The sequence below is a fragment of the Chlorocebus sabaeus genome, chromosome X (genome assembly GCF_047675955.1).
Source record: "Chlorocebus sabaeus isolate Y175 chromosome X, mChlSab1.0.hap1, whole genome shotgun sequence".
In the NCBI taxonomy this organism is placed as follows: Eukaryota; Metazoa; Chordata; class Mammalia; order Primates; family Cercopithecidae; genus Chlorocebus; species Chlorocebus sabaeus.
Genome location: NC_132933.1, coordinates 104,440,725 through 104,575,646, shown reverse-complemented (window position 1 = coordinate 104,575,646; position 134,922 = coordinate 104,440,725). Strand labels below are relative to the sequence as shown.

The following is a 134,922-nucleotide window of genomic DNA, read 5'->3' as shown; positions in this document are numbered from 1 at the left end:
CAACACAGCAAAACCGTCTGAACTAAAAAATGAAAAACAAAAAAATATTAGTGGGGGCGAGGTGGTGCGTGCCTGTAGTCCCAAGGCCGAGGCGGGAGGATTACTTGAGCCCAGGCAGTCGAGGCCAGCCTGGCCGACATAACGAATCCCCGTCTCTATTAAAATACAAAAATGAAAAAATATTTCTAGGGGTGGGATGGCACAGGCCTGTAGGCGCGAGGCCGAGGCGGGAGGCTCCTCCATGATGATCGTCCTGAAAGGCATTAGTTGTCTTTCAGTCCTCAAGATTTTCGGAAGCCCAAGCACTTGAGGCCCCTGCGGAGGCTTCCTCCTTTTCTATCTGCCCCCATTGGCCCATCTGGGGTGTCCCTTCAAGAGAACCTACCTCAGAGACAAAGCAGTGGTGGCGAGGTCGGCAGCAGTTGGCGACAAAGTGTGGCTGGAGGAGGAGAAAATATTCTGTGATGTCACTGCCCCAGGATGATGGACCAATCAGGGCAGTCAGTGAACTCCGTCTGGCCAATTAGAAGTCAGAACAGTAGGCGGGACAAGCCAAGCTGATGTGGGGTCTCTCAGCTCAGGCTCCAGGGACAGAACCTTCTCAAAGCGAGGGCAGAGACTCTGATTTTCCCGCCTAAAGCATCCCCTGGGATTGGCTACTCCAAGTTCAGAGTACGCATGCTCTGATTTTCTCTTTAGATTCTTTCAAAATCAGAGTACTCATGGGCTGCTTTTATCTTGCCATTTTTCCTATCTCCCCCACCATTCCCCGCGGTGCATTTGTTATCCAGTATTAATAAGCAGTGTATACGAAGCAGGTCGCCATCTCAAATCCTTCCTGTCAGTTTCTAACTTTTTCATGTATGGGATTTTTCCTAGGAACTCTGTAGTAACGTAAGAAACTTGGGCCGGGCGCAGGGGCTCACCCTTGTAATCCCAGCACTTTGGGAGGCCACAGCTGGTGGATCGCTTGAACCCGGGAGGCAGAGGTTGCAGTGAGCCACGATCACGCAGTGCACCGCAGCCTGGGCAACAGAGAGATACCCTGTCTTTTATCTCTACAATAAAAATAAATAAATAAAATTAGCGAGGTAGTGTGCCTGTAGTCCCAGTTACTCAGGAGGCTGAGGTAGGAGGATTGCTTGAGCCCAGGAGTACGAGGTTGCAGTGAGCCATGATCCGGCCACTGTTGCCTACCTGGGCCACAGAGCAAGATCTTGTCTAAACAAAAAGAAGACAGAGAGAGAGAGAGGGAAAGAAACATTTCCATGAGCCAGTCCCAGTGGCTCACGCCTGTAAACCCAAAACTTTAAGGGGCTGAGGCAGGAGATAGTAGGATCACTTGAGGCCAGGAGTTCCAGAACAATCTGGGCTACATAGTGAGACCCCCACCTCTATAAAAAAAAGTTTTTAAAAATAAATTTAAACTAAAAAACACTTCTGTATTTTTTTTTCTAGAAGACCAAAGAACCAGAAATATGTTTTACCTATTGATATTAATAATATTTGCAATAATAGTAGTAAAAAGAGTATGTAATTAGGGCCCACTGTGTTCTTCAGGGAGCTCATAAGTCAATTTCTCTAAGAAGTTTCCCCTACCCCCATCCCTGGTACCTCCAACACGTCCCCGTTCCTCTCTGGGCTTTCCGTCTACAGCCCTGATCTCTCTAAGATCCTCCCAAAATGACAGTGAGCTCTATTAAGGCAGGGACAGGGCAATGGCCCTTGAGCCCAGCACAAAGCCCTTTATGTGCATCTTCCCATTAATTTTCACAACTTTCTCTTAAGTTAAATACTATTATCATCCCCAGTGTGCAGATGTTGAGACTGAGGCTCAGAGAATAAAGCAGTCTGCTCGAGGTCACATAGTCAGTGGGTGACAGAGCTGGGATTCACCCCCAAGGTGAATGGAGTCCAAAGTCTGTGCTTTGGATGTATGTATTTTTAATGTATACATTAAAATGTATACAATTTTAAATGTATGTATTTATTTTTAATTAAAGCAATTTTTTTAAGAGATGGGATCTTGCCGTGTTGTCCCCGCTGATCTGGAAGTAACTCCTAGCCTCAAGCAATTCTCCTGCCTTGGCTTCCCAAAACACTGGGATTATAAGGGTGAACCACCCCACGCCCAGCCTCAAAGTCTGTGCTTTTAATTACTCTTCTATATTGCCTCGACTGTTTGTTGAATGAATGAATGTACCTTACAACTGCAAAGGTTCTTTAACATAATTTACATCACTCCTTACAACCACCCCAAATTCCCTCTGGCTGCTGTAACAAATTACCACAAACTTTGTAGCATAAACAACATAAATTTATTCTCTCACAAGTCTGGAGGCCAGAAATCTGAAATCAGTTTCACTGAGTTGAAATCAAGTTGTCAGCAGGGCTGTACTCTTCTAGAGGCTCTAGGAGAGAATCTGTTCCTTGCCTCTTCCAGCTTCCGGTGATTGCCAGCATTTCTTGGCTTGTGGCTTGATATGGTTTGGCTCTGTGTCCCCACCCAAATCTCATCTCGAATTGCAATCCCCACGGATTAAAAATCCCCATGGGAGCGGTTTTCCCCATGCTGTTCTTGTGACAGTGAGTTCTCAGGAGATCTGATGGTTTTATAAGCATCTGGCATTTCCCCTGCTTGCACTTCTGTCTCCTGCCACCATGTGAAGAAAGTCTTTGCTTCCTCTTCACCTTTGGCCGTGATTGTTTCCTGAGGCCAAAGAAAGAAAGAAAAATTTCAATGAGGCCATGCAGAACTGTGAGTCAACTAAATCTCTTTCCTTTATAAATTGGCCAGTCTCGGGCAGTTCTTTATAGCAGTGTGAGAACAGACTAATACATGGCTGCATCACTCTAATCTCTATGTCCACGGTCATTGCCTTCATTTGTTTCGTTACTATAATGGAATACCACAAACTGGGTAATTTATAAAGGAGAGACGTTTATTTGGTGTACAGTTCTTGAGGCTGGGAGTCCAAGAGCATGGCGCTGGCATCTGGTGAGGGTTGTGCCACGGTGGAAGGATGAAAGGTAAAAGCAAGTGCAGGAGACAGACAGAGAAAATGTGGCTAAACTCCCTTTTATAACAAACCCAGTCTCGTGATAACTAATCCACTCTTATGACAATGGCATTAATCACTTCCCGACAGCCCCACCTCTTAATAGTGTTACAATAGCAATTACATTTCAGCACAAGTTTTGGTGGGGACATTCAAACCATGGCAGTCATACTGCCTTCTTCTCTTCTGTCTGTGTCAGATCTCCCTGTCTCAATCTGATAAGGACACTCATTATTACATTTAGGGCCCACCCAGATAATCCAGGAGAATCTCCCCCATCTCAGGATCTTTAACATAATTACTTTTTTTTTTTTTTTTTGAGACGGAGTCTCACTCTGTCACCCAGGCTGGAGTGCAGTGGTGTGATCTCGGCTCACTGCAACCTCTGCCCCCCGAGTTCAAGCAATTCTCTGCCTCAGCCTCCTGAGTAGCTGGGATTACAGACGCCCACCACCATGCCCAGCTAATTTTTGTATTTTTAGTAGAGATGGGGTTTCACCATCTTGGCCAGGCTGGTCTTGGACTCCTGACCTCGTGACCCACCCGCCTCGGCCTCCCAAAGTGCTGGGATTACAGGTGCGAGCCACCACACCTGACCAACATAATCACTTTTTTTGTTGTAAGTTAACACTCACGGGTTCCAGGGGTTACCATGTGGCTATCTTTTGGAGGGACATTGTTCAGTCTACCAGAGTTTGCCCTCTGGCCCCCGAGGATTCACATCTCTCCCACATGCAAAATACATGCACCCCGTCCCCAAATCCTCAAATGTCTCAAACCGTACAACATTTGCTGAAGTCCGACATCTTATCCAAATAAGATCAGTTCAGAAGTACCAAGTCTCCTCATCTAAAACAGATATGGATGAGACTCTGGTTATGAAACATCCTGGGGCAAAATTCTCCTGCTGTGAATTCGTGACACTAGAAAACAAGTTATCTGTTCCAAAAATACAGTGGCGGGACAGGTGTAGGATAATAGTTACAGATGTTTCCATTTCAAATGGGAGAAAATGGAAGAAAGGAAGGAGTCGCTGCTTCCAACCATTTTGAAATCTAGCAGGACAAATTCCATTTGGCTTCAAGGACTCAGAAAAATCCTCTGTAGCTTGAAGCTCTCCCCTCTGGTCCCATAGCCCTCCTCTCAGAATGTATGTCATAGTGATTCACACCTTTAGACCAGCAGGTCCTTTGTGGATCTTTCCCAGGTAATATCATTTCTATTACCAGCTATGGCGGAGCATAGTGGAAGAGCTCCTTGAGTCGCGTGCCTAATCTCTTCAGCACTAGCAAACATGGCCCCATTCTTGACTTTCTCTCTAGAGCATACCTTCCTGACAGTGCCTCTCCTAATTTTAGTGTCTTTTGCAATCTTGATAGGCTGAGAATTTCCCTGGACTCTTTTTGCTTAAGAGTCCTTTCCTCAGTTTATGCCTTTCCTCTAACATTTTACTGGTACCTAGATTGGAGTCCAATATAAAAATGAAAAATTATGGGACTAAGACTGGGGGTGAGCAAATGATAGAGTCTCTAGACAAGTCGTTGAGGGTTTATGAGGGATGAGCTTTGGGAAGGCAGTCTTATATATGATCAGATTGGTTAGTATTGAAAATAAATTTTTTATCAGTTTTTCTAAAAATCGAACATTAGTGTCAAGGGTACACTGGAGCAGGACGAGTCTGCTCCTCTAGGTTTGAATTAGGTTTTCTTAATGTGTTGATCTGTTTTTCTTTATCTTTTAAATAATCAGTGTAAGAAAACGGGGAATTTGTTTTAAGATAGTGTCTTAACTGCATTTATTAGGTTTTTTTTTTTTTGTTTCTGAGACAAAAGCAAAACAAAACAAAAACAAAACATGTTACAACCTATTCTCTCTGAAGCATAGTACCTGAAGGCTTTCTCTGCAAATAAGAATTTATAAAAAACTAAGAACAACTCACTTCACATAATCAACTTTCACAATGGTTAAAGCAGAGTCCTGCTTAGCATTGCACAAAAATTCTCCTTTGTGATCCATTCATTTTACTGCTGTTGACTTTATTGCTTATGCTTTCAGAGAGAGTCACCCTCCTTTGACCAAACTTGAGTGAGGCTCCTCTGAGTCCTGTTTCTGACTAGGTCCCAACCTCAGACTCTGTCCTTCATCCAGAGACTCTGCCCATTTAGCCGGTTTCAGCAAAAATCCTGTCAAGTCAGTTTAGCCAGAATCCCCCTGCACACTGAGATTTCCTCCAAGTAATTTTCCATCTTCTGACCTCCTGCTCCTAATCCCTGACTACAAATCCTCACTTGTCCTTGGTGGAGTTGAAGTCGATCCTAATATCACGATCCCACCGCAAGAGCCCATTGCAGTGGTCCCTGTACCTAGCACAGTAGTCCCCGCTCTGAATAAAATCGTCCTTATGATCTTTTTTATATTTTCAGAGACAAAGTCTCACTCTGTCACTCAGGCTGGAGTGCAGTGACCCAATCCTAGCTCACTGCAGCCTCAAACTCCAGGGTCCAAGCAATCTTCCTGCTCCAGCCTCCCAACTAGCTGGGGCTACAGGTACGCACCACCAAAACCAGCTTTTTTTTTTTTTTTTTTTAATTCTCTACAGACCCAGGAACTTGATATGCCCGCCTAATTTTTGTATTTTTTGTACAGACTGGGTTTCACCGTGTTTCCCAGGTTGGTCTTGAATTCCTGGGCTCAGCCAATCCTCTTGCCTCGGGCTCCCAAAGTGCTGGGATTACAGGCATGAGTCACTGCAGCTGGCCCTTCCTTACAGTCTTTAATAAGTGCAATAAATACTTGTTTGCTTTAACATTTCCCTATGTCTTCAGTCTCCTGAAGTGTTATATGCTTGACATTGCCGTATTCCAGCAAATATAAAAATTCCTTTCTTTCACTGGGCACAGTGGCTTGACCCTATAATCCCAGCACATTGGGAGGCCAAGGCGGGCAGATCACCTCAGGTCAGGAGTTCGAGATCAGCCTCTCCAACATGGCGAAACCCCATCTCTACTAAAAGTACAAAAATTAGCCAGGTGTGGTGCTGTGCACCCATAGTCCCAGCTACTCAGGAGGCTGTGGAGGAGAATCGCTTGAAACTGGGAGGTAGAGGTTGCAGTGAGCCGAGATCATGCCACTGCAAGTCAGCCTGGGTGGCAAAGTGAGACTCTGTCTAAAAAAAAATAAAAATTCCTTTCGTTCAACACTTTGGAGTTATTACACCATTATATCCTTGCCTCCGGTGTGGTGTTTGAGAGATCGGATGAAGGTTTAAATATTTTTCCTTGTAAGTAACCTGCTATTTCTCTGATCATTTTAAAAATATTTTTTCTTTGTCTTCCACAATTTTTCGTTTCACTGTTCCTGTGTGTGTGTGTATCTGTGTGTGTGTATGATGATCCCTTTAAATCTTAAGACATTTGTCTAAATCTGAGAAATTCTCATCCATTACTTATTAAAGTACACTCTCCTTTTTAATGACTATATTCTCTTCTTATAAGGCTACTATTAGATGTGTTTCGACATTTATTCTTCTATCCTCCCTATTAATTAACTTTTCTTTCATTTACTTCATCTCTATCCATTACCATTACTTTTATGAATTCTTCAAACTCATTTCCTCAGCTCAGTAATTGCCTTTTCAACTATATCCGTTTTAATATCGAATCTATTCCACTGAATTATTTATTTGAGCAGTTAATGTTTTCATATCGAATCTATCCAATAGGTTTTCTTTCTATTTATTTATTTGAGACAGAGTCTTGCTCTTTCGCCCAGGCTGGAGTGCAGTGACTCTATCTTGGCTCACTGCACCTCTGCCTCCTGAGTCCAAGCAATTCTCCTGCCTTGGCCCTTTGAGTAACTGGGACCACAGGCGTGTGACACTAGGCCAGGCTAATTTTTGTATTTTTAATAGAGACGGGGTTTCACCATGTTGGCCAGGCTGGTCTCGAACTCCTGATCTCAGGTGAGCCGCCTGCCTCAGCCTCTCAAAGTGCTGGGATTACAGGCGTGAGCCACCATGCCCAGCCTTTTGTTGTTGTTGTTGTTAAGACGGTTTCACTATTGCCCAGGCTGAAGTGCAATGGTGTGATCTCACCTCACTGCAACCTCCGCCTCCCAGGTTCAAGTGATTCTCCTGCCCCAGCCTCCTGAGTAGCTGGGGTTACAGGCGTGCACCTCCATGCCCAGCTAATTTTGTATTTTTAGTAGAGATGGGATTTCGACATGTTGGCCAGGCTGGTCTCAAACTGCTGACCTCAGGGGATCCTCCCGCTTCAGCCTTCCAAAGTACTGGGATTACAGGCATGAGCCATTGCGCCTGGCCTATCTGACAGTTTTTCTATATAACTCTTTGTGCCTGGGAAGATGTGTCAGCCCAGACACTCCACGTGAGTTTCAGGGTTTCTGGATTGATAGGTCGTAGGATACGGAGCCTCTAGAGCTGAACTGAGCCAATTCTTCTTTCCAGTCCCTAGACTATGAGCCCCCAGAGACGCTTACAGGATTTCTGCCTTACAGTGTGGAGGGAGTCTATGGGTGAGTGATATTGGTTGTAGTTGTCTAGCTCAGAGGTCAGAGGGAGAGGTAGGAAAGGAATGCTCAGTTACTGGCCAGCTTTGATGAGTCTGCACTTTTTCTAGGAGCTTTCCAAGTCCCCTGTTCCTTAATGTTATCACGCCACTTTGGGCTAGCACTGGGCCAGCCCTGCCAAGTGTCTGCTCTGTATGTTCACAGAACAGGTAATAAGCCTTCCAGAAAACAAGGAGAAAAAAGAATGCAACTTAGAAAGCTCCACCTGGGCTGATCCTCCATCTGTGGCCTCTGACCTTTTCCCACTTGAAGACATGTCATCCCCCAGTGGGGCCAAACCATCAAGGGTTTTCTTACTGGGAACTGCTCTGAACTCCTCAATAGCTGGGATATCAGGTGCCCACCACCAACCCCTAGTAAAGATGGGGTTTCACCCTGTTGGCCATGCTGGTCTCAAACTCCCGACCTCAGGTGATCTGCCTGCCTCGGCGTCCCAAAATGCTAGGATTACAGGCCTGAGCCATGGTGCCAGGCCCAGTCCTTCTATTCTCTGTCTCTACTTCTGGAACTTTTTTTTTTTCGAGATGGAGTCTTACTCTGTTGCCCAGGTTGGAGTGCAGTGGCATGATCTCGGCTCACTGCAACCTCTGCCTCCCAGGTCCAAGTGATCCTCCTGCCTCAGTGCTGCTAGTAGCTAGGATTACAGGCATGTGCCACCATGCCCAGCTAATTTTTGTATTTTTGGTAGAGATGTAGTTTCACCATGTTGGCCAGGCTGGTCTCAAATTTGTGACCTGAGGTGATCTGCCCACCTCAGCCTCCCAAAGGGCTGGGATTATAGGCATGAGTCACTGCGCCTGGCCTATCTCTGGAACTTCTATTGGATGAACGTTGAAACTTCTGGGATCTATTCTCCATTTCCTTTATTATTTTCCTTTCATACTTTCTATTTTGTAATCCTTTTCTGCTATACGGTGAAGTAGTGCCATGCCTGAACACATGTTTTCATTGGGTTGTTCCGGTTTCTCTTGTTGATATGCAAAAGCTTTGTTTTATATTAGAGATGGTTACTGTTGATTTATTGTGGATGCTTCACCAACTTCCCCAAAATTTACCTTTTTAAACAGTTGTTTATGGTGTCTTCTGAATTAGATGATACTTTAATTTTTACATCTTTATGTCAGATTCATTGTTTATAGCGTTGGTGTAATGTCAGGAAGTGCCTATGCCAACTCAAGATGTCTTACACTGTAATCTTTTACCACATTTTCATCTAGTTCTTTATGATTTCATGTTTTCACATTTACGTCACTGAATTTTTAGAATTTGTTATTTTATGTGGTTCACAGTAAGGATTTAATCTTCGTTTTTTCAAATGGATAGACACTTGTCAAGCAATCATTTATTATACAACCCATCATCTTTCGCCCCATTTGGAAATGCATGCTGAAGTTTGCATATAGATTAGTCTGTTTCTTAACTTTCTCTTTTGTTTCACTAATAAATGTTTCCATGTGTTTTCATTTTTGATTGCTGCTGTAACAAATTTTCAACAGCTTAGACAATGCTGGGCCCGGTGGTTCATGCCTGTAATCCCAGCACTTTGGGGGGCTGAGACGGGCAGATTGCTTGAGGTCAGGAGTTCAAGGACAGCCTGGCCAACATGGCAAAACCCCCTCTCTATTAAAAATACAAAAATTAGCCAGGTTTGGTGGCACACGCCTGTAATCCCAGCTACTAGGGAGGCCGAGAGAGGAGAATCACTTGAACCCAGGAGGCGGAGGTTGCAGTGAGCCGAGATCACCCTACTGCACTCCAGCTTCGGCAACACAAGTCAGACTGCATCTCAAAAAAATATATATATATGTTTGTATATATGTGTGTGTGTGTGTGTGTGTGTGTGTGTATATAGCTAAGACAATTTTTGAAAAGGAAGAATAAGGTGGGAGGAATGGCTCTACCATATTTCAATACTTCTTATATAGCTACGGGAATCAAGACTGTATAGTATTGGGAGAAGAATAGACACTCAGATCACTGTAACAAAATAGAGAACCTATGAATATCCCCACACTGATTTTTTACAAAGAGACAAAAAGAAGGAAAGATCATCTGCTGAACAAATGGTCCTGGAGCAGTTGCAGAGCCATAGGCTAAAAAAAAAAAAAAAAAAAAAAAAAAAAAAAAAAAAAAAAAACCAGACCTAATCTTCATGTTTTTATACAAAAAAACCTGAAGTGGGTCATAAATTTAAATCTAAAATATAAAACTAAAAAAAAAAAAAAACTTTTACAAGAAAGCATAGGACAAACGTCTGAGGTCTAGGGCATAGTGAATGATACAAAAAGCATAATCCATAAGGAAAACAAATAAATTAGATTTCACCCAATTTAAAACTTGTGCTCTGCAAGAAACCCTGTTAAAAGGATGAAAAAACACGGTCTTGACTAGGAGAAAATATTTGCAAACCACATATCCAAGACAGGACTCACATTCAGAATATATAATGGATATGTATAGTACTCTCAAAACTCAATGGTAGGCTGAGCGTTGTAATCCCAGCGCACTGAAAGGTCGAGGTGGATGGAGGGCAGATCCTTTGAGGCCTGGAGTTCGAGACCAGTCTGGGCAACATGGGAAACCCATCTCTACTAAAAATACAAAAATTAGACCGACATGATGATGCATGCCTGTAATCTACCACCACACTCCAGCCTAGGAGACAGAGTGAGACTGTCTCAACAACAACAGCAACAATGAACTATTGATACACAAATATTAATATCTTGGGTGAATCTCCAGGTATTTATGCTGAGTGAAATAAGCCCTTAAAATGTCATATACTATATATTTCATTTGTACAGCATTGTAGAAAAGACAAAATTGTGGAAATGAAAAACAGATTAGTGGTTGCCAGGGGGTAGGGATGGTGGATGGGAGGAGAGTGAGTATTACTAAAAATGAGTAGCACAAGGGATAGCATTGTGGTGATGGAAATGTTCTGTACCTTTTATTTTCTCCCCCAAGAGGGATTATCCCTCTGTCACCTAGGCTGGAATGCAGTGGCATGATCTCGGCTCATTGCGACATCTGCCTTTCGGGTTCCAGTGATTCACCTGTCTCAGCCTCCCATGTAGCTAGGACTACAGGCACCCACCAACTCACCTAGCTAATTTTTGTATTTTTAGTAGAGATGGGGTTTCTCCATGTTGGCCAGGCTGGTCTCAAACTCCTGACCTCAAGTGATCCGCCCACCTCGCCCTCCCAAAATGCTGGGATTACAAGCATGAACCACTGTACCCGGCCATGTTCTGCACATCAAAACAGTTTCACTGAATGTAGATGTCATTACATTCTATTATGTTACAAAGCAAAAGGGAGCTTCATAAACGTTGTTCTATTATGTATCAACTGAAAAAAAAAAAAACATATATTCCAGAAAAAGGTTTTGAAGACACATGGGAGTGGAATGTGCCTGCATTAAGAGCAGAGCTTTTACAGGACCACCTGTCTGCAGCCGGCTCCCAAGCACCACTGAAAACAGCTGCTACACTTAGAACGACAAGATAGTCTTGTTAATGATTTCACTGGACTCTCGAATGTCATCCTCCTTGACTACTAGCAGAGGCGAAACCTCATGATGTCATCATGGATTGGCTCGGCCAGAAGTCCACAATCTCGAAGTCGTAGACATACCTTCCAAGCATCACAACCTTTGTTGTCTTGAATAACAATTGCGTTTAAAATTCTTTTCCTCCTGGGCACAGTAGCTCATGCCTGTAATCCCAACATTTTGGTAGGCTGAGGCAGGTGCATTACCTGAGGTCAGGAGTTCAAGACCAGCTTGGCCAACATGGTGAAATCCCATCTCTACTAAAAATACAAAAATTAGCTGGGCACAGGGGCACATGCCTGTAATCCCAGCTACTCAGGAGGCTGAGGCAGGAGAATCGCTTGAACCCAGGAGGCAGAGGCTGCAGTGAGCCAAGATCGCACCATTGCACTCCAGCCTGGGTAACCAGAGTGAACCTCTGACTCAAAAAAATAACTAAATGAATAAATAAAGCAATCATTTTCCTCTTACGGCAGTTACAGCATCAGAAGGTAGCTTCATGGGTTCATTTCTCAAGATAGTATCCATTTTTTTCTGCATTTTCAGCACGGTTTTCTTCTTCTAAAACCTCAAGGGCTGCAATGTGTAACAGCCTAGTGTATTGCCACCATATGTGTAACCATGTTCCCCTGGTTTAATGGTCAGTATTATGCCATCGTCCCACAGCACCGCAGTCACAGAGTATCAACCCCTAGAAAGGGCCTTTCCAAGGAGGACTATATCAGGTCTGACATTTTCATGATCAATAGCCAGCCATCTACCATTTTTGGCCAGTCCTATCTGTATTTCATCAACAATGAACAGTACCAAGCTGGGAACATGAGATGGGACGAGGGTAAGTAAAAATACCACAAAGCTTATTGTTCTTACAGAGTTTCAACTGGTCTTTCTTTCTTCTTTCTTTCTTTCTTTCCTTCTTTCTTTCCTTTTTTCTTTCTCTCTCTCCCTCTTTCTTTCTCTTTCTTTCTTTCTTTCTTTCTTTCTTTCTTTCTTTCTTTCTTTCTTTCTTTCTTTCTTCCATTTATTTATTTATTTGACAATCTTGCTCTGTCGCCCAAGCTGGAGTGCAGTGGTATGATGTCAGCTCTATGCAACCTCTGCTTCCTGGGTTCAAATCATTGAGTGAGCCCAGGAGGTCAAGACCAGCCTGGGAAATATAGCAAAAGGCAAGGTGGTGCATGCCTGCAGTCCCAAAGCCAAGGCGGGAGTATCGCTTGAGCCCAAGAGGTCAAGACCAACTTGTCAACATAGCAAAACCATCTGTACTAAAAAACAAAAATAAAAATATTAGTGGGGGCGGAGTGGTGCATGCCCATACTCCTGAGATCAAGGTGGGAGGATTGGCCAATGTGCTGGGATTACAGGCATGAACCACCACTCCTGGCGGATTGTTACATCTTGAAACGCCCCACATTCTAAGTGTTGGCGGGCTCTTTTAGTCTCAGAAATTCTAGCTCTCTTCATTCTAATAATTTACAAATCACCCAGTAATAGCCTCTAAATCCGTTCATAGTAGTCATGCTCAATTCTCTTCAACAGAGCAGAACCCCCCATCCGTCTGCCTGATCAGATCCATCACCAGAGAGACCATGTTATCTCTGGGACTCACTTCCCTTCCTTTATTTATTGAGTGGCAGGGTCAGAACGCCCCCACTCAATACAATTACACAGTCACATCCCTGCCTCCACAACAAGGGTCTGCACAGCTTTCAGGGTAAGCCTAGCTCTAGGGAAACTACTAACAAGAGTAGCCAACCTCCTCCTAAAGACACAAGGCTGCTTCGCCCATAGGAAACCTGTTATCCCCAATCAATACTTCTCCCAGAGACCCCTGGTTCCCTGTTTTCATCTGACTTCTCCCCTTACTCACGGACAGATAAGCCCCGGATGGAGAAATGCAGCACCTGATTCCAGGTGACTGAGTGTGACCGGCCTTTACAGATTTCTCCCTCCACAGGACCAAAGGTCCTGCAGCTGGAAAGACTCAGGCAGTTTCTCTTGCAGGTCAGACTGGTCCCGGTGCCATGAACAGAGATGAAGACTATGCAAAGAGAGCTAGGGATGATGCTCAAACACCAGAGAAGATACAAAAGGTGACCTGGAGGGGGCAGAGTAGTGACCCAGGGGACAGTGTGGGGTGACCAGGTTTCTGAGGAGGGGTGAACAGAGATACTGGAGACAAGGAGCAGGGTCTCGGGGAGATCTGGAGCCTTGGGAGCCCCCTACCCTCACTCTGTCATCACCTAGCATCCTGGAGACAAGTCTGTGACCTTGCACTTCATTTGGTGACTCTCAGTCCATTCTGGAAGGTGGGAAGAGAGCCAGCCAGCAGTATTAAAGCCCTACTGTGTGGCAGGAAAGAAGCTAGGGTAGGTCCCCGATGTTGTCTCAGTTAGCCATGGCATCAACCAGGACGGATTATCATCCCCACTTCCCAGATCCAGCACACAGGAAGTGGCTCCAGCTGAATGGCAGACATGCCTAGCTGAGTCACTGCCAGAATTCCTTTTTTTTTTTCTAGGCTTTTGATGATATTGCCAAATACTTCTCTAAGAAAGACTGGGAAAAGATGAAAACCTCAGAGAAAATCATCTATGTGTATATGAAGAGAAAGTATGAGGCCATGACTAAACTAGGTAACAGAAAGTTCTAGGTACAACAAGTCTGGGGACATATGAGCATCCCTTTTTCTGCTTTGGCTACTTCTTAGGCTGCAGAAAGTACCCCACATCTTCCTTTGTTCAGGGAAAAGTCACAAGGCAGCTTCTGGGTGTTCTGCTCTTCTGTATTCTGTCAGGGCTGAGGGCAGGGGCTGGCCACAGTGGAGCTCGTACCTAGATCCTGCATGTTTCTCTCCCATAGACGTCTGTTCTGATGAGCCCAACCGTCTCTGTGGCATCCCGGCACCCCCCACCGCTCCCCACCCCCACCTTCCTTCTCTCGGTTTGTCTCTCTCTTTCTTTCTTTTTTGAGTCAGAGTCTCAGTCTGTCACCTAGCCTAGAGTGCAGTAGTGCAATCATAGCTCACTGCAGCCTTGAATTCCTGGCCTCAAGTAATCCTCCCACCTCAGCCTCCCAAAGTGCTGGTACTATAGACGTGAGCCACTGTTCCAGGCCTAAACTTCTCTCTTAAGCAGTAAACACTTTGCTTCTTTCTACGTTTCAAGGTCACCCTCCCACCTTTCATGCGTAATAAACGGGCCACAGACTTCCAGGGGAATGATTCTGATAATGACTGTAACCGTGGGAATCAGGGTGAGTAGATGGGAAGGGGCTGGAAAGGGTCTCCTCAAGCCCAGCTACTTTTCAGCTCAGCTACCTGGGAAAGATCCTCAGGCGTTTTTTCCCTTATACACATCAGGGCTGAGTGAAAAAAAAAATGCATACAGAAAGTTAACTACAGAGGCTATTCATATAAAATTTTAAAACATGCAAAATAAGAATATATATTTTTATGGAAAATAAGTAAATGGTAAATGTATAGAAACATGAATGTGAATAAAAAGTCATCAAATTAAGGTGACTGGCTGTAAGTGGAGGAGGGAGGGCAGGGATTGGTGAGTGCTGCACAGATAGCTACAGCCGTGACTTCTTGATAGTGTGTTTTGTTTGTTTTTGTTTTCAAGACGGAGTTTAGCTCTTGTCGCCCAGGTTGGAGTGCAATAAGGCAATCTCAGCTCACTCCAACTTTCACCTGCTGGGTTCAAGTGATTCTCCTGCCTCAGCCTCCCAAGTAGCTGGAGTTACAGGTATGCGCCCCCACACCCAGCTGATTTTTAAATTTCTGATAGAGATGGGGTTTCACAATGTTAGCCAGGCTGGTCTCAAACTTCCTGACCTCAGGTGATCCACCCGCCTCAGCCTCTTAAAGTGCTGGGATTACAAGTGTGAGCTACCACACCCGGCCTGTTTGTAGTATTTCTAATATTCTGAATAAATAAATCAGACCTAACATAGCTGTGGGGTGATGTTGAGACCCGACTGAACTCAATATTATTCCCTATACTTTTCTGTGTGTTTGAAATATTTCTTTTTTAAAGGACGTATTGTTCTTCTAAGCACTGTTAATGAATCAAAGGACAGTTAAGAAAGTGTTACAAGTGAAAAAAAAAAAAAAAAAGAAAGAAACTATTAAAACTATAGATCCGCCAAAAACTTCCAGAGTTTGTCTCATTAACAGCATGTAGGTATTGGATAAGTATCTTAGGAGTGAGGGTGATGACCCATTATGTAATAAAGATCGCTGTTTTTCTGTATGTTGTCAAAACCAAATAGTCTTCTCATTCCCAACCAACCCCGATTCTCCATGATGAGCTTGGAAGAGAGTTTGAAAGAGTGATCCCTCATCCAACACACAGAGAGCTTTCCCACTTCTCAGAGAGCAGAGATAACATAGGGTGAAAAAAAAGACAGGTTACTGGGTAGAGAGCTTTGTACATTTCAGGAATATAAAGAGGACGTATGTGTTTACTGGCCCTTCTGCTCTGGCAACACAATTATAAGACAAGGTCAGAATATCCAAACCGTCTCCAATAGACCTATTACTCCCCAACGAAACAGGCCAGGTTCTACAGTGTCCCACCATCACTATAAGAGATCTGAAAATCCAGTGCTTGAGTATCTGCCAAGTTTTTGACATTAAAGGAGTGTCTTTATACTGAAAATATTTCAGAGCCACTGGAATAAATCATCCATGGTTCATCACACATTTAACAGCTTAATTCACATACCATAAGATTCACCCATTTCAAGTGTACAATGATTTTCAGTTATTGTACATCTTGAGTGGATAGAGTTCAGATTCCCAACCAATCAACTTAATTATTTGGGCAAAAGTAAAAGATATGTAATGATATAAGTTGAGACTGTGATGGGGTTTAACCCCCATTTGATAAACCATGAGATAGAAAATTCTGAATTGATGCCACAGACAAATGCACCAACCATGACTAAACATAATTCAGAAGCAAATCTCAACTCCTTAACAGTGAGTGGACTCATAACCCTCCGCTGCAGAATGCCCTCATGCCACAGAAGTCTCTCTAGAGTTTGGAAATCTTTACCAACCAAGAAAAATTCTTATGTATTCTCTTTCAGTTGAACGTCCTCAGATGACTTTCGGCAGGCTCCAGGGAATCTTCCCAAAGGTGAGTATCTCTCAAATCTAAGGGACCAGAGAACCTTTGTCCCTTCATGGATGTGAACACTGTTAAGAGTGGGAGAATATCAAAAATGCCCTCATTGCCTCCTTCTCCCCATGTCTATCACAGCAACTGATGTAGCATTAACAGCTTGATAATACTAAGAGCTGTGATCCTTAATACTTCTTTTGTTTTCATAGTGATGCCAGATACTATTTTAAGCAGTTCACATGGATTAATTTATTTAATCCTTAAGAAGATCTCTATGACACTGTTTCTATTATTATCTCCAAATAATAATGAGTCACACACTTTGGTTTTCATCCATACAAAAGCCATGTGACTTGGCGCAAATCTTCTAAGTTCTCTGAGCTCCAGATTCCTGGTCCATGCAATAGAAGCAAAGAATCATAGTTCATGTTATAGATCCTAGTTGTCAGCAACATAATAATAAAATGAGGCTATCGGGGTACAGAGATATTAAAGAATTTCCTGGGGCACAGTGGCAGTGGTAGTTTAATCCAGAACTCCAAGCCATTTAAAGCTCATTCACGTTTGCATTTGTTTATGAAGTTCAGATGTTGCTCACTAGGGCTTTACCCCATAGGGCCTGCTGGTTCTTCCACTGAGACACCCACTCTCGCAACAGGAAGGATCAGCTGGCCTTTGCTCTGTAACTGGGGCCACTCACATGGCCTAAGAGTCCCTTTGACTGTTGACCCCTCCCTACTGTGAGCTCCTTGAGGGCCTTGTCTGCACCTGGGGCATCTGGGAAGCCCCAATCCCAGTCCAGGGAATCCCTCGGAGGCCCCTGAATGAGTGACCCCACAAGTGCAGATTCAACTCTGGTTTAGAGGGTAAAGGGATCTGGGAGTTGGGTTGCCAGTGTGGAGACCGAATTCAAAGAAGGATCCAGAAAGGTATTAATTGTTATTATTATTACATTTAAACAGTGTTTACAAGCTCAGAGAGGACTTTCCCTTAGCCTATTTTACATGTATTGTTCACTATTTCATAAGTGAGGGAGCTGAATAAAAAGTAGCTTAAGGACTGGGCGCGGTGGCTCACGATTGTAATCCCAGCACTTTAGGAGGCCGAGGCAGACAGATCACGAGGTCAAGTGATCGAGACCATCCTGGCCAATATGGTGAAACCTCATCTCTACTAAAAATACAAAACTTAGCAGGCTGTGGTAGCACCTGCCTCTAGTCCCAGATACTCTGGAGGCTGTGGCAGGAGAATGGCTTAAACATGGGAGCCGGATGTTGCAGGGAGCCGAGATCATGCCACTGCACTCAAGCCTGGTGACAGAGCGAGACTCTGTCTCAAAAAAAAAAAAGAAAAAAAAAAAGGTAGCGTAAGATTGTTGGTCAGTGACACATCCCAATGCGAGCAGAATTGGTATGGGTACCACCTCACTGAATTCCACATTCAATGTTGGTGCCTCGGTAGGGTGATATGCCATATCTGGTACTGCTTTCTTTGCTGCCTAGATTAATTTCAGGAAATCATTTCTTTCCCTCTCACTTCCCTTTATTCATCTCCCCACACCATCTTTCTCAGCAATGTTTTGTTGCCTCTCTATGTTTTTACATTTACTCTCCCAGCAGCTTTCTAAAAGCTTATATGGGATCCCTTGTATTTTTTTGAAGCTGTTCGCTGTGTAGACCTTGTGAATTCTTAGAATGCTATTTTTCTCCAAATCTTCTGTATACCAAACTCTCAATTACATGGAGATTTTTGCTGTTTGCAAGAATGCCAGTCTTCTTTTTTTTTTTTTTTTTTTTTTTTTTTTTTTTTTGAGATGGAGTCTCGCTCTGTCGCCCAGGCTGGAGTGCAGTGGCCGGATCTCAGCTCACTGCAAGCTCCGCCTCCCGGGTTCACGCCATTCTCCTGCCTCAGCCTCCGGAGTAGCTGGGACTACAGGTGCCCTCCACCTCGCCCGGCTAGTTTTTTGTATTTTTTAGTAGAGATGGGGTTTCACCGGGTTAGCCAGGATATTCTGGTCTCGATCTCCTGACCTCGTGATCTGCCCGACTCGGCCTCCCAAAGTGCTGGGATTACAGGCTTGAGCCACCACGACCGGCCAAGAATGCCAGTCTTAAAAGAGTGTGAAGATAAGCATTCTAGCCCTGGAAACCCCATTCACTTAGGCTATTCATTTCCCTTCTAATCTCCCAGGTTTTTCCTAATTTAGGCAAGTGTGACTCTCCCAGCATTGTTGAGAACATTGATTAAGGTAATGCATGTGAAGATGCTTTGTAAGCTCTAAAGCACTATAGAAATGTCACTGATACTGTTTATCTGTGACCTTCACATTGTAAAGATCATGCCCAAGAAGCCAGCAGAAGAAGGAAATGATTGGAAGGGAGTGCCAGAAGCATCTGGCCCACAAAACGATGGGAAACAGCTGTGCCCCCCGGGAAAACCAAATACCTCTGAGAAGATTAACAAGAGATCTGGTAGGAGGAAACAGTTCGGGAACAACCCCTCTGGCTTCCCTGGCTATGTTCAGGTGTGGGGACTGGGTGTGTGGCATGGATCCCAGATAAGCCTGGGTCCAGGCTGGGCTGAGGAGCTCACCCAGCTCCAGATGAGATGTTAGACATGACTTCCAGAGACACAGACTGGAGTTGTCATCCATATAAAAAACCGCGTGACTTGGGGCAAGTCTTCCAAATTTTCTCAATTCCAGATTCCTAGTCCATAAGATGGAAATAAAGAGTCAGAGTTCATAAATGGTTTGGATGCGTTAAATTTAATCTAGAAGGCCAGATGACATGAAAGGTGCTCAAGCAATTCTATCTGTGATAACCTGGGATCATATCTTACTCAGCTCAATGCCTGATACACAGTACATGTGTACTTCAGAGATATTGCAGGTTCAGTTTCAGATCACTGCGATAAAGAGAGTCACACACACATATTTTTTTATTTCGTAGTGCATAAAATCATGTTTTCACTATACTGTAGTCTACTAAGTGTGCCGTAGCATTATGTCTAAAAATGTACATACCTTAATTTTAAAACAATTCATTGTTAAAAGTGCTAACAATCTTCTGAGCCTTCAGTGAGTCACACTCTTTTTGCTGGTGGAGAGAGGGTCTTGCCTCGGTGTTGATGGCTGCTGGCTGATCAAGGTGGTGGTTGCTGAAGGGTGGAGTGGCTGTGGCAGTTTCTTAAAAGAAGACGACAATGAAATTTGCCACATCGATTAGCTCTCCCTTTCATGAAGCACATCTCTGTAGTATGTGACGCTATTGGACAGCATTTTACCCACAGTAGAACTTCTTCAAAGTTGGAGTCAATCCTCTCTAGCTATGAAAGTCCTAGATGGCATCTCATCCAATAGAAGGCTAGTTTATCCGTATTGAAAATCTGCTGCTTAGTGTAACCACCTTCATCAGTGTCCTTAGCTAGATCTTCTGGGTAAGTTGCTTCAGCTTCCGCATCAGGATTTGCTGCTTCACCTTGCACTTTTATGTTATGGAGACGGCTTCTTTCCTTAAACCTTATGAACCAACCTCTGCTAGCTTCACACCTTTCTTCTGCAGCTTCTTCACCTCTCTCAGCTTTCACGGACTTGAAGAGCATTCTGGTCTTGCTCTGGATTAGACTTTGGCTTAAGGGAATGTTGTGGCTGGTTTCATCTTGTGTCCAGACCACACACACTTTCTCTATGTGAGCAGTAAGGCAGTTTTGCTTTCCTCTTCTTGTGTTCACTGGAGTATTAGTATTATTATTTTCTTCAAGAACTTTTCCTTTGCATTCACGGCTTGGCTGTTTGGCGCAAGAGGCAGAGTTTTCAGCCTGTCTTGGCTTTCAGCATGCCTTCCTCACTCAGCTTAGCCATTTCTAGCGTCTGATTTAAAGTGAGAGACATGCGACTCTTCCTTTCGTTTGAACACTTAGCGGCCATTGTAGGGTTGTTCACTGTCCTAATTTCAGTATTGCTGTGTCTCAGGAAATAGGGAGGCCCAAGAAAAGGAAGAGAGGCAGGGAAGAGCTCATCCGTGGAGCAGTCAGACCACACATAACATTCATCTATTAAGTTTGTCATCGTCTATGGGTACAGTTCTTGTTACCCCTAAAACGATTTCACACAACAGGGTGATTATAGTCAATAATAACTTAATTGTACATTAAAAAAAAAAACTAAAAGAGTGTAATTGGATTGTTTGTAACACAAGGATAAATGTTTGAGGGCATGGAGACCCTATTTGCCATGATGTGATTATTACGCATGGCATGCCTGTGTCAAAGCATCTCACGTACCCCATAAGAATATACACCTACTGTGGAACCACAAAATAAAAAACAAAAATTACTTTAAAACACTAAAGAACAACAAAACAAGTGCAGTCATAATATCAAAGCTCACTGATAACAGATCACCATAACAGATATAATAATAATGGAGAAGTGTAAAATTGATGAGAATTTCCAAAAAAAAATTGCAGCATATGCGAAGCACTATGAAAATGCGGTGCCATAAAACAAGGTATGACTGCATGCCCTTAAATACGTGCTGAATGAAAGGAAGAATGGGTGAATGTTCCCGTAAGTGAAGATGTTGGGAATCTAAACCTGACAACGGAAGGAGGCAGAAACTAAAATTTTCATTGGCATTTGGCCTGTATTGGTGTGGGTCTAAGCTGTCAGCCTCTCTAAGCTAGTGAATGTGAAAAGCTGGATGAAGAAGGCCCATGGGCACTTGGGACTGGGGAGGCATCTCCTTTTTTGGAGAAAACAGAGCCTAACACTCTCCAGCCTACCCAACCCTCATCTTCCAACTCTTCTCCATCATAGGATCCAAAAGGGGGAAACATGCCTGGACCCACAGACTGCATAAGAGAAAGCAGCTGGTGATTTATGAAGAGATCAGTGACCCTGAGGAAGATGAAGAGTAACTCCGTAAGTGAACCTTCGGCTCATCCCCCACATCCCTGCAGATGTGCTATTCTGTTATGGTACTGGTGTCCCATCTTGTCACTTGTTCCCCAAATCATTCTCTTCTCATAATTTTCTTGGGTACAGCATTGAGGCTGAATGAAGAGATTTCTCATGCTCTTTCCTTTTCTTTTGTTTTGAGAGGGAGTCTTGCTCTGTTGCCTAGGCTGGAGTGTAGTGGCATGATCTGGGCTCACTGCAACCTCCAGCTCCCGGGTTCAAATGGTTCTCCTGCCTCAGTCTCCTGAGTAACTGGGATTACAGGTGTGCACCACCACACCAGGCTAATTTTTAGATTTTTAGTAGAGACGGGGTTTCACCATGTTAGTCAGGCTATTCTTGAACTACTGAGCTTATGAGCCACCCACCTCTGCCTCCCAAAGTGCTGGGTTTACAGGCATGAGTCACCATGCCCGGGTGATTTCCCATGCTCTTTCTACTTCCTGCACTGTATATCCAGAGATGCTCCCTACCCAGGATGCTGTGGGTTCCCAAACCCCAGGTCAGCCCTGATATGCGGGCCACACCTTCCTCTAGCCTAGGAATTGATAATCCAGGCGAGGAAGTCACTGTGGCATGAGCAGATGGTTCACTTCCAGGAACCGTGGAAGGCGTGTGCAGGTCCTGAGGTAGGGCAGAATCGGAGTGTGCAGGGTCTGCAGGTCAGGCGGAGTTGAGATTGAGTTATTGGGCAGTGGGAACTCACTGCCACTTACTTTCTTTCTCTCTTCTTGCCTCAGCGTCGGTGATATGACACATGCCCATGATGAGAAGCAGAACGTGGTGACCTTTCACGAACATGGGCATGGCTGTGGACCCCTCGTCATCAGGTGTATAGGAAGTGAAAGCGAGTGTTCACAACAGTGAAAAGTTGAGCATCATTTTTCTTAGTGTGCCAAGAGTTCAATGTTAGCATTTCCATTGTTTTTTCTTGCAGTGTGCCATTCTGTTAGATATTAGCATTTTCATTGACGAGTAAGACATACTTAATGCGTATTTTGGTTTGTACGTCCATGCACCTCCCTTAGGAAACAAGTATAGTCAGGTATTCTCTGCATAGAACAGCACTACCCTCCTCCCTACCTAGATGTGACTACTGAGGGCAGGTCTGAGTGTTTAATTTCCGATTTTCCTCTGCACTTATACACACACACACACATACACACACACAACAAATACACACACAAACACACACCAAGTACTATAAGCATCTCCCATCTTTGTTTCCTGTTCAGCATGTACTCCCCTCATCCGATTCCCTGTATCAGTTATTGACAGTTAATAAACATTTACAAACATTCCCCAGTTGTTTGCTCCTCTCATTATTGTGCACACAGCTCTGTGTACGTGTTTGAATATTTCTTTAGGAGAGATTCTTAGAAGTGGAATTGCTGTGTCAAAGGAGTCATTTAATCAACAAAAACCTAATGAGTGCATCCTCGTGCTGAGTGCCGTTCTAGGTGCTGGAGAGACATCAGGGAAGAAGGCAGGCAGATGTTCCTGACCACCATTCTAGAGGAGGATGTTTCCAGTTGCTGGTTTTGTCCATTGGTTTTGTTTGTTTGTTTGTTTTTTCCAGAGACGGGGTCCTTGCTCTGTCCAGGCTGGAGTGCAGTGGCATGATCATAGCTCAATGCAGCCTTGAACTCCTGGGCTCAAGCAATACTCCCGTCTTGGCCTTGTAAAGTACTAGGATTCAGGCGTGAGCCACCGTGCCTGGCCTCCAGTTTTTATTTTGATGGAGACTATACACTTCAGTCCTGGAACAGGATTCTGCAGCAGGTGGTTGGGCATCTTGGCCTTCACTCTCTGAACAATTTTCAGGTTCAAGGTCTGGGACGGTCCTTTTGGGAGTATGTGGGAGGAGACACAGATGAAGTCGTCATCTGGGGAATGTGGAGGAATGAGGAAGATGTGTGCACGGTAGACCCTGTGATGGACAGGGAATAGAAGAGTCCACTTAGTCTCCATGCAGGGGAGCAATGGTGGGAAAGTCCCCTGGACAGAAGCATGAGACTGCCCATCAAACGTCTCACCAACCAAGGGTCTGGGGGCTGGGGTGGGGACGATGATTTGGGAATGGGACACTTCTTTCTCACAGGTACCACTGCACAGTGCAGAGGGGAAACAGTTGTGGGGAAGGGAAGGGCAGAGGGGAGTCTATTTTAGAACAGATCATTGTTGGACTTGAAACACCAGCTCCAGGTGGAGGCAGGATTGGAGCTGTTTTGGCAGTCCATAGTCCATCACCTTGGCCTCCTAGTTCTCCCCAGCCTTGGAAGGAGGACACTATCGTCATTATGCCTATATGATAGATGAGAGACGGAGTCCCAGACAGATAGTAGGCATCTTGTCACAGGTCCTACAGCTGGCAGGTACAGGAGGGGCTGAGTTTGGAGCTCACTGACTCTAGAAACATTAAGGAGGACAAGTGTGTGTGATGGAGGGAGGGAGAATTGAACAAGCCCCAGGTTCTGTCCCCAGTCGCAAGGTAGAGGCTGTGGGTTCATTTACCCAAGACAAGGAGCCCTCAGAGAGGGAGAGTGCAGGGAGGGAGAGGCAATCGTGGTCATAGTGGGGACAGTGGGAGACAGAGATATACAGGGTGGGCAGAAGAGGGACAGGCAAAGAAGCAGGGGAGACCCAAGGCCTAGTGTGGGCTGTCACAGCCACCAGAGGGAGAGGGTGCCAGGAAGGAGGTTGTGGGGCTCCAGGAGCAGCAGAAGTTCCCCAGATCTGTGAGCATGTCCTGCCTGGCACTGCAGGAAGAGGTGGCTGCCACCCGGGTCAGTGTGGACGTACCTCTACCTGTGTCTCAGAGGAAACAAATTCTATTTTATCCCAATATAGGTCTGTATTACACAAATGAAACATTCGACTACTAGATATCGAGAGCCTTATCCTCCATGCAAATAGAGGAGAGGATACCCTAAAAGAGATGCTGAAGGATTTGATTTTTCTTTCTCCCTGGGATGATGGGATCCATAAGTTGGGTTCCCCAGCCCACAAAACAGGAGCAAGGAAGAGTGGCTGGAAGATTGTGAGTCGTGACAGGGAACATTTTTCCTTAGGTTCCTTGGTTATATAAAGCTCCCGACTATCTGTCTATCATGTACAGATAAAGAGTGAACACGGTCCCCTCTCCACAAATGTGTTTCTCTCCATTATTACTGTGAAGGGCTGAAGTTACACCAAGTTCTGATACATCACTTTTTGGGTTTTTGTGAGACAGGATCACACTCTGTCACCCCGGTTGGAGTGCAGTGATACAATTACAGTTCACTGCAACCTCGATTTCCCAGGCTCAAGGGATTTTCCCACTTCAGCTTCCCAACTAGCTGGGACTATAGGCACACGCCACCACACCCAGCTAGTTTTTGTATTTTTTCTAGAGACGGGACCCACTATGTTGCCCAGGCTGGTCTAGATCTCCTGGTCTCAGGCAATCCTCCTGCCTCAGCCTCCCAAGGGCTGGGATGACAAGTATGAGCCACCTCGCCAGGCCTTCACTTTCTTTAATGAACAATTATAAGAGTTTCATCTTAGAGGAAAAAGTGGGTACTACCTGACAATCTGAGTGTGGTGTTGGAGGGGAATCTGGCTGATTCAGATGTTTCCAATGAAATTTTAAATTAACCTACCTGATGATTATCCTAAGGCCCTTTCCTGCTCCGTGTTTTTTAAATTCTGGGTTTGGAGTTTTTCAGATGCTTTGTTACAGGGAGCATCTCTTGGCCAGGAACCGTGACTCAGGCTGTAATCCCAGCACTTTGGGCAGTTGAGGCAAGCAGATCACTTGAGGTCAGGAGTTTGAGACCAGCCTGGCCTACATGACGAAACCCCCATCTCTACTAAAAATACCAAAATCAGCCGGCCGTGGTGGCGGGTCCCTGTGAATCCCAGTTACTGTAGGGGCTGAGGCAGGAGACAGAGGGTGCAATTACCCGAGATCACACCACTGCACTCCAGCCTGGGCGACAGAGTAAGTCTATCTCAGAAAACAAACAGCATCTCTTGCCTGCAGTGATTTGAGCTGTGGTCTTATCTCCTTGGGTTTCTCTATCAGTCTGATCCCATCTACTCTATCTCCCAGGAATGCCTCAATATATCTGGTGGACCACTGACACGTTTTCTTATTTTCCTCTACTGTTAAGAATTGACCCTTGAAAACATTTTCTTCCCAGTTCAATGGAATGTTGAGTCGGGCACAGGATCTATCTGCCATCTTGCTCCAATCATCTGGTTTTAGATATTTTATGTATATTTGTCACTATATAAGTGTAATTTTTCTCAATTTGGTTTTCTAAATGGTTGTTATTGGTATGTAGAAAACCTATCTGTTATTGTATATAATACTTTGTTACCTGTCTGGGTGCAGCTTCCCCTGCATTTCGGCACGAGGCTCAAGCTGTTTATTCTCCAAAAGAAAACTGACAGGCTGGGTGTGATGGCTCATACGTGTAATCCCAGCATTTTGGGAGACTGAGGTGGGTGGATCACTTGAGGTCAGGAGTTCGAGACCAGCCTGGCCAAGATGGTGACACCCCATCACTACTAAAAATCCAAAAAAAAAAAAAGTAGCCGGGCATTGGTGGTGCGCACCTGTGTTCCCAGCTGCTAGGGCAGCAGAGGCGGCAGGATCACTTGAACTCGGGAGGCAGAGATTGCAGTGAGCTGAGATCTTGTCACTACACTCCAGCATGGGCAACAGAGACTCTATCTCTAAACAAAAAAGAAAAAGAAAAAAAAGAAAATTCACTTCACAGGCAATAGATAGCTATAAAAGGATAATTTATGGACGATTTCATAGGGGAGATTGATGGAAAGAAAGGAAGTATACATTTTACCGACCTGGGCAGTTCACTGCAAAAATCACCAAAACTGTCCTTTTCTCCAAAAATATTACCCATAAGCTATTCTACTACTGGGTCTTCTAGTCTTTCCCTCTATTCCAAATCCTCAAATTGTCCTTTTCCTTATTGGGGTAATTATCCTCTGCCCAGATCTCGGTCCTCCGCAATACTTAGCACTGTCTTCGAGTGTGTGAATTCCCATTACTTTGGCTCAGGTTCCCAAAGAAACAGGCTTTGGGCCATACAGGACACCTCTAGACAGACTACACTGAGAAACCATGCTTGGAACAGTGCATGGGGAGAGGAGAGGGAATTTACGTACCTGGCTCTCACTCCTGGTTCTTTTTCTTATTGGTCAAAATTTACCCCACCGGCACAAACTCCTCCACACTTCTAGATTGCATCACCTGCCCCTTTGGCAGCTGTCTGGGAAGCCACATCCCACACTTTGGAGTGTAGTGTTTCATACAATCCAAAACTGGTAGTAGAGGCGAGGTGTGGTGGCTCACACCTCTAATCCTAGCACTTTGCGAAGCCAAGACAGGCAGATCATGAGGTCAGGAGTTCGAGACTAGCCTGGCGAGCATGGTGAAACCCCATCTCTACTAAAAATACAAATTTAGCTAGGCATGGTGGCCGTGCTTGTAATCCCAGCTACTTGGTGGGCTGAGGTAGGAGTATCGCTTGAACCAGGGAGGTGGAGGTTGAAATGAGCTGAGATCACACCACTACACTCCAGCCTGGGCAACAGAGGGAGACTCCCTCTCAAAAACAAACAAACAAACAAAAAAGCCAAACAAACAAAAAATAAAAAGTGGTACAGAAACCAGAAAGTCCAGGTATGTAGCTAACTGGCCTGGTTGTACAGCAGCAACCAAGGGTGAAAACTAAATACTCCCAGGCATGTCCTAAGTTCACCGAGTAACTGGAGTACCCATCTGTGCTAGTTAACTGCCTCTATGTGAAGGAAAAATAAAACTCACATCTCTATGACAAGCAGGTGCTTACAGTTTGGAGCAAGTCACCTAGGCTAGACTCCCCTGCTGACAGGGAGACAGGGACATCATCTTCCTCGAGGTTCACATTTCAAAGAGATGGCTCCAAGGCCCTGAAGACATTCCTAGGGGACGGGCATAGTGGCTCACGCCTGTAATCCCAACGCTTTGGGAGGCTGAGGCTGGAGGATCACTTGAGGCCTGGAGTTCAAGTTCAAGACATTCCTGGGTTCTACGGTGGACAGAGGCTTACATATCAAAGGAAGAATTTACAAATACAATTTTTCTCAAGGAAATGCTGTAAGGAAAGTGAAATGGGGAAAGGTCTCTTCTTGACCTTTAGGCAACAGGAAAAACTCAATTTTATGTTTAGTTACCCTTACAATTTCCCCCTATTGTTATTCTTTCATAGTAACATTGCAGTTTTCTAATTATCTCCACTGCTGTTTCTATCTTTCTCTGGGTAGTTTACCGTCCCGTAAATATCCAACAAGTCCTTAGTAAGACGCAAAGCAAAGCGATTATCAACATTATAATAGAATGCTTTTCTTTTTTTTTCGGGACAGAGTTTCGCTCTTTTTGCCCAGCCTGAAGTGCAGTGGCGCAATGTCGGCTCACTGCAATCTCTGTCTCCTGAATACAAGTGATTCTCCTGCCTCAACCTCTCGGGTAACTGGGATTACAGGTGCTCACCACCACGCCCGGCTAATTTTTGTATTTTCAGTAGAGATGGGGTTTCACCATGTTGTCCAGGCTGGCCTAGAACTCGTGACCTCAAGTGACCCACCTGCCTTGGCATCCCAAAGAGATGGGATTACAGGCGTGAGCCACTGCACCCGGGTATAACTAGTAATATCATAATAAATTTAGTCTGTACAATGGTTTTGAACCAAGATCCCAAGACTAAGGACCACCAGCTAAACAAATCAAAAACCTATGGGGGAATTGAATGAGACCTCTTGTAGTTTTTGACTAGCATTTTAGAATTGGGTTAAATTAAAACAGAGTGCCAACTCTATAAAAGGGACCACTAAGTGAATTATAGGATTTGGGAGTCAGGGTCTGTCAAGTGAAAAATTAGACATTCAGGGGATTAGAGTCCCATTATGTTGTGAAGACTTATTCTGGTGTCTTGGGAAAAGCTGTCTACAGTGTGGAGACATCAACTTCTCATCCTGATTTGTTGTTTGAATGTCTCTGGTTATGGCATTGAACAGTTTGGAGAACTCTTTGCGTGGTCCATACGTCAGGCCTGAGACTTGTTCCTTAAAATTTATGCACTTTTATCTTATAGGACTTATAAATCAAAAATAAAATCCTGACCCCTGTCCCACTGCAACAATCTGAATGGACTTCTTCCTCAGCCAGGGCTCTTTTAAAATTTAACCTGAGAGAGGGTTTGAGGCCATGACAGGAAGTGAGGGTCAGACATGCCTCATTATACCTCTCTGGCATCAACATCAACACAGACTTGAAGTCTGATAAGAAACATGTTATGGCCGGGTACGGTTGCTCATGACTATAATCTGAGCATTTTGGGAGGCCGAGGCAGTTGATTACCTGAAGTCAGGAGTACGAGACCAGCCTGACCAATGTGGTGACACTCCGTCTCTACTAAAAATACAAAAGTTAGCTGGGTGCGGTGGCAGGCGCCTGTAATCCCAGCTACTCAGGAGGCTGAGACAGGAGAATCACTTGAACCCAGGAGGCAGAGGTTGCAGTGACCTGAGATCGCGCCACTGCACTCTGGCCTGGGCAACAGAGCAAGGCTCCATCTGAAGAAAAAAGAAAAAAAATAAAAGAAAGAAACGCATTACAACTTAATCTCTCTGTAGCCTAATACCTGAGGGCTTCCTCTGCAAGTAAGAACTTGGATTTTCACAATCCTTTATCTTAACCCTGACATTCCTTTCTGTTGATCCTAGGGTTTTGTTTTGTTTCATTTTTGTTTTGAGACGGAGTTTCCCTGTGTCGCCTAGGCTGGAGTGCAATGGGCAGGATCTCGGTTTCACTGCAACCTCCGTCTCCCGGGATCAATCAATTCTTGTGCCTCCAGTAGCTGGGACCACAGGTGCGGGACACCAGGCCCAGTTAATTTTATGTCCTTTTTTAAGAGGAGTTTTGCCATGTTGCTCAGCCTGGTCTTGTACTTCTGGCCTGGTGACCCATCTGCCTCGGCCTCCCAAAGTGCTGGGATTCCAGGCGTGAGCCAACGTGCCTGGCCTACTAATTAGGTTTCTTCTTGCTAAGGAAAACTGAGCTTTGAACGGGTTAAGTTTTTAAGTCCATGTAACTTTCTGTATTGCTTTTGAAGTCTGTTGACTACCATTCTGGTTAAATGAGTGACTTATTTCCACAGTGACCCGTGATCCTGTTTTGAACAAATGTTTTGAGTCTTTTAACGTCTTTGACAAACTTCCCCCAAATCTACTTCTTTTCAAATTTATCTACTGCTGATGAACAAACTAATCAAATTCTAATTCAAGTCTTTTTAACATGAAATTGACTTTGAGATTTACCAGTGAGGCCCCTGGAGAGCCTCAGTGAATGTGTCTCTCATTAGGCTTATTTCATATGTTAGATTATATGAAAAGCAATATCAAATAATACAATAACACTAATTGCTGTTTACATTTATATAGATATGTTATTGTTGTTAATGTTCTGAAGATCATATAAAATTTACAGAGGTCTGATGGTCCTGGTGTGATGCTATCAGTCATGATTCTGGTTGTCATCTTAAAATGCTCTATATAATAGAAATAACTGAATTTTTTCGCAATTTGGACCTTTCATCAGATCTTAATCATTACTATTCTAAGCTGTATCATCTACAATGCTGATTCTTCTATAAAAGCATCCAGAATCAGATTCATAAAAAACATTTTAACAAGTACTTTGGAATATAGATTTGTAATAACATTCAGATCCATGAACTAAATAATTTTTCAAAACTCTAATGAAAACTGATGGTTTCATGCAACTGATGATCAAGATCAAGCAGAACAAAAATTAATTACATGAGGCTAAACAACTGATAATGTTTTTATGACCTTTATTTATTCTTGGGTTGGACACAGTGGCTTACACCTGTAATCCCAGTGCTCTCAGAGGCTGAGACAGGAGGATCCCTGGGGTGCAGGAGTTCAAGACCAACCTGGGCACCATAGGAGACCTGGTTTCTAAAAGAAATTAAGAAAAAAAAAAACTCTGATTTTTACTTAAATGTTTGGTTTTCCACATTTAATAAAATGTTCAGGTGGGGTGTGGTGGCTCACTTTGGAAGCCAAGGCAGGAAGATTGCTTGAGCCCAGGAGTTCAAGACCAGTCTGGGGAACATGGAAAAACCCTGTCTCTACCAAAAAAGAAATACAGAAAAGTTAGCTAGGCATGGTGGCGTGCGCCTGTGGTCCCAGTTATTTGGGAGGCCGAGGTGGGAGGATCACTTGAGCCAGGAGGCAGAGGTTGCAGGGAACTGTGTTTGCACAACTGCCATCAGCCCGTGCAACAGGGCACGACCCTTTCTCAAAAGAATGAAAAAAAAGAGAAAATTATCTCTGTTAAACTATCTATAGTATATAACAATTTGGTAAAGTATACTTTTGTAAACTAATATGGAAAGGTTTGCTTTTTCTTTCTGCTCAATTCCTCCAGAATTCAAAAACTATTTGGAAATATTCTTATGGCAATATGGTTATTTACACAGGTCCAGTAAAAACCTGCTCTTGGTGCCTCATTCAACTCCAAAATGGCAAAAATCTCCAGCCCTACAGAGAGTCCCTGATTGCTGTTTTCCAGAAATAGGCTCGAAAGGATGGTTACAATAGCATTCACTCCAAGACGGAGTTCCCAAGCTTCATGAATAGAGAACTGGATGCCTTCACAAAGAACCAGAGGGCCCCAGTGTCCTTGATCACATGATGAAGAAACTGGACCTCGCTAGTGATGGGCAGTTAGATCTCCAAGAATTTCTGCATCTGATGGATGGCATGACTGTGGTTTACCATGACTCTTTTCTCAAGGCTGCCCATTCCAAGAAGCAGATCTGAGGATCCCTTGGGCCTGGTTTCCAAAGCCACCGCATTTCCTCCAGCCTTGCCATCACCAGCTCCTCATAGCCCACACATACCCTGGGCCCAGCACATCCACCACCTCATGCAGGCCCTGCCTGCAGGTAGTAATAAGACCATCCCCTCCTGCCTGCAGCTCCCCACTCCCTCTGCCCCCGTGCCTCCTACCACTCCCCTCCCCTGCCCTCCCCTCTCCTCCCCTCCTTTCGTCTCTTCTATTCTGTCAAGCACACCTACCACCTCATGCAGGTGGTAATAAAATCATACTTCTTTCTTTCTTTCTTTCTTTCTTTCTTTCTTTCTTTCTTTCTTTCTTTCTTTCTTTCTTTCTTTCTTTCTTTCTTTCTTCCTTTCTTCCTTTCTTTCCTTCTTTCTTCTTTCTTTCTTTCTTTCTTTCTTTCTTTCTTTCTTTCTTTCTTTCTTTCTTTCTTTCTTTCTTTCCTTCTTTCCTTCTTTCTTTCTTTCCTTTTCCTTTTTCTTTTTCTTCTTTTCTTTTTCCAGAGATGGGAGTCTAGTTATGTTGCCCAGGCTGACTTTGAACTCCTGGTCTCAAGTGGTCTCCCAAAGTTCTGGGATTATAGGTGTGAGCCATTGCACCAGGCCCATTTTTTTTTTCAACAAGAAAAAAAAATCCGCTGTCTCTTTATAGATGGATATAATTTAAAACATTGGTTATAGGGCCAGGCCTGGTGGCTCACACCTGTAATCCCAGCACTTTGGGAGGGTGATGCATGTGGGTCATCTGAGGTCAGGAGTTTGAGACCAGCCTGGCCAACATGGTGAAACCACATCTCTACTAAAAATATTAAAAAATGTAGCATGGTGTGGTGGTGCACATCTGTAATCCTGGCTACTCAGGAGGCTGATGCAGGAAAATTGCTTGAACCCAGGAGGTGGAGGCTGCAGTGAGCTGACATCTCACCACTGCATACCAGCCTGGGTGACAGAGCAAGACCCTGTCTCAAAAAGAAAAAAAAAAACAAACATTATATTACCAAGGCTTTCATCAAAATGCATGGAATGCCTGACTCAAGTGTTTTTAGCTTTACAGTGGGTGAATAAAAACGGTCACTTTCTGGCAGGCCAAGGAACGTTGAGAATGTAGGTGAAATCTAAAGTCGGCCTTGGTTTCACTTTCTATCCTCAAGAGGTTTTAAAGTCTGAGATACCTAAGTGATCAATATATAGAGAAAAATTATGTTGCTAAAAAAAAGCTCTAATGGACCAGTTATTAGATTATAGCTGTCTGCATTTTTCTAGTTCTTGTTTTTTTGTTTGCTTGTTTTGTGTGTGTGTGTGTGTGTGTGTGTGTGTGTGTGTGTGTGTGTGTTTGACAGAGTCTTGCTCTGTCACCAGGCAGGAGTGCAGTGGCAGGATCTCAGCTCGCTGCAACCTCGGTCTCCCGGGTTCAAGCGATTTTCCTGCCTCAGCCTCCCGAGTAGCTGGGACTACAGGTGCATTCCACCATGCTCAGCTAATTTTTGTATTTTTAGTAGAGACGGTATTTCACCACTTTGGCCAAGATGATCTCGATCTCTTGACCTCGTGATCCACTCACCTCAGCCTCCCAAAGTGGTGGGGTTACAGGCGTGAGCCACTCCGCCCGGCTGAGTTGTTGTTATCTACATATAGACTAGACTAGATCCAATTTTTCCAGTAAAATTACTAAAAACAGAAACTGCTCTGTTCCTGAAGTTTGCTGATGAAAAACGTCAAACTCTGGAAAACATTGGAAGAGATTTATTCTGAGCCAAATAGGAGTGGCCATGGCCCATGACTCGGCCTCAGGAGGTCCTGAGTTCCCCAAGGAGGTCGAGGTGCAACTTGGTTTTATACATTTTGTGGAGACTCAGTCAAATACTTTTAAGTAGTACTTTGGTTTGGTCTAGAAAGGCAGGACAACGCAAAGCAGGAGCTACCAGTGTATAGGTAGATTTAAACATTTTCTGGTTGACAATTGGTTGGGTTTAGCTAAAAGCCTAGGATGGGCCGGGCATGGTGGCTCACGCCTGTAATGTCAGCACTTTGGGAGGCTGAGGCCGGTGAATCACCTGAAGTCAGGAGTTTGAGACCAGCCTGGCCAACATGGTGACACCCTGTCTCTATTAAAGATACAAAAAAATTAGCCAGGTGTGGTGGTGGGCGCCTATAATCCCAGCTACTCAGGAGGCTGAGACAGGAGAATTCCTTGAATCTGGGCGGTAGAGGTTACAGTGAGCCAAGAATGCACCATTTTACTCCAGCCTGGGCAACAGATCTAGACTCTGCCTCAAAACAAAAACAAACAAACAAACAAAAATGTCTAGCATCAACCAAAAGGAATGCCTGGGTTAAGATAGAGGATTGTGGTGACCTAAGTTCTTATTTGCAGAAGAAGCCTTCAGGGAGTAGGCTTCAGAGAGAATAGGTTGTAACATGTTTCTTATGAGATTTAAGTCTGTGTTGATGTTGATGCCAGAGAGGTATAATAAGGCATGTCTGACCCACAAGTACTGTCATGGCCTAAAACAGTCTCTCAGGTTAATTTTAAAAGAGCCTTGGCTGAGGAGGGAGTCCATTCAGATGGTTAAGGGGGAGTGGGGGTGCTTAGGATGTTATTTTTAGTTTACAAATACAATAAGATAAAACTGCATTTTTTTTTTTTTTTTTTTTTTTTTTTTTTTTTTTTTTTTTGAGACAGAGTCTTGCTCTGTTGCCAAGGCTGGAGTGCAGTGGCAAGATCTTGGCTCACTGCAACCTCCGCTTCCCGGGTTCACACGATTCTTCTGCCTCAACCTCCCGAGTAGCTGGGACCACAGGCATGTGACACTATCCTCAGTTAATTTTTTGTGTTTTTAGTAGAGGCGGGGTTCCATCGTGTTACCCAGGACAGTCTGGACCTCTTGACCTCGTGATCCGCCCACCCTGGCATCCAAAAGTGCTGGGATTACAGGCATGAACCACCGCGCCCAGCCAAAGTGCATAAATTTTAAGGAACAAGTCTCGTGCCTGAGGTATGGACCACACAAAAAGTTCACCAAACTGTCCAATGCCATAACCAGAGACATTCCAATCACAAATCAGGATGAGAAGTTGATGTTTCCACACTGTGGACAGCTTTTCCCAAGACATCAGAATAATTCTTCATATCATAATGAGACTCTTACCCCCTTAATGTCTACATTTTTCACTTGAGAGAACCTGACCCCCAAATCCTTTACTTCACCTAGTGCTCCCTTTTATAGAGTTGGCACTCTGCTTTAATTCAACCCAGTCCTAAAATGCTACTCAAAGACTACAAGAGGTCTCGTTCAATTCCCCCATAGTGTTTTGATTTGTCTTGGGATCTTGGTTCAAAACCATTGTACAAACTAAATTTATTATACTACTGCTAATTATAGCTGGGTGCAGTAGCTCATGCCTGTAATCCCAGCACTTTCGGATGGCAAGGCGGGCAGATCACTTGAGGTCAGGAGTTAGAAACCAGCCTGGCCGACATGGTGAAATCCTGTCTCCACTGAAAATACAAAAATGAGCCGGACGTGATGGTAAGCACCTGTAATCTCTGCTACTTAAGAGGCTGAGGCAGGAGATTCTCTTGAACCAAGGAGGTGGAGGTTGCAGTGAGCCGGGATCACACCACTGCGCTTCATCCTGGGTGACAGAGCAAGAATCCATCGCAATAAAATAAAATAAAATAAAATAAAATAAAATAAAATAAAACAATTGCTAATTATTTTGGTATTATGATCTTTGAGCTCCGTTCTTGTTGCCTGTCTAATATTTGTTAAGCCAGTTCTCCCAACAGGATAATGATAGCCCAGGGTGTCAAGATGATTGCTAATACAGATGAAACTAACAAGATGGAACTTGATGCTGAACTCCAGACAAACATACCTGATTTTGTTTTTTCCTTCTGGCCTCTTTGGGCCTCAAATGTGGCGCATGTCCCTGATATTGACTCCCTTACCTTTCCCTTGACATGGGACAAAGACAACCGGCCCAGGTCCATCCTGGCATGGAGTGACAATGAAGCCTCACTTTAAGATGGCTGATCAGTGAGGTTTTCAAAGAAAGATGTTGATCAAAAGAGGGAATGTGAAAGCTGATTATGCGAATGAACCAACTTCTCCAGGGCCAATGAGCCTCATTTCAAAACAATATGTAACATTTTTCTTTCTAATAAAACTTCCAACTTATCTTTGTTTGTTGGGCATACTGAAAACCACCCTAGTCCGTGTGTATGCCCTGAATTGCAATTTTGTGATTCCCGAGTAGAGCATTTGATTTAGGGATTTGTCTCTATAATTTATTTTGACTTTGACACAATCAACCAGTATGATGTGTTTAAAGGTCGCCCTGCCCTCTGACAAGGTGAGTATTATACTGAATTTAAAAACTCATTCTAGGATGGACATGGTGGCTCACATCTGTAATCCTAACACTTTGGGAAGCCAAAGTGGGTGGATCACCTGGGGTGAGGAGTTCAAGACCAGCCTGGCTAACATGGTGAAACACCATCTCTACAAAAAGTACAAAATTAGCTGGGCCGGGTGGCCCATACCTGTAATCCCAGCTACGCGGGAGGCTGAGGCAGGAGAATCACTTGAACTCAGGAGACAGAGGTTGCAGTGAGCTGACATCACACCATTGCACTGCAACCTGGGCAATAAGAGTGCAACTCCGTCACCCCCCAAAAAATTATTCTATTATAATCTTGATAATTGATTTTCTTTGCATCTTACTATGGACTTGTTGGATATCTAGGTGGCTGTAAACTACCCAGAGAAAGATAGAAACGCAGTGGAGACAATTAGAAAATTGCAGTGTTACTATAAAAGAATAACAATAGGGGGAAATTGTAAGGGTAACTAAACATAAAATTGAGTTTTTCCTGTTGCCAAAAGGCCAAGAAGAGACCTTTCCCCATTTCACTTTCCTTAGAGCATTTCCTTGAGAAAATTCGTATTTGTAAATTCTTGCTTTGATCTGTAAGCCTCTGGCCACCCTAGAACCCAGAAATGTCTTGAACTTGAACTCCAGGCCTCAAGTGATCCTCCAGCCTCAGCCTCTCAAATTGTTGGGATAACAGGTGTGAGCCACCATGCCCAGTCCCTAGAAATGTCTTTCTTCAGGGCCTTGGAGCCATCTCTTTGAAATGTGAACCTCGAGGAAGATGATGTCCCTGTCTCCCTGTCACCATGGGAGTTCAGCCTAGGTGCCTTGCTCCAAGCTGTAAGCACCTGCTTGTCATAGAGATGTGAGGTTTTTTTTTCCTTCAGATAAAGGCAATTGACTAGCACAGATGGGTACTCCAGTTACTCGGTGAACTTAGGACTTGCCTGGGAGTAGTTTTCACCCTTGGCTGCTGCTGTACAAGCAGGTCAGTTAGCTACATATCTGGACTTTCTGGTTTCTGTTACCACTTTTTTGATTGTTTGTTTGTCTTGTTTGTTTTTGAGACGGAGTCTTGCTCTGTCGCCCAAGCTGAAGTGCTGGTATGATCTCAGCTGACTACAACCTCTGCCTCCCGGGGTCAAGTAATTCTCCTGCCTCAGCCTCCCGAGTAGTTGGGATTACAGGCACGTGCCACCATGCTGGGCTAATTTTTGTATTTTTAGTAGAGACGGGGTTTCACCATGCTCGCCAGGCTCGTCTCGAACGGCTGACCTCATGATCGCCTGCCTTGGCCTCCCAAAGTGATGGGATTACAGGGGTGAGCCACCACACCCAGCCTCTGCTACCACTTTTGGATTGTATGAAACACTACACTTCAAAGTATGGGATCTGGCTTCCCAGACAGCTGCCAAAGGGGCAGATGATGCAATCTAGAAGTGTTGGGGAGTTTGTGCCTGTAGGGTAAATTTTGACCAATAAGAAAAATAACCAGGAGTGAGCGCCAGGTATGTAAACTCCCTCTCCTTTCCTCTCTCCCTGCACCATTTCAAGCATGGTTTCTCAGTATAGTCTGTCTAGAGGTGTCCTGTATGGCCCAAAGCCTGTTTCCTTGGGAACCTGAGCAAAGTAATGGGAATCCACACACTCGAAGACAGTGTTAAGTATTGTGGAGGACCCAGATCTGGGCAGAGGAAAATTATCCCAGTGAGGAAAAGGACAATTTAGGATTCGGAATAGAGAGAAGGACTAGAAGAACCAGTAGTAGAATACCTTATGGATAGTATTTTTGGAGAAAAAGGCAGTTCTGGTGATTTTTACAGTGAACTGCTCAGCTCTGTAAAATGTATACTTCTTTTCTTTACATCAGTCTCGCCTATGAAATTGCCCATAAATTATCCTTTTTTAACTATCTATTGCCTGTGAAGTGAATTTTTTTTTCTTTTTCTTTTTTATTTAGAGATAGAGTCTCTGTTGCCCGTGCTGGAGTGCAGTGGCGCAATCTCAGCTCACTGCAATCTCTGCCTGCCAAGTTCAAATGATCCTGCCGCCTCTGCTGCCCTAGTAGCTGGGACTACAGGCACACACCACCAATGCCCGGCTTTTTTTTTTTATAGTCGGGAGTTTTATATACTCAAGGAACCTAAGGAAAAATGTTCCCTGTCATGACTCACAATCTTCCAGCCACCCTTCTTTGCACCTGTCTTGTGGGCTGGGGGACCCAACTTATGGATTCCAGCTTCCCAGGGAGGAAAGAAAAAAATCAAATCTTTCCGTATCTGTTTTAGGGAATCCTCTCCTCTATTTGCATGGAGGATAAGGCTCTCGATATCTAGGACTGGAATGTTACATTTGTGTAACACAGAACTATATTGGGATAAAAGAGAATTTGTTTCCTCTGAGACACAGGTAAAGGTACGTCCACACTGACCTGGGTGGCAGCCACCTCTTCCTGCAGTGCCAGGCGGGGCATGCTCACACATCTGGGGAACCTCTGCTGCTCCTGGAGCCCCACAACCTCCTTCCTGGCACCCTGTCCCTCTGGTGGCTGTGACCGCTCACACTTGGCCTTGGGTCTCCCCTGCTTCTTTGCCTGCCCCTCTTCTGTCCACCCTGCATATCTCTGTCTCCCACTGTCCCCACTATGACCACGATTGCCTCCCCCTCCCTGCACTCTCCCTCTCTGAGGGTTCCTTGTCTTGGGAAAATGAACCCACAGCCTCTACCTTGCGACTGGGGACAGAACCCTGGGCTTTGTTCAATTCTCCCTCCCTCCATCACACACACCTGTCCTCCTTAATGTTTCCGAAGCCAGTGAGCTCCAAACTCAGCCCCTGGTGCACCTGCCAGCTGTGGGACCTGTGACAAGACGCCTACCATCTGTCTGGGACTCCGTCTCTCATCTATCATATAGGCATAATGATGATAGTGTCGTCCTTCCAAGGCTGGGGAGAACCAGGAGGCCAAGGTAATAGGCCACAAATGGGAAAAACAGCTTCAATCCTGCCTCCACCTGGGGCTGGTGTTTCAAGTCCGTCGTGTGTGAATGGAGCTTTGATGCCTCCATTCACACACAATTATTTGTTCTAAAATAGACTCCCCTCTGCCCTTCCTTCCCCACATCTGTTTCCCCTCTGCACCGTGTAACAGTAACTGTGAGAAAGCGCTGTCCCATTCCAAATCATCGTCCCCACCCCAGCCCCCAGGCCCTTGGTTGGTGAGACCCTTGATGGGCAGTCTCATGCTTCTGTCCAGGGGACTTTCCCACCATTGTTCCCCTGCTTGGAGACTAAGTAGACTCTTCTATTCCCTGTCCATCACAGGGTCTACCGTGCATGCATCTTTCTCATTCTTCCACATTCCCCAGATGACGATATCGTCTGTGTCTCCTCCCACATATTCCCAAATGGACAGTCCCAGCCCTTGAACTTGAAAATCATTCAGAGAGCAAAGGCCAAGATGCCCAACCACCTGCTGCAGAATCCTGCTCCAGGACTGAAGTGTATAGTCTCTATCAAAATAAAAACTGGAGGCCAGGCGCGGAGGTTCATGTCTGTAATCCTAGTACTTTGGGAGACGAAGGTGGGAGGATCGCTTGAGCCCAGGAGTTCAAGGCTGCATTGAGCTATGATCATGCCACTGCACTCCAGCCTGGACGGAGCAAGACCCCATCTGTAGAAAAAACAGACAAACAAACAAACCAACAACTGGAAACATCCCCCTCTAGAATGGTGGTCAGGAACATCTGTCTGCCTTGTCCCCTAATGTCTCTCCATCACCTAGAACAGCACTCAGCACGAGGATGCACTCATTAGGTTTTTGTTGAATAAATGACTCCTTTGACACAGCAATTCCACTTCTAAGAATCTTTCCTAAAGAAATATTCACACACGTGCACAGACCTGTGTGCACAATAATGAGAGGAGCAAACAACTGGGGAACTTTTGCAAAGGTTTATTAACTATCAGTGACTGATATGGGGAATCAGAGGAGGGGAGTACATGCTGAACAGGAAACAGATTGAGGGGGGCTTGACCAGGACACATGGCAATGGGGAAAAGCATATGGGAGATGCTTATACTGGTACTTGGAGTGTGTGTGTGTGTGTGTGTGTGTGCGCGCGCATGCCTGTGTGTGTGGTGTGTAAATACAGAGGAGAAAATCGGAAATTAAACACTCAGATCTGCCCTCAGTAGACACATCTGGGGAGAGAGGAGGGTAGTGCTAGTCTATGCAGAGAATACCTGACAATACCTGTTTTCTAATGTACGTGCATGGATGCACAAACCAAAATATGCATTAAGTATGTCTTGCTCATCAATGAAAACGCTAATATCTAACATAATGGCACACTGTAAGAAAACACAATGGAAACACTAACATGGAACTCTTGGCACCCTAAGAAAAATGACACTCAACTTTTCACGATTGTGAACATTTGCTTAAACTTGCTATACACCTGATGACGAGGGATCTGCAGCCATGCCCATATTCGTGTAAGGTCACCATGCTCTGCTTCTCATCTGGGACATGTGTCATATCTCTGAGCTGAGGCAAGAAGAGAGAAGGAAAATGAGTGGCAGTGAGTTCCCACCACGTGACGACTCAATCTCAAGTCCTCCTAACCTGCAGACCCTGCACACTCCGATTCTGCCCTACCTGAAGACCTTCACACGCCTTCCACGGTTCCTCGAAGTGAACCATCTGCTCATACCACAGTGACTTCCTCGTCTGGATTATCAATTCCTAGGCTAGAGGAAGGTGTGGCCCGCATATCAGGGCTGACCTGGGGTTGGGAGCCCACAGCATCCTGGGTAGGGAGGATCCCTGGATATACAGGGCAGGGAGTAGAAAGAGCATGGGAAATTGCTCTGGTGTGTTGACTCATGCCTGTAAACCCAGGACTTTGGGAGGTAGAGGTGTGCGGATCACGAAGTGAGGAGTTCAAGAACAGACTGACTAACATTGTGAAATCCCATCTCTACTAAAAATACAAAAAATAACTGGGCATGGTGTGCTGCACCTCTAATCCCAGCTACTCAGGAGGCTGAGGGAGGAGCATCATTTGAACCCGGGAGCTGGAGGTTGCAGTGAGCCCAGATCATACCACTACAGTCCAGCCTAGGCAACAGAGCAAGACTCCCTCTCAAAACAAAAGAAAAGGAAAGAAAGATCCTGGGAAATCTCTTCATTTAGCCTCAATGCTGTACCCTAGAAAATTATGAGAAGAGAATGATTTGGGGAACAAGTGGTAAGATGGGATACCGGTACCATAACAGAATAGCACATCTGCAGGGATGTGGGGAATGAGCCGAAGGTTCACTTACGGAGTTACTCTTCATCTTCCTCAGGGTCACTGATCTCTTCATAAATCACCAGCTGCTTTCTCTCATGCAGTCTGTGGGTCCAGACATGTTTCCCCCTTTTGGGTCCTATGATGGAGAAGAGTTGGAAGATGAGGGTTGGGTAGGCTGGAGAGTGTTAGGCTCTGTTTTCTCCAAAAAAGGAGATGCCTCCCCAGTCCCAAGTGCCCATGGGCCTTCTTCATCCAGCTTTTCACATTTGCTGGCTTACAGAGGCTGACAGCTTAGACCCACACCAATACAGGCCAAATGCCAATGAAAGTTTTAGCTTCTGCCTCCTTCCGTTGTCAGGTTTAGATTCCCAACATCTTCACTTACGGGAACATTCACCCATTCCTCCTTTCATTCAGCACATATTTAAGGGCATGCGGTCATACCTTGCTTTATTGCACCTCATTTTTATAGTGCTTCGCAGATACTGCAATTTTTTTTTTTTGGAAATTCTCACCAATTTTACACTTTCCCATTATTGCTATATCTGTTATGGTGATCTGTCATCAGTGAGCTTTGAGGTTATTATTGCAATTGTTCTTGTTGATTTTAGTCTTTTAAAATAGTTTTTGTTTTTTATTTTGTGGGTCCACAGTAGGTGTATATTCTTATGGGGTATGTGAGATGCTTTGACACAGGCATGACATGCGTAATAATCACATCTTGAAAAATAGGGTCTCCATCCCCTCAACCATTTATCCTTGGTTACAAACAATCCATTTACACTCTTTTAGTTTTTTTTTTTTTTAAATGTACACTTAAGTTATTATTGACTATAATCACAGTGTTGTGTGAAATTGTTTTGCAGGTAACAGGAACTGCACCCATAGGAGATGACAAACTTAATCGACCAATGTTGTGTGTGTTCTGACTGCTCCACTGAGGAGCTGTTCCCCGTCTCTCTTCCTTTTTTTGGGCCTCCCTATTTCCTGATACACAGCAATACTGAAATTAGGACGATTAAGAACCCTAAAATGGCCGCTAAGTGTTCAAATGAAAGGAAGAGTTGCATGTCTCTCACTTTAAATCAGAAGCTAGAAAAGGCTAAGCTTAGTGAGGAAGCATGCAAAAGCCAAGATAGGCTGAAAGCTCGGCCTCTTGCGCCAAACGACCAAGCTGTGCATGCAAAAAAAAAAAATTCTTGAAGCAAATAATAGTATATAATGCAAAGGAAAAGTTCTTAAAGGAAACAATAATAGTAATACTCCAGTGAACCCATGAATAAGAAAGTAAAACTGCCTTACTGCTCAAATAGAGAAAGTCTGGGTAGTCAGTATGGAACATGAAACCAGCCACAACATTCCCTTAAGCCAAAGTCTAATTCAGAGCAAGACCAGAACTCTCCACAAGTCCATGAAAGCTGAGAGAGGTGAAGAAGCTGCAGAAGAAACATGTGAAGCTAGCAGAGGTTGATTCATGAGGTTTAAGGAAAGAAGCCATTCCCATAACCTAAAAGTGCAAGGTGAAGCAGCAAACCCTGATGGAGAAGCTGCAGCAACTTATCCAGATGATCTAGCTAAGATCACTGATGAAGGTGGCTACACTAAGCAACAGACTTTCAATATAGATAAACTAGCCTCCTGTTGGAAGGTGATGCCATCTAGGACTTTCATAGCTAGAGAGGATTGACTCCAACTTTGAAAGAAGTTCTACTGTGGGTAAAATGCTATCCAGTAGCATCACATATTATAGAGATATGCTTCATGAAAGGGATAGCTAATCGATGTTGCAAATTTCATTGTGTTATTTTAAGAACTGCCACAGCCACTCCAACCTTCAGCAACCACCACCTTGATCAGTCAGCAGCCATCAACACCGAGGCAAGATCCTCCACCAGCAAAAAGAGTGTGACTCACTGAAGGCTCAGAAGATTGTTAGCATTTTTATACAATGAATTATTTTAAAATTAAAGTATGCACATTTTTAGAGATAGCACTATTTTACACTTAGTAGACTACAGTATAGTGTATACCTAATGTTTTTATGCACTGTGAAACAAAAAAAAAAATCTTTATTGCAGTGGTCTGGAAGTGAACCTGCAATATCTCTGAAGTGCACCTGTATTGGGTATCACGTATTGAGCTAAGTAAGACATGATCCCAGGTTATCAAAGATAGAATTGCTTGAGCACCTTTCCTATCATCAGGCTTTTTAGATTAAATTTAACGCCTCCAAACAATTTATGAACTCTGACTCTTTATTTCCATCTTATGGACTAGGAATCTGGAAATGAGAAAATTTGGAAGACTTGCCCCAAGTCACGTGGTTTTTTTATATGGATGACAACTCCAGCCTGTGCCTCTGGAAGTCATCTCTAGCATCTCAACTGGAGCTGGGCAAGCTCCTCAGCCCAGCCTGGACCCAGGCTTATCTGGGATCCATGCCACACACCCAGTCCACACACCTGAACATAGCCAGGGAAGCCAGAGGGATTGTTCCCGAATTGTTTCCTCTTACCAGATGTCTTGTTAATCTTCTCAGAGGTATTTGCTTTTCCCGGGGGACACAACTGTTCCCATTGTTTTGTGGGCCAGATGCTTCTGGCACTCCCTTCCAATCATTTCCTTCCTCTGCTGGCTTTTTGGGCATGATCTTTATAATGTGAAGGTCACAGATAAACAGTATCAGTGACATTTCTATAATGCTTTAGAGCTTACAAAGCATCTTCACATGCATTACCTTAATCAAAGTTCACAACAATGCTGGGAGAGTTACACTTGCCTAAATTAGGAGAAACGTGGGAGGTTAGAAGGGAGAGGAATGGCCTAAGTGAATGGGGTTTCCAGGGCTAGAATGCTTATCTTCACACTCTTTAAGACTGGCATTCTTGCAAACAGCGAAAATCTCCATGTAATTAAGAGTTTGGTATACAGGAGATTTGGAGAAATATAGCATTCTAAGAATCCACAAGGTCTACAAAGGGAAGATGTTCTGTAAAACACAAGGATCCCATATAAGCTTGTAGACAGTTGCTGAGAGAGTAAATGTAAAAACATAGGGAGGGACAAAACACTGCTGGGAAAGATGTTGTGGGGAGATGAATACAGGAAAGGGAGAAGGAAAGAAATGGTTTGCTGAAATTAGGCAGTACAGAAAGCAGTACCAGATATGACATACCACCCTACCGAGGTACCCACGTTTTTTTTTTCTTGCTCTGTCACCAGGATGGAGTGCAGTGGCACGATCTGGCCTCACTCCCACGCTTAAGTGATTCTCCTGCCTCAGCCTCCGGAGTATCTGGGACTAGAGGCAGGTGCTATCACGTCCCACTAAGTTTTGTATTTTTAGTAAAGATGAGGTTTCACCATGTTGGCCAGGATGGTCTCAATCACTTGACCTTGTGATCTGCCTTCCTCGGCCTCCTGAAGTGCTGGGATTACAATCGTGAGCCACCGCACCTGGTCCTTAAGCTCCTTTTTATTCAGCTCCTTTATTTATGAAATAGTGAACAATACATGTAAAATAGGCTAAGGGAAAGTCCTCTCTGAGCTTCTAAACACTGTTTAAATGTAGTAATAATAACAATTAACACCTCTCTGAATCCTTCTTTGAATTCGGTCTCCACACTGGCAACCCAACTCCCAGATCCCTTTACCCTCTAAACCAGAGTTGAATCTGCACTTGTGGGATCACTCATTCAGGGGCCTCCGAGGGATCCCCTGGGCTGGGACTGGGGCTTCCCGGATGCCCCAAGGGCAGACAAGGCCCTCAAGGAGCTCACAGTAGGGAGGCACCAACAGTCAAAGTGACTCTTAAACCATGTGAGTGGCCCCAGTTACAGAGCAGAGGCCAGCTGGTCCTTCCTGTTGCGAGAGTGGGTGTCTCAGTGGAAGAACCAGCAGGCCCTATGGGGTAAAGCCCTAGTGAGCAACATCTGAACTTCATAAACAAATGCAAACGTGAATGAGCTTTAAATGGCTTGGAGTTCTAGATTAGACTACCCCTGCCACTGCGCCTCAGGAAAATTCTTTAACATCTCTGTACCGGATAGCCTCATTTTATTATTATGTTGCTGATAACTCTGATCTGTAACATGAACTATGATTCTTTGCTTCCATTTCATGGACCAGGAGTCTGGAGTTCAGAGAACTTAGAAGATTTGCGCCAAGTCACATGGCTTTTATATGGATGAAAACAGAAGTGTGTGACTCATTATTATTTGGAGATAATAATAGAAACAACGTCATAGAGGTCTTCTTAAGGATTAAATAAATTAATCCGTGTGAACTGCTTAAAATAGTATCTGGCATCACTATGAAGACAAAAGAAGTATTAAGTATCACAACTGTTGGTATTATCAAGCCGTCGATGCTACATCAGTTGTTGTGATAGACATGGGGAGAAGGAGGCAGTGAGGGCATTTTTGATATTCTCCCACTCTTAACAGTGTTCACATCCATGAAGGGAAAAAGGTTCTGTGGTCCATTAGATTTGAGAAATACTCACCTTCGGGAAGATTCCCTGGAGCATGCCGAAAGTCATCTGAGGACGTTCAACAGAAAGACAATACATCAGAATTTTTCTTTGTTGGTAAAGATTTCCAAACTCTAGAGAGACTTCTGTCGCATAAGGGCATTCTGCAGCAGAGGGTTATGAGTCCACTCATTGATGAGGAGTTATTTGAGATTTGCTTCTGAATTATGTTTAGTCATGGTTGGTCCATTTATCTGTGGCATCAATTCAGAATTTTCCATCTCATGGTTTACCAAATGGGGGTTAAACCCCATCACAGTGTCATCTTATGTCATTACATATCTTTTACTTTTTCCCAAATAATTAAATTGATTGGTTAGGAATCTGAACTGTATCCACTCAAGATGTACAACAACTAAAAATCATTGTACACTTGAAATGGGTGAATCTTATGATACGTGAATTAAGCTGTTAAATGTGTGATGAACCATGGATTATTTAGTTCAGTGGCTCTGAAATATTTTCAGTATAAAGACACTCCTTTAATGTCGAAAGCTTGGCAGATACTCAAGCACTGAATTTTCAGGTATCTTATAGTGATTGTGGGAGATGGTAGAATCTGGTCTGTTTAGTTGGGGAGTAATAAGGCGTTATGGACATTCTGACCTTGTCTCATAATTGTGCTGTCAGAGCAGAAGAGGAAGTAAACACATATGTCCCCTTTATATTCCTGAAATGTACAATGCTCTCAATCCAAGAACCTGTCTTTTTTTCACCCTGTGTTATCTCTGCTCACTGACAAGTGCAAAAGCTCTCTTTGTGTTGGGTGAGAGATCATTCTTTCAAACTCACTTTCCAGCTCATCACGGAGAATCAGGGTTCTTTGGGAATGAGAAGACTATTTGGTTTTGATAAAATACAGAATAACAGTGATCTTTATTACATAATGTGTTCATCACCATTACTCCTAAGATACCTATCAGATACCTACATGCTGTTAATGAAACAAACTCTGGAAGTTTTTGGTGGATCTACAGTTTTAATAGTTTCTTTCTTTTTTTGTCACTTTTAACATTTTCTTAACTATCCTTTGATTCATTAACAGTACTTAGAAGAACAACATTTCCTTTAAAAAAGAAATATTTCAAACACACAGAAAAGTGTACAGAATAATATTGATTCCAGTCAGATCTCAACATTACCACACAGCTATGTTAGGTCTGATTTATTTTTCAGAATGTTAGAAATACTACAAACAGACCGGGCGTGGTAGCTCACAGTTGTAATCCCAGCACTTTGGGAGGCTGAGGCAGGTGGATCACCTGAGGTCAGGACGTTTGAGACCAGCCTGGCCAACATGGTGAAACCCTGTCTCTACCAAAAACAAAAAAAAAAATCAGCTTGGTGTGGGGGCAGGCACCTGTAACCTCAGCTACCCCGGAGGCTAAGGCAGGAGAATCACTTGAACCCAGGAGGTGAAGGTTGGAGTGAACTGAGATTGCCTTATTGCACTCCAGCCAGGGCAACAAGCGTGAAACTGCATCTCAAAATCAAAAACAAAACACACTATCAATAAGTTACGGCTGAAGCTGTCTGTGCAGCTCTCACCAATCCCTGTCTCCCTCCCTCCTCCCCTTACAGCCAGTTACCTTAGATGGTTTTTTATTCACATGCATGTTTCTATACATTTACCATTTACTTATTATCCATAAAAATATATATTCTTGTTTTGCATGTTTTTAAGTTTTGTGTGAATGGCTTCTGTAGTTAACTTTCTGCATGCAATTTTTTTTCACTCAGCACTTGTGTGTATGAGGGAACAAACGCCTGAGGATCTTTCCCAGGTATCTGAGCTGAAAAGCAGTTGGGCTTCAGGAGACCCTTTCCAGCCCCTTCCCATCTACTCACCCTGATTCCTGTGGTTACAGTCATTATCAAAATCATTCCCCTGGAAGTCTACGGCCCCTTTATTACGCATGAAAGTTGGAAAGGTAACCTTGAAACCTAGTAAGAAGCAAAATGTTTACTCCTTAAGAGACAAGCTTAGGCCTGGTATGGTGGCTCATGCCTGTAGTACCAGCACTTTGGGAGGCTGAGGCAGGAGGATTGCTTGAGGCCACGGTTTCGAGGCTGCAGTGAGCTATGATTGCACTACTGCACTCTAGCCTAGGTGACAGAATGAGACTCAGACTTAGAGAGAGAGAGAGAGAGAGAGAGAGAGAGAGAGAGAGAGAGAGAGAGACAAGCCAAGAGTAGGAAGGCTGGGTGGGTGTGTGCATGTGGAGCGGGGGGCGGGTGGGGGAGGCCCGGAATGCCGCAGAGACAGTTGGGCTCATCAGAACAGATGCCTATGGGAGAGAAACCTGCAGGATCCAGGTACGAGCTCCACTGTGGCCAGTCCCTGCCCTCAGCCCTGACACGATATGGAAGAGCAGAACACCCAGAAGCTGCCTTGCGATTTTTCCCTGCACAAAAGGAAATCGTGGGGGTACTTTCTGCAGTCTAAGAAGTAGCCAAAGCAGGAAAAGGGATGCTCATGTATCCCCAGACTTGTCTGTACCTAGAACTTTCTGTTACCTAGTTTAGTCATGGCCTCATACTTTCTCTTCATGTACACATAGATGATTTTCTCTGAGGCTTTCATCTTTTCCCACTCTTTATTAGAGAAGTATTTGGCAATACCATCAAAAGCCTAGGAAAAGAAAAAAACGAATTCTGGCAGTGACTCAGCTAGGCATGTTTGTCATTCAGCTGGAGCTGCTTCCTGTGTGCTGGATCTGAGAAGTGGGGATGACAATCTGCCCTCCAACCTCTGACAGAACACGGGGGACCTACCCTAGCTTCTCCCCTGCCACACAGTAGGGCTTTAATGCTGCTGGCTGGCTCTCTTCCCATCTTCCAGAATGGACTGAGAGTCACCAAATGTAGTGCACGGTCACAGACTTGTCTCCAGGGATGCTAGGTGATGACAGAGCGAGGGCGGGAGGCTCCCAAGGGTCCAGATCTCCCCTGAAATCCTGCTTCTTGTCCCTAGTACCTCTGTCCTCCCCTCCTCAGAAACCTGGTCACCCTACTCTGTCCCCTGGACCACTGCTCTGCCCCCTCCAGGTCACCTCACCTTGTTTCTCTTCTCTGATGTTTTTAGCATCATACCTGGGTCTCTTTGCAAAGGCTTCATCTCCATTCATGGGACTGGGAGCAGTCTGACCTGCCAGAGAAACAGCCTGAGTCTTTCCACCCATAGGACCTTTGGTCCTGTGGAGGGAGAAATCTGTGAAGGCTGTCCACACTCAGTCACCTGGAATCAGGTGCTGCATTTCTCCATCCGGGGCTTATCTGTCCCTGTGTAAGGACATGGGGAGAAGTCAGATGTAAACAGGCGTTCTGACACTCCCACTCAATAAATAAAGGAAGGGAAGTGAGTCCCAGAGATAACACGGTCTCTCTGGTGATGGATCTGATCAGGCAGAGGGATGGGGGGTTCTGTTCAGCTGAAGAGAATTGAGCATGACTACCATGAACAGATTTAGAGGCTATTACTGGGTGATGTGTAAATTTTTAGAAGGAAGAGAGCTAGAATTTCTGAGACTGCAAGAGCCCGCCAACACTTAGAGAGAATGTGGGACGTTTCAAGATGCAGCATTCAGCCAGGGGCTGTGGCTCATGCCTGTAATCCCAGCACATTGGGAGGCTGAGGCATGCAGATCACTTGAGCCCAGGAGGTTGAGATCAGCCTGGGAAAGATAGCAAAATTCCCGTGTCTACCAAAAATACAAAAAATTAGCTGGGGGTGGTGACGCAGGCCTGTGCCATCTCAGCACTTTGGGAGGCCAAGGTGGGCAGATCGCTTGAGCCCAGGAGGTTGAGACCAGCCTGGCCAACATAGGGAAACCATCTCTAATAAAAAACGAAACAAAACAAAACCAACAAACATTAACAAAAGCAGGGTGGTGCGTGCCTCTCGTCCCAAGGCCTAGGCGACAGGATCACTTGATCCCAGGAGGAAAGATTTTAGTGAGGTTTTTTTTGTTTTTGTTTTTGTTTTTGTTTTTGTTTTTTCTGAGACAGGGTCTCACTCTGTTGCCCAGGCTATGGTGCAGTGGTGCGATCATGGCTCACTGTAACCTCTGCCTCGTGGGTTCAAGCGATACACCAGCGGTGGCCTCCAAAACTGCTGGAATTACAAGCATGAGCCACTGTGTCTGGCTCAGATTTCTTAAGTTACTACAGAGTTTCTAGGAAAAATCCCATACCTGAAAATGTTAGAAACTGACAGGAAGGATTTGAGATCACCATCTGCTTCATATACACTCCTTGTTAAAACTACATAACAAATGTACCGCAGAGGAGGGGACGGGTAGGAAGAATGAAAAAAGAAAATCAGCGCATGCTTACTCAGATTTTGGAGGAGTTGAAAGAGAAAATCAGAGCGTGCGTACTCTGATTGTGGAAGAATCAAAAGAGAGAAAGAGCATGCGTACTCTGAACTAAAAGTAGCCAGTCCCAGGGGATGCTTTAGGTGGGAAAATCAGAGTCTCCACCGCCACTTTGAGAAGTTTCTGTCCCTGGAGCCCGGAATGATAGAAGCCACATCAGCTTCGCTTGGGCTGCCTACTCTTCTGACTTCTGATTGGCCAGACGCCGTTCACTGACTGCCCTGATTGGTCCATCATCTGCAGTGACATTTCAGAATATTGTCTCCTCCTCCAGCCACACTTTAAAGTGGGTGGTGGTTAGGTGCCGTCAGAAGATTTTGATCTCTCTGAAGACTGTCCCTGGATCTTGAGTTAAACATCTATATTCTAGTCTGAAACGTGGGAAGGAAAAAATAGTCGATCTGTGATTTTTCTACTTGAAAGACACAATGTTTTCCAAACTAGTACATTTGCGGAGCTTTGCTGTACTTAGTCGTGGCGTTCATTCTTCAGTGGTTTCTATATCTGTTACAACTGAAAAAACAGTCCAAGGCCCTCCAACCTCTGATTACATTTTTGAAAGGGAATCTAAGTGTGGTGTGCACAATTATCATCCTTTACCTGTAGCCCTGGAGAGAGGAAAATGTATTTACTTATGGGATATGATTGTGGTATTGGTTACATCTGCCTTGGCCAATCCTCCCGCCTCGGTCTCAGGACTACAGGTACGAACCACCCCACTCCCACTAATATTTTTTGTTTTTTGATTTTTTTAATAGAGACGGTTTCGCTATGTTGGCAAGGCTGGCCTCAACCTCTGGGCTCAAGTGATCCTCCTGTCTCCTGTAGCAGCCTTGAGACTACAGGCATGCACCACCCTGCCGAGGCTTTTTTTTTTTTTTTTTTTTTTTTAGTAGAAACCAGGTTTCACTATGTTGCACAGGCTGGCCTCAACCTTCTGGGCTAAAGCGATGCTTCCACCTCGGCCTCAGGACTACAGGCATGTGCCATTCTGCCCTGTTCATGTTTGTTTGTTTGTTTATTTATTTATTTATTTATTTATTTATTTATTTATTTAGAGACAGGCTTTCGCTATGTTGGCCCGGCTGGTATTGACGTCCTGGACTCAAGCAATACTCCCACCTCGGCCTCAGAACTAAAGATGTGAGCCACCCTACTAACGCTATTATTTTGTTGTTTTTTTCTTGGTAGAAATGGGGTTTTGCTATGTTGGCCAGGCTGGCCTCGACTTCCTGGGCTCGAGTAATCCTCCTGCCTTAGCTTCGGGACTACAGGCTCACACCGCCCCGCCTCCACTATTATTTTTAATTTTTCTAGTAGAGACAGTTTTGCTATGTTGTCCAGGCTGTTCTCTACCTCCTGGGCTCAAGTGATACTCCCGCCTCAGCTTTGGGACTACAGGCATGCACCATCCTGCCTTTTGCTATGTTTCCCAGGCTGGTCTTGACATCCTGGGCTCACTCAATGATTTGAACCCAGAAAGCGGAGGTTGCATTGAGCTGAGATCACACCACTGCACTCCAGCTTGGGCGACAGAGGAAGACTGTCAAAAAAAATAATTAAATACATAAGAAAGAAAGAAAAAGAAAGAAAGAAAGAAAAAGAAAGAAAGGAAGAAAGAAAGAAAGAAAGAAAGAAAGAAAGAAAGAAAGAAAGAAAGAAAGAAAGAAAGAAAGAAAGAAAGAGCAGCTGAATCTCCATAAGAACAGTAAGTTTTGTGGTATTTTAATTTATCTTCATCCCACCTCGTGCTCTCAGCTTGGTTCTTCATTGCTGATGAAATACAGGTAGGACTGACCAGAACTGGTAGACGGCTGGTTGTTGATCATGAAAATGTCAGACCTGATATAGTCCTCCTTGGAAAGGCCCTTTCTAGGGGCTGATACTCTGTGTCTGCGGTGCTGTGGGATAATGACATAATACTGACCATTAAGCCAGGGGAACATGGGTCCACATAGGGTAGCAGTCCACTAGGCTGCCGAGTGGCCATTATAGCCCTTGAGGTTTTAGAAGAAGAAAACCTTGCTGAAAATTCAGAAAAAAATTGGTGTTATCTTGAGAAATGAATGCATAAATCTACCTTCTGATGTAACTTCTGTAAGAGGTAAAGAATTATTTTATGTATTTATTTATGTTTTTGAGTCAGAGGTTCCCTCTGGTTGCCCAGGCTGGAGTGCAATGGCATGATCTTGGCTCACTGCAACCTCTGCCTCCTGGATTCAAGCGATTCTCCTGCCTCAGCCTCCTGAGTAGCTGGGATTACAGGCACGTGCCCTTATTCCCACTTAATTTTTGTATTTTTAGTAGAGACGGGGTTTGACCATCTTGGCCAGGCTGGTCTCAAACTCCTGACCTCAGGTGATGCACCTGCCTCAGTCTCCCAAAGTGTTGGGATTACAGGTGTGAGCCACTGTGCCCAGGAGGAAAAGAATTATTAAATGTTATTGTTATTAAAGAAACCAAAGATTGCGATGCTTGGAAGGTATGTCTACGACTTTGAGATTATGGACTTCTGCCCAAGCCAGAAGTCTGTTTCTTGCAGAGCACAAGTTTTAAATTGGGTGAAATCTAATTTATTTGTTTTCCTTATGGATTATGCTTTTTGAACCGTTCACTATGCCCTAGATGTCAGATGTTTCTCCTATGCTTTCTTGTAAAAGTTTTTTTTTAGTTTTTTATTTTAGATTTAAATCTATTATCCACTTGAGTTACTTTTTGTATAAAAGTATGAAGATTAGGTCATGTTTTTATCAGCCTATGGCTCTGCAATTGCTCCAGCACCATTTGTTAAGCAGACTATCCTTCCCTCTTTTTGTCTCTTTGTAAAAAATCAGTGTGGGGCTATTTCTAGGTTCTCTATTTTGTTCCAGTGATCTATGTGTCTATTCTTCTCCCAGTACTACACAGTCTTGATTCCTATAGCTATATAAGAAGTATTGAAATATGGTAGAGCCATTCCTCCCACCTTATTCTTCTTTTTCAAAAATTGTCATATATATATATACACATATATATGTGTATATATATCCATATATGTATATAATATATATATCCATATATATATGGGGGGGGAGAGAGAGAGAGAGAGAGGTATGCAGTCTGACTTGTGTTGCCCAAGCTGTAGTGCAATGGGGTGATCTCGGCTCACTGTAACTTCCACTTCCCAGGTTCAAGTGATTCTCCTCTCTCAGTCTCCCAAGTAGCTGGGATTACAGGTGTGCACCACCACACCCGGCTAATATTTGTATTTTAAGTAGAGACGGGATTTTGCCATGTTGGCCAGGCTGGTCTCAAACTCCTGATGTGAGATGATCTGCCTGTCTTGGCCTCCCAATATGCTGAGATTATAGGGGTAAGCCACTGCGCCCAGCCCAGCATTGTCTAAGCTATTGAAAATTTGTTACAGCAGCAATCAAAAATGAAAACACATGGAAACATTTATTAGTGAAACAAAAGAGAAAGTTAAGAAACAGACTAATCTATATGCTAACTTCAGCATGCATTTCCAAATAGGGGCAAAAGATGATGGGTTGTATAATAAATGATTGCTTGACAAGTGTCTATCTATTTGAAAAAATGAAGATTAAATCCTTACTTTAAACTACTTAAAATAATAAATTCTAAAAATTCAGTGACTTAAATGTGAAAACGTGAAATCATAAAGAACTAGATGAAAATTTAGGAAAATATTACAGTGTAAGGCATCTTGAGTTGGCATAGGCACTTCCTGACATTACACCAAGGCTATGAACAATGAATCTGACATAAAGATGCAAAAATTAAAGTATCATCTAATTCAAAAGACACCATAAACAACTGTTTAAAAGGGCAACTTTTGGAGAAAATGGTGAAGCATCTGTAATAAATTAAAAGTAACCATCTCTAATATACAACAAAACTTTTGCATATCAATAAGAGAAACTAGAACTACCCAATGAAAAAGTGTGTTCAGGCATGGCACTACTTCACCATATAGCAGAAAAGGATCATGAAATAGAAAGTATGAAAGGAAAATAATAAAGGAAATGGAGAATAGATTCCAGAAGTTTCAACATTCATCCAATAGGAATTCCAGAGATAGGCCAGGTGCGGTGGCTCACGCCTGTAATCCCAGCACTTTGGGAGGCCGAGGTGGGCAGATCACCTGAGGTCATGAGTTTGAGACCAGCCTGGCCAATGTGGTAAAATCCCGTCTCTACTAAAAATACAAAAATTAGCCGGGCAAGGTGGTGCTTGTCTGTAATCCTAGCTACTAGCAATGCTGAGGCAGGAGGATCACATGGACCTGGGAGGTGGAGGTTGCAGTGAGCCGAGATCGTACCACTGCACTCCAAACTGGGCAACACATCGAGACTCCATCTCAAAAAAAAAAAAAAAAAAAAAAAAGAAAAGGAAGGAAGTCCAGAGGTAGACAATAGAAAGACGGCCTAGCGCTATGGCTCGCGCCTTTAATCCCAGCACTTTGGGAGGCCAAGGCAGGCAGATCACCTGAGGTCAGGAGTTTGAGACCAGCCTAGTCAACATGATGAAACCCAATCTCTACTGAACATAAAAAAACTAGCCCGGTGTGGTGGTGCACACCTGTAACCCCAGCTACTCAGGAGGCTGGGGCAGGAGAATCACTTGAACCCAGAGACAGAGGTTGCAGTGAGGTGAGATCACACTATTGCACTTCAGTCTGGGCAACAATAGTGAAAGTGCCTTTACAAAAAAAAAAAAAAAAAAAAAAAAAATGGCCAGGCACTGTGACTCACACATGTAATCCAAGCACTTTGAGAGGCTGAGGTGGGCAGCTCACCTGAGGTCAGGAGTTCGAGACCAGCCTGGCCAACATGGTGAAACCCCGTTTCTACTAAAATACAAAAATTCACCTGGCATAGTGTCACATGCCTGTGGTCCCAGGTACTCAAGGGGCTGAGGTAGTAGAATTGCTTGGACTTAGGAGGCAGAGCTGCAGTGAGCCAAGATTGAGTCACTGCACTCCAGCCTGGGCGAAAGAGCAAGACTCTGTCTCAAATAAATAAATAAAAAGAAAACCTATTGGATAGATTCGATATGAAAATATTAACTGCTCAAACACATAATTCAGTGTAATGGGTTGGATATTAAAATGGATATAGTTGAAAAAGCAATTACTGAGCTGAGGAAATGAGTCTAAAGAATTCATAAAAGTAATCGGCAATGGATAGAGATAAAGTAAATGAAAGAAAAGTTAATTAATAGGGAGGATAGAAGAATAAATGTCGGAACACATCTAATAGCCTTATAAGAAGAGAATATAGTCATTAAAAAGGAGAGTGTACTTAAAAAAGTAATGAATGAGAATTTCTCAGATTTAGACAAATGTAAGATTTAAAGGGATCATCATACACACACACATACATACACACAGGAACAGTGAAATGAAAAATTGTGAAAGACAAAGAAAAAATATTTTTAAAATGATCTGAGAGAAATAGCAGGTTACTTACAAAGGAAAAATATTTAAACCTTCATCAGATCTCTCAAACACCACACTGGAGGCAAGGATACAATGGTGTAATAACTCCAAAGTGTTGAACGAAAGGAATTTTTTTTCTTTTTTTGGAGACAGAGTCTTGCTTTGTCACCCAAGCTGGAGTGCAGTGGCATGATCTCGGCTCACAGCAACCTCTACCTCCCAGTTTCAAGCGATTCTCCTCCTCAGTCACCTGAGTAGCTGGGGCTTCAGGCGCACAGCACCACACCCGGCTAGTTTTTGTACTTTTAGTAGAGATGGGGTTGCGCCATGTTGTCCAGGATGATCTCGAACTCCTGACCTGAGGTGATCTGCCTGCCTTGGCCTCCTAATATGCTGGGATTGTAGGGGTAAGCCACTGCGCTCAGCAAAAAAAAGGAATTTTTATATTGGGTGGAGTAAGGCAATGTCAGGCATATAACACTTTAGGAGATTGAAGACACAGGGAAACGTTAAAGCAAACAAGTATTTATTGCACTTATTAAAGACTGTAAGGAAGGGCCAGCTGTAGTGGCTCATGCCTATAATCCCAGGACTTTGGGAGCCCAAGGCAAGAGGATTGGCTGAGCCCAGGAGTTCAAAACCAGCCTGGGCAACATGGCAGACCCCCATCTCTACAAAAAATACAAAAATTGGAAGGGCATATCAAGTTCCTGGGTCTGTAAATAATTTTTTTAAAAATAGCTGGATTTGGTGGTGCGTACCTGTAGTCCCAGCTAGTTGGGAGGCTGGGGCGGGAAGATTGTTTGGGCCCTGGAGTTTGAGGCTGCAGTGAGCTAGGATTGGGTCACTGCACTCCAGCCTGAGTGACAGAGTGAGACTTTGTCTCTGAAAATATAAAAAAGATCATAAGGATGATTTTATTCAGAGCGGGGACTACTGTGCTAGGTACAGGGACCACTGCAATGGGCTCTTGCGGTGGGATCGTGATATTAGGATTGACTTCAACTCCACCAAGGACAAGTGGGGATTTGCAGTCAAGGAGTAGGAGCGGGGGCAGGGGGGCGGTCAGAAGATGGGAAATTACTTGCAGGAAATCTCAGGTGCAGGGGGATTCTGGCTAAACTGACTTGACAGGATTTTTGCTGAAACAGGCCAAATGGGCAGAGTCCCTGGATGAAGGACAGAGCCTGAGATTGGGACCTAGTCAGAAACAGGACTCAGAGGAGCCCCACTCAAGTTTGGTCAAAGGAGAGTGTCTCTGTCTGAAAGCATAAGCAATAAAGTCAACAGCGGTATAATGAATGGATCACAAAGGAGAATTTTTGTGCATTGCTAAGCGGGACTCTACTTTAACCATTGTGAAAGTTTATTATGTGAATTGAGCCATGTTTTCTTGTTTTTTGTTTTTTTTTAGATGAAGTCTCGCTGTGTCACCCAGGCTGAAGTGCGCTGCGTGATCTCAGTTCACTGAAACCTCGGCTTCCAGGGTTGAAGCAATTCTCCTGCCTCAGCCTCCCGAGTAGCTGGGACTATAGTCGTGCACCACCGCACCCCACTAATTTTGTGGTTTTTTTTCACTAGAGACAGAGTTTTGCCACGTTGACCAGGCTGGTCTGGAACTCCTGACCTCAAGCCATCTGCCTGCCTTGGCCCCCCAAAGCGCTGGGATTTCAGGTGTGCTCCACCACAACCCACCTGAATTGAGTCATTCTTAACATATACAGCTATGCCAGAGTTGGGTGGCCAGGGGAAAAAGCACTCAGGGTACATTGCACCTGCCCCAAGAATTCAATTTTCCTCAAGGCTGGTGGCTGAAATGGCCTGCTGCCACCCTAAGACCACTTTTACTGTGTAACTGCTGAAACAACCTGCAATGGCTCTAAGGCTTGTTTTACCTATTGTCCGCACTCACCAATCACAGCTTCCAGCTCCTGAAAGCTTCTCTGGTGCCAATGGACTTGCTTTAAAAAATATAGGTAACATTTCTGTTTCTAATAAAACTCTCAACTTTCTCTTTGTTCTTTGGACATACCAAAGACCAGCCAGTTTGTGTGTATGCCTCAGATTACAATTCTATGATTCTCAAATAAAATGTTTAGAGATTCATGGCCGGGCGTGGTAGTTCATGCCTGTAATCCCAGACCTTTGGGAGGCTGAGGCCGGCGGATCGCTTGAGCCCAGGGGTTCGTGACCAGCCTGGACAATGTGGTAAAACCCTGTCTCTACCAAAAATACAAAAAATTAGCTGAATGTGGTGTTGCATGTCTGTAATCCCAGCTATTCCAGAAGCTGAGTAGGGGAGGCCGAGGTTGCAGTGAGGCGAGATTGTGCCACTGCACTCCAGGGTGGGCGACAGAGCAAGACCCTGTCTTAAAGCAAAAACAAACATATTATAACGTCCTTAATATTGTAGTTAAAAAAGAGACTCACCTCCATAGTCTTTGACTTTGATATTTGTGATGTCAGAAATGGGGTCCGAAGCTGACTCACCTTGGAGATACCAATGACCTCTGGAACTATGGCGTGAGGTCTGCACACTTGGCCCCCTTGAACCTCTTGTTTTTCTGGTTGCCTCTTTCCCCCCCTAGTGAATCTCTCTTGGATCAAACTGCCATTTGCTGGGGGTTGAGTTCAGTTTTATTTGGGATTTGTTAGGAAGGCTCTTTCTCTCTTTCCTGGTTATGCAACCTCCTCTTTTCCTTTCTTTTCTTTTCTTGTCTTTTTTCTCTTTTCTTTTCTCTTCTCTTCTTTTCTTTTCTTTTCTTTTCTCTTTTCTTCTTTTTTTGAGACAGTATTTCACTCTGTCGCCCAGGCTGCAGTGTAGTGGTGTGACCTGGGCTCACTGCAACCTTTACCTCCCAGGCTCAAGTGATTCTAGTGCATCATTCTCCCAAGTAACTGGAATTACAGGCGTGCGCCACTATGCCTGGATAACTTTTGTATTTTTTAGTAGAGACGTGGTTTCACCCAGTTAGCCAGGCTGGTCTTGAACTCCTGAGCTCAAGTGATCTGCCCGCTTAGGACTCCCAAAGTGCTGGGATTATAGACGTGAGCCACCGCACCTGGCCAACTGACTTTGTTTGATATGGCAGTTTTCATAAGCAATCTAGGTATAATTGTTAAAATGAATAAATGAGATAAATGTGAGATACATGTTATAAGTGAACTTTTCATGTAGTTTGAAATCTTTTTTTTCTCTCGCTCTTGCCATATGAAGATGAAATATTAAAGTTATGTTATGTTAGATTAAGTAATAGGTATTCACTAAATGCTGGGATCATTTCCAACTAAGAAAACAAGGGATACAAATCGCTGAACATAAATACAAGTTTGTTCTTGGCCTTCAAGTTTTACAAAGGACAAATGGTATTTGGATCTGTTAATAAAATGCCCTGTTCCACATTGAAAATTGTTCTATAAAAATATTTTTAAAGATTATAAAATACATATTCATGAGATGTTAATATATAACAATTCCAAACTACTTCCTAGGTTTTTACCAAAAATTAAGGTTACTAAAAATTACAAGTTCTTAGTATATGTAATTCTATATATAAAATGTACAAAAAATAATTTTTATATGACAAAATTTTGCGTGGTCTGAGTGATAATACATTTTTATCCTAAAATAAAATGATTGATTGTTTTAATATAAAAAATAGTCTATGGCCATACCACCCAGAATGCGCCAAATCTTGTCTAATCTCAGAAGTTAAACAGGGTCGGGCTTGGATGGTACTTGGAATGGAGTCTAATATAAAAATGAAAATTTATACGGCTAAGACTGAAGGTAAAAAAATGATGGAATGTCTAGGCAAGTTGCTGAGGGTTTATGAAGGATGAGCCTTGGGAAGGAAGTCTTATATATGATGAGATTGGTTGGGATGGAAAAGAAATTGTTTATCAGTTTTTCTAAAAATTGAACATTAGTGTCAAGGGTGCACTGAAGCAGGGTGAGTCTGCTCCTCTAGGTTTGAAATAGGTTTTCTTAACATGTTGATCTGTTTTTCTTTACCTTTTAAATAATCAGTCTATAAAAACAGAGATTTCGCATTTTAAGAAAGGTTCTTAACTGTATTTATTAAGTTTTTGTTTTTGTTTTTGTTTTCTAAGATGGAGTCTCGCTCTGTTGCCCAGGCTGGAGTGCAGTGGTGCGATCCAGCCAGTGCAGTGAGCAAGGTTGCTCACTGCAACCTCCACCTCCCTGGTTCAAGCGATTTTCCTGTCTCAGACTCCCAAGTAGCTGGGACTACAGGCGCCCAACACCACACCCGGCTAATTTTTGTCTTTTTAGTAGAGACGGGGTTTCACCATGTTGGCCAGGCTTGTCTTGAACTGCTGTCCTCAAGTGATCCGCCCTCCTTGGCATCCCAAAATGCTGGGATTACTGACGTGAGCCACTGCACCCAGCTATAATTAGCAATAGTATAATAAATTTGGTTTGTACAATGGTTTTGAACCAAGATCCCAAGCCTAGAGGCCACCAGCTAAACAAATCGAAAGACTGTAGGGGAAGTGAATGAGGCCTCTTGTAGTCTTTGAGTAGCATTTTAGGACTGGGTTGAATTGTAGCAGAGTGCCAACTCTATAAAAGGGACCACTAGGTGAATCAAAGGATTTGGGGGTCAGGTACTGTCAAGTGAAAAATGTAGACATTAAGGGGGTAAGAGTCTCATTATGATATGAAGACTTATTCTGATGTCTTCGCAAAAGCTGTCTACATTGTGGAAATATCATCTCCTCACCCTGATTTGTCATTCAAATGTCTCTGATCATGGCATTGGACAGTTTGGTGAACTTTTTGTGTGGTCCATACATCAGGCATGAGACTTGTTGTTTAAAATTTATGCACTTTTGTTTTATAGGACTTGTAAATCAAAAATAAAATCCCAAGCCCCCTGCCCCCAACCATCTGAACGTACTTCCTCCTAAGCCAGGGCTCTTTTAAAATTTAACCTAAGAGACGGTTTCAGGCCATGACAGGAAGTGGGGGTCAGACATGCCTTATTATACCTCTCTGGCATCAACATCAACACAGACTTGAAGTCTGACAAGAAGCATGTTACAACCTATTCTCTCTGTAGCCTAGTACCTGAAGGCTTCCTCTGCTTACATGAACTTGTGTCTCCACAATCCTTTATCTTAACCCAGGCATTCCTTTCTTTTGAGCCTAGGGTTTTGTTTTGTTTTGTTTTTCTTTTGAGACGGAGTCTCTCTTTCACCCAGGCTGGGGTGCAATGGTGTGATCTCGGCTCACTGCAACCTCCGTCTTCTGGGTTCAAGCAATTCTCATTCCTCAGAATACCTGGAACCACAGGCGCAGGCCACCGCGCACAGCTAATGTTTTGTCCTTTTAATAGAGAAGAGGTTTTACTATGTTGCTCAGGCTGGTCTTGAATTCCTGGCCTCAAGTCATCCGCCTGCCTCGGCCTCCCAAAGTGCTGGGATCCCTGGCTTGAACCAATCATCATCATTCTGTTTTTTCACCTACAGTGCTGATTCTTCTCTAAAGGCGTATAGAATCAGAGTCATAAAAAAGATTCTAACAATTACTGTTGAATATAGATTTCTAATAAATTTCAGATCAATGAACTAAATAATTTTTTTTCAAAACTCGAACAGAAACTGATGGGTTCCTGCAACTGATCAACAAGATCAAGCAGAACAAAAATTAATTACATGAGGCTAAATAACTGATAAAGCTAATGTATTTTTGACCTTTATTTAAAACTTTATTTGTTCTTGGGCTGGGCGCAGTGGCTCACATCTGTAATCCCAGCACTTTGGGAGGCTGAGACAGGAGGATCCCTTGAGTGCAGGAGTTCAAGACCAACCTGGCAAACATAGGTGACCCGTTTCTAAAAAAAAATTAAGAAAACAAAAACTTTGTTTTTTACTTAAATGTTTTGTTTTCCACATATAAGAACATTTTCTGGTAGAATGTGGTGGCTCACTTTGGAAGGCCAAGATGGGAGGATCGCTTGAGTCTAGAAGTTCAAGACCACTCTGGGCAATATGGCAAAACCCTGTCTCTACAAAAAAATACAAAATTTAGCTGGGCATGGTAGCGCATGCCTGTGGTCCCAGCTACTTGGGAGGCCGAGGTGGGATGATCAGTTGAGCCAGGAGGCAGTGATTGCAGGGAGACGTGTTTGCACCACTGCACTCCAACCTGTGCAACAGAGCACAACCCTTTCTCAAAAAGATGAAAAAAAAAGAGAAAATTTTCTCTGTTAAACTATCTATAGTTTACAACAATTTGATAAAGTATACTTTTGTAAACTAAGATGGAAGTGTTCAGTTTTTCTTTCTACTCGATTCCTCCAGAATTCAAAAACTATTTGTAACCATTCTTATGGCAATATGGTTATTTACACAGGTCCAGTAAAAACCTGCTCTTGATGCCTCAGTCAACTCCAACATGGCAAAAATCTCCAGCCCTACAGAGACAGAGCAGTGCATCAAGTCGCTGGTTGCTATTTTCCAGAAATAGGCTTGAAAGGATAGTTACGACAGCAATCACCCCAAGATGGAGTTCCCAAGCTTCATGATTAGAGAACCGGATGCCTTCACAAAGAACCAGAAGGACCCCAGTGTCCTTGACCACATGATGAAGAAACTGGACCTCACTAGTGATGGGCAACTAGATTTCCAAGAATTTCTGCATCTGATGGATGGCATGACTGTGGCTTACCGTGACTCTTTTCTCAAGGCTGCCCATTCCAAGAAGCGGGTCTGAGGATCCCCTGGGCCTGGTTTCCAAGCCACCCCATTTCCTTCCAGCCTCGCCATCACCATCTCCTCACAGCCCACATATCCCCTGGGCCCAGCACACCTACCACCTCAGGCAGGCCCTGCCTGCAGGTAGTAATAAAACCATACTTCTCTTCTCTTCTTTTCTCTTCTCTTTTCCTTTGTTTTTTTTTTTTGTTGTTGTTGTTGTTGTTGTTCATTTGTTTGTTTGTTTGTTTGTTTGTTTTGAGATGGGAGTCTCATTATGTTGGCCAGGCTGGTCCTGAACTCCTGGGCTCAAGTGGCCTCCCAAATTCTGGGAATACAGGTGTGAGGCATTGAAACTGGCCCACTTTATTTTTTAAGCACAAAAAACAAAAACAAACAAACAAACAAACAAACACCTCTGCTCTCTCTTTATAGAGGGATACAACTGAAAACATTGGTTATAAGTCTGGGCACAGTGGCTTGAGCCTGTAATCCCAGCCTTTATGTGGCTGAGGAGGGTGGATCACCTGAGGTGAGGAGTTTGAGATCAGTCTGGCCAACATGGTGAAACCACATATCTACTAAAAATTCAAAAAAATTTAGCCAGGCGTGGTGGCACAGACCTGTAATCCTGGCTACTCAGGAAGCTGAGGCAGGAGAATTGGTTGAACCCAGGAGGTGTAGGCTGCAGTGAGCTGAGATCTTGCCACTGTTCACCAGCCTGGGCGACAGAGCAAGACCCTGTCTCAAAAAGAAAAAAAATAATAATAAATCATTGGTTATATTACCAAGGCTTTCATCAAAATGCATGGAATGACTCATTTCAAGTGTTTTTAGCTTTACAGTGAGTAAATAAAAACGGTCACTTTCTGACAGGCCCAGGAATCTTAAGAATGTAGGTGAAATCTGAAGTCTGCCTTGGTTTGACTTTCTATCCTCAAGAGGTTTTTAAATCTGAGATTCCTAAGTGATCAATATATAGAGAAAAATTATGTTGCTAAAGAAAAGTTCTAATAGACCAGTTATTAGATTGTAGCTCTCTGCGTTGTTTCAAGGTCTTGGTTTTTTGTTTGTTTGTATTTAAGAGGGAATCTCACTCTGTCACCAGGCTTGAGTGCAGTGGCGCGATCTTGGCTCACTGCAACCTGCACCTCCCCTGTTCAAGTGATTCTCCTGCCTCAGCCTCCAGAGTAGGTGGGACTACAGGCACACACCACCATGCCCAGCTAATTTTTGTATTTTTAGTAGAAATGGGGTTTCACCATGTTGGACAGGATAGTCTTGATCTCTTGACCTTGTGATCCACTCACCTCAGCCTCCCAAAGTACTGGGATTACAGGCATGAGCCACTGCGCCTGGCCGAGTTCTTGTTATCTACATATAGAATAGACTAGATTCAACTTTTTCCCATAAAATTACTAAAAACAGAAACTGCTCTGTTCTTGAAGTCTGCTGATGAAATGAGTCAAACTCTATAAAACATTTGAAGAGATTTATTCTGAGCCAAATAGGAGTGACCATGGCCCATGACGTGGCCTCAGGAGGTCCTGAGTTGCCCAAGGAAGTCGGGGTGCAGCTTGGTGTTATAGATATTATGGAGACTCAATCAAACACATTTAAGAAATACATTGGTTTGGTCCAGAAAGGCAGGACAACTCAAAGCAGGAGCTTCCAGTGTATAGGTAGATTTAAAATTTTTCTGGTTGACAGTTGGTTGGGCTTATCTAAAAATCTAGGATGAACCGGGTATGGTGGCTCACGTCTATAATCCCAGCACTTTGGGAGGCCGAGGCAAGCAGATCACCTGAGGTCAGGAGTTCGAGATGAGCCTGGCCAACATGGTGAAACCTGGTCTCTACAAAAAATACAAAAAAAAAATTAGCCGGATGTGGTGGTGGATGCCTGTAATCCCAGCTACTCAGGAGGCTGAGACAGAAGAATTGCTTGAACCCAGGAGGCGAAGGTTGCAGCTAGCGTCAATGTGGTAAAATCCTGTCTCTACTGAAAATACAAAAATTAGCATGGAGTGGTGGTGGGCACCTGTACTCCCAGCTACTAGGGAGGATGAGGCAGTAGAATCATGTGAACCCAGGAGGTGGAGATTGTAGTGAGCCGGGATCGTGCCACTGCACTCCAACCTGGGCGACAGAGCAAGATTCCATCTCAATAATATAAAATAAAATGATTGCTAAGCAGTTTTGTATTATGATCCTGAACTTCATTCTTTTGTCGGTCTAATATTTGTTAAGCCAGTTCCCCCAACAAGATTATGTTGGCCCAGTGCTTCAAGATGATTGCTAATACAGGTGGGACTAATAAGATGGAACTTGTTGCTGAACTCCAGACAAACCTGCCTAAATTTTTTTTTTCCTTCTGACCTCTTTTTTGTTCAAGTGTGGCTCATGTCCCTGATATAGACTCCCTTACCTTTCCCTTGACATGGGACAAAGACAACCGGCCCAGGTCCATCCTGGCATGGAGTGACAATGAAGCCTCACTTTAAGATGGCTGATCAGTGAGATTTTGAAAGAAAGATGTTCATCAAAAGAGGGAATGTGAAAGCTGATTGTGCGAATGAACCAGCTTCTCCAGGGCCAATGAGCCTCATTTCAAAACAATATGTAACATTTTTCTTTCTAATAAAACTTCCAACTTCTCTTTGTTGGTTGGACATACTGAAGACCACCCCAGTCTATGTATATGCCCTGAATTGCAATTTTATGATTCCCAAATAGAGCATTTGATTTAGGGATTTGTCTCTATAATTTATTTTGACTTTGACACGATTAACCAGTATGATGTGTTTAAAGTTCCCCCCGCTCCAACAAGGTGAGCATTATACTGAATTTAAAAATTCTTTCTAGGCAGGGCATGGTGGCTCACGTCTGTAATCCTAACACTTTGGGAGGCCGAGGTGGGCTGATCACCTTGGGTGAGGATTTCAAGACCAGCCTGGCTAGTAGAGATGGTGAAACCCCATCTCTACTAAAAATACAGAATTAGCTGGGCGTGGTGGCCCATGCCTGTAATCCCAGTTACTCGGTAGGCTGAGGCAGGAGAGGAGGTTGAACTCGGGAGACACAGGTTGCAGTGAGCCAACATTGCACCATTGCACCCCAACCTGGGCAACAAGAGCTGAACTCCTTCCCAAAAAAAAAAAAAAAGAATCATCCTATTATAATCCTGATAATTGCTTTGCTTTGAATCTTACTATGGACTTGTTGGATATCTAGGTGGCTGTAAACTACCCAGAGAAAGACAGAAGCAGCAGTGGAGATAATTGTAGTGTTACTATAAAATTGTAGTGTTACTATAAAAGAATAACAAAAGGGGGAAATTGTAACAGTAAGTAAACATAAAATTGAGTTTTTCCTGTTGCCAAAAGGGAAGAAGGGACCTTTCCCCATTTCACTTTCCTTAGAGCATTTCCTTGAGAAAATTTGTATTTGTAAATTCTTCCTTTGATATGTAAGCCTCTGTCCACCCTAGAACCCAGGAATGTCTTGAACTTGAACTCCAGGCCTCAAGTGATCCTCCAGCCTCAGCTTCCCAAAGTGTTGGGATTACAGGCATGAGCCACCATGCCCAGCCCCTAGAAATGTCTTTCTTCAGGGCATTGGAGTCGTCTCTTTGAAATGTGAACATCGAGGAAGATGATGTCCTTGTCTCCCTGTCAGCAGGGGAGTTTAGCCTAGGTGCCTTGCTCCAAGCTGTAAGCACCCGGTTGTCATAGAGATGTGAGTTTTATTTTTTCTTTCAGATAAAGGCAATTAATTAACACAGATGGGTACTCCAATTACTCAGTGAACTTAGTACTTGCCTGGGAGTATTCAATTTTCACCCTTGGCTGCTCCTGTACAACCAGGCAACATACCTGGACTTTCTGACTTCTGCTACACTTTTGTTTGTTTGTTTGTTTTTTAGATGGAGTCTTGCTGTCACCCAGGCTGAAGTGCAGTGGTGTGATCTCAGCTCACTGCAACCTCTGCCTCCTAGGGTCAAGTGATTCTCTTGCCTCAGCCTCCCGAATAGCTGGGATTACAGGCGTGCACCACCATGCCCAGCTAATTTTTGTATTGTTGGTAGAGATGGGGTTTCACCATGCTGGCCAGGCTGGTCTTGAACTCCTGACCTCATGATCCACCTGCCTCAGCCTCTCAAAGTTCTAGGATTACAGGCGTGAGCCACCACGCCTGGCCTCTGCTACCACTTTTGAATTGTATGAAACACTACACTTCTAAGTGTGGGATCTGGCTTCCCAGACAGCTGTCAAAGGGGCAGGTGATGCAATCTAGAAGTGTAGGGGAGTTCGTGCCTGTGGGGTAAATTTTGAGTAATAAGAAAAGGAACCAAGAGTGAGAGCCAGGTACATAAATTCCCTCTCCTCTCCTCCCCCATGCACTGTTCCAGGCATGGTTTCTCAGTATAGTCTGTCTGGAGGTGTCCTGTGTGGCCCAAAGCCTGTTTCCTTGGGAACCAGAGCTAAAACAATGGCCAAACACCGAAGACAGTGTTAAGTGTTGTGGAGGACCCAGATCTGGGCAGAGGAAAGTTATCCCAATAAGGAAATGGACAATTTGAGGATTTGGAATAGAAGGAAGGACTAGAAGAACCAGTAGTAGAATAGCTTAGGGGTAAAATTTTTGGAGAAAAAGGCAGTTCTATTGATTTTTGCAGTGAACTGCTCAGCTCTGTAAAATTTCTACTTCCTTTATTTCCATCAGTCTCCCCTATGAAATCTTCTGTAAAGTATCCTTTTATAACTATCTATTGCCTGTGAAGTGAATTTCCTTTTTCTCTTTCTTTCTTATTTATTTATTTATTGAGATAGAATCTCTGTCACCCAGGCTGGAGTGCAGTGGCACGATCTCGGCTCACTGCAATCTCCACCTTTGGAGTTCAAGTGATCCTCCCGCCTCAGTTGCCCTATTAGCTGAGACTACAGGCACGCACCTCCAATGCCCGGCTAATATATATATATATATATATACATTTTTTTTGTATTTTTAGTAGAGATAGGATTTCACCGTCTTGGCCAGGCTGGTCTCGAACTCCTGTCCTAAGGGGATACACCCGCCTTAGCCTACCAAAGTGCTGGGATTACAGGCGTGAGCTACCACACCCAGCCTGTCAGTTTTCTTTTAGAGAATAAAACAGATTGAGACTTGTGCCAAAATGCAGGGGAAGCCCACATTGGCCTTGGGTCTCCCCTGTTTCTTTGCCTGCCCCTCTTCTGCCCACCCTGCATATCTCTGTCTCCCACTGTTCCCACTGTGACCACGATTGCCTCTCCCTCCCTGCACTTTCTCTCTCCTGGGGCTCCTTATCTTGAGAAAATGAACCCACAGCCTTTACCTTGTGACTGGGGACAGAACCCGGGCTTGTTCAATTCTCCCTCCTTCCATCACACACTTTTGTCCTCCTTAATGTTTCTGAAGTCAGTGAGCTCCAAACTCAGCCCCTCCTGCCCCTGCCAGCTGTAGGACCTGTGACAAGATGCCTACCATCTGTCTGGGACTCCGTCTCTCATCTATCATATAGATATAATGATGATAGTGTCCTCCTTCCAAGGCTGGGGAGAACCAGGAGGCCAAGGTGATGGGCCACAAATGGTAAAAACAGCTCCAATCCTGCCTCCACCTGGGTCTGGTGTTTCAAGTCCGTTGTGTGTGAATGGAACCTTAACGTCTCCATTCACACACAATGGTTTGTTCTAACCCTTCCCCACAACTGTTTCCCCTCTGCACTGTGCAGTGGTACCTGTGAGAAAGAACTGTTCCATTTCCAAATCATCGTACCCATCCCAGCTCCCAGGCCCTTGGTTGGTGAGACCCTTGATGGGCAGTCTCATGCTTCTGTCCAGGTGACTTTCTCACTGTTGCTCCCCTGCATGGAGACTAAGTGGACTCTTCTATTCCCTGTCCATCACAGGGTCTACCGTGCACGCATCTTTCTCATTCCTCCACATTCCCCAGATGACGATTTCATCTGTGTCTCCTCCCACATACTCCCAAAAGGACCGTCCCAGCCCTAGAACTTGAAAATTGTTCAGAGAGCAAAGATCAAGATGCCCAACCACCTGCTGCAGAATCCTACTCCAAGACTGAAGTGTAGAGTCTCCATCAAAATAAAAACTGGAGGCTAGGCAAGGAGGCTAATGCCTGTAATCCCAGCACTTTAGGAGACGAAGGTGGGAGGATCACTTGAGCCCAGGGGGTCAAGACCAGCCTGGGTAATACAGCGACATTCTCTAGACAAAACCTAAAAAAATTAGTGGGGCATGATGGTGTGTGCCTGTAGTCACAGTGACTCTGGAGGTTGAGGTAGGAGGATTGCTTGAGCCGAGTAGTTCAAGGCTGCATTGAGGTATGATCACCCCCCTCCATTCCAGCCTGGACAGAGCAAGACCCTGTCAAAAGAATGAAAGAAAGAGGCAAAGAAAGAAAGAAAGGGAGAGAGCAAGAGCGAGAGCGAGCGAGCGAGAGAGAGAGAGACACAGAAGGAAAGAAAGAAAGAGAAAGAAAGAAAGAAAGAAAGAAAGAAAGAAAGAAAGAAAGAAAGAAAGAAAGAAAGAAAGAAAGAAAGAAAGAAAGAAAGGAAGGAAAACCAACAACTGAAAACATCCTCCTCTAGAATGGTGGTCAGGAACATCTGTCTGCCTTGTTCCCTGATGTCTCTCCAGCACCTAGAACAGCGCTCAGCAAAAGTATGTACTCATTACATTTTTGTTAAATAAATGACTCCTTTGACCCAGCAATTGCACTTCTAAGAATCTATCGTAAAGAAATATTCACACACGTGCACAGAGCTGTGTGCACAATGACAGGAGCAAACAACTGAGGGATGTTTGCAAGTATTTATTAACTGTCAGTGACTGATAGAGGGGAATTGGATGAGGGGAGTACATGCTGAACAGGAAACAGGGTGGGGCGGGGGGGCTGTGTAATTATTTTGGGGGTAGCAGGAACTGCACCAATAGAAGATGATAAACTTAATCGATGAATGTTGTGTGTGTTCTGACTGCTCCACCGATGAGCTGTTCCCTGTCTCGCTTCCTTTTCTTGGGCCTCCCTATTTCCTGAGACACAGTAACACTGAAATTAGGACGATTAAGAACCCTACAATGGCTGCTAAGTGTTCAAATGAAAGGAAGAGTTGCATGTCTCTCACTTTAAATCAGAAGCTACAAATGGCTAAGCTTAGAGAGAAAGCATGCTGAAAGCCAAGACGGACTGAAAGCTCGGCCTCTTGCACCAAACAGTCAAGCTGTGAATGCAAAGGAAAAGTTCTTGAAGGAAATAATAGTATATAATGCAAAGGTAAAGTTCTTGAAGGAAATAATAATACTAATACTCCAGTGAACACACGAACAAGAAAGCAAAACAGCCTTATTGCTCAAATAGAGAAAGTTTGGGTGGTCAGGATAGAACATAAACCCAGCCACAATATTCCCTTAAGCCAAAGTCTAATTCAAAGCAAGACCAGAACTCTCTTCAAGTCCATAAAAGCTGAGAGAGGTGAAGAAGCTGCAGGAGAAACGTGTGAAGCTAGCAGAGGGTGGTTCGTGAGGTTTACGGAAAGAAGCCGTCTCCATAACATAAAAGTGCAAGGAGAAGCAGCAAACCCTGATGGAGAAGCTGAAGCAAGTTATCCAGAAGATCTAGCTAAGATCACTGTTGAAGGTGGCTACACTAAACAACAGATTTTCAATATGGATAAAATAGCCTTCTATTGGAAGAAGATGCCATCTAGGACTTTCATAGCTAGAGAGGATCCACTCCAACTTTGAAAGAAGTTCTACTGTGGGTAAAATGCTATCCAATAGCATCACATACTACAGAGATATGTTTCATGAAAGGGAGAGCTAATCGATGTGGCAAATTTCATTGTCATCTTCTTTTATGAAGCTGCCACAGCTTCCACCCTTCAACAACCACTACCTTGATCAGCCAGCAGCCGTCAACACCGAGACAAGACCCTCCACCAGCAAAAAGAATGTGACTCACTGAAAGCCCAGAAGATTGTTAGCATTTTAAACAATTAATTATTTTAAAATTAAGGCATGTACACTTTTAGACATAATGCTATTGCACACTTAGAAGACTACAGTATAGTGTAAGCATGTTTTTATGCACTGCAAAACACACACAAACAAAATGTGTGTCACTCACTTTATTGCAGTGTTTTGGAACCGAACCTGCAATATCTCTGAAGTACACCTGTATTGGGTATCAGGCATTGAGTTGAGTATGATATGATCTCAGGTCATCACAGATAGAATTGCTTGAGCACCTTTCATGTCATCAGGATTTCAGGATTATATTTAATGCCTCCAAACGATTTATGAACTATGATTCTTTATTTCCATTTTATGGACTAGGAAACTGGAGCTGAGAAAATTTGGAAGACTTGCCCCAAGTCACGTGGTTTTTTATATGGATGACAACTCCAGTCTGTGTCTCTAGATGTCATCTCTAACATCTCATCTGGAGCTGGGCAAGCTCCTCAGCCCAGCCTGGACCCAGGCTTGTCTGGGATCCATGCCACACACCCAGTCCACATACCTGAACATAGCCAGGGAAGCCACTGTGGTTGTTCCCGAATTGTTTCCTCCTACCAGATCTCTTGTTAATCTTCTCAGAAGTATTTGCTTTTCCTGGGGGGCACAACTGTTTCCCATGGTTTTGTGGGTCAGATGCTTCTGGCACTCCCTTCGAATCATTGCCTTCCTCTGCTGGCTTGTTGTGCATGATCTTTATAATGTGAACGTCACAGATAAACAGTATCAGTCACATTTCTATAGTGCTTTAGAGCTCACAAAGCATCTTCACATGCATTACCTTAATCAAAGTTCTAGACAATGCTGGGAGAGTTACACATGCCTAAATTAGGAGTAACCTGGGAGGTTAGAAGGGAAAGGAGTGGCCTAAATGAATGGGGTTTCCAGGGATAGAATAGTTACCTTCACACTCTCTTAAGACTGACATTCTTGCAAACAGGAGAAACCTGCATGTAATTGAGTGTTTGTTACACAGAAGGTTTGGAGAATAGCATTCTAAGAATTCACAAGGTCTACAGAAGGAAGACCTATAAAATACAAGGGATCCCATATAAGCTTGTAGACTGCTGCTGAGAGAGTAAATGTAAAAACATAGGGGACAAAACACTGCTGGGAAAGATGTTGTGGGGAGATGAATACAGGGAAAGGAGAGAGAAAGAAATGGTTTGCTGAAACTAAGCAGCAAAGAAAGCAGTTGGATATGGCATACCACCCTACCGAAGCAGCAACATTGAATGCAGAATTAATTGAGTTGGTACCCATACCAATTCTGGTTTTACTGGGATGTGTCACTGACCAACATTGTTAAGCTACATTTACTCAGCTTCCTCACTTATGAAATAGTGAAAAATACATGTAAAACAGGCTAAAGGAATGTCTTCTCTGAGCTTGCAAACACTGTTTAAATGTAGTAATAGTAAAAATCTAATACTTTTCATGATCCTTCTTTGAATTCAGTCTCCACACTGGCGACCCAACTCCCAGATCCCTTTACCCTCTAAACCAGAGTTGAATCTGCACTTGTGGGATCACTTATTCAGGGGCCTCCGATGGATCCCCTGGGCTGAGACTGGGGCTTCCCAGATGCCCCAGGTGTAGGCAAGGCCTTCAAGGAGCTCGCAGGAGGGAGGGGCCAACAGTCAAAGTGACTCTTAAGCCATGTGAGTGGCCCCGGTAACAGAGCACAGGCCAGCTGGTCCTTCCTGTTGCGAGAGTGGGTGTCTCAACGGAAGCACCAGCAGGCCCTAAGGGGTAAATCCCTAGTGAGCAACATCTGAACTTCATAAACAAATGCAAACGTGAATGAGCTTTAAATGGCTTGGAGCTCTGGATTAGACTACCCCTGCCACTGTGCCTCAGGAAAATTCTTTAACATCTCTGTACCGGATAGCCTCAGTTTATTATTATGCTGCTGATAACTAGAATCTATAATATGAACTATGATTCTTTACTTCCATTTCATGGACCAGGAATCTGGAGCTCAGAGAACTTAGAAGATTTGTGCCATGTCGCGTGGCTTTTATATGGATGAAAACTGAAATGTGTGACTCGTTATTATTTGGAGATATTAATAGAAACATCGTCATATAGGTCTTCTTAAGTATTAAATAAATTAATCCATGTAAACTGTTTAGAATATCTGGCATCACTATGAAAACAAAAGAAGTATTAACGATCACGACTCTTAGTATTATCAAGCCATTGGTGCTACATCAGGTGTTGTGACAGACATGGGGAGAAGGAGGCAGTGAGTGTATTTTTGATATTCTCCCACTCTTACCAGTGTTCGCATCCATGAAGGGACAAGGGTTCTCTGGTCCTTTAGATTTGAGAGATACTCACCTTTGGGAAGAGTCCCTGGAGCATGCCGAAAGTCATCTGAGGACGTTCAACTGAAAGAGAATACATCAGAATTTTTCTTTGTTGGTAAAGATTTCCAAACTCTAGAGAGACTTCTGTCGCATGAGGGCATTCTGCAGCAGAGGGTTATGAGTCCACTCATTGTTGAGGAGTTATTTGAGATTTGCCTCTGAATTATGTTTAGTAATGGTTGGTGCATTTATCTGTGGCATTAATTCAGCATTTTCCATCTCATGGTTTATCAAATGGGGACTAAACCCCATCACAGTGTCATCTTATTCCATTACGTATCTTTTACTTTTTCCCAAATAATTAAATTGATTGGTTGGGAATCTGAACTGTATCCACCCAAGATGTGCAACAACTAAAAATCATTGTACACTTGAAATGGGTGAATCTTATAGTACGTGAATTAAGCTGTTAAATACGTGATGATTTAGTCTAGTGGCTCTGAAATATTTTCAGTATAAAGACACTCCTTTAATGTCAAAAACTTGGCAGATACTCAAGCACTAGATTCACTCTTCCAGTGTTTCAAACTCTCTTCCAAGCTCATCATGGAGATTCAGGGTTGTTTGGGAATGAGAAGGCTATTTGGTTTTGATAAAATACAGTGAAACAGCGATCTTTATTACGTAATGTGTTCATCATCCTCTTCATAAGATACTTATCCAATACCGACATTCTGTTAATGAAACAAACTCTGGAAGTTTTTTGTGGATCTGCGATTTAAAGTTTTTTTTTAAGTTTTCACTTGTAACGTTTTCTTAACTGTCCTTTGGTTCATTAACAGTGCTTGGCAAGAACAACATGCCCTTTAAAAAATAAATATTTCAAACACACAGAAAAGTATGTGGAATACTATTGAGGCCAGTTGGATCTCAACATTATCCCACTGCTATGTTAGATCTGATTTATTTTTTCAGAATATTAGAAATTCTATAAACACACCAGGAGTGGTAACTCACGCTTGTAAACTCAGCTCTTTGGGAGGCTGAGGCAGGTGGATCACCTGAGATCAGGAAATTTGAGACCAGTCTAGCCAACATGGTGGAACGCATCTCTACCAAAAATACCAAAATTAGCTGGGTGTGGGGGCAGGTGCATGTAATTGCAGCTGCTTGGGAGGCAGGTGCAGGAGAATCGCTTGAACCCAGGAGGTGAAGATTGCAGTGAGCTGAGATTATGCTATTGCACTCCAGCCTGGGCAACTCCATCACAAAAAGAGAGAGAGAAAAAAATAAACAAACAAATAAACAAAATACACTATCAGCAAGTCACGGTTGAAGCTGTCTGTGCAGTACTCACCAGTCCCTGCCCTCCCTCCTTCTCCACTTACAGCCATTCTTCTCAATTTGATGGCATTTTATTTGCATTCATGTTTTTATACATTTACCATTTACTTATTATCCATAAAAATATACATTCCTCTTTTGCATGTTTTAAAATTTTATATGAATAGCCTCTGTAGTTAACGTTCTGTATGCATTTTTTTTTTTTTTCACTCAGCACTTATGTGTATGAGGGAACGAATGCCTGAGGATCTTTCCCAGGTAGCTGAGCTGAAAAAGAGTTGGACTTGAGGAGACCCTTTCCAGCCCCTTCCCATCTCCTCACCCTGATTCCCGTGGTTACGGTCATTATCAAAATCATTCCCCTGGAAGTCTGTGGCCCTTTTATTACGCATGAAATGTGGGAGGGTGACCTTGAAATCTAGAAAGAAGCAAAATGTTTATTCTTTAAGAGACAAGCTTAGGTCTTGCACGGTGGCTCATGTCTGTTGTACCAGCACTTTGGGAAGCTGAGGATGGAAGAAAAGTTGAGGCTAGGAGCTCAAGACGAGCCTGGGCAACATAGAGAGACCCCTGTATCTACAAAATATAAAATAATATAAGTTGGGCATGGTGGCACGTGCCTGTAGCCTCAGCTACTCCAGAGGCTGGGCAGGAGGATTGTTTGAGCCCAGGAGTTCGAGGCTGCAGTGAGCTATGATTGCAGTACTACACTCTAGCCTAGGTGACAGACTGAGACTCTGACTAAAAAAAAAAAAAAAAAAAGAGAGAGAGAGAGAGACAAGCTGAAAGAAAGAAGGTACGGTTGGTGGCAGGGTGCCAGGATGCCACAGAGACAGTTGGGCTCATCATCAGTCCGTAGAACAGACGCCTACAGGAGAGAAACGTGCAGGATCCAGGTCTGAGCTCCACTGTGGCCACTCCCTGCCCTCAGCCCTGACAGGATACAGAAGAACTGAACACCCAGAAGCTGCCTTGCGATTTTTCCCTGCACAGAAAAAAATGTGGGGCACTTTCTGCAGCTAAGAAGTAGCCAAAGCTGGAAAAGGGATGCTCATGTGTCCCCAGACTTGTCTGTGCCTAGAACTTTCTGTTACCTAGTTTAGTCATGGCCTCTTACTTTCTCTTCATATACACATAGATGATTCTCTCTGAGCATTTCATCTTTTCCCACTCTTTCTTAGAGAAGTATTTGGCAATATCATCAAAAGTCTAGGAAAAAAAAAAAAGGAATTCTGGCAGTGACTCAGCTAAGCATGTCTGCCATTGAGCTGGAGCCACTTCCTGTATGCTGGATCTGGGAAGTGGGAATGATAATTTCTTGTTACTAGGGAGTTCCTAGGAAAAATCCCATACTTCTACATCTGTTGGAACTAAAAAAACAGTCCAAGGCCCTCTAACCTATGATTACATTTTTGAAAGTGAAGCTAAGTATGGTGCGCACAATTACTATCCTTTACCTGTAGCCCGGGAGAGAGGAAAAGGTATTTACTTATGGGATGTGATTGTGCTGTTGGTTACATCTGCCTTGGCCAATCCTCCCGCCTTGATCTTGGGACTACAGGCATGCACCACTCTGCCCCCACTAATATTTTTATTTTTGTTTTTTCAGTAGAGATGGTTTTGCTGTGTTTACCAGGTTGGTCTCGACCTCCTGGTCTCAATCAGTTCTCCTGGCCCGCCTCAGGGCTACAGGCATGCACCACCCTGCCCACACTATTTTTTTTTTTTTTTTAATAGAAACTGTGTTTTGCTATGTTGGCCAGGCTGGCCTCAACCTCCTGGGCTCAAGCGATCCTTCCTCCTCGGCCTTAGGACTATGGGTGTGTGCCATTCCACCCTGCTATTTTTTTTTTTTTTTTCAAGAGAGGCAGGCTTTTGCTGTGTTGGCCGGGCTGGTATCCACCTCCTGGGCTCCTGGGCTCCTGGGCTCAAGCAATCCTCCCACCTCGGCCTCCAGACTACAGGTTCACACCACCCTGCCCCCACTAATATTTTTAATTTTTTTAGTAGAGACAAGTTTGCTATGTTGTCCAGGCTGGTCTCGACCTTCTGGGCCCAAGTGATCCTCCCGCCTTGGTCTCTGGACTGCAGGCAGGCACCACCCTACCTTTTGTTATGTTTCCCAGGCTGGTCTCCACTTCCTGGGCTCACTCAATGATTTGAATCCTGGAAGCAGAGGTTGTGTTGAGCTGAGATCACACTACTGCAATCCAGCCTGGGCAACAGAGCAATGCTGTGCCAGAAAAAAAAAAAAAGAAAGAAAGAAAGAGAGAGAGAGAGAAAGAGAAAGAAAGAAAGGAAGAAAGAAAGGAAGGAAGGAAGGAAGGAAGGAAGGAAGGAAGGAAGGAAGGAAGGAAGGAAGGAAAGAAAGAAAGAAAGAAAGAAAGAAAGAAAGAAAGAAAGAAAGAAAGAAAGAAAGAAAGAAAAGAAAAAGAAAGAAAGAAAGAAAGAAAGAAAGAAAGAAAGAAAGAAAGAAAGAAAGAAAGAAAGAAAGAAAGAAAGAGAAAGCCACTTGAATTTCTGTAAGAAGAGCAAGCTTTGTGGAATTTTAACTTACCCTCATCTCATCTCATCCTCCCAGCTTGGTTCTGTTTATTGCTACTGAAATACAGATAGGATTGGCCAGAACTGGTAGATGACTAGCTGTTGATCATGAAAATATCAGACCTGATATAGTCCACCTTGGAAAGGCCCTTTCTGGGGGCTGATACTCTGTGTCTGCGATGCTGTGGGATGATGACATAATGCTGACCATTAAGCCAGGGGGACATGGGTCCACATATGGTGGCAATCCACTAGGCTGCCGAGTGGCCATCGCAGCCCTTGAGGTTTTAGAAGAAGAAAGCCTTGCTGAAAATGCAGAAAAAATGGGCATTATCTTGAGAAATTAACCCATGAAACTACCTTCTGATGTTGTAACTGCCGTAAGAGGATAAGAATTATTTTATTAGTTAATTTATTTTTTTTGAGTCAGAGGTTCAATCTGGTTGCCCAGGTTGGAGGGCAATGGTGCGATCTTGGCTCACAGCAACCTCTGCCTCCTGGGTTCAAGTGATTCTCCTGCCTCAGCCTCCTGAGTAGCTGGGATTAATAGCATGTGCCAGTATGCCTAGGTAATTTTTGTATTTTTAGTAGAGACAAGGTTTCACCATGTTGACCAGGCTGATATTGAACTCCTGACCTCAGGTGATCCACCCATCTCAGCCTCCCAAGGTGTTGGGATTAAAGGCATGAGCCACCATGCCCGGTGAGGAAAGGAATTATTAAAAGCTATTATTATTAAAGAAACCAAAGATTGTGATGCTTGGAAGGTGTGTCTACGTCTTGGAGATAATGGACATCTGGCCAAGCCAAACCATGGTGACATCATCAGGTTTCGCCTCCGCTGGTGATCAAGGATGAGATTCGAGAGTCCATTGAAATCATTAACAGGACCATCTTGTCTTTCTGAGGGTAACAGCTGTTTTCAGTGGTTGCTGGGAGCCGGCTGAAGACAGGTGGTCCTGTAAAAGCTCGGCTCTTAATGTGGGCACATTCCACTCCCATGTGTCTTCAAAACCTTTTTGTGGAATATATGTTTTTTTCAGTTGATACATAATAAAACAACGTTTATGAACCTGCCTTTTGCTTTGTTAAGAGAATGTAATGGCATCTATATTCAGTGAAAGTGTTTTGATGTGCATATGTACTTTCTAAGGCAAAAGGCATCTATATATACAGACAGACTTTAAATCACGTCCTTCAGTATACTTTATATATGTTTTTATAATTTCCTTGCTGGTATAAATGTTTTATATTTGAAAATGTTGTCTCTAGAGAATTACATAAAAGTCTTCACCTTATAAAGCCAAATCATTGTTATCATTGAATTTTAGGAAGGATGAATGTTTAAGCATATATAAAATACTAATATTAAGTAAACTTCACATTGGCCAACACCATTGTGTTGATGTATTCTATGGATGTCATTATTTTCAATTAAGAATTAGTGTTTAACATTCCTAAATTGTTTTAAGTGCTTGATTACAATTTGTTAAAAAAAAAAAAAAAGTTTATTTTAAATATTTCTTTAAATTTAAAATAACGCTTGTATTTCAGGGCAAAAAAAAGATACAGAGCATGGCCAGGTGCAGTGGTTCATGCCTCTAATTCCAGCATTTTGGGAGGGCGAGGTTAGTGGATCACTTGAGGTCAGAAGTTTGAGACCAGCCTGGCCAACATGGAGAAGTCGTGTCTCTACTAAAAATACAAAAATCAGCTGGGTGAGGTGGTGGGTGCCTGTAGTCCTAGCTACATGGGAGGCTGAGACAGGAGAACTGCTCCAACCTGAGAGGTAGATGTTGTAGTGAGCTGAGATCATGCCACTGCACTCCAGCCTAGGTGACAGAGTGAGAATCCCTTTGGGGGAAAAAAAAAAAAGGTACAGAACATTTCCATCACCACAATGCTATCCTTTGTGCTACTCATTTTTAGTAATACTCACTCTCCTCCCATCCATCATTCCTAACCCCTGGCAACCACTAATCTGTTTTTCATTCCTACAATTTTATCTTTTCTACAATGCTGTACAAATGAAATCTCATAGTATGTAACACTTTAGAGGCTTATTTCACTCAGCATAATTCCCTGGAGATTCATCCAAGATATTAATATTTGTATATCAATAGCTCATTGTTGCTGTTGAGATGGAGTCTCACTCTGTCGCCCAGGCTGGAGTGCAGTGGCATGATCTTGGCTCACTGCAACCTCCACCTCTCAGGTTCAAGTGATTTTCCTGCCTCAGCCTCCCAAGTAGCTGTGACTACAGGTGCGTGCCACCACACCCTGGTAATTTTTGTATTAGTCATAGAGTCCGGGTTTCAACATATTGGCAAGGCTGGTCTCGAATCCCTGACGTCGTGATCTGCCCACCTTGACCTCCCAAAGTGCTGGGATTACACGTGAGAGCCACTGGGCTCAGTGAATAGTTCATTTTTATTACTGAGTAGTATTCCATGGTATGGATGTACCTCAGTTCGACCATTCACTTATTGTAAGACATATTGATTATTTCCAGCTTTTGTCTATTACAAGTAAAGCTGCTATGTACAATTACGTACAAGTTTCTGGATGGGCATAAATTTTAATTTCTCTGAAGTGTAATTGTTGAATTGTATGGTCATTGCATATTTAGTTTTATAAGAAACTACCAAAATGCTTTCCAGAATGGCTATAAGATTTTACCTTCCCAGCAGCACTTAATGAGATATTTTCTCTGCATCCTTGTCACCATTTGGTGTTGTCACTGTGTCTTTTAACTGTTGTAATAAGTGTATAGTGATGCTTCATCATGGTCTTAATTTGCATCTAGTGAAACAAATTAGTGCTGAATATCATTTCATGTACTTATTTCCTTGTTTCCTCTTCAGTAAAATGTATGTTCATATCTTTTCATGATTTTGTAATTGGATTATTTGTTTGCATTTTTTACCATTGAGGTTTTTTATTAATTAATAAAAAATTTTTTTTTTCGAGGCAGAGTCTTGCTCTATTACCCAGGCTGGAGTGCAGTGGCATGATCTTGGCTCATTCCAACCTCCGCCTCCCAGGTTCAAGCGATTCTCTTGCCTCAGCCTCCCCAGTAGCTGGGATTACGGGTGTGCATCATCACACCTGTCTAAGTTTTGTATTTTAGTAGAAATGGGTTTTTGCCATGTTGCCCAGGCTGATCTCGAACTCCTGGCCTCAAAGGATCTGCCCTCCATCCACCTCGACCTTTCAAAGTGCTGGGATTACAAGTGTGAGCCACCATGCCCAGCCTACTGTTGAGTTTTGAGAGTACTATACCTACCCATTATTTATTTTGGATGTGAGTCCTTCCTTGGATATGTGGTTTGCAAACATTTTCTCCTAGTCAAGACTCTGTTTTTTCATCCTTTTAACAGGGTTTCTTCCAGAGCACAAGTTTTAAATTGGGTGAAATCTAATTTATTTGTTTTCCTTATGAATTATGCTTTTTGAACCGTTCACTATGCCCTAGATCTCAGATGTTTCTCCTATGCTTTCTTGTAAAAGGTTTTTTTTTTTTTTTTTTTTTTTTTTTTAGTTTTATATTTTAGATTTAAGTCTAGGATCCACTTGAGTTTTTTTTAAATATATATATAAAGGTATGAAGATTAGGTTTTTGTTTTTTGTTTTTTTTGAAACTGCTCGAGCACCTTTTGTTAAGCAGACGATCCTTCCTTCTTTTTGTCTCTTGGTAAAAAATCTGTTGTGTGGGGCTATTTCTAGGTTCTCTATTTTGTTCCAGTGATCTATATGTCTGTTCTTCTCCTAGTACTACACAGTCTTGATTCTTATAGCTATATAAGAAGTATTGAAATATGGTAGAACCATTCCTCCCATTTCATTCTTCTTTTTCAAAAATTGTCTTAGCTATAAAAATATTTTTTGAGATGGAATCTCACTTGTGTCGCCCAAACTGGAGATCAGTGGGGTGATCTCAGCTCACTGCATCCTCCGCCTCCCGGGTTTAAGTGATTCTCCTGTCTCAGCGGCCCGAGTAGCTGGAATTTCAGGTGTGCACCACCACACCTGGCTAATTTTTGTATTTTTAATAGAGAGGGGATTTCACCATGTTGGCCAGGCTGGTCTTGAACTCCTGACTTCAAGCGATCCACGGGTCTCGGCCTCACAAAGTGCTGGGATTACAGGAGTGAGCCACCATGCCCAGGGTTGTCTAAGCTATTGAAAATTTGTTACAGCAGCAATCAAAAATGAAAACACATGGAAACATTTATTAGTGAAATAAAATAGAAGGTCAAGAAACAGACTAATCTATATGCAAACTTCAGCATGCATTTCCAAATAGGGGCAAAAGATGATGGGTTGTATAATAAATGATTGCTTGACAAGTGTCTATCCATTTGAAAAAATGAAGATTAAATCCTTACTTTGAACCACATAAAATAATAAATTCTAAAACTTCAGTGACTTAAATGTGAAAACGTGAAGTCATAAAGAACTAGATGAAAATTTAGGAAAATATTACCATGTAAGACATCTTGAGTTGGCATAGGCACTTCCTGACATTACACCAAGGCTGTGAACAATGAATCTGACAAATTTAAAGGTGAAAATTAAAGTATTATCTAATTCAACAGACACCATAAACAACTGTTTAAAAAGGCAACTTTTGGAGAAAATGGTGAAGCATCTGTAATAAATTAAAAGTAACCATCTCTAATATACAACAAAACTTTTGCATATCAATAAGAGAAACTGGAACAACCCAATGAAAAAATGTGTTCAAGCATGGCACTACTTCACCATACAGCAGAAAAGGATTACGAAATAGAAAGCATGAAATGAAAATAATAAAGGAAATGGAGAACAGATTCCAGAAGTTTCAACTTTCATCCAATAGAAGATCCAGACATACAGAATAGAAAGACTGGGCCGGGCTCAGTGGCTGACGCCTATAACTCCAGCACTTTGGGAGGCCAAGGCAGGCACATCACCTGAGGTCCGCAGTTTGAGACCATCCTGGGCAATATGGCAAAACCCCGTCTCTACTAAAAATACAAAAATTAGCCCGGTGTGGTGGTGGGCACCTGAAATCCCAGCTATTGGTGAGCCTGAGGTAGGAGAATCACTTAAACCCGGGAGGCAGAGGTTGGAGTAAGCTGAGGTTGTGCCACTGCACTCTACCATCGGTGACAGAGCAAAACTCCGTCTCAAAAAAGAAAAAGAAAAAAACAAAAAAAGACAGACTGTAGAGAAGGCAGTACTTGAAGAAATAATGTTCTAGAATTTTCTCAACTGAACAAACACATGAATCTTCAAACTGAAAAGATTCACCTAGTTCTGAACCTGATTAACACACATGCGTGCGACCACACACACACACACGCCCTAGGAGTAAAATTTCTAGGATAAACATAAAATCCTGAAAGTCCCCAGAGAGAAAGAGAGAAGAGAGAATGCAATGGAGAAGTTTTTCAAGGAGCTGATTAAAAATAACTTTGGACCAGGCGCAGTGGCTCACGCCTATAGTCCCAGCATTTTGGTAGGCCAAGATGGGAGGATACCTTGAGCTCAGGAGTTTGAGACCAGCCTGGCCAACAAGGCAAAATCCATCTCTGCAAAAAATACAGCAAGTAGCCAGGTGTGGTGCCACGTGCCTGTAGTCCCAGCTACTTGGGAGGCTGAGGCAGGAGAATCGCTTGAATCCAGGAGGTAGAGATTGCTGTGAGCCCAGATGGTGCCACTGCATTCCAGCCTGGGTGACAGAGCCAGACACTGCCTCAAAAAACCAAACCAAAACAAAAACAAACAAACAAACAAAATTGAACTTAGATATCTATATACAGCCAGGATAATCCAGAATGAGGGAAGAATTATTTCAGAAAATTCATGACACATATATCCTTCAGAAATCACTATTGGTATATAGTCTTATGAGAAGAGAAAAGTAAATGTAAGAGGAAGGAGGTGTTTTCAATAAGCAATGGTGAAAAGAAAAACAGTAAAATGTATTAAACAGTGTAAACTTTTGATTGTAAACTTAAAAAAATTATAGTTTTGAAATAAAATTGCAGGTATTATATAAACATGGAAGATGGGAGGAGGGACAGGAAAGAAAAGAGAAGTTCTTTTGCTGTTCAAGGAATGGATACAGATACTAATGAATGATAGCATGGTAGAACGGTTAAAGGCACTAGCATTTCATTTTCTTTTATTTTAGACAGGGCCTCACTCTGATGCCTAGGCTAGAGTTCCATAGCACAGTCATGGCTCACTGTAATCCCAGCCTCCTCAGCTTAAGTGCCTCAGCCTCCCATGGAGCTGGGACTACAGGTGTGCACCACCACGTCTGGGTAATTAAAAAAAATATTTTTTTTGGCAGAGAGAGGGTCTTGCTGTGTTGCCCAGGCTGATCTTGAACTCTTGTCCTCAAGCAATCCTCCTACCTCCGCCTCTCAAAGTGGTGGGATTACAGCCATGAACTGCTGTGTACAGTTAACACTAGCATTTTACAGTACAAACTATGGAACCAGATAGCTTGGGTTCAGTTTCTGGCTTCTCAACTTATTAAGCTGTGTGACCTTGTGTAAGTCATATAACCTTTCTGTGTCTCAGGCTACTCAAGAGTAAACTGGGGATAACCACATTATCGAACTCATTTGATTGCTATGATTTGATGGGTAAATACATGTAAAGCACTTAGAATAGCACCTGTCATGTAGTTAAGTGGTATATATATTTTAGTTGTTGTTAGTAATGACTTCAAATTACCTTTAAAATGTAAAGGCATATCTGGTTCCAGAAGAGGAATAGCTGCTGGCTTCCTTCCCAAACCCAACCCTACAGATGCCACAGAAGAGGTGGGAAGTGGTTGGAGTTCAGGACAGTTCCCAGTAACAAAACCCTTGATGGTTTGGTCCCCACTGGAGGATGAGATGGCTTAGAGTGGGAAAAGGTCAGAGGCCACCGATGAAGGATCAGCCCAGGTGGAGCTTTCTAAGTTGCATTCTTTTTTCTCCTTGTTTTCTGGAAGGCTATTACCTGTTCTGTAAACGTATAGAGCAGACACTTGGCAGGGCTGGCCCAGTGCTAGCCCAAAGTGGTGTGATAACATTAAGGAATAGGGGGCTTGGAAAGTTCCTAGAAAAACTGCAGTCTCATCAAAGCTGGCCAGTAACTGAGCATTCCTTTCCTACCTCTCCCTCTGCCCTCTGAGCTGGGCAATTACAACCAATATCACCCACTTTGTCTCTGAAAATAAAAAAAGAGATCATAAGGACGACTTTACTCAGTGGCAGGACTACTGTGATAGGCACAGGGACCACTGCAATGGGGTCTTGCAGTGGGAGAGTGATATTGGGATCGACTTCAACTCCACCAAGGAGAAGTGGGGATTTATAGTCAAGGCAGGCTACAGTGCAGTGGCTCCTTCTCTGCTCACTGCAACCTCCGGCTCCCGGGTTCAAGTGATTCTCCTGCCTGAACCTCCCAAGTAGCTGAGACTACAGGCACGTGTCACCATGCCTGACTAATTTTTTGTATTTTAAGTAGGGTCAGGGTTTCACTGTGTTAGCCAGGATGGTGTTGATCTACTGATCTCGTGATCCACCCTCCTCAGCCCCGTAAAGTGCTAGTATTACAGGCATGAGCCACCGCACCCAGCCAACATGTTTCTTATTAGACTTCAAATCTATGTTGATGTTGATGCCAGAGAGGTATGTATAATGAGGCATGCCTGACCCACACTTCCTGTAATGGCCTGAAACAGTCTCTCAGGTTAAATTTTAAAAGAGCCCTGGCTTAGGAGGAAGTCCATTCAGATAGTTGGGGGCAGGGGGCTTAGGATTTTATTTTTGATTTACAAGACCTATATAATAAAACTGCATAAATTCTAAAGAACAAATCTTGTGCCTGATGTATAGACCACACAAAAAGTTCACCAAAGTGTCCAATGCCATAACCAGAGACATTCGAATGACAAATCAGGATGAGAAGTTGATGTTTCCACATTGTAGACAGCTTTTCCCAAGACGTCAGAATAAGTCTTCATATCATAATGAGACTCTTATTCCCTGAATGTCTACATGTTTCACTTGACAGAACTTGACCCCCAAATCCTTTAATTCACTTAGTGCTCCCTTTTGTAGAGTTGGTACTCTGCTTTAATTCAACCCAGTCCCAAAATACTACTCAAAGACTACAAGAGATCTCATTCAACTGCCCCAGAGTCTTGTGATTTGTTTGGCTGGTGGCCCCTAGGCTTGGGATCTTGGTTCAAAACCATTGTACAAAGTAAATTTATTGTACAATTGCTAATTATAACTGGGTGCACTGGCTTATGCCTGTAATCCCAACACTTTGGGATGCCAAGGCAGGCAGATCACTTGAGGCCAGGAGTTTTACACCAGCCTGGCTAACATGGTGAAACCCTGTCTCTACTAAAAACACAAAAATTAGCCGGGTGTGGTGGTGGGTCCCTGTAATCCCAGCTACTCGGGAGGCTGAGGCACAAGAATCACTTGAACCTGGGAGGTGGAGGTTGTAGTGAGCAACCTTGCCTACTACGGTGGCTGGATTGCACCGCTGCACTCCAGCCTGGGTGACAGAGCGAGACTCCGTCTCAGAAAACGAAAAGAAAAACAAAAACCTAATAAATGCAGTTAGGAAACTATCTTAAAACACAAAATCCCCAGTTTTTTAGACTGATTATTTAAACGATAAAGAAAAACAGATCAACATATTAAGGAAACCTATTTCAAACCTAGAGGAGCAGACTCACCCTGCTTCAGTGCACCCTTGACACTAATGTTCGATTTTTAGAAAAACTGATAAACAATTTATTTTCAATCCCATCCAGTCTGATCATATGTAAGACTCTCTTCTCAAGGGTCATCCTTCATAAACTCTCAACAACTTGCCTAGAGATTCCATCATTTTTTACCCCCAGTCTTAGTCCCATAATTTTTCATTTTTATATTGGACTCCAATCCAAGTACTAGTAAAATGTTAGAGGAAAGGGATAAACTGAGGAAAGGACTCTTAAGCAAAAAGGATCCAGGGAAATTCTCAGCCTATCAAGATTTCAAAAGACACTAAAATTAGGAGAGACACTGTCAGGAAGGTATGCTCTAGGGAGAAAGTCAAGAATGGGGCCATGTTTGCTAGTGCTGAAGAGACTAGGCACATGACTCAAGGAGCTCTTCCACTATGCTCAGCCATAGCCAGTAATAGAAATGATATTATCTGGGAAAGATCCACAAAGGACCTGCTGGTCTAAAGGTGTGAATCACTATGACATACATTCTGAGAGGAGGGCTATGGGACCAGAGGGGAGAGCTTCAAGCTACAGAGGATTATTCTGAGTCCTTGAAACCAAATGGAATTTGTCCCGCTAATTTCGAAATGGTTGGAAGCAGTGACTCCTTCCTTTCTTCCATTTTCTCCCATTTGAAATGGAAACATCTGTAACTATTATCCTACGCCTGTCCTGCCACTGTATTTTTGGAACAGATAACTTGTTTTCTAGTGTCACGAATTCACAACAGGAGAATTTTGCCCCAGGATGTTTCATAACCAGAGTCTCATCCATATCTGTTTTAGATGAGGAGACTTGGTACTTCTAAGCTGATCTTACTTGGATAAGATGTTGGACTTCAGCGAATGTTACATGGTTTGAGACATTTGAGGATTTGGGGAAGGGGTGCATGTATTTTGCATGTGGGAGAGATGTGAATCCTCGGGGGCCAGAGGGCAGGCTGTGGTAGACTGAACAATGTCCCTCCAAAAGACAGCCACATAGTAACCCCTGGAACCTGTGAGTGTTAACGTACAATAAAAAAAGTGATTATGTTGGCCAGGTGTCATGACTCACACCTGTAATCCCAGTACTTTGGGAGGCCAAGGCAGGTGGATCACAAGTTCAGGAGTTCAAGACCAGCCTGGCTAATATGGTGAAACCCCATCTCTACTAAAAATACAAAAATTAGCTGGACATGGTGGCAGACACCTGTAATCCCAGTTACTCGGGAGGCTGAGGCAGAGAACTGCTTGAACCCGGGAGGCAGAGGTTGCAGTGAGCCGAGATCACACCACTGCACTCCAGCCTGGGTGACAGAGTGAGACTCCGTCTCAAAAAACAAACAAACAAACAAAAAAGTAATTATGTTAAAGCTCTTGAGATGGGGAGATTCTCCTGGATTATCTGGATGGGCCCGAAATATAATAATGAGTGTCCTTATCAGATTGAGGCAGGGAGATCTGACACAGACAGAAGAGAAGAAGGCAGTATGACTGCCATGGTTTGAATGTCCCCACCAAAACTTGTGCTGAAATGTAATTGCCATTGTAACAATATTAAGAGGTGGGGCTGTCAGGAAGTGATTAATGCCATTGTCATAAGAGTGGATTAGTTATCGCAAGACTGGGTTTGTTATAAAAGGGAGCTTAGTCACATTTTCTCTGTCTGTCTCCTGCACTTGCTTTTGCCTTTCATCCTTCCACCATTACTTACACTGGGTAATTTACAAAGGAAAGAGATTTAATTGACTCACAGTTCCACAAGGCTGGGGAGGCGTCAGGAAACAATAATGGCCAAAGGTGAAGAGAAAGCAAAGACTTTCTTCACATGGTGGCAGGAGACAGAAGTGCAAGCAGGGGAAATGCCAGATGCTTATAAAACCATCAGATCTCCTGAGAACTCACTGTCACAAGAACAGCATGGGGGAAAACCGTTCCCAAGGGGATTTTTAATCCGTGGAGATTATGATTCAAGATGAGATTTGGGTGGGGACACAGAGCCAAACCATATCAAGCCACAAGCCAAGAAATGCTGGCAATCACTGGAAGCTGGAAGAGGCAAGGAACAGATTCTCTCCTAGAGCCTCTAGAAGAGTACAGCCCTGCTGACAACTTGATTTCAACTCAGTGAAACTGATTTCAGATTTCTGGCCTCCAGACTTGTGAGAGAATAAATTTATGTTGTTTATGCCACAAAGTTTGTGGTAATTTGTTACAGCAGCCAGAGGGAATTTGGGGTGATTGTAAGGAGTGATGTAAATTATGTTAAAAAACCTTTGCAGTTGTAAGATGCATTCTTTCATTCAACAAATAGTTGAGGCAATATAGAAGAGTAATTTAAAGCACAGACTTTGAGGCTGGTCGTGGGGTGGTTCACTCCTGTAATCCCAGTGTTTTGGGAAGCCAAGGCAGGAGGATTGCTTGAGGCCAGCAGTTCCTTCCAGTTCAGTGGGGGCAACATAGCAAGACCCCATCTCTAAAAAAATTATTTCAATTAAAAATAAAGAAATACACAAATAAAAGCACAGACTTTGGACTCAATTCATCTTGGGGATGAATCCCAGCTTTGTCACCCACTGACCTTGAGCAGACTGCTTAATTCTCTGAGCCTCAGTCTCAACATCTGCACACTGGGGATGATAATAGTATTTAGCTCAAAAGAACGTTGTGAAAATTAATGGGAAGATGTACATAAAGGGCTTTGTGCTGGGCCCAAGGGCCATTGCCCTGTCCCTGCCCTAACAGAGATCGCTGTCATTTTGGGAGGATCTTAGAGAGATCAGGGGTGTAGATGGAAAGCCCAGAGAGGAACAGGGACATGTTGGAGGTACTAGGGATGGGGGTAGGGGAGACTTCTTAGACAAATTGACTTCTAAGCTCCCTGATGAACACAGTGGACCCTAATTACATATTCTTTTTAATGCTATAATTATAAATACTATTAATATCAATGGGTAAAATATATTTCTGGTTCCTTGGTCTTCTAGAAAAAAACATATAGAAATGTTGTTTTTTATTTTTTTAGTTTAAATTTCTTTTTAAAAAAATTTTTTATAGAGATGGGAGTCTTGCTATGTATCTCAGATTGTTCTGGAACTCCTGGCCTCAAGTGATCCTTCCACCTCCTGCCTCAGCCCCTCAAAGTGTTGGGATTATAGGCATGAGCCACTGGGACAGGCTCACTGAAATTTTTCTTTCTTTCTTTCTCTCCATCTCTCTCTCTCTTTTTTTTTTTTTTTTTTTGGACAAGATCTCGCTCTGTGGCCCAGGTAGGCAGCAGTGGCCAGATCATGGCTTGGGGCAACCTCGTACTCCTGGGATCAAGCGATCCTCAGCCTCCTAAGAGCTGGGACTACAGGCACACTTCCCCATCTCGCTAATTTTATTTTATTTTTTGTAGAGATAAGAGACAGGGTATCGCTCTGTTGCCCAGGCTGGGGTGCACTGGCATGATCGTGGCTCACTGCAACCTCTGCCTCCCGGGTTCAAACGATCCACCAGCTGTGGCCTCCCAAAGTGCTGGGATTACAAGGGTGAGCCATCGCGCCCAGCCCAAATTTCTTACGTTACTACAGAGTTCCTAGGAAAAATCCCATACCTGAAAAAGTTAGAAGCTGACAGGAAGGATTTGAGATGGCGACCTGCTTCGTATACACTGCTTATTAAAACTGGATAACAAATGCACCACGGGGGGTGGTGAGGGGGATAGGAAAAATGACAAGATAAAAGCAGCCCATGCGTACTCTGATTTTGAAAGAATCTAAAGAGAAAATCAGAGCATGCGTACTCTGAACTTGGAGTAGCCAATCCCAGGGGATGCTTTAGGCGGGAAAATCAGAGTCTCTGCCCTCGCTTTGAGAAGGTTCTGTCCCTGGAGCCTGGACTGAGAGACCACACATCAGCTTGACTTGTCCCGCCTACTGTTCTGACTTCTAATTGGCCAGACGGAGTTCACTGACTGCCCTGATTGGTCCATCATCCTGGGGCAGTGACATCACAGAATATTTTCTTCTCCTCCAGCCACACTTTGTCGCCAACTGCTGCCGACCCGCCACCACCGCTTTGTCTCTGAGGTAGGTTCTCTTGAAGGGACACCCCAGATGGGCCAATGGGGGCAGATAGAAAAGGAGGAAGTCTCCGTAGGGGCCTCAAGTGCTTGGGCTTCCGAAAATCTTGAGGACTGAAAGACAACTAATGCCTTTCAGGACGATCATCATGGAGGAGCCTCCCGCCTCGGCCTCGCGCCTACAGGCCTGTGCCATCCCACCCCTAGAAATATTTTTTCATTTTTGTATTTTAATAGAGACGGGGATTCGTTATGTCGGCCAGGCTGGCCTCGACTGCCTGGGCTCAAGTAATCCTCCCGCCTTGGCCTCGGGACTACAGGCACGCACCACCCCGCCCTCACTAATATTTTTTATTTTTCATTTTTTTTAGTAGAGATAGTTTCGCCATGTTGGCCAGGCTGGCCTCAACCGCCAGGGCTCAAGCAGTCCCCCCGCCTCAGCCTCGGGACTACAGACAGGCAGCAACCTGCTCCCACTAATATTTTCTATTTTTCATTTTTTTAGTACGGACGGTTTCGCTATGTTTGCCAGGCTGGCCTCGACCACCTGGGCTTAAGTAATCCTTCTGCCTCGGCCCCAGGACTACAGAAGTATAGAAGTACACGACGCTTCCCACGCTTTTTTTTTTTTTTTTTTTTTTTTTTTTTTTTTGTAGAAACGGGGTTTCACTATGTTGGCCAGGCTGGCCTCAACATCCTGGGCTCAAGCGATCCTCCCACCTTGGCCTCAGGTCTACAGGTGTGTGCCCTTCCACCCCTGCTAGATTTTTTTGGTAGGTATTTTTATTTTTATATTTATTTATTTATTTACTCTTTTTAGAGACGGGGTTTCATTATGTTGGCCAGGTCGGTATTGACCTCCTGGCCTCAAGCAATCCTGCCACCTCGGCCTCAGAACTACAGGCAGGAGCCACCTCGCCCATGCTATTTTCTTGTCGTTATTGTTGTTAGTAGGAATGGGGTTTTGCTGTGTTGGCCAGGCTGACCTCGACCTCCTGGGCTCCAGAGATCCTCTTGCCTCAGCCTCAGGACTACAGGCACACACCACCTCACCCCCACTAATACTTTTTATTATTATTTTTTTTTTTTAGTAGAGGGTTTCACTAGGTTGGCTAGGCTGGTATCGACCTCGTGGGCTCAAACGATCCTCCCACCTTGGCCAGCCAAAGTGCTGAGATGTTACAGGCTTGTGCCACCAACCCCAGCTAATTTTTTGTGCTTTTTTTTTTTTTTTTTTTTTTTTTTTTGGTAGAGATGGGAGTTTTGCTATGTTTCCCAGGCTGGTCTCGACCTCGTGGGCTCAAGTGATCTGCACGCCTCGGCCTCCCAAAATGCTGGGATTACAGGCGTGAACCACTGTGCCTGGTCGATTACTGCAACCTGAAATGCCCCACATTCTCTCTAAGGGTTGGTGGGCTCTTCCTTCTTATAATTTACAAATAACCCGGTAATAGCCTCTAAATCCGTTCATATTAGCGAAGGTCGTTTGTCTTCAACAGAACAGAACCCCCCATCCCTCTGCCTGATCAAATCCATCACCAAAGAGACTATGTTATCTCTGGGACTCACTTCCTTTCCTTCATTTATTGAGTGGGGGTGTCAGAACACCCCCACTCAATAAAATTATACAGTTATGTCCCTGCCTCCACAACAAGGGTCTGTACATCTTTCAGGGTAAGCCTGGCCCCAGGGAAACTACTAACAACATTAACTAACCCCCTCCCAAAGACTCAAGGCTGCTTTGCCCATAGGAAACCTGTCATCTCCAATCAGTACTTCTCCCAGAGACCCCCTGGCTCCCTGTTTTCATCTGACTTCTCCCCATGTCCTTACTCAGGGACAGATAAGCCCTGGAGGGAGAAATGCAGCACCTGATTCCAGGTGACTGAATGTGGCCGGCCTTCAGAGATTTCTCCCTCCACAGGACCAAAGGTGCTGTGGCTGGAAAGTCTCAGGCTGTTTCTCTTGCAGGTCAGACTGCTCCCGGTGCCATGAACAGGGACAACGCCTTTGCAAAGAGACCCAGGGATGACGCTGAAACATCAGAGAAGAGAAGCATGGTGAGGTGACCTGGAGGGGACATAGCAGTGGTTCAGGGCATAGAGTAGGGTGACTAGATTTCTGAGGAGGGGAGGACGGAGGTACTGGGGACAAGGAGCAGGGTCCCAGGGAGATCTGGACCCCTGGGAGCATCCCATCTTCGCTCCATCATCACCTAGCATCCCTGGAGACAGGTCTGTGGCCATGCACTACATTTGGTGAATTTCAGTCCATTCTGCAAGGTAGGAAGAGAGACAGCCAGCAGCATTAAAGTCCTACTGTGTGGCAGGGGAGAAGCTAGGGAAGGTCCCCATGTTCTCTCAGTTAGCCATGGCGTCAACCAGGATGGATTATCATCCCCACTTCCTAGATCCAGCACACAGGAAGCAGCTCCAACTGAATGGCAGAAATGCCTAGCTGAGTCACTGCCAGAATTTCTTTATTTTTTTTCCCCCTAGGCCTTCAATGGTATTACCAAATACTTCTCTAAGAAAGAGTGGGAAAAGATGAAATACTCGGAGAAAATCAACTGTGTGCATATGAAGAGAAAGTATGAGGCCATGACTAAACTAGGTAACAGAAAATTCTAGGTACAGACAAGTCTGGGGACACATGAGCATCCCTTTTCCTGCTTTGCCTAGTTCTTAGGCTGCAGAAAGTACCCCACATTTTCCTTTTGTGCAGGGAAAAATTGCAAGGCAGCTTCTGGGTGTTCTGCTTTTCCTATCCTGTCAGGGCTGAGGGCAGGGGCTGGCCACAGTGGAGCTTATACCTGGATCCTGCACGTTTCTCTCCCATAGGCATCTTTTCTGATGAGCCCAACTGTCTCTGTGGCATTGCAGCACATCTCCCACCCTACCATCCTTCTCTCGGCTTCTCTCTCTCTCTCTCTCTCTCTCTCTCTCTTTTGGAGTCAGAGTCTCACTGTCACCTAGGCTAGAGTGTAGCAGTGCAATCATAGCTCAATGTAGCCTCAAACTCCAGGGCTCAAGCAATCCTCCTGCCCAGCCTGTGGAGTAGCTGAGGCTACAGGCACATGCCACCATGCCCAACTAATTTTATTTTATATTTTGTAGATGTGGGGGTCTCTCTATGTTACCCAGGCTTGTCTTGAACTCCTGGCCTCAAGCAATCCTCCCGCCTCAGCCTCTCAAAATGCCGGTACGACAGACATGAGCCACCATGCCAGGCCTAAGTTTGTCTCTTAAGAAAGAAATATTTTGCTTCTTTCTAGGTTTCAATGTCACCCTCCCACCTTTCATGCGTAATAAATGGGCCACAGACTTCCAGGGGAATATTAATAATGACCGTAACCGCAGGAATGAGGGTGAGTAGATGGGAAGGGGCTGGAAAGGGTCTCCTGAAGCCCAACTGCTTTTCAGCTCAGCTATCTGGGAAGGATCCTCAGGCATTTGTTCCCTCATACACATCAGGGCTGAGTGAAAAAAAAATTGCATACAGAAAGTTAACTACAGAGATCATTCATAAAATTATAAAACATGTAAAACAAGAATATGAATATTTATGGATAATAAGCAAATGGTAAATGCATAAAACATGAATGTGAATAAAAAGCCATCAAATTGAGGAGACTGGCTGTAAATGGAGAAGGAGTGGGGGCACGGATTGGTGAGTGCTGCACAGACAGCTTCCGTCATGACTTATTGATAGTGTTTTTATTTGGTTTTGTTTTGTTTTTGTTTTGTTTTGTTTTGTTTTGTTTTTTGAACTGGAGATTCGCTCTTGGCTGGACTGCAGTGGCACAGTCTCAGCCCACTACAACCTCTGCCTCCTGGGTTGAAGAGATTCTCCTGTCTCAGCCTCCTGAGTAAATGGGATTACAGGTGCCGGCCACCATGCCCACCTAATTTTTGTATTTTTAGTAGAGACAGGGTTTCACCATGTTGGCCAGGCTGGTCTCAAACTCCTGACCTCAGGTGGTCCACCCTCCTCAGCCTCCCAAAGTGCTGGGATTTCAGGCATGAGCTATTGCACCCAGCCTGTTAATAGTGTTTCTAACATTCTGAATAAATAAATCAGATCTAACATAGTCATGGGGTAATGTTGAGATGCGACTGAACTCAATATTATTCCCCATACTTTTCTGTGTGTTTGAAATATTTCTTTTTTAAAGGACATGTTGTTCTTGCTAAACACTGTTAATGAATCAAAGCACAGTTAAGAAAATTTTAAGGCCGGCACTGTGGTTCACACCTATAATCCCAGCACTTTGGAAGGCCGAGGAGGGCAGATCACCTGAGGTCAGGAGTCCGAGACCAGCCTGACCAACATGGAGAAACCCCGTTTCTACTAAAAAAAAAAAGCACAAAATTAGCCGGGCATGGTGGCACATGCCTCTAATCCCAGCGACTAAGGAGGGTGAAGCAGGAGAATCGCTTGAACCTGGGAGACGGAGGTTTCGGTGAGCTGAGATCGCATCATTGCACTCCAGCCTAGGCCACAAGAGCAAAACTCCGTCTCAAAAAAAAAAAAAAAAAAAAAAAATTTAAAAGTGAAAAAAAAGAAAATGTTAAAAGTGTAGATTTGCCAAAAACTTCCAGTGATTGTTTCATTAACAGCATGTAGATATTGGATAAATATCATAAGAGAAATGGTGATGAACACATTATGTAATGAAGATTTCTGTTTCTCTGTATTTTATTAAAACCGTAGATAACATAGGGTGAAAAAAAGACAGGTCCTTAGGTAGAGATCTTTGTGCATTTCAGGAATATAAAGGGGACGTATGTGTTTATTGGCTCTTCTGCACTGACAATGCAATCATAAGATAAGGTCAGAATGTCCAAACCATCTCCAATAGACCTATTACTCCCCAACTAAACAGGCCAGATTCTACCATCTCCCACAATCACTGTAAGAGATCTGACAATCCAGTGCTTGAGTATCTGCCAAGTTTTTGACATTAAAGGAGTGTCTTTATACTGAAAATATTTCAGAGCCACTGGAATAAATCATCCATGGTTCATCACACATTTAACAGCTTAATACGCATACCATAAGATTCACCCATTTCAAGTGTACAGTGATTTTTAGTTGTTGCACATCTTGAGTGAATACAGTTCAGATTCCCAACTAATCAATTTAATTATTTGGGAAAAAGTAAAAGATACGTAATGACATAAGATGAGACTGTGATGGGGTTTAACCCCAATTTGATAAACCATGAGATGGAAAATTCTGAATTGATACCACAGATAAATGCACCAACCATGACTAAACATAATTCAGAAGCAAATCTCAAATAACTCCTCAACAGTGAGTGGACTCATAACCCTCTGCTACAGAATTCCCTCATGCAACAGAAGTCTCTCTGAAGTTTGGAAATCTTTACCAACAAAGAAAAATGCTGATGTATTCTCTTTCAGTTGAACGTCCTCAGATGACTTTCGGCAGGCTCCAGAGAATCATCCCGAAGGTGAGTATCTCTCAAATCCAAAGGACCAGAGAACCTTTGTCCCTTCACGGATGTGAACACTGGTAAGAGTGGGAGCATATCAAAAATGCCCTCATTGCCTCCTTCTCCCCATGTCTATCACAACACCTGATGTAGCATCGACAGCTTAATAATACTGAGTTGTGATTCTTAATACTTTGTTTTCATAGTGATGCCAGATACTATTTTAATAACTTCACATGAAGTAATGTATTGAATCCATGAGAAGACCTCTATGATGTTGTGTCTGTTATTATCTCCAAATAATAATGAATCACACACTTCGGTGTTTATAAAAGCCATGTGACTTGGCGCAAATCTTCTAAGTTCTCTGAGCTCCAGATTCCTGGTCCATCAAATGGAAGCGAAGAATCATAGTTCGTGTTATAGATCATAATTATCAGCAAAATAATAAAATGAGGCTATCATGGTACAGAGATGTTAAAGAATTTTCCTGAGGCACAGTGGCAGGGGTAGTCTACTCCAGAGCTCCAAGCCATTTAAAGCTCATTCACATTTGCATTTATTTATGAAGTTCAGATGTTGCTCACTAGGGATTTACCCCATAGGGCCTGCTGGTGCTTCCGTTGAGACACCCATTCTCGCAACAGGAAGGACCAGCTGGCCTCTCCTCTGTTACCGGGGCCGCTTGCATGGCTTAGGAATTGCTTTGACTGTTGGCCCCTCCTTGAGCTCCTTGAGGGCCTTGTCTGCACCTGGGGCATCCGGGAAGCCCCAGTCCCAGCCCAGGGGATCCCTCGGAGGTCCCTGAATGAGTGATTCCACAAGTGCAGAATCAACTCTGGTTTAGAGGGTAAAGGAATGTGGGAGTTGGGTTGCCAGCGTGGAGACTGAATTCAAAGAAGGAAACAGAAAGGTATTAATTGTTGTTATTATTATTACATTTAAACAGTATTTACAAGCTCAGAGAGTACTTTCCCTTAGCCTATTTTACATGTATTGTTCACTATTTCATAAGTGAGGAAGCTGAGTAAAAGGTAGCTTAAGGGCCAGGCCCGATGACTCACGAGTGTAATCCCAGCATTTTGGGAGGCTGAGGTGGGCACATCATGAGGTCAAGAGATAGCATCCTGCCCAACATGGTGAAACCTCATCTCTACTAAAAATACAAAACTTAGTGGGGCGTGGTAGTGCCTGCCTGTAGTCCCAGCTACTCAGGAAGCTAAGGCAGGGGAATCACTTGACCCGGGGGAGGGGGAGATTGCAGTGAGCCGAGATCTCGCTACTGCACTCTAGCCTGGTGACAGAGCGAGACTTTGTCTCAAAAAGAAAAAAGAAAAGCAAAGAAAAAAGTAGCTTAAGATTGTTGGTCAGTGACATATCCCAATGTAACCAGAATTGGTATGGGTACCACCTCACTGAATTCCACATTCAATGTTGGTGCCTCTCTAGGGTGCTATGCCATATCTGGTACTGCTTTGTTTGCTGCCTAGATTAATTTCAGCAAACCATTTCTTTCCCTCTCCCTTCCTTGTATTCATCTCCGCACAGTATCTTTCCCAGCAGTGTTTTGTCCCCTCGCTACGTATTTACATTTAGACTCCCAGCAACTGACTACAAGCCTTTATGGGATCCCTTGTATTTTATAGAAGCTCTTCCATTTGTAGACCTTTTGAATTCTTAGAATGCTATTTTTCTCCAAATCTTCTGTATACCACACTCTCAATTACATGGAGATTTCTGCTGTTTGCACGAATGTCAGTCTTAAAAGAGTGTGAAGATAAGCATTCTAGCCCTGGAAGCCCCATTCATTTAGGCCTTTCCTTTCCCTTCTAACCTCCCAGGTTTCTCCTTATTTAGGTAAGTGTAACTCTCCCAGCGTTGCTGAGAATATTGATTAAGGTAATGCATGTGAAGCCGCTTTGTAAGCTCTAAAGCACTATAGAAATTTCACTGATACTGTTTATCTGTGACCTTCACATTGTAAAGATCATGCTCAAGAAGCCAGCAGAGGAAGGAAATGATTCAAAGGGAGTACCAGAAGCATCTGGCCCACAAAATGATGGGAAACAGCTGTGCCCCCCGGGAAAAGCAAATACCTCTGAGAAGATTAACAAGAGATCTGGTAAGAGGAAACAAATCAGGAGTAATCACTGTAGCTTCCCTGGCTATGTTCAGGTGTGTGGACTGGGTGCGTGGCATGGATCCCAGACAAGCCTGGGTCCAGGCTGGGCTGAGGAGCTCACCCAGCTCCAGATGAGATGTTAGAGATGACTTTCAGAGACACAGACTGAAGTTGTAAAAAACCACGTGTCTTGGGGCAAGTCTTCCAAATTTTCTCAGTTCCAGATTCCTAGTCCATAAGATAGAAATAAAGAATCATAGTTCATAAATTGTTTGGAGGCGTTAAATTAAATCTAGAAGGCCTGATGATGTGAAAGGTGCTCAAGCAATTCTATCTGTGATAATCTGGAATCATATCTTAGTCAGCTCAACGCCTGATACTCAACACATGTGTACTTCAGAGATATTGCAGGTTCTGTTCCAGACCACTGCAATAAAGTGGGTCACACACATTGTTTTTTGTTTGTTTGGCAGTGCATAAAAACATTATTTTACACTATAGTGTAGTCTACTAAGTGTGCAATAGCGTTATGTGTAAAAATGTACACACCTTAATTTTAAAATAATTCGTTGTTAAAAATGCAAACAATCTTCTGAGCCTTCAGTGAGTCACACTCTTTTTGCTGGTGGAGGGTCTTGCCTCAGTGTTGATGGCTGCTGGCTGATCAAGGTGGTGGTTGCTGAAGGGTGGAGTGGCTGTGGCAGTTTCTTAAAAGAAGACGACAATGAAATTTGCCACATCGATTAGCTCTCCCTTTCATGAAGCACATCTCTGTAGTATGTGATGCTATTGGATAGCATTTTACTCACAGTAGAACTTCTTTCAAAGTTAGAGTCAATTCTCTCTAGCTATTAAAGTTTTAGATGGCATCACCTTCCAATAGAAGGCTAGTTTATCTATATTGAAAATCTGTTTTTTAGTGTAGCCACCTTCAGCAGTGATCTTAGCTAGATCTTCTGCATAGGTTGCTTCAGCTTCTCCATCAGGGTTTGCTGCTTCACCTTGCACTTTTATGTTACAGAGATGGCTTCTTTCCTTAAATCTCACGAACCAACCTCTGCTAGCATCCGACATTTCTTCTGCAACTTTGTCACCCTCTCAGCTTTCATGGACTTGAAGAGAGTTCGGGTCTTGCTCTGAATTAGACTTTGGTTTAAGGGAATGTTATGGCTGGTTTCATCTTCTATCCTGACCACTCAACTTTTCTCTATTTCAGCAGCTTGGCTGTTTGGTTCAAGAGGCCTAGCTTTCAGCCTATCTTGGCTTTCAGCATGCCTTCCTCAATAACCTTGGCCATTTCTAGCTTCTGATTTAATGTGAGAGACATGTGACTCTTCCTTTCATTTGAACACATAGCCACCATTGTAGGGTTCTTCATCATCCTAATTTCAGTGTTGCTGTGTCTCAGAAAATAGGGAGGCCCAAGAGGAGGAGAGAGGGGAACAGCTCATCAGTGGAGCAGTCAGAACACACACAACATTGATCAATTACGTTCCTCATCTTCTGTAGGGGCAGTTCCTGGTACCCCCAAAACATTTACACACAACAGCGTGACTGTAATCAATAATAAGTTAATCACACATTTAAAAATAACTAAGAGAGTGTAAATGGATTGTTTGTAACACACGGATAAATGGTTGAGGGCATGGAGACCCTATTTTCCATGATGTGATTATTACGCATGGCATGCCTGTGTCAAAGCATCTTACCCCATAAGAATATACATCTACTGTGTACCCACAAAAATAAAAAAAAAAAATACTTTAAAAGACCAAAAAACAACAAAAACATTTGCAATAATAATATCAAAGCTCACTGATCACAGATCACAACAACAGACATAATAATAGTTGAAAAGTGTAAAATTGGTGAGGATTCCCCCCCAAAAATTGCAATATCTGCGAAGCACTATAAAAATGAGATGCAATAAAACAAGGTATGCCTGTGTGCCCTTAGCAAATACGTGCAGAATGAAAGGAGGTATGGTTGAATGTTCCTGTAAGCGGAGAGGTTGGGAATCTAAACCTCACAACGGAAGGAACCAGAAGCTAAAACTTTAATTGGCATTTGGCCTGTATTGGTGTGGGTCTAAGGTCTCAGCCTCTCTAAGCCAGAGAATGTGAAAAACTGGAAAAAGAAGACCCATGGGCACTTGGGAGAGGGGAGGCATCTCCATTTTTGGAGAAAACAGAAACTAACACTCTCCAGCCTACCCAACCCTCATCTTCCAACTCTTCTCTATCATAGGACCCAAAAGGGGAAAACATGCCTGGACCCACAGACTGCGTGAGAGAAAGCAGCTGGTGATTTATGAAGAGATCAGCGACCCTGAGGAAGATGACGAGTAACTCCGTAAGTGAACTTTCAGCTCATCCCCCACATCCCTGCAGATGTGCTATTCTGTTACAGTACCGGTATCCCATCTTGTCACTTGTTCCCCAAATCATTCCCTTCTCATAATTTTCTAGGGTACAGCATTGAGGTTGAATGATGAGATTTCCCATGCTCTTTCTACTCCCTGCCCTGTATATCCAGGGTTCCTCCCTACCCAGGATGCTGTGGGTTCCCAAACCCCAGGTCCGTCCTGATACGTGGGCCACACCTTCCTCTAGCCTAGAAATGGATAAACCAGGCAAGGAAGTTACTGTGGCATGTGCAGATGGTTCACTTCGAGGAACCGTGGAAAGCGTGTGCAGGTCCTGATGTAGGGCAGAATCGGAGTGTACAGGGTCTGCACGTCAGGAGGAGATGAGATTGAGTTATCAGGCAGTGGCAACTCACTGCCACTTACTTTCCTTCTCTCTTCTTGCCTCAGCCTCAGAGATATGACACATGCCCATGATGAGAAGCAGAATTTGGTGACCTTTCAAGAACATGGGCATGGCTGCAGACCCCTCGTCATCAGGTGCATAGCAAGTGAAAGCGAGTGTTCACAACAGTGAAAAGTTGAGCATCATTTTTCTTAGTGTGCCAAGAGTTCCTTGTTAGCATTTCTGTTGTATTTTCTTACGGTATGCCATTCTGTTAGATATTAGCATTTTCGTTGATGAGCAAGACATACTTAATGCATATTTTGGTCTGTGTATACATGTACCTAGCTCAGAAAACAAGTATTGTCAGGTATTCTCTGCATAGAATAGCAAAGCACTTCCCTCCTCTCTCCCCAGATGTGGCGATTGACAGCAGGTCTGAGTGTTTAATTTCAGATTTTTCCTCTGCATTTACACACCACACACACACACACACACCCCACACACACCAAGTACCACTATAAGTATCTCCCATCTGCATTTCCCCATTGCCATGTGTCAAGTCCCCCAACACCCTGTTTTCTGTTCAGCATGTACTCCCCTCATCCGATTCCCCTGTATCAGTTACTGACAGTTAATAAACATTTGCAAACGTTCCCCGGTTGTTTGCTCCTCCCATTATTGTGCACACAGCTCTTTGCAAGTGTGTGAATATTTATTTAGGAAAGATTCTTAGAAGTGGAATGGCTGTATCAAAGGAGTCATTTATTCAACAAAACACTAATGAGTGCATCCTCGTGCTGAGCGCTGTTCTAGGTGCTGGAGAGACATCAGGGAACAAGGCAGGCAGATGTTCCTGACCACCATTCTAGAGGAGGATGTTTCCAGTTGTTGGTTTTGTCTGCTTGTTTGTCTGTCTGTTTTTTCTACAGATGGGGTCTTCCTCTGTCCAGGGTGGAGTGCAGTAGCATCATCATAACTCAATGCAGCCTGGAACTCCTGGGCTCAAGTGATCCTCCCACCTTGGCCTCCTAAAGTGCTAGGATTCAGGTGTAAGCCTCTGTGCCTGGCCTCCAGTTTTTATTTTGATAGAGACTATACACTTCAGTCCTGGAGCAGGATTCTGCAGCAGGTGACTGGGCATCTTGGCCTTTGCTCTCTGAACGAATTTCAAGTTCAAGGTCTGGGACGGTCCATTTGGGAGTATGTGGGAGGAGACACAGATGAAGTCGTCATCTGGGGAACGTGGAGGAATGAGGAAGATGTGTGCACAGTAGACCCTGTGATGGACAGGGAATAGAAGAGTCCACTTAGTCTCCATGCAGGGGAGCAACGGTGGGAAAGTCCCCTGGACAGAAGCATGAGACTGCCCATCAAGGGTCTCACCAACCAAGGGCCTGGGGGCTGGGGTGGGGACGATGATTTGGGAATGGGACAGTTCTTTCTCATAGGTACCACTGCACGGTGCAGAGGGGACACAGCTGTGGGGAAGGGAAGGGCAGAGGGGAATCTATTTTAGAACAAACCATTGTGTGTGAATGGAGACATTAAAGCTCCATTCACACGCAACGGACTTGAAACACCAGCCCCAGGTGGAGGCAGGATTGGCGCTGTTTTGGCAGTCCATAGCCCATCACCTTGGCCTCCTGGTTCTCCCCAGCCTTGGAAGGAGGACACTATCATCATTATGCCTATATGATAGATGAGAGATGGAGTCCCAGAGAGATGGTAGGCGTCTTGTCACAGGTCCTACAGCTGGCAGGGGCAGGAGGGGCTGAGTTTGGAGCTCACTGACTTCAGAAACATTAAGGAGGACAAATGTGTGTGATGGAGGGAGGGAGAATTGAACATGCCCGGGGTTCTGTCCCCATTCGCAAGGTAGAGGCTGTGGGTTCATTTTCCCAAGACAAGGAGCCGTAGGAGAGGGAGAGTGCAGGGAGGGAGAGGCAATCGTGGTCATAGTGGGACAGTGGGAGACAGAGATATGCAGTGTGGGCAGAAGAGGGTCAGGCAAAGAAGCAGGGGATGCCCAAGGCCAAGTGTGGGCTGCCACAACCGCCAGAGGGACAGGGTGCCAGGAAGGAGGTTGTGGGGTTCCAGGAGCAGCAGAGGTTCCCCAGATCTGTGAGCATGTCCTGCCTGGCACTGCAGGAAGAGGTGGCTGCCACCTGGGTCAGTGTGGACGTACCTCTACCTGTGTCTCAGAGGAAACAAATTCTATTTTATCCCAATATAGTTCTATATTATGCAAATGTAACATTCGACTACTAGATATCGAGAGCCTTATCCTCCAGGCAAATAGAGGAGAGGATACCCTAAGAGAGATACTGAAGGATTTGATTTTTCTTTCTCCCTGGGAAGATGGAATCCATAAGTTGGGTCTCCCAGCCCACAGGACAGGTGCAAGGAGGGGTGGCTGGAAGATTGTGAGTCATGACAGGGAACATTTTTCCTTAGGTTCCTTGGTTATATAAAGCTCCTGACTATCTGTCTATTATGGATAGATAAAGAGTGAACATGGTCCTCTCTCCACAAATGTGTTTCTCTCCTTTATTATTACTGTGAAGGGCTGAAGTTACATCAAGTTCTGATACATTACTTTTTTTTTTTTTTTTTTTTTTTTTGAGACAGAGTCTCGCTCTGTTGTCCAGGCTGGAGTGTAGTGGTGAGATCTTGGCTCACTGCAACCTCCGCCTGCCAGGTTCAAGTGATTCTCCTGCCTCAGCCTCCCGAGTAGCTGGGAATACAGGCACCTGCCACCATGCCGAGCTAATTTTTGTATTTTTAGTAGAGATTGGGTTTCACCGTGTTAGCCAGGATTGTCTCAATCTCCTGAACTCATGATTCCCTGGCCTCAGCCTCCCAAAGTGCTGGGATTACAGGCATGAGCCACCATGCCCAGTGATGCATTACTTTTTTGTGTTATTTTTTGAGACAGGATCACACTCTGTCTCCCAGGCTGGAGTGCAGTGCTGCAATTTCAGCTCACTGCAGCCTCGATCTCCTGGGCTCAAGGAATTCTCCCACTTCAGCTTCCGAACTAGCTGGGACTACAGGCACACACCACCATACCCAGCTAATTTTTGTATTTTCTGCAGAGACAGGATCCCACTAGGTTGCCCAGGCTGGTCTCTATATACTGGATTCAGGCAATCCTTCTGCCTCAGCCTTCCAAAGTGCTGGGATGACAAGTATGAGCCACCTCGCCAGGCCTTCACTTTCTTTAATGAACGATTATCAGAGTATCATCTTAGAGGCAAAAGTGGCTACTGCCAGGCAACCTGTTTGTGATGTTGGAGGGAAATCTGGCTGATTCAGATGCTTCAAATGAACTTTTAAATTAACCTACCTGATGATTATCCTAAGGCCCTTTCCAGCTCCCTGTTTTTTTGTTGATTCTGGGTTTGGAGTTTTTCAGAAGCTTTGTTACAAAGAGCATCTCTTGGCTGGACGCAGTGACTCACGCTGTAATCCCAGCAGTTCGGGAAGCCAAGGCAGGCAGATCACTTGATGTCAGGAGTTCGATACCAGCCTGGCCAATATGGTGAAACCCCTGTCTCTACTAAAAATATAAAAATTAGCTTGCCATGGTGGGGGCCACCTGTGAATTCCAGTTACTGCGGGGGCTGAGGCAGGAGAATCACTTGGACCCGGGAGACAGAGCATGCAGTGAGATGAGATCATGCCACTGCACTCCAGCCTGGGCGACAGAATAAGTCTCTGTCTCAAAAAACAAACAGCATCTCTTGCCTACAGTGATTTGAACTGTGGTCTTCTCTCCTTGGCTTTCTCTATCAGTCTGATCCCATCTACTCTATCTCCCAAGAATGCCTCAATATATCTGGTGGACCACTGACATGTTTTCTTGTTTTCCTCTACTGTTAGGAATTGACCCTTGAAAACATTTTCTTCCTAATTCGATGGAATGTTGAGTGGGGCACAGGATCTATCTGCCATCTTGCTCCAATAATCTGGTTTTAGATATTTTATGTATTTTTGTCACAATATAAGTGTGATTTTTCTCAATTTGGTTTTCTAAATGGTTAATATTGGTATGTAGAAACCCTATCTATTATTGTATATAATACTTTGTTACCTGTTTGGGTGCACCTTCCCCTGTATTTTGGCACAAGACTCAATCTGTTTTATTCTCCAAAAGAAATCTAACAGGCTGGGTGTGGTGGCTCACACCTGTAATCCCAGCACTTTGGGAGACCCAGGCATGTGGATTACCTGAGGTCAGGAGTTCAAGACCAGCCTGGCCAAGATGGTGAAACCCCATCTCTACTAAAAATACAAAAAAAAAAAAAAAATTAGCTGAGCATTGATGATGCGCACCTGTAGTCACAGCTACTAGGGCAACTCAGGCGGGAGGATCATTTGAACTCGGGAGGCAGAGATTGCAGTGAGCCAAGGTGGCACCACTACATACCCAGCCTGGTGGACAGAGACCCTATCTCTAAATAAAAAGAAAAACAAAAAAAGAAAATTCACCCCACAGGCAATAGATAGTTATAAAAGGACACTTTATGGAAGATTCCATAGGGGAGACTGATGGAAAGAAAGGAAGTATACATTTTACAGAGCTGAGCAGTTCACTGCAAAAATCACCAGAACTGCCTTTTCTCCAAAAATATTACCCATAAGCTATTCTACTACTGGTTCTTCTAGTCCATCCATCCCTCTATTCAAAATCCTCAAATTGTCCATTTCCTTATTGGGATGATTTTCCTCTGTCCAGATCTGGGTCCTCCACAACACTTAACACTGTCTTCGAGTGTGTGAATTCCCATTATTTTAGTTCAGGTTTCCAAGGAAACAGGTTTTGGGCCATACAGGGCACCTCTAGACAGACTATACTGAGAAACCATGCTTGGAACAGGGCATGGAGAGAGGAGAGGAGAGGAGAGGGAATTTACTACCTGTCTCTCACTCCTGGCTATTTTCTTATTGGTCAAAATTTACCCCACACGCACGAACTCCCCTGCACTTCCAGATTGCATCACCTGCCCCTTTGGCAGCTGTCTGGGAAGCCAGATACCACACTTTGAAGTGTAGTATTTCATACAACCCAAAAGTGGTAGCAGAGGCCAGGCGTGGTGGCTCACGCCTATAATCCCAGCTACTCAGAAGGCTGAGGTAGGAGAATCACTTGACCCTGGGAGGCAGAGGTTGCAGTGAGCTGAGATCGCACCACTACACTTCAGCCTGGGCGACAGAGCAAGACTCCGTCTCAAAAACAAAACAAAACAAAAAACAAACAAAAACGTGGTAGGAAAAACCAGAAAGTCCAGGTATGTAGGTAATTGGCCTGGTTGTACAGCAGCAGCCAAGGGTGAAAACTAAATACTCCCAGGCAAGTCCTAAGTTCACCAAGTAATTAGAGTACCCACCTGTGTTAGTTAATTGCCTTTATCTGAAGGAAAAATAAAACTCATATCTCTGTGACAAGCAGGTGCTTACAGCTTGGAACAAGGCACCTAGGCTAAACTCCCCTGGTGACAGGGAGACAAGGACATCATCTTCCTCGATGTTCACATTTCAAAGAGATGGCTCCAAGGCCCTGAAGAAAGACATTTCTAGGGACTGGGCTTGATGGCTCACACCTGTAATCCCAACACTTTGGGAGGCTGAGGCTGGAAGATCACTTGAGGCCTGGAGTTCAAGTTCAAGACCCTCCTGGGTTTTAGGATGGCCAGAGGCTTACAGATCAAAGGAAGAATTTACAAATACAAATTTTCTCAAGGAGATGCTCTAAGGAAAGTGAAATGGGGAAAGGTCTCTTCTTGCCATTTTGGCAACAGGAAAAATTTAACTTTGTATTTAGTTACCTTTACAATTTCCCCCGTTTGTTATTCTTTTATAGGAACACTGCAATTTTCTAATAATTTCCCCTGCTGTTTCCTTCTCTGGGTAGTTTACAGCCACCTAGATATCCAACAAGTCCATAGTAAGATGCAAAGCAAAGCAATTATCAAGATTATAATAGGATAATTTTCTTTTTCGGGATGGAGTTTCTCTCTTGTTGCCCAGGCTGGAGTGCAATGGTGCGATGTCGGCTCACTGCAACCTCTGTCTCCTGTGTTCAAGCGATTCTTCTGCCTCAGCCTCCCAAGTAGCTAGGGTTACAGGCATGTGCCACAAGGCCCAGCTAATTTTGTATTTTTTGTAGAGATACGGTGTCACCATTTTAGCCAGGCTGGTCTTGAACTCCTTACCCCAGGTGATCCGCCCAACTCGGCCTCCCAAAGTGTTTGGATTACAAACTTAAACCACCATGCCCTGCCTAGAAAGAATTCTTAAATTCAGTATAATACTCACCTTGTCAGGGAGCGGGGGGATCTTTAAACACATCATACTGGTTAATTGTGTCAAAGTCAAAATAAATTATAGAGACAAATCCCTAAATCAAATGCTCTATTTGGGAATCACAAAATTGCAATTCAGGGCATACACACGGACTGGGGTGGTCTTCAGTATGTCCAACAAACAAAGAGAAGTTGGAAGTTTTATTGGAAAGAAAAATGTTACATATTGTTTTGAAATGAGGCTCATTGGCCCTGGAGAAGCTGGTTCATTCGCACAGCTTTCACATTCCCTCTTTTGATCAACATCTTTCTTTGAAAACCTCACTGATCAACCATCTTAAAGTGAGGCTTCATTGTCACTCCATGCCAGGATGGACCTGGGCCAGTTGTCTTGGTCCCATGTCAAGGGAAAGGTAAGGGAGTCAATATCAGGGACATGGGCCACATTTGAGTCACAAAGAGGTCAGAAGGAATAAAAATGCAGGCATGTTTGTCTGGAGTTCAGCATCAAATTCCATCTTATTAGTCCCATCTATGGTAGCATTCATCTTGAAGCACTAGGCCAACATTATCCTGTTTGGAGAGCTGGCTTAACAAGTATTAGGCAACAAGAATAGAGCTCAAAGATCATAATACCAAAATAATTAGCAATTATTTTATTTTATTTTATTTTATTTTATTTTATTTTATTTTATTTTATTTTATTGCGATGGAGTCTTGCTCTGTCACCCAGGATGAAGTGCAGTGGCGTGATCCCAGCTCACTGCAAGCTCCACCTCCTGGGTTCAACTGAATCTCCTGCCTCAGCCTCTTAAGTAGCTGGGATTACAGGCGCTCACCACCACGCCTGACTAACTTTTGTATTTTCAGGGGAGATGGAGTTTCACCATGCTGGCCAGGCTGATCTCAATCTCCTCACCTCAAGTGATCTGCCTGCCTTGGCATCCCAAAGTGCTGGGTATACAGGCATGAGCTACTGCACCCAGCTATAATTAGGAATAGTATAATAAATTTAGTTAGTACAATGGTTTTGAATCAAGATCTCAAGACAAGTCAAGGACTATAGGGGAACTAAATGAGACCTCTTGCTGTCTTTGAGTAGCATTTTAGTACTGGGTTGAATTAAAGCAGAGTGCCAACTCTATAAGAGAGACCACTAGATGAATCAAAGGATTTGGGAGTTAGGTTATGACAAGTGAAAAATGTAGACATTAAGGAGGTAAGAGTCTCTTTATATATGAAGACTTATTCTGGCGTTTTGGAAAAGCCGTCTACAGTGTGGAAACATCAACTTCTCATCCTGATTTGTCACTGGAATGTATCTGGTTATGGCACTGGACAGTTTGGTGAACTTTTTCTGTGGTCCAAACATCAGGCATGAGACTTGTTCCATAAAAGAAAAAAAATTTTTTTTGAGACAGAGTCTCGCTCTGTCACCCAGTTTGGACTGCAGTGGTGCGATCTCGGCTCACTGCAAGCACCGCCTCCCGGGTTCACACCATTCTCCTGCCTCAGCCTCCCGAGTAGCTGGGACTACAGGCGCCTGCCACCATGCCTGGCTAATTTTTTGTATTTTTAGTAGAGACGGGCTTTCACTGTGTTACCCAGGATGGTCTCGATCTCCTAACCTCATGATCCGCCCCCCTCGGTCTCCCAAAGTGCTGGGATTACAGGCGTGAGCCACCGTGCCCGGCCTCATTCCATAAAATTTATGCACTTTGTCCAGGCTCGGTGGTTCACGCCTGTAATCCCAGCACTTTGGGAGGCCGAGGTGGGTGGATCACAAGGTCAGGAGATCGAGACCATCCTGGGTAACACGGTGAAACCCCGCCTCCACTAAAAATACAAAAAATTAGCCAGGGATGGTGTCACGTGCCTGTAGTCCCAGCTACTCGGGAGGTTAGGCAGGAGAATCGCTTGAACTCGGGAGATCTTGCTACTGCACTTCCAGACTTGGTGACAGAGCAAGACTGTCTCAAAAAAAAAAAAAAGAGAAGAGAAGAGAAGAAAAGAAAAGAAAGAGAAAAAAGGAAGGAAGGAAGGAAGGAAGGAAGGAAGGAAGGAAGGAAGGAAGGAAGGAAGGAAGGAAGGGAAGGGAAGGGAAGGGAAGGGAAGGGAAGGGAAGGGAAGGGAAGGGAAGGGAAGGGAAGGGAAGGGAAGGGAAGGGAAGGGAAGGGAAGGGAAGGGAAGGGAAGGAAGGAAGGAAGGAAGGAAGGAAGGAAGGAAGGAAGGAAGGAAGGAAGGAAGGAAGGAAGGAAAGAAAGAAAGAAAGAAAGAAAGAAAGAAAGAAAGAAAGAAAGAAAGAAAGAAAGAAAGAAAGAAAGAAAGAAACAGAAAGAGAAAGAAAGAAAGGAAAGAAAAAGAGAAAGAAAGAGAAAGAAAGAAAGAGAAAAGAAAGAAAGAAAGAGAAAGAAAGAAAGAAAGAAAGAAAAAGAAAGAAAGAAAGAAAGAAAGAAAGAAAGAAAGAAAGAAAGAAAGAAAGAAAGAAAGAAAGAAAGAAAGAAATGCATGTAGCTTTATCTTAAAGGATTTGTAAACCAAAAATAACATCCTAAGCAACCCCCCGTTCCCCCACCACCCTTAACCATCTGAATGGACTTCCTCCTCAGCCAGAGCTCTTTTAAAATTAACCTAAGTGACCATTTTAGGCCATGACAGGATGTGTGGGTCAGATATGCCTCATTATACCTCTCTGGCATCAACATTAACACAGACTTAAATCTCATAAGAAACATGTTACAACCTAGTCTCTCTGAAGCTGAGTCCCTGAAGGCTTCCTCTGCAAATAAGAACTTGGGTCACCACAATCCTCTGTCTTAACCCAGGCATTCCTTTCTGTTGATCCTAGGCATTTTTGTTTGTTTCTTTGTTTTTGTTTTGAGGCAGAGTCTAGATCTGTTGCCCAGGCTGGAGTGCAATGGTGCGTTCTCAGCTCACTGTAACCTCTGCTGCCCGGATTCAAGGAATTCTGTCTCAACCTCCTGAGTAGCTGGGATTACAGGCGCCCTTCACCACATCCAGCTAATTTTTTTGTATCATTAGTAGAGACAGGGTTTCACCATGTTGGCCAGGCTGGTCTCGATCTCTGACCTCAGGTGATTCACTGGCCTCAGCCTCCCAAAGTGCTGGGATTACAGGCGTGAACCACCGTGCCCAGCCCATGCTAGGTTTTTAGATAAATCCAACCAATTGTCAACCAGAAAATTTTTAAATCTACCTATACACTGGAAGCCCCTGCTTCGAGTTGTCCTGCCTTTCTAGACCAAACCAAAGTATTACTTAAAAGTATTTGACTGAGTCTCCATATAATGTATAAAACCAAGCTGCACCCCGACCTCCTTGGGCAACTCAGGACCTCCTAAGGCCGAATCATGGGCCATGGTCACTCCATTTGTCTCAGAATAAATCTCTTCAAATGTTTTCCAGAGTTTGTCTGTTTTCATCAGCAGACTTCAGGAACAGAGCAGTTTCTGTTTTTAGTAATTTTATGGGAAAAAGTTGGATCTAGTCTAGTCTATATTTAGATAAGAAGAACTCGGTGGGGCGCAGTGGCTCACGCCTATAATCCCAGCACTTTGGGAGGCTGAGGTGGGCAGATCACTAGGTCAAGAGATCGAGACCATCCTGGCCAACATGGTGAAACCTGTCTACTAAAAATACAAAAATTAGCTGGGCATGGTGGCGTAAGCCTATAGTCCCAGTTACTCAGGAGGCTGAGGCAGGAGAATCGCTTGAATGCGGGAGGTGGAGGTTGCAGTGAGCTAAGATCCCGCCACTGCACTCCTGCCTGGTGACAGAGCAAGACTCTGTCTTAAAAACAAAGAAACAAGCAAAAAAAAAAAAAAAAACAAGACAGCTATAATCTAATAACAGGTCTATTACAGTAATTTTTAGCAACATAATTTTTCTCTATATATTGATCACTTGGGAATATTAGATTTAAAAACCTCTTGAGGATAGAAAGTAAAACCAAGGCCGACTTTAGATTTCACCTACGTTCTGAAGGTTCCTGGACCTGTCAGAAAGTGACTGTTTTATTTACCTACTGTAAAGCTAAAAACACTTGAAGTCAGGCATTCCATGCATTTTGATGAAAGCCTTGGTAATATAACCAATTTTTTTTCTTTTTGAGACAGAGTCTTGCTCTGTCACCCAGGCTGGTATGCAGTGGTGAGATGTCAGCTCACTGCAGCCTCCACCTCCTGGGTTCAAGCAATTCTCCTGCCTCAGCTTCCTGAGTAGCCGGGATTACAAATGTGTGCCACCACTCCCTGCTACGTATTTTTGTATTTTTAGTAGAGATGTGGTTTCACCATGTTGGCCAGGCTGGTCTCAGACTCCTGACCTCAGATGATTCATGTGCCTCAGCGTCCCAGAGTGCTGGGATTATAGGTGTGAGCCACCGTGCCCGGCCCTATAACCAATGTTTTTAATTGTATCCATCTATAAAGAGAGAGCAGATTTTTTTTTTCGTGTTTAAAAAAAAATGGGCCTGGTGCAATGACTCACACCTATAATCCCATAAGGTTGGGAGAGCATTTGAGTCCAAGAGTTCAAGATCAGCCTGGGCAACATAACTAGACCCCCGTCTCTGAAAAAAACATAAGAAGAAGAAAAGAAAAAAAAAAGGAAGAAAAGAAAGAGAAGAGAAAAGTAAAGTATGGTTTTATTACTACCTGCATGAGGTGGTAGGTGTGCTTGAGAGAAGAGAGGAAAGGAGAGGAGGAGAGGGGAGGGCAGGGGAGGCAGGAGAGGGGAGGGGGAGGAGGGGCAGGGTGGAGAGGGAGTGGGGAGCTGCAGGCAGGAGGGAATGGTTGTATTACTACCTGCAGGCAGGGCCTGCATGAGGTGGTGGGTGTGCTGGGCCCAGGGGACGTGTGGGCTGTGAGGAGACGGTGATGGTGAGGCTGGAAGGAAAGAGGGTGGCTTGGAAACCAGGCCCAACGGATCCTCAGATCCACTTCTTGGAATGGGCAGCTTTGAGAAAAGAGTCACGGTAAGCCACAGTCATGCCATCCATCAGATGCAGAAATTCTTGGAAATCTAGCTGCCCATCACTAGTGAGGTCCAGTTTCTTCAACTTGTGGTCAAGGACACTGGGGCCCTCCGGTTCCTTGTGAAGGCATCCAGTTCTCTATTCATGAAGTTTGGGAACTCCATCTTGGAGTGCATGCTATTATAACCATCCTTTCCAGTCTATTTCTGGAAAACAGCAATCAGGGACTCTTTGTAGACCTGGAGATTTTTGCCATGTTGGAGTTGAATGAGTCACCAAGAGCAGGTTTTTACTGGACCTGTGTATATAGCCATATTGCCATAAGAATATTTACAAATAGTTTCTGAATTCTGGAAGAATGGAGCAGAAAGAGAAAGCAAACCTTTCCATCTTAGTTTACAAAAGTATACTTTACCAAATTGTTATAAACTATAGATAGTTTAACAGAGAAAATTTTCTCTTTTTTTCATTTGTTTGAGAAAGGGTTGTGCCCTGTTGCACAGGCTGGAGTGCAGTGGTGCAAACACGGCTCCCTGCAACCTCTGCCTCCTGGCTGAAGTGATCCTCCCACCTCAGCCTCCCAAGTAGCTGGGACCACAGGCGCACACCACCATGCCCAGCTAATGGTTTTTTTTTTGTTTTTTGTTTTTTGTTTTGAGACAGGCTTTTGCCATGTTGCCCAGACTGGTCTTGAACTCCTGGGCTCAAGCAATCCTCCTGCCTTGGCTTCCAAAGTGAGTCGCCACACCCCACCTGAACATTTTATTAAATGTGGAAAACCAAACATTTAAGTAAAAAACAAAGCTTTTTTTTTTTCCTTAATTTCTTTTAGAAACCAAGTCTCCTATGTTGCCCAGGTTTGTCTTGAAGTCCTGCACTCAATGGATCCTCCTGTCTCAGCCCGAGAATGCTGGGATTACAGGTGTGAGCCACTGTGCCAAGCCCAAGAATAAATAAAGTTTTAAATAGAGCTCATAAAAACATTATCAGTTATTTAGCCTCACGTAATTTTGTTCTGCTTGATCTTGATGATCAGTTGCATGAAACCATCAGTTTTCATTAGAGTTTTGAAAAATTATTTAGTTCATTGATCTGGAAGTTATTACAAATCTATATTCAATAGTACTTGTTAAAATCTTTTTTATGAATTTGATTCTGGATGCCTTTAGAGAAGAATCAGCACTGTAGATGATAAAGCTTAGAATAGTAATGATTAAGATCTGATGAAAGGTCCACAATTGAGAAAAAATTCAGTTATTTCTATTATATAGAACATTTTAAGATAACAACCAGAATCATGACTGATAGCGTCACACCAGGACCATCAGAACTCTGTAAAATTTATGTGATCTTCAGAACATTAACATCAATAACATATCTATATAGATGTAAACAGCAATTAGTGTTTTTTTTTATTTGACATTGCTTTTCATATAATCTAATATATCAAATAAGCCTAGTGCGAGACACATTCTTTGAGGCTCTCCAGGGGCCTCACTGGTAAATCTCGAAGTCAATTTCAGGTTAAAAAGACTTAAATTAGAATATGATTAGTTTGTTCGACAGCAATAGATAAATTAAAAAAGAATTGGATTTGGGGGAAGTTTGTCAAAGATGTTAAAAGGCTCAAAACACTTGTTCAAAACAGGATCACGGGTCACTGTGGAAATAAATCACTCATTTAACCAGAGTGATAGTCAACAGACTTCAAAAGCAATACAGAAAGTTACACGGACTTAAAAACTTAACCCTTTCAAAGCTCAGTTTTCCTAAGCAAAAAGAAACCTAATTAGTAGGCCGGACTCGTTGGCTCATGCCTGGAATCCCAGCACTTTGGGAGGCCGAGGCAGATGGATCACTTGAGGCCAGAAGTTCAAGACCAGGCTGAGCAATATGGCAAAACCCCTTTTCTACTAAAAGGACAAAAAATTAGGTGGGTGTGGTGGCCCGCACCTGTGGTCTCAGCTAGTGGAGGTTGAAGAGTTGCTTGAACCCGAGAGATGGAGGTTGCAGTGACCTGAGGTCCCGCCCATTGCACTCCAACCTGGGCAACAGAAAGAGACTCCATCTCAAAACAAAAACAAAACAAAACAAAACTCTAGGAACAACAGAAAGGAATGCCAGGGTTAAGATAAAGCATTGTGGAGACCCAAGTTCTCATTTGCAGAGGAAGCCTTCGGGTACTAGGCTACAGAGAGAATAGGTTGTAACATGTTTCTTACCAGACTTCAAGTCTGTGTTGATGTTGATGCCAGAGAGGTATAATGAGGTATGTCTGACCCCCATTTCCTGTCATTGCCTGAAACCGTCTCTCAGGTTAAATTTTAAAAGAGCCCTGACTGAGGAAGAAGTCCATTCAGGTAGTTGTGGGGTGGCAGGGGTTAGGATTTTATTTTTGATTTACAAGTCCTATAAGATAAAAGTGCATAAATTTTAAGGAACAATTGTCGTGCCTGATGTATGGACCACCCAAAAAGTTCACCAAACTGTCCAATGCAGTAACCAGAGACATCTGAACGACAAATCAGGGTGAGGGGATGATGTTTCCACACTGTAGACAGCTTTTCCCAAGACGTCGGAATGAGTCTTCATATCATAATGGGGCTCTTACCCCCTTAATGTCCACATTTTTATTTGACAGAACCTGACCCCCAAATCCTATAATTCACCTAGTGGTCCCTTTTATAGAGTTGGCACTCTGCTTTAATTGAACCAGTCCTAAAATGCTACTCAAAGACTACAAGAGGCCTCATTCAATTCCCCCATAGGTTTTTGATTCGTTTAGCTGGTGGTCCTTAGGCTTGGGATCTTGGTTTAAAACCATTGTACAAATTAAATTTATTATACTATTGCTAATTATAGCTGGGTGCGGTGGCTCACACCTGTAATCCCAGCACTTTGGGATGCCAAGGTGGGCAGATCACTTGACGTCATGAGTTCTAGACCAACCTGGGTAACATGGTGAAACCCTATCTCTACTGAAAATAAAAAAATTAGCTGGGCATGGTCGTGAGCATCTGTAATTCCAGCTGCTTAAGAGGTTGAGGCAGGAGAATCACTTGAATCCGGGAGATGTAGGTTGCAGTGAGCCGGGATCACGCCACTGCACTTCATCCTGGGCAACAGAGCAAGAATCCATCTGAATAAAATAAATAAAATAAAATAAAGCAAACCAATTGTTAATTATTTTTGGATTATGATCTTTGAGCTCTGTTCTTGTTGCCTGTCCAATATTTGTTAAGCCAGTTCTCCCAACAGGATAATGTTAGCCCAGGGCGTCAAGAAGATTGCTAATACGGATGGCACTAACGAGATGAAACTTGATGCTGAACTCCAGATAAATCTCCCTGAATTTTTTTTTCTTCTGACCTCTTTGTGGCTCAAATGTGGCCCATGTCCCTGATATCGACTCCCTTACCTTTCCCTTGACATGGGACAAAGACGACCAGCCCAGGTCCATCCTGGCATGGAGTGACAATGAAGCCTCACTGTAAGATGGCTGATCAGTGAGGTTTTCAAAGAAGGATGTTGATCAAAAGGGGGAATGTGAAAGCTGATTGTGCAAATGAACCAGCTTCTCCAGTGCCAATGGGACTCATTTCAAAACAATATGGAACATTTTTCTTTCTAATAAAACTTCCAACTTCTGCTTCTTTGTTGCACATACTGAAGACCACCCTAGTCCGTGTGTATGCCCTGAATTGCAATTTTGTGATTCCCAAATAGAGCATTTGATTTAGGGATTTCTCTCTATAATTTATTTTGACTTTCACGCAATTAACCAGTATGATGTGTTGAATGGTCGCTCCGCCCCCTGGCAAGGTGAATATTATACTGAATTTAAAAATTCACTCTAGACTGAGCATGGTGGCTCACGTCTGTAATCCTAACACTTTGGGAGGCTGAGGTGGGCGGATCACCTGGGGTAAGGAGTTCAAGACCAGCCTGGCTAACACGATGAAGCCCCATCTCTACAAAAAATACAAAATTAGCTGGGCCTGGTGGCGCATGCCTGTAATCCCAGCTACTTGGGAGACTGAGGCAATAGAATCGCTTGAACTCAGGAGACAGAGGTTACAGTGAGCCAAGATCCCACCATTGCACTCCAGCCAGGGCAATGAGAGTGAAACTCTGTTCCCAAAAAAAAAAAAAAAGAAATCATTCTATTATAATCCCGATAATTGCTTTGCTTTGCATCTTACTGTGGACTTGCTGGCAATCTAGGTGGCTGTAAACTACCCAGAGAAAGACAGAAATAGCAGCGGCGATAATTAGAAAATTGTATTGTTACTATAAAAGAATAACAAAAGGGGGAAATTGTAAGGGTAACTAAACATAAAATTGAATTTTTCCTGTTGCCAAAACCGCAAGAAGATACCTTTCCCCATTTCACTTTCCCTAGAGGATTTCCTCGAGAAAATTTGTATTTGTAAGTTATTCCTTTGATCTGTAAGCCTCTGGCCATTCTATAACCCAGGAATGCCTTGAACTTGAACTCCAGGCCTCAAGTGATCCTCCAGCCTCAGCCTCCCAAAGTGTTGAGATTACAGGCATGAGCCACCACACTTGTACCCTAGGAATGTCTTTCTTCAGGGCCTTGGAGCCATCTCTTTGAAATGTGAACATCGAGGAAGATGATGTCCCTGTCTCCCTGTCACCAGGGGAGGTTAGCCTAGGTGTCTTGCTCCAAGCTGTAAGCACCTGCTTGTCATAGAGATATGAGTTTTATTTTTCTTTCAGATAAAGGCAATTAACTATTGCAGATGGGTACTCCAGTTACTTGGTGAACTTAGGACTTGCCTGGGAGTATTTAGTTTTCACCCCTGGCTGCTGCTGTACAAGCAGGTCAGTTAGCTACATATCCAAACTTTGTTTTCTGCTACCATTTTTTATTGTTTCTTTGTTTGGCTTTTGTTTGTTTGTTTTTGAGAGGGAGTCTCCCTCTGTTGCCCAGGCTGTAGTGCAGTGATGCGATCTCGGCTCATTGCAACCTCTGCCTCCCTGGTTCAAGCAATACTCCTACCTCAGCCCATGGAGTAGCTGGGATTACAAGCACGGGCCACCATGCCAGGCTAAATTTGGACTTTTAGTGGAGACGGGGTTTCACCATGCTCACCAGGCTAGTCCCAAACTCCTGACCTCATGATCCACCTGCCTTGGCCTCCCAAAGTGCTGGGATTACAGGCATGAGCCACCACACCTGGCCTATATGACCACTTTTGGATTGTATGAAACACTACACTTCAAAGTGTGGGATCTGGCTTCCCAGACAGCTGCCAAAGGGGCAGATGATGCAATCTAGAAGTGTGGGGGAGTTTGTGCCTGTGGGTAAATTTTGACCAATAAGAAAAAGAACCAGGAGTGAGAGACAGGTACGTAAATTCCCTCTCTTCTCCCGCCATGCACCGTTCCAAGCATGGTTTCTCAGTATAGTCTGTCTAGAGGTGTCCTATATGGCCCAAAGCCTGTTTTCTTGGGAACCTGAGCTAAAACAATGGGAATTCACACACTCGAAGACAGTGTTAAGTGTTGTGGAGGACCCAGATCTGGGCAGAGGAAAATTACCCCAATAAGGAAATGGATAATTTGAGGTTTTGGAATAGAGGGAAAGACTAGAAGAACCAGTAGTAGAATAGCTTATGGGTAATATTTTTGGAGAAAAGGCAGTTCTGGTGATTTCTGCAGTGAACTGCCTAGCTCTGTAAAATATATACTTCCTTTCTTTCCATCAGTCTCCCCTATGAAATCTTCCATAAATTATCCTTTTATCACTATCTATTGCCTGTGAAGTGAATTTTCTTTTTTTCTTTTTCTTTTTTATTTAGACATACTCTCTGTCACCCAGGCTAGAGAGTGCAGTGGCACAATCTCGACTCACTGCTATCTCCACCTCCCGAGTTCAAGTGATCCTCCCGCCTCAGCTGCCCTAGTAGCTGGGACTACAGGCACACACCAATGCCCGGCTAATTTTTTTTTTTTTTTTTTTTTTTTTTTTTTTTTTTTTGTATTTTCAGTAGAGATGGGGTTTCACCATCTTGGCCAGGCTGGTCTTGAACTCCTGACCTCAGGTGATCCACACGCTTAGGTCTCCCAAAGTGCTAGGATTACAGATGTGAGTCACCACACACAGCCTGTCAGTTTTGTTTTGGAGAATAAAACAGATTGAGTCTTGTGCCAAAATGCAGGGGAAGCTGCACCCAGACAGGAAACAATATATTATATAAAATAATAGGCCTTCTACATACCAATTACAACCATTTAGAAAACCAAATTGAGAAAAATTACACTTATATAGTGACAAAAATACATAAAATATCTAAAACCAGATGGTTGGAGCAAGACGGCAGATAGATCCCGTGCCCCACTCAACATTCCATTGAACTGGGAAGAAATGTTTTCAAGGGTCGATTCTTAACAGTGGAGGAAAATAGGAAAACAGGTCAGTGGTCCACCAGATATATTGAGGCATTCCTGGGAAATAGAGTAGATGGGATCAGACTGATAGAGAAACCCAAGGAGACAAGACCAAAGCTCAAACCACTGTAGGCAAGAGATGCTGTTTGGTTTTTGAGACAGAAACCTACTCTGTCTCCCAGGCTGGAGTGCGGTGGTGTGATATCAGCTCACTGCAGCATCCGTCTCCCAGGTTCAAGGGATTCTCCTGCCTCAGCCCCTGCACTAACTGGGAATCACAGGCTCCAGCCACCACAGCCAGCTAATTTCTGTATTTTTAGTAGAGATGGGGGTTTCACCATGTAGGCCAGGCTGGTCTCGAACTCCTGACCTCAAGTGATCTGCTTGCCTCAGCCACCCAAAGTGCTGGGATTACAGCATAAGTCACCGTTTTTAATGAGTCATTGTCTTTGTTGTTTTTTAGGCCTTTAATTTTTGTTTTTTATTTTTGTGGGTACACAGTAGGTGTATATTCTTATGGGGTACGTGAGATGCTTTGATACCGGCATGCCATGTGTAATAATCACATCATGGAAAATAGGGTCTCCATCCCCTCAACCACTTATCCTTGTGTTACAAACAATCCATTTACACTCTTTTAGTTTTTTTTAAATGTACGATTAAGTTATTATTGCCTATAATCACCCTGTTGTGTGTAATTGTTTGGGGGGCACCAGGAACTGCACCCATAGATGATGACAAACTTAATCGAAGAATGTTGTGTGTGTTCTGACTGCTCCACCGAGGAGCTCTTCTCTTCTCTCTTCCTTTTCTTGGGCCTCCATATTTCCTGAGACACAGCAACACTGATATTAGGACAATAAACAACCCTACAGTGGCTGCCAAGTGTTCAATTGAAAGGAAGAGTCGCATGTCTCACATTAAATTAGAAGCTAGAAATGGCTAAGCTGAGTGGGGAAGGCATGCTGAAAGCCAAGACAGGCTGAAAGCTCGGCCTCTTGCACCAAATAGCCAAGCTGTGTATGCAAAGGAAAAGTTCTTGAAGGAAATAATAGTATATAATGCAAAGGAAAAGTTTTTGAAGGAAATACTAATACTAATACTCCAGTGAACAGAAGAATAAGAAAGCAAAACAGCCTTACTGCTGAAATAGAGAAAGTCAGGATAGAATATGAAACCAGCCACAATATTCCCTTAAGCCAAAGTCTAATTCAGAGCAACACCCGAACTCTCTTCAAGTCCATGAAAGCTTGAGAGAGGTGAAGAAGCTGCAGAAGAAACGTGTGAAGCTACTAGAGGTTGGTTTGTGAGGTTTAAGGAAAGAAGCTGTCTCCATAACATAAAAGTGCAAGGAGAAGCCTGATGGAGAAGCTGCAGCCAGTTATCCGGAAGATCTAGCTAAGATCACTGATGAAGGTGGCTACACTAAACAACAGATTTTCAATATAGATAAAATAGCCTTCTATTGGAAGGTGATGCCATCTAAACCTTTCACAGCTAGAGAGGATTGACTCCAACTTTGAAAGAAGTTCTACTGTGGGTAAAATGCTATCCAATAGCATCACATACTACAGAGAAATCTTTCATGAAAGGGAGAGCTAATCAATGTGGCAAATTTCATTGTTGTCTTCTTTTAAGAAACTGCCATAGCCACTCCACCCTTCAGCAACCACCACCTTGATCAGCCAGCAGCCATCAACACCAAGGCAAGACCCTCCACCAGAAAAAAGAGCATGACTCCCTGAAAGCTCAGAAGTTTGTTAGCATTTTTAAACAATGAATTATTTTAAAATTAAGGTATGTATATTTTTAGACATAACGCTATCGCACATTTAGGAGACTACAGTATAGTGTAAACATAATGTTTTTATGCACTGCGAAACCAAACAAAAAAAAAGTGTGAGGCTCTCTTTATTGCAGTGGTCTGGAACTGAACCTGCAATATCTCTGAAGTACACCTGTATTGGGTATCAGGCATTGAGCTGAGTAAGACATGATCCCAGGTTATCAAAGATAGAATTGCTTGAGCACGTTTCATGTCATCAGGACTTCAGGATTAAATTTAATACTTCCAAATAATTTATGAACTATGATTCTTTATTTCCATCTTATGGACAGGGAAACTGGAGCTGAGAAAATTTGGAAGACTTGCCCCAAGTCACGTGGTTTTTTATATGGATGACAACTCCAGTCTGTGTCTCTAGATGTCATCTCTAACATCTCATCTGGAGCTGGGCAAGCTCCTCAGCCCAGCCTGGACCCAGGCTTCTCTGGGATCCATGCCACACACCCAGTCCTCACACCTGAACATAGCCAGGGAAGCCAGAGGGGTTGTTCCCGATTTGTTTCCTCTTACCAGGTGTCTTGTTAATCTTCTCAGAGGTACTTGGTTTTCCTGGGGGGCACAGCTGCTTCCCATCATTTTGTGGGCCAGATGCTTCTGACATTCCCTTCGAATCATTTCCTTCCTCTGCTGGCTTCTTGGGCACGATCTTTGTAATGTGAAGGTCACAGATAAACAGTATCAGTGAAATTTCTATAGTGCTTTAGAGCTTACAAAGCATCTTCACATGCATTATCTTAGTCAATGTTCTCAACAATGCTGGAAGAGTTACACATGCCTAAATGAAGAGAAACCTGGGAGGTTAGAAGGGAAAGGAATGCCCTAAGTGAATAGGGTGTCCAGGTTTATCTTCACACTCTTTTAAGACTGATATTCTTGCAAACAGCAAAAATCTCCATGCAATTGAGAGTTTTGTATACAGAAGATTTGGAGAAGAATAGCATTCTAAGAATTCACAAGGTCTACAAAGGGAAGATGTTCTGTAAAATACAAGGGATCCCATATAAGCTTGTAGACAGCTGCTGGGAGAGTAAATGTAAAACATAGGGAGGTGACAAAACACTGCTGGGAAAGATGGTGTGGGGAGACGAATACAGGGAAGGGAGAGGTAAATAAATGGTTTGTTGAAATTAATCTAGACAGCAAAGAAAGCAGTACCAGATACGGCATACCACCCTACCGAAGCACCAACATTGAATGTGGAATTACCTGAGGTGGTACTCATCACAATTCTGGTTGCACTGGGATGTGTCACTGACCACCAATCTTATGCTACTTCTTCTTCTTTTTTTTTTTTTTGTTTGAGACGCTGTCTTGCTCTCTTCCAGGCTGGAGTGCACTGGCGCCATCTTGGCTCACTGCAACATTCGACTCCTGCATTCAAGCGATTCTCCTTCCTCAGCCTCCAGAGTATCTGGGGCTACAGGCAGGCGCTACCACGCCCCGATAAGTTTAGGATTTTTAGTAGAGATGAGGTTTCACTATGTTGGGCAGGATGATCTCGATCTTTTGACCTTGTGATCTGCCCACCTCAGCCTCCCAAAGTGCTGGGATTACAGTCGTGAGCCACCATGCCCGGTCTTTAAGCTGCTTTGTATTCAGCTTTCTCACTTATGAAATAGTGAACAATACATGTAAAACAGGCTAAGGGAAAGTCCTCTCTGAGCTTGTAAATACTGTTTAAATGTAGTAATAATAACAATTAATACCTTTCATGATCCTCTTTGAATTCAGTCTCCACGCTGGCAACCCAACTCCCAGATTCCTTTACCCTCTAAACCAGAGTTGAATCTGCACTTGTGGGGTCACTCATTCAGGGGCCTCCGAGGGATCCCCTGGGCTGGGACTGGGGCTTCCGGATGCCCCAGGTGCAGACAAGGCACTCAAGGAGCTCACAGTAGGGAGGGACCAACAGTCAAAGCGATTCCTAAGCCATGTGAGTGGCCCGGGTAACAGAGCAGAGGCCAGCTGGTCCTTCCTGCTGCGAGAGTGGGTGTCTCAATGGAAGCACCAGCAGGCCCTATGGGGTAAAGCCCTAGTGAGCAACATCTGAACTTCATAAACAAATGCAAACGTGCATGAGCTTTAAATGGCTTGGAGCTCTGAATTAGACTACCCCTGTCACTGTGCCCCAGGAAAATTCTTTAACATCTCTGTACCCCGATAGCCTCATTTTATTATTATGTTGCTGTTAGCTATGATCTAAAACATGAACTATGATTCTTTACTTCCATTTCACGGACCAGGAATCTGGAGCTCAGAGAACTTAGAAGATTTGCACCAAGTCACGTGGCTTTTATATGGATGACAACCGAAGTGTGTGACTCATTATTATTTAGAGATAATAATAGAAACAATGTCATAGAGGTCTCCTTAAGGATTAAATAAATTAATCCACGTGAACTGCTTAAAATAGTATCTGGCATCTCTATGAAAACAAAAGAAGTATTAAGGATCACAACTCTTAGTATTATCAAGCCGTCGATGCTACATCAGGTGTTGTGATACACATGGGGGGAAGGAGGCAGTGAGGGCATTTTTGATATTCTCCCACTGTTACCAGTGTTCACATCCGTGAAGGGACAAAGGTTCTCTAGTCCTTTAGATTTGAGAGACACTCACCTTCGGGAAGATTCTCTGTAGCCTGCTGAAAGTCATCTGAGGACGTTCAACTAAAAGAGAATACATCAGAATTTTTCTTTGTTCGTAAAGATTTCCAAACTTCAGAGAGACTTCTGTCGCATAAGGGCATTCTGCAGCAGAGGGTTATGAGTCCACTCATTATTGAGGAGTTATTTGAGATTTCCTTCTGAATTATGGTTAGTCATGGTTGGTCCATTTATCTGTGGGATCAGTTCGGACTTATCCATCTCATCGTTTATCAAATGGGGACTAAACCCCATCATAGTCTCATCTTATTCCATTACATATCTTTTACTTTTTACCAAATAATTAAATTAAATTGATTGGCTGGGAATCTGAACTGTATCCACTCAAGAAGTACAACAACTAAAAATCACCGTACACTTCAAATGGGTAAATCTTATGGTATGTCAATTAAGCTGTTAAATGTGTGATGAACCATGGATGATTTAGTCCAGTGGCTCTGAAATATTTTCAATATAAAGACACTCCTTTAATGTCAAAAACTTGGCAGATACTCAAGCACTGGATTTTCAGATCTCTTATAGTGATGGTGGGAGATTGTAGAATCTGATCTGTTTAGTTGGGGAGTAATAGGTCTATTGGAGACAGTTTGGACATTCTGACCTTGTCTTGTAATTGTGTTGTCAGAGCAGAAGAGCAAGTAAACACATATGTCCCCGTAATAGTCCTGAAATGCACAAAGATCTCTACGCAAAGGGATCACTCTTTCAAACTCACTTCCAAGCTCATCACGGAGAATTGGAGTTGTTTGGGAATGAGAAGAGTATTTAGTTTTGATAAAATACAGTGATCTTTATTACATAATGTGTCCATCACCCTCACTCATAAGATACCTATCCAATACCCATATGCTGTTAATGAGACAAACTCTGGAAGTTTTTGGCGGATCTACAGTTTTAACATTTTCTTTCTTTTTTTCACTAGTAACATTTTCTTAATTGTCCTTTGATTCATTAACAGTGCTTAGAAGAACAACATGTTCTTTAAAAAAGAAATATTTCAAACACACAGAAAAGTATAGGAAATAATATTGAGTCCAGTCAGATCTCAACATTGCCCCACAGCTATGTTAGGTCTGATTTATTTATTCAGAATATTAGAAATACTATAAACAGGCCGGGCGTGGTAGCTCACACTGGTAATCCCAGCACTTTGGGAGGCTGAGGTGGGTGGATCACCTGAGGTCAGGAAGTTTGAGACCAGCCTGGCCAACATGGTGAAACCCCTTCTTTACCAAAAATAAAAAAATTAGCTGGGTGTGGGGGTAGGCACCTGTAATCCCAGCTACTCGGGAGGCTGAGGCAAGAAAATCACTTGAACCCAGGAGGTGAAAGTTAGAGTGAGCTGAGATTGCCTTATTGCACTCAAGCCTGGGCGACAAGAGTGAACCTCCACCTCAAAAACAAAGAAAACACACTATCAACAAGTCACGGCTGAAGCTGTCTGTGCAGCACTCACCAATCCCTGCCTTCCCTCCTCCACTTACAGGCAGTCACCTTAATTTGATGGCTTTTTATTCACATTAATGTTTGTATACATTTACCATTTACTTATTATCCATAAAAATATATGGTGGTGGTATGGTGACTTGTATGGTAGCTGAGGCGGAAGGATTGCTTGAAGCTCAGATTTCGAGGCTACAGTGAGCTATGATTGCACTTCTGCACTCTAAGCTAGATGACAGAGTGAGAGTCTGACTCAAAAAAAAAAAAAAAAAGAGAGAGAGAGAGCCAAGCCAAGAGAAAGATGGTAGGGTAGGTGTGTGTGTTTGGGGGGTTGGGGATAGGGTGCCAGGATGCCACAGAGACAGTTGGGCTCATCAGAACAGACGCCAAAGGGAGAGAAACGTGCAGGATACAGGTATGAGCTCCACTGTGGCCAGTCCCTGCCCTGGGCCCTGACAGGATACAGAAGAGCAGAACACCCAGAAGCTGTCTTGCAAATTTTCTCTTCACAAAAGGAAAATATGGGGTACTTTCTGCAGCCGAAAAAGTAGCCAAAGCAGAAAAAGGGATGCTCACGTGTCCCCAGACTTGTGTGTGCCTAGAACGTTCTGTTACTGAGTTTAGTCATGGCCTCATACTTTCTCTTCATATACACAGAGATGATTTTCTCCAAGGCTTTCATCTTTTCCCACTCTTTCTTAGAGAAGTATTTGGCAATATCATCGAAGGCCTACAGAAAAAAAGAAAAGGAATTCTGGCAGTGTCTCAGTTAGGGATGTCTGCCATTCAGCTGGAGCCGCTTCCTGGGTGCTGGATCTGGGAAGTGGGGATGATAATCTGTCCTGGTTGATGCCATGGCTTACTGACAGAACATGGGGGACCTACACTAGCTTGTACTCTGCCACACAGTAGGGCTTTAATGCTGCTGGCTGACTCTCTTCCCACCTTCCAGAATGGACTGAGAGTCACCAAATGAAGTGCAAGGTCACAGACTTGTCTCCAGGGATACTAGGTGATGACAGAGTGAGGGTGGGAGGCTCCCAAGGGTCCTGATCTCCCCCGAGACCCTGCTCCTTGTCCCCAGTATCTCTGTCCTCCCCTCCTCAGAAACCTGCTCACTCCCACTGTCCCCTGGGCCACTGCTTTGCCCCCTCCAGGTCACCTCATCTTTTGTATCTTCTCTGGTATTTGAGCATCATCCCTGGGCCTCTTTGCACAGGCGTCATCTCTGTTAACGGCACCAAGACCAGTCTGACCTGCAAGAGAAACAGCCTGAGTCTTTAGGGAGAAATCTGTGAAGGCCGGTCACACTCAGTCACCTGGAATCAGTGTTGCATTTCTCCATCCAGGGCTTATCTGTCCATGAGTAAGGGGAGAAGTCAGATGGAAACAGGGAGCCAGGGGTCTCTGGGAGAAGTGTTGATTGGGGATGACAGGTTTCCTATGGGCATAGCAGCCTTGAGTCTTTGGGAGGGGGTTGGCTTCTGTTGTTAGTAGTTTCCCCGGGACTAGGCTTACGCTGAAAGATGTACAGACCCTTGTTGGGGAGGCAGAGATGTGACTGTGTAATTGTATTGAGTGGGGGCGTTCTGACACTCCCACTCAATATATAAAGTCCCAGAGATAACATGGTCTCTCTGGTGATGGATCTGTTCAGGCAGAAGGATAGGGAGTTCTGTTCTGTTGAAGAGAAATGAGTATCTCTAATATGAACGGGTTTAGAGGCTATTAATGGGTGACTTGTAAATTATTAGAAGGAAGAGAGCTAGAATTTCTGAGACTACAAGAGCCCGCCATCACTTAGAGAGAATGTGGGGCGTTTCAAGATGCAACAATCAGCCAGGCGCAGTGGCTCACACCTGTAATCCCAGCACACTGAACAATCCTTCTGCCTCTATCTCAGGACTACAGGCACGCACCACCCCACCCCGACTAAAATTTTTATTTTTGATTTTTTTAGTAGAGACCGTTTTGCTATGTTGACCAGGTTGGTCTCGATCCCCTGGGCTCAAGCAATACTCCCACCTCAGCTTTGAGATTACAGGCATGCAATACCCTGCCTTTTGCTATGTTTCCCAGGCAAGTGAGCCACTGGGCCCAGTCAACAGTTCATTTTTATTACTGAGTAGTATTCCATGGTACAGATGTACCACAGTTCGACCATTTGCTTATTGTAGAACATATTGATTATTTCCAGCTTTTGGCTATTACAGTAAAGCTGCTATGAACAATTATGTACAAGTTTCTGGATAGGCATACGTTTTAATTTCTCTGAAGTGTAATTGTTGAATTGTATGGTCATTACATGTTTCATTTTATAAGAAACTACCAAACTGCTTTCCAGAGTGGCTGTAAGATTTTACCTTCCCAGAAGCATTTTACTAGATGTCCAGTTTCTCCGCATCCTTGTCACCATTTGGTGTTCTCACTACGTCTTTTATTTTAGCTATCGTAATAAGTGTGTAGTGATACCACATCATGGTCTTAGTTTGTATCTAATGAAGCAAATAAGCATTGAGCATCTTTTCATGTGCTTATTTGCTTGTTTCCTCTTCAGTGAAATGTATGTTCACATCTTTTCATGATTTTCTAATTGGATTATTTGTTTGTATTTTTTACCATTGAGGTTTTATTATTATTATTATTATTTTTCTTGAGACAGAGTCTTGCTCTGTTACCCAGGCTGGAGTGCAGTGGCACGATCTTGGCTCACTCCAATTTCCGCCTCCCAGGTTCTAGTGATTCTCATGTCTCAGCCTCCCACATAGCTGGGATTACAGGCGGGCATCATCATGCCAGTCTAATTTTTGTATTTTTAGTAGAGATGGGTTTTTGCGATGTTTCCCAGGCTGGTCTCGAATTCCAGGCCTCAAGGGATCTGCCCTCCATCCACCTTGACCTTTCAATATGCTGGGATTACAAGCTTGAGCCACCACGCTCAGCCTACCGTTGAGTTTTGAGAGTACTACACATATCCATTATATATTCTGGATGTGAGTACTTTCTTGGATATGTGGTTTGCAAATATTTTCTCCTAGTCCAGACCCTGTTTTTTCGTCCTTTTAACAGGGTTTCTTGCAGAGCACAAGTTTTAAATTGGATGTAATCTAATTTATTTGTTTTCCTTATGGATTATGCTTTTTGAACCATTGACTATGCCCTAGATCTCAGACATTTGTCCTGTGCTTTCCTGCAAAAGTTTGTTTTTTAGTTTTATATTTTAGATTTAAATCTATGATCCACTTGAGGTTTTTTTGGTATAAAAATATGAAGATTAGGTCTTTTTTTTTTTTTTTTTTTTGCCTATGGATATGCAACTGCTCCAGCATCATTTGTTAAGCAGACGATCCTTCCTTCTTTTTGTCTCTTTGTAAAAAATCAGTATGGGGCTATTTCTAGGTTCTCTATTTTGTTCTAGTGATCTATGTGTCTATTCTTCTCCCAATACTACAGTCTTGATTCCTGTAGCTATATAAGAAGTACTGAAATGTGGTAGAGCAATTCCTCCCATTTCATTCTTCTTTTTCAAAAATTGTCTTAGCTATAAAAATATTTTTTGAGATGGAATCTCACTTGTGTCGCCCAAACTGGAGATCAGTGGGGTGATCTCGGCTCACTGCAACCTCCGCCTCCCAGGTTTAAGTGATTCTCCTGTCTCAGTGGCCCGAGTAGCTGGAATTTCAGGTGTGCACCACCACACCTGGCTAATTTTTGTATTTTTAGTAGAGAGGGTATTTCACCATGTTGGCCAGGCTGGTCTTGAACTCCTGACTTCAAGTGATCCACGGGTCTCAGCCTCACAAAGTGCTGGGATTACAGGCATGAGCCACCATACCCAGCGTTGTCTAAGCTATTGAAAATTTGTTACAGCAGCAATCAAAAATGAAAACACATGGAAACATTTATTAGTGAAATAAAATAGAAGGTCAAGAAACAGACTAATCTATATGCAAACTTCAGCATGCATTTCCAAACAGGGACAAAAGATGATGGGTTGTATAACAAATGATTGCTTGACAAGTGTCTATCCATTTGAAAAAATGAAGATTAAATCCTTACTTTGAACCACATAAAATAATAAATTCTAAAAATTCAGTGACTTAAATGTGAAAATGTGAAGTCATAAAGAACTAGATGAAAATTTAGGAAAATATTACCATGTAAGACATCTTGAGTTGGCATAGGCACTTCCTGACATTACACCAAGGCTATAAACAATGAATTTGACAAATTTAAAAATGTAAAAATTAAAGTATCATCTAATTCAAAAGACACCATAAACAACTGTTTTAAAAGGCAAATTTTGGGGAAATTGGTGAAGCATCCACAGCAAATTAAAAGTAACCGTCTCTAATATACAACACAGCTTTTGCATATCAATAAGAGAAACTGGAACAACCCAATGAAAAAAATGTGTTCAGGCATGGCACTACTTCACCGTATAACAGAAAAGGATTACAAAATAGAATGTATGAAATGAAAATAATAAAGGAAATGGAGAATAGATCCCAGAAGTTTCAACATTCATCCAATAAAATTTCCAGAGATACACCAGGGGCAGTGACTCATGCCTGTAATCCCAGCACTTTGGGAAGCCGAGGTGGGCGGATCACCTGAGGTCAAGAGTTTGAGACCAGCCTGGCCAACGTGGTGAAACCCCATCTCTACTAAAAATTTAAAAAATTAGCCAGGCATGGTGGCATATGCCTGTAATCCTAGCTGCTAGCGGTGCTGAGGCAGGAAGATCACTTGGACCTGGGAGGCAGAAGTTGCAGTGAGCCGAGATTGTGCCACTGCACTCCAACCTGGGCAACAGAGTGAGACTCTATTTCAAGAAAAAAAAAAAAGAAGAAGTTCCAGAGATAGAGAATAGAAAGACTGGGCCGGGCGCCGTGGCTCACGCCTGTAATCCCAGTACTTTGGGAGGCCAAGGCAGGCAGATCACCTAAGGTCAGGAGTTTGAGATCAACCTGGCCAACATGGTGAAACCCCATCTCTACTAGGAGTTGGTGGTGGGCGCCTGAAATCCCAGCTATTTGGGAGTTCAGAACAGCTCCCAGTAACAAAACCCTTGATGGTTTGGCCCAACCCGGGGATGACATGTCTTCGAGTGGGAAAAGGTCAGAGGCCACAGATGGAGGATCAGCCCAGGTGGAGCTTTCTAAGTTGCATCCTTTTTTTTTTGTCCTTGTTTTCTGGAAGGCTTATTACCTGTTCTGTGAACATGTAGAGCAGACACTTGGCAGGGCAGACCCAGTGCTAACCCAAAGTGGTGTGATAACATTAAGGAATGGGGGCTTGGAAAGTTCCTAGAAAAAGTGCAGACTCATCAAAGCCGGCCAGTAACTGAGCATTCCTTTCCTACCTCTCCCTCTGACCTCTGAGCTAGGCAATTACAACCAATATCACTCACCCATAGACTCCCTTCACACTGTAAGGCAGAAATCCTGTAAGCGTCTCTGGGGACTCATAGGCTAGGGGCTGGAAAGAAAAATTGACTCAGCTCAGCTCTAGAGGCTCTGTACCCTAAGACCTATCAATCCAGAAACCCTGAAACTCATGTGGAGTGTCTGGGCTGACACATCTTCCCAGGAAGAAAGAGTTATACAGAAAAACTATCTGATAGGCCAGGCGTGGTGGCTCACGCCTGTAATCCCAGTACTTTGGAAGGCCGAGGTGGGATGATCACCTGAAGTCAAGAGTTTGAGACCAGCCTGGCCAACATGGTGAAACACCATCTCTACTAAAAATACAAAATTAGCTGGGGGGGGTGGTGCATGCCTGTAACCCCAGCTACTCAGGAGGCTGGGGCAGGAGAATCACTTGAACCTGGGAGGCGGAGGTTGCAGTGAGGTGAGATCACACCATTGCACTTCAGCCTGGGCAATAGTGAAACTGTCTTAACAACAACAACAAAAAGCTGGGCATGGTGGCTCATGCCTGTAATCCTAGCACTTTGAGAGGCTGAGGCAGGCGGCTCGCCTGAGATCAGGAGTTCGAGACCAGCCTGACCAACATGGTGAAACCCCATCTGTACTAAAAATACAAAAATTAGCCTGGCATAGGGTCACACGCCTGTGGTCCCAGTTACTCAAGGAGCTGAGGAAAGAGAATTGCTTGGACTCCGGAGGCAGAGGTGCAGTGAGCCAAGATCGAGTCACTGCACTCCAGCCTGGGTGAAAGAGCAAGACTCTGTCTCAAATACATAAATAAAAAGAAAACCTATTGGATAGATTGAATATGAAAATATTAACTGCTCAAATACATAATTCAGTGGAATAGGTTGGATATTAAAACTGATATAGTTGAAAAAGCAATTACTGAGTTGAGGAAATGAGTCTAAAGAATTCATAAAAGTAATCGGTAATGGATAGAGATGAAGTAAATGAAAGAAAAGTTAATTAGTAGGGAGGATAGAAGAACAAATGTTGAAATACATCCAATAGTAGCCTTATAAGAAGAGAATATAGTCATTAAAAAGGAGAGTGTACTTAAACAAGTAATGAATGAGAAGTTCTCAGATTTAGACAAATGTCTTAAGATTTAAAGGGATCATCGTACACACACACACAAGAACAGTGAAACGAAAAATTGTGAAAGACAAAAAAAATTTTTTTAAATGATCAGAGAGAAACAGCAGGTTACTTACAAAGGAAAAATATTTAAACCTTCATCGGATCTCTCAAACACCACACTGGAGGCAAGGATACAATGGTGTAATAACTCCAGTGTTGAACGAAAGGAATTTTTTTTTTTGAAACAGAGTCTTGCTTTGTCACTCATGATGGCATGCAGTGGCATGATCTCGAATCACTGTAACCTCTGCCTCCCAGTTTCAAGTGATGCTCCTCCTTAGCCTCCTGAGTAGCTACAGGTGCACACCACCACACCCAGCTAATTTTTGTACTTTTAGTAGAGATGGGGTCTCGCCATGTTGGCCAGGCTGATCTCGAACTCCTGACCTGGGATGATCTACCCACCTTGGCCTCCTAATGTGCTAGGATTATAGGGGTAAGCCACTGCTCCCAGCAAAAGAAAGGAATTTTTGTATTTGGTGGAGTAAGGCAAAGTCAGACATATAACACTTCAGGAGATTGAAGACAGAGGGAAATGTTAAAGCAAACAAGTATTTATTGCACTTATTAAAGGCTGTAAGAAAGGGCCAGCTGCAGTGGCTCATGCCTGTAATCCCAGCACTTTGGGAGCCCGAGGCAAGAGGAGTGGTTGACACCAGGAATTCAAGACCAGCCTGGGCAACATGGCGAAACCCTGTCTCTACAAAACATACAAAATTAGACGGGCATTTCAAGTTCCTGAGTCTGTAGAGAATTAAAAAAAAAAAATACCTGGGTGTGGCAGTGCATACCTGTAGTCCCAGCTACTCGGGAGGCTGGGGCAGGAAGATTGCTTGGGCCCTAGAGTTTGAGGCTGCAGTGAGCTAGAATTGGGTCACTGCACTCCAGCCTGAGTGACAGAGTGAGACTTTATCTCTGAAAATATAAAAAAAAGAGATCGTAAGGACGATTTTACTACTATGATAAGTACAGGGACCACTGCAATGGGGTCCTGCTGTGGGAGAGTGATATTAGGATATTAGGATTGACTTCAATTCCACCAAGGACAAGTGGGGATTTGTAGTCAAGGAGTAGGAGCTGGGGGTCAGAAGATGGGAAATTACTTGGAGGAAACCTCAGGGGCAGGGAGACTCAGGTAAAACTGACTTGACAGGATTTTTGCTGAAACAGGCTAAATGGGCAGAGTCCCTGGATGAAGGACAGAGTCCGAGGTTGGGACCTAGTCAGAAACCGAACTCAGAGGAGCCCCACTTAAGTTTGGTCAAAGGAGTGTCTCTGTCTGAAAGCATGAGCAATAAAGTCAACAGCAGTAAAATGAGTGGATCACAAAGGAGAATTTTTGTTCATTGCTAAGCAGGACTCTGCTTTAACCACTGTGAAAGTTTATTATGTGAAGTGAGTCGTTCTTAGTTTTTTTTTTTTAAGTTCTTATTTGCAGAGGAAGACTTCAGGTACTATGCTTCAGAGAGAACAGGTTGTAACAAGTTCTGTTTTTTTTTTTTTTTCTTTTTGAGATGGAGTCTCGCTATTTTGCCAGGCTAGAGTGCAGTGGCTCCTTCTCCGCTCACTGCAACCTCCAGCTCCCGGGTCAAATGATTCTCTTGCCTGAGCCTCCTGAGTAGCTGAGACTACAGGTGTGTGCCACCACGCCTGGCTAATTTTTTTGTATTTTTAGTAGAGACAGGGTTTCACTGCGTTAGCCAGGATGGTGTTCATCTCCTGACCTCATGATCCACCCTCCTCACCCCCCTAAAGTACTGGGATTACAAGGGCGAGCCACTGCGCCCGGCCAACATGTTTCTTATCAGACTTGAAGTCTGTGTTGATGTTGATGCCAGAGAGGTATAATGAGGCATGTCTGACCCCCACTTCCTGTCATGGCCTGAAACCATCTCTCAGGTTAAATTTTAAAAGAACCCTGGCTGAGGAGGACGTTCATTCAGATGCTTGGGGGCAGGGGGCTTAGGATTTTATTTTTTATTTACAAGTCCTATAAGATAAAACTGCATAAATTTTAAAGAACAAGTTTCTTACCTGATGTGTGGACCACACAAAAAGTTCACAAAACAGTCCAATGCCATAACCAGGGATATTCAAATGACAAATCAGGATGAGAAGTTGATGTTTCCACACTGTAGACAGCTTTTCCCAAGATGTCAGAATAAGTCTTCATATCATAAGGAGACTCTTATCTTTTAATGTCTACATTTTTCACTTGACAGACCCTGATTCCTAAATCCTTTACTTCAACTAGTGGTCCCTTTTATAGAGTTGGCACACTGCTTTAATTCAACCCAGTCCTAAAATGCTACCCAAAGACTACAAGAGGCCTCATTCACTTCCCCCACAGTCTTTTGATTTGTTTAGTTGGTGGGTGGCCTCTAGGCTTGGGATCTTGGTTCAAAACCATTGTACAAACCAAATTTATTATACTATTGCTAATTATAGCTGGGTGCAGTGGCTCACGTCGGTAATCCCAGCATTTTGGGATGCCAAGGAGGGCAGATCACTTGAGGACAGGAGTTCAAGACAAGCCTGGCCAACATGGTGAAACCCCGTCTCTACTAAAAACACAAAAATTAGCTGGGTGTGGTGGTGGGCACCTGTAATCCCAGCTACTTGGGAGGCTGAGGCACAAGAATCACTTGAACCTGGGAGGTGGAAGTTGCAGTGAGCAACTTTGCTCACTGCAGTGGCTGGATCACACCGCTGCACACCACCCTGGGCTACAGAGGAACACTCCATCTCAGAAAAACAAAAACAAAAATGAAAACTTAATAAACGCAGTCAGGAAACTATCTTAAAACACAAAATCCCCATTTTTTTTTTTTTTGACTGATTGTTTAAAAGAAAAACAGATCAACATGTTAAGAAGACCTATTTCAAACCTAGAGGAGCAGACTCGCCCTGCTTCAGTGCACCCTTGACACTAATGTTCAGTTTTTAGAAAAACTGATAAACAATTTATTTTCAATCCCAACTAATCTGATCATATGTAAGACTCCTTTTCCAAGGCTCTTCCTTCATAAACCCTCAACAACTTGCCTAGAGATTCCATCATTTTTTATCCCCAGTCTTAGTCCCATAATTTTTCATTTTTATATTGGACTCCAATCCAAGTACTAGTAAAATGCTAGAGGAAAGGGATAAACTGAGGAAAGGACTCTTAAGCAAAAAGGATCCAGGGAAATTCTCAGCCTATCAAGATTTCAAAAGACACTAAAATTAGGAGAGACACTGTCAGGAAGGTATGCTCTAGGGAGAAAGTCAAGAATGGGGCCATGTTTGCTAGTGCTGAAGAGACTAGGCACATGACTCAAGGAGCTCTTCCACTATGCTCAGCCATAGCCAGTAATAGAAATGATATTATCTGGGAAAGATCCACAAAGGACCTGCTGGTCTAAAGGTGTGAATCACTATGACATACATTCTGAGAGGAGGGCTATGGGACCAGAGGGGAGAGCTTCAAGCTACAGAGGATTATTCTGAGTCCTTGAAACCAAATGGAATTTGTCCCGCTAATTTCGAAATGGTTGGAAGCAGTGACTCCTTCCTTTCTTCCATTTTCTCCCATTTGAAATGGAAACATCTGTAACTATTATCCTACACCTGTCCCGCCACTGTATTTTTGGAACAGATAACTTGTTTTCTAGTGTCACGAATTCACAGCAGGAGAATTTTGCCCCAGGATGTTTCATAACCAGAGTCTCATCCATATCTGTTTTAGATGAGGAGACTTGCTACTTCTGAACTGATCTTATTTGGATAAGATGTCGGACTTCTGCGAATGTTGCATGGTTTGAGACATTTGAGGATTTGGGGACGGGGTGCATGTATTTTGCATGTGGAAGAGATGTGAATCCTCGGGGGCCAGAGGGCAGGCTGTGGTAGACTGAACAATGCTCCTCCAAAAGATAGCCACATAGTAACCCCTGGAACCTGTGAGTGTTAACTTACAACAAAAAAAGTGATTATGTTGGTCAGGTGTGGTGGCTCGCACCTGTAATCCCAGCACTTTGGGAGGCCGAGGCAGGTGGGTCACGAGGTCAGGAGTTCAAGACCAGCCTGGCCAAGATGGTGAAACCCTGTCTCTACTAAAAATACAAAAATTAGCTGAGCATGGTGGCAAGCACCTGTAATCCCAGCTACTCGGGAGGCTGAGGCAGAGAATTGCTTGAACCCAGGAGGCAGAAGTTGTAGTGAGCTGAGATCACACCTCTGCACGCCAGCCTGGGTGACATAGTGAGACCCCGTCTCAAAAAAAAAAAAAAAAGAAAGAAAGAAAGAAAAAAGTAATTGTGTTAAAGATCCTGAGATGGGGAGATTCTCCTAGATTATCTGGGTGGGCCCTAAATGTAACATTGAATGTCCTTATCAGATTGAGGCAGGGAGATCTGACACAGACAGAAGAGAAGAAGGCAGTATGACTGCCATGATTTGAATGTCCCCACCGAAACTTGTGTTGAAATGTAATTGCCATTGTAAAAATATTAAGAGGTGGGGCTGTGAGGAAGTGATTAAGGCCATTATCAAAAGATTGGATTAGTTATCACGAGACTGGGCTTGTTATAAAAGGGAGTTTTAGCCACATTTTCTCTGTCTGTCTCCTGCACTTGCTTTTGTCTTTCATCCTTCCATCATGGCACAACCCTTACCAGATGCCAACGCCATGCTCTTGGACTCCTAGCCTCTAGAACTGTACACTAAATAAACTTCTATCCTTTATAAATTACCCAATTTGTGGTATTCCATTATAGTAACAGAAAACAAACAAAGGCAATGACCATGGAGATAGAGATTAGAGTGATGCAGCCATGCATTAGTCCATTCTCATGCTGCTATAAAGAACTGCCCAAGACTGGGTAATTTATAAAGGAAAGAGATTTAACTGACTCACAGTTCCGCATGGCTGGGGAGGCCTCAGGAAACAATCATGGCCAAAGGTGAAGAGGAAGCAAATACTTTCTTCACATGGTGGCAGGAGACAGAAGTTCCAGCAGGGGAAATGCCAGACGCTTATAAAACCATCAGATCTCGTGAGAACTCACTGTCACAAGAAGAGCAAGGGGGAAACCTTCCCCACTGGGATTTTTAATCCGTGGGGATTACAATTTGAGATAAGATTATGGAAATTATTTTAATTAAAAATAAATACATACATAAATAAAAGCACAGATTTTGGACTCAGTTCAACTTCTGGGTGAATCCCAGCTGTGTCACCCACTGACCTTGAGCAGACTGCTTAATTATCTAAGCCTCAGTCTCAACATCTGCATACTGGGGATGATAATAGTATTTAACTCAAGAGAAGGTTGTG

General features: G+C 43.6%; 3 protein-coding genes and 3 pseudogenes across 9 annotated transcripts; 3 read left to right on the top strand and 3 right to left on the bottom strand.

The window, feature by feature from the left end:
* Positions 1-11,139: 11,139 nt before the first annotated feature.
* On the bottom strand, positions 11,140-13,048 carry LOC119623059 (ornithine aminotransferase, mitochondrial-like; annotated as a pseudogene).
* Positions 13,049-13,223: 175 nt separating this feature from the next.
* Positions 13,224-21,250, top strand: LOC119622021 (protein SSX3-like). 5 transcript variants are annotated; one of them, XM_073013224.1, is made up of 7 exons: positions 13,224-13,292; positions 13,721-13,835; positions 14,359-14,454; positions 16,297-16,346; positions 18,667-18,802; positions 20,305-20,409; positions 21,150-21,250. In XM_073013224.1, exons 1-7 carry the CDS (start codon positions 13,224-13,226, stop codon positions 21,248-21,250), a joined length of 672 nt encoding a protein of 223 aa, XP_072869325.1. The 5 variants fall into 5 exon arrangements, with proteins under 5 accessions (XP_072869325.1, XP_072869323.1, XP_072869324.1 ...); XM_073013222.1 differs by lacking the exon at positions 20,305-20,409 and adding an exon at positions 13,462-13,568 and having other exon boundaries at positions 13,224-13,311; XM_073013223.1 differs by having other exon boundaries at positions 20,305-20,450; positions 21,150-21,209.
* Positions 21,251-40,913: 19,663 nt separating this feature from the next.
* LOC119622007 (protein SSX5-like) lies at positions 40,914-48,537 on the bottom strand (annotated as a pseudogene).
* Positions 48,538-67,856: 19,319 nt separating this feature from the next.
* LOC103232922 (uncharacterized) lies at positions 67,857-134,276 on the bottom strand. The gene is given in 9 exon segments (XM_073013115.1): positions 67,857-68,048; positions 68,851-69,023; positions 70,563-70,698; positions 72,348-72,397; positions 73,983-74,078; positions 123,646-123,760; positions 123,916-124,038; positions 124,171-124,286; positions 134,261-134,276. Coding segments are annotated over 9 exon segments (1,017 nt in total).
* On the top strand, positions 74,482-77,111 carry LOC119623399 (ornithine aminotransferase, mitochondrial-like; annotated as a pseudogene).
* Positions 91,019-98,955, top strand: LOC103231913 (putative protein SSX6). 3 transcript variants are annotated; one of them, XM_037992846.2, is made up of 7 exons: positions 91,019-91,087; positions 91,247-91,381; positions 91,526-91,640; positions 92,302-92,394; positions 94,454-94,503; positions 96,472-96,607; positions 98,855-98,955. In XM_037992846.2, exons 1-7 carry the CDS (start codon positions 91,019-91,021, stop codon positions 98,953-98,955), a joined length of 699 nt encoding a protein of 232 aa, XP_037848774.2. The 3 variants fall into 3 exon arrangements, with proteins under 3 accessions (XP_037848774.2, XP_072869322.1, XP_037848776.2); XM_073013221.1 differs by lacking the exon at positions 91,247-91,381; XM_037992848.2 differs by lacking the exons at positions 91,247-91,381; positions 96,472-96,607 and having other exon boundaries at positions 98,855-98,914.
* Positions 134,277-134,922: the final 646 nt, after the last annotated feature.

What these genes read in the sequence shown, in the direction of transcription:
- LOC119622021 (XM_073013222.1), top strand. Translation starts at nt 13,224, where the DNA reads ATGAACAGAGATGAAGACTATGCAAAGAGAGCTAGGGATGATGCTCAA. An exon ending in GGTGACCTGGAGGGGGCAGA is followed by an intron (nt 13,312 to 13,461) that starts GTAGTGACCCAG and finishes CCTGGAGACAAG; the next exon opens with TCTGTGACCTTGCACTTCAT. An exon ending in TCCAGGGAATCTTCCCAAAG is followed by an intron (nt 16,347 to 18,666) that starts GTGAGTATCTCT and finishes CACATTGTAAAG; the next exon opens with ATCATGCCCAAGAAGCCAGC.
- LOC103231913 (XM_037992846.2), top strand. Translation starts at nt 91,019, where the DNA reads ATGAACAGGGACAACGCCTTTGCAAAGAGACCCAGGGATGACGCTGAA. An exon ending in CATCAGAGAAGAGAAGCATG is followed by an intron (nt 91,088 to 91,246) that starts GTGAGGTGACCT and finishes ATCATCACCTAG; the next exon opens with CATCCCTGGAGACAGGTCTG. An exon ending in CCGTAACCGCAGGAATGAGG is followed by an intron (nt 92,395 to 94,453) that starts GTGAGTAGATGG and finishes ATTCTCTTTCAG; the next exon opens with TTGAACGTCCTCAGATGACT.